The 115,658-nt window shown below is 31.3% G+C and overlaps 1 protein-coding gene across 8 annotated transcripts; it reads left to right on the top strand.

The window, feature by feature from the left end:
* Positions 1-32,746: 32,746 nt before the first annotated feature.
* LOC139487720 (netrin receptor UNC5C-like) lies at positions 32,747-113,437 on the top strand. 8 transcript variants are annotated; one of them, XM_071272743.1, is made up of 20 exons: positions 32,800-33,231; positions 66,651-67,019; positions 71,862-71,965; positions 77,708-77,903; positions 79,965-80,132; positions 82,666-82,683; positions 83,596-83,757; positions 88,417-88,470; positions 91,035-91,067; positions 93,440-93,568; positions 95,971-96,030; positions 98,051-98,482; positions 99,066-99,167; positions 100,519-100,688; positions 102,132-102,368; positions 104,226-104,372; positions 108,733-108,903; positions 110,275-110,396; positions 110,599-110,700; positions 111,284-113,437. In XM_071272743.1, the coding sequence occupies exons 1-20, from the start codon at positions 33,159-33,161 to the stop codon at positions 111,453-111,455; spliced, it is 3,021 nt and encodes a 1,006-aa protein (XP_071128844.1). In that variant the 5' UTR covers positions 32,800-33,158; the 3' UTR covers positions 111,456-113,437. The 8 variants fall into 8 exon arrangements, with proteins under 8 accessions (XP_071128849.1, XP_071128847.1, XP_071128851.1 ...); XM_071272742.1 differs by having other exon boundaries at positions 93,440-93,595; XM_071272746.1 differs by lacking the exon at positions 82,666-82,683 and having other exon boundaries at positions 32,758-33,231.
* Positions 113,438-115,658: the final 2,221 nt, after the last annotated feature.

Raw genomic sequence — 115,658 nt, 5'->3', positions numbered from 1 at the left:
GAGCATTGCAAGTAGTTGTCTTACTCCAACTATAAATAAAATGGATACATACCATGACATTATCCCCAATCTAAATATATTTTATTTTGGTAAAATGTTATGCAGTTATGCAATCACTGAATTTTCTTTTGATATACTATTATGTTAACTGTCCTCAGTATTCTATAGATATGAAACAAACAAATGTCTCGATTGTTGCAGTTGGTGTTGCACAAAGAAACCAAACAAATTCATCATATCTTTAGCATTCAATGACGGATGATGCCCTTATGGTTACAGAACCTAAAGTGTTTTCATGTTTTATTGAAAAATACACAATCTATAGACCGTTCCTTTCATTGCAAATAACCAAATCAATATCCAGTTTAAATGATCTTTACGTTTTATGGACACTTCGGCCCAGAGGGACATTCAGTGTTTTTATTTTGTCCATTTAGATGTATCTTTAGTACAAATCTTTTGATTTTTTAATTATAACTGTCGTCAGGATTATAGATATGGAAATGCTTAAAGCAAAAACTTTTCATTTGATTGAGTGGATCGGCCAATATAACATGATAGTTATTTCTGATACACCGTTGTATATGGTAAAATGAAAACAAAAACAACTTGATGATTTAAGGATAATTTAGATAGTGCCGCCAAATACTGCCAACAAAATCCCAATTTATATACTATTATCAACAATATCATCTACATACGGTTATATATCACATACCCTTAAGGTTTGTTTGAAAGCCTACTTAAAATAGAAAGTGTTCAAAATGATTGGTTTTCTCATCTTAATTCCACAAAATACAGCATTTATCAAAATTTATACGCAATTTAGTAATTATTAAGAGTTTCTGGTTACAATCAAAGGAAGCATATGAAAAATAAGAGATAACGTTTCCGCAAATCAATACAAGTTATTGACATTATTGTGAAAACAAACTGTTGATAGAACTGAATAAAATGTGTGTTCTATAAGAAAACAGTTTCAGCATAAAATAATTTAAAAAAAATGTTCAACAATAAATGTCCAGAAATTGATTATTATTATTATCTGACCAGTGTCATCATTATGGCAACGTTTGCCTGTATATGTAAGCATACCTGCTAAGTATGCTTGTTCAATTAAAAAAGGTAATGTTTGAAGGTTGGTAAATTAAATGAAATTTGAATATCAGAGGCTAAGTAATGCACTTCTAAACTTAACATATCCATTATTTCAAAATGCTTATTTGGCGATAAGATTTTCATGGTAAAACTTGCAGTAATCAATATCTTGATCAGGTCCTACATTCTGTCGTCGGAGTCTTTAAATTGTAGTTTGTGGTTGAAGTATTATTAGACATCAATTACCTTCATAGAATTTTATAAAACCTGGACAAAAGCTTTATTAGGATATTAACACAGTAGTCACAGCAAAATTGGAAAATATTTTCCCTTACTCTTATGCCGAATAAAAAAAGTTAAAAAGGCAAAATAAAAAGTAAAAGTGAATTGAGCACCCAAAGTTCCGAAATTTTTTTTTAGACATCCATAACTTTAAGAATCCTATTTTTTATTAAACTTTGGCAGAAGCCCTTGTTGAAATTTTTACGAAAGATATACATGTACTAGTAATGTCTGAATCCAATTTTTCAAAAATACATATTTTATTTTTCAATATTTTTCTGATAAGCGGTCGTGTATATGTATTTAACTTTTGGCAATACAAATTACACTTTTACACTGACGGTGACAATCGCATGCGAGACATGGTTTCGCGAAACCCTTTGCGATTTTTTGGGAAAAAAATGAAATATCCTTTTGATAAAATAAAAAAGTTGCATTAAGAGTTCCTCTTTAATACATGACAAGTGAGAGAAAATTTCGTTTGTGGTCCCAACTTTCGAGATACCGAAAACGCTTGGGTGTTGAAAAACAGTTTATTCGCTATGTACAATTAATAATTGTTCACCATACACAACTTTTTCTGATTTGTTAATGTAACAACAATAAAGTTTTAGACTGACGCAAATAAAGTAACGCAGTTAGCTGATGATATTTTTGGTAGCAATGTAACAACGGATTTCGATTGGTTGTGGTGACACTTACATAGATTTGTGAAATTTCAATATGAAAAGTTAGTTTTTATATTGATTCAAACAGTCAAATCATTGTGGTAACCATTCAAGTAAGGCCAGGAATTAAAAATTAATAATGAACAAAACAACCAGTCTGATTATAATCACTTGCCATCCTTTATTGATATGTCGCACGTGGGATTGGCTCCCACGCGACATATTAGAAAACAGGAGCGATGAGTTCGTTATTGTTTAGTATTTGTATACGGGAGTGAGAAACATGTAATTTATTTCATGTTTAAAGTCATATCATCAATGTATATTTGGTTTGAAGTTAAAAATATGACATAAAACATCATCTTGAACAATTTTGACCTTCATTGCATCAATGTTTTAAACACTGTTCAAAAGTTTTGCAATGAGACTTGAAATGAACAGATAAAGATTCTTTTATGTATTTTCAGTATCTCTTGGCAAAATGTGATTTGATTTCGTCGTTCATCTTCATCATCAGAACTAAACCCTTTATCAAAAGATTAACTGACGATTTGTTTGTTTACGTAACTGCTAGAAAACATACGTTTTAATTGATACAGCTGCTTCTAATGAACAAGGTTCATCAATCATCATAAAAAATATTAACCAAAACTAATCTAACATCACTTTGTTTGAAATTGTGCAATTCGGACGATTTTTTAATAACATTATTAATTAAAATTTTGTTTGCTGCTTTTTGCTGATTATTAAGAAAAAAATATCTTTCCTGTTTAATAGAAATATATTTACAAAATCAGTCACAGAAGTAGGATAAGTATCTAAGTGACATTCATTTAGTAAAGCAAAACTAAGGGAAAGCTAAAGGTTTGGTAAAACTCATGAAGAATATGGTTAAAACATCAGAATTGTCATACCAAAGCTATCAAACCAAATATACATACTGAATACTTTGTGGTAGCAGTGATTAGAACTTCACCTGTAAAATATGTTCATGATATTTATATTAATTTGTTATCGTATAATTGACATCAATACAACAAACGATGGCGTCTTTATACATGTAGGTCTGTATATGACATCTAAATAGACTTGTCACCCAGTTCCTACACGGATATTGGAGACTACATGGCCAACAAATCACTGCCCAACATTTTCCTTATAAGTTTTATACCTCCGATGAGAAACGCCTGTTATAAACATCTCTAGATTTTAATTCTCATTTATCTTGTTTAATATGCATTCAACTGCAAGGCCGTAACTACCCTTGAGGCAAGTGAGGCAATTGCCTCACTAAAATTTCGACACTGATTTTTTTTAAAACATATATAATATATAAATATAATAATCGTTTGTTGGTCTGCCTCAACCTTAATCTCTATAACTTGTCATCACTCCTATTAAACTATTCTTCCTGGATATAACTCAGCATCTCAACGAGTGATGTTTCTCGATTACATTATCCTAGTAACGATAATCATCATGGATCTCTAGTTAAAAACAGGCTCTTGCAGAAAAAGGAAAAGTGACACTGAAGGTAAAGAAGGAATATTCTAGTAAACTAGTTTTTTTTGTGAACAAAGTCTGAGTATTGCATATAACTTCATTAGAACAATCCAAAAACGATAAGTGACTGACAAATCAAGTACTGGTGTTCGGAAGGGGGCAGTCCTGTCTGCGTATTCATTTCTCCGTTTCACCAACTTTTGACAAATCAAGTACTGGGCATCGCAAGGGGGCAGTCCTGTCTGCGTATTCATTTCATGAACCTTAATCTTTCTCTTTACAGATAAATAAAATTAGATAATATGAAACATGCATGGATTAGTTTTTATCCACGTTTCTTTAACCTTAAAAATTGAAAGAATATCCCATATTCCAATTTTATTGAGGAATGGTAGAACCTTTAACACATGATTTTGTCTTTACTTATTCGGGACTACGGAATTTCGTTTCTTTATATTCGGGGTTTCGGAATCGAACACCCCAACCCCTAACCCTAAATTTATAGATTCTGGAACTAAAATACCACCAACTATTTCCAGAAATAATTTGAAATTACGGACCTACATGTAAACGTCAAAAACTCCATTCTAATTCCCCTGTACCCATATCATATATACTTACTCTAGATAGAATGATATACATATATCTTATCTCATTATATCCCTAGTTTGTCTACTCTTTGTCAGCGTAAAAGCGAGTTTAATATTTTGTAACTGCGACTGTATGGTGGTGCTTACAGGAAAACTTAATTCCCTTTTGCAAACAAAACTTTTACTACCGATGCTGCTACCGAATTGCTGATGGAGAAGGAATTGGAAGAAGACATTGATCATTGTGTTGATGATGGTGATGGTAGTGTGTTACCTTAAGAAACACAGACTGCCCTGAAACGACTGAAGACTTGGAAAAGAGCATGCATGAGTGGCGAGAGATTGTGCGGTCTTGACATGCTCCCTTCATCGCGATAAGGATATCAGCAGACCAAACTATGAATCTGAAACTATTTGACTGAACCGGCCATAGAAAAATTTGGCAAACTCTGACTGAATCGATGTTTGTTCTATGTTCTGGCAGCAAACTCAAATCAGTGATATCTGGATGATTATCTTACATATAAATTAAATAAAGTTGTTAAAAATTTGGTGAAAGTAAAAGTCTTAAAATATGAAAAATTTATATAAAAAGTGTCCAAATTCAAAACATTATCAAACTCTTTAAAAATGCCTAGAATGCAGGATTTTGCACCATTCATTTCATACCCTCCAAAAACAAATTTCGCCTCGCTTCGCTCGGCTCAATTATTTTGCCTCACTAAAATAAGATGCCTAGTTACGGCCTTGAACTGTGATTTTCTTATTAGGATTACATAATTGGGGATTAGAATTTATAACCCTAAATGCACATGCTGTTTAAAAATACAAGATAATGAGCTTACTTTTATGTAATTAATTATTGAACAAACTTTACCTTTCTTCCATATCATGTATAGTTTTAAAGCAACCATCTGGGTTAAAAATCAGGCGAGGAAATCCAGAAAATCGCGAAAGAAAATTTTATAAGTAAAACATAAAAAGCAATGATGGGCTTTACGCTAAAATTGGTCAAGAAAATAATCGACTGCACACTTTATGAAGGATTTAATCCTTGTTGTCCAGAAACCCGTAATGAGGTTTCTGTCGATAAAAAGTCATGTTTCCTTTTTACTACGGTATTAACATGAAAAAATATAAATACAAATATTGTTCTATTGAAATTGGCTGTTGTAAAATTTTAAAATCATCTTATATTTAAAAAATTATTTCATTCTTGTAAAGATCTGATTTCTTTCCGGATTTGGCTTCAAATTGCGTCATTTGTAAATTCGCCAGCTCTTACATATTTGTTTCATGTTTAAATTTTAAAATATGTTGGCTTGAATATCACTGATCAGGCATTAATTGTCATAGAAGATCATGCGCCCAAAAAATGGACATAAATTAACAATAAGAACTGTTTTATAGAGCTGATGTGATGAGAAAAGAAATATGTAGATTTGACCTGAAATAAATTATTAGAAAGGATAATTTTTTTATTGAATTTTATGATCAGAATTTTGGGATTATTTCATGAGGAGAGTGACATTTTTCACCATCTTCCGAGGTCCAGCATTTGCGAAAAAAGCAATCTCACTTGCCACCCCGAAAATTTAACCAGACATGTATAAATGTATCAGCTTCGATATGAGCCATCATACATGTTCAAGTAAACGATATGGACTGAGCAACGGTGGAAAACGTTACCATTACCGCCTATGGAGAATTAATTGTAAATGTTTACCCAGCTCTACAATAATGACCTGTCTGCTGATTATGGACCACAGCACAATGTCTGGTCGGAGGGTTGTTGTTAAATACTCTTTTGGGAGGGTGTTCTTTCCCCCAACGTCGGCTTGCATCTCCTAGTCATTTGCTGTTGCTAGAATACCACTGGCTTTGCTGTATGAGTTTCCTGATGACTCTCCACCTCCTTTAAGGAAGTTGATCAACTTTGGCTCCTTCTCCAGCTTAGGCTTCTTCCTCCTCTGTGTTTCCAAGACTGCTAATATTTTTTGAAGGACTTGTTCATGGCGCCATGTAAATCTACCATTCTCAGAGCTGTCCTGCAAGACGACAAAACGTGATATATGTTTGTTGGCTAACCGCACAACTTACAACTAGGGTCTTCAATCAGTTTCCACATTGTAAGGTTTGTTGGTGTTGGTAGTACGTCGTACTGATCTTAGTAAGAAGCTTATTTTCTGGCCGTCCATTCTTCACATCTCATGCCAACTGATCTTTCTTGGTCTTGCCATTTCCCATTTCATATATTGCCCTTGTTTCATACTGACGGCTCTTACTTGTCGATTAATTTCCTCCCCACGACGAACTTTTTGCTGAACAAAATCAACTTCGTACATCATTATGTGATCCTTGGTAATATCCAATGATGATAGCACCACGCCTTTGCACTTCCCAGGTAAACCAAACTTGTCAATAATGTCCATTCAAGGAGTCTCTGAACGGCTTGTCCAAGCTTTCTCTATGATTGTTGGAATTATTTCTCCTCCAATTCTGATAGTTCTGTCTTGCACCTTTCCTTTTTTTAATATCAGGCTCCTTGACTTTGAAGGCTTGGACTTCATACGTGCCCTGTGTACAATCTCACCTCGATCTTGCAGCATCCACTTGCCTTCCAGAATTGACTTTGCTGTTATTGTCATTTCATCCATGAATGCTCTTGTTTGTGGCTGACTGACCCCAGGTCCTCTGCTCATCTTCTCTGCTGATTTTAATCGCATATGCATTGCTGCTGAGAATAAAACTGATATGGTACATCCTGTAACGATTCCCACTTCTAGCCTTTGCCACGCTGTTGTGTATTCTGCAACTGTAAAACTCACTATAAAGTTGTTAAATTAGTGCTAAAGCATTTTTCTTACCTTACCAGGTATGTGGTATTTCTCCAAGATTAAGTCTTCTAGTTCGTGTGGTATACTTCCGTAAGCGTTTGTCAAGTCTTACTACAGGACAGTCAAATCGCCTTTGTTCTCTTTGGCTTCCTGGATAATCTTTTTTGAAACGCTTGTATGTTCGAGGCACCCTGGTACTCCTGGTACTCCCATCTTTCTGAACTGAGGTGTTGATATACTTGTTCTCAAGCATATATGTTGTAACCAGCTTTGCCAAGATTGCAAGCCAAACCTTTCCCTCAACGTTTAGAAATGATATGGTCCTAAATTGTTTCAAGTCTTTTGAATCTTCCTCCATTGGAATAAAAAAAAACATCTGATTTTAACCACTCATCTGGTAACCGATATCTTCTCCGTATAACTTTGATCAGTCTTCATAGTTGTTTTTCGCGGTTTGGACGGTTATTATCAACTATGTATGGAATACCGTTTGGTCCGGGTGCTGATGATGCTATCGCATTTTTTAAAGTTGACATCACTTCGTGAAGTTTTGGTTCTGACATAACAAACTTTATTGTTGGCTCATCTGGACTTTCCAATCTGTGGTGGTCTCCAAGCTCTTATTCTCTGTCTGGATCATTATGAGTATCTCTCAAATATTATTCAACCTCTTCTTTTGTGAAATTTAACCGGCCTGATCTTTTATCTCCTAGAAGTTTCTTTACAAAGCCATTGAATTAGCTGTAAATTGTGATCTCTTTCTTGCTCCTTTCGGTTCTTTTTGAGGTTCTCTGCTTTCCTCAGCGTTTGAGTTCTTTCCCTGTTGACATATCTTTATCTTTTTATTGCCTTTTGTTCGTATACCTCTGCTTTCTTGAAGCACTTTGTTAAGTTGCCTTGTTCTCTCCTCAGTTTGGCAATTTCACGTACTTTTCTGTTCTCTTTCTAGAATTTGTGTCACTGAACAGCCCATGTTTGTGCGATGAATCTTTTAAGTCCTTTCTCATTCTTACATATCTTCCCACAACTAGGTGGTCTCCAGCCCATGTCCCTGTTAATAACATCATTTGGAGTATACTGATTTGCCAATACCCATAACAAAAACTTTTGGAAAAAATCAACATAACTTGAAAAATGAAACATGAAAATAAGAATCCAGGTCAATCATTCAGAAGGTATTCCACATATGACAATGATTCGTTGGCCAAATTTGGTCAATCCATAGATATAATAGCCATAGATCTGGCTATTATATCTATGATCAAACACACTATACCAATAGTAGTTTCGGACAATTTATAAAACAAAAATGTTGACAAAAAAACGTTAGAACTGAGTTACGGTCAAGAAAACCTTGGTAGTCAAAACTGCCTATCGTGTATTACCTTTACAGATCAAATGTGGTATAGAATCATTTTCATAACAGCGTGGACAACCGCAATACTTATGTTGGTTATAATACTGAATCATTAACCTTTAACTGTTTGTCATCGGCTAAAGGCAACTCAGTCGGCTTGTTCAGAGGCCTTCCATTGTGGATTTAAATAGAATAAAAGAGTAAAATACATGCAGGTTCACGATAAGAAGAAAAAAGGAAGTTTAAGTATTCAACATTTAACTCAACACACAAGGTTCAGTCCTTTGCTAGTTATTCGTATTATTTGATTTAGGCATTTAGAACATTTGGCGACCCACAGTTTAAAGACTTCATGCAGGAACTTCTTAGGAAGAAAGATAAGAAGTTAGCAATATCCTTTAACTCTACTTTCCGCTATATAGATGACGTTCTTTCACTAAACAATTCAAAATTTGGTGACTATGTTGAACGGATCTATCCCATCGAATTGGAGATAAAGGATACTACAGATACAGTTAAGTCGGCTTCATATCTTGACTTACATCTAGAAATAGACAATGAGGGTCGGTTGAAAACAAAACTTTTCGACAAAAGAGATGAGTTCAGCTTTCCAATTGTGAACTTTCGATTTCTAAGTAGCAACATTCCAGCAGGGTATATCTCCCAATTGATACGATATTCCCGTGCTTGCATTTCCTATCATGATTTTCTTGATAGAGGGTTACTGCTCACAAGGAAGCTATTAAACCAAGAGTTCCGAATGGTGAAGTTGAAATCATCCCTTCGTAAATTTTACGGACGCCATCACGAGTTGGTTGACCGTTATGGAATAACCGTTTCACAAATGATATCGGATATGTTCCTTACGTCGTAACTACAATGCCCTTCCCTTTCATGAATGTGACCAACCGAATTAGACTATTTACCGGATTTGTAATCACATAAGCAACACGACGGGTGCCACATGTGGAGCAGGATCTGCTTACCCTTCCGGAGCACCTGAGATCACCACTAGTTTTTGGTGGGGTTCGTGTTGTTTATTATTTAGTTTTCTATGTTGTGTCATGTGTACTATTGTTTTTCTGTTTGTCTTTTTCATTTTTAGCCATGGCGTTGTCAGTATGTTTTAGATCTTTTATGAGTTTGACTGTCCCTTTGGTATCTTTCGTCCCTCTTTTAAAAGTCTATGACATGTACGACATGACAAGTAGGCTTTACAGACGAACGTTCACCTAATCTGACCCAGTCAATTGATAACATGAGCGCGGCAAGAAATGGTCTTGTCCACGCTGTTATGAAAATGATTCTAGATCTAGGACATTTAGTAATTGGGAAACTGACCGAAGCGTAATTCGAATTATTGAACAAAACACCATCAAATGAATGAAGTCAATTTCAGGTAAACCTTCACAGACAGATATTGAATTGTTTATACCGTTTGTAGTTGACCTTTTACTTGTAGCAAATAAATAGGAAACTGACCTCATCTTGAAAACGTGTATAAATCAATTTACTTTAAAATTATTTCAATGCCAGACGACACGTACATCCTAAAATGAAATAAAGTTGACATATTATCTTAATTAACCGAGAAGCTTCACCGTAATATTAAACTAAATGTCGGTCAATGAACTTTGAAAATAAGGCTACGGTCAATCGAACACTGTCAGTCGGAAAGCTACAATGATACATAAATGAACAACGGACTACTAGCAGTTACTGACATGCCAGCTCCAAACTTCAATTAAACTGATTAAAAGATTATGTCTTCATCATATGAAAATCAAGTACGATCACTCCCGTTAGGGGTTAAGTATCAATATAATAAGAAATTTTAGTAGGGCATTAGTTTTCAAATTCACGATCAATGGCAAATCCAGGTGGGTGGACACCTCCCCCTTTTCAATTTTTTTTTTTGTATTACGTAAATGCTTCATGGTATTCCGGGGGTTGGACAACCCCTTTCTCAAAATGGACGGATCCCGCGCCTGATGGTCACCAATTTGACTTAAATTCTCATATTCTTTTGATAACTTACTTAAACGTAAATCCAAATTACTAGGAATCCATAAGGAACTCTTAGCAATGCATGATATATAGACTTGCCATGATTGTATTGACATTTCTTAAATTTTGGATTTATATTTAATTTTATTTAATTCGAATGGTATATATCCGCCAAAAAATCATAATAACAGGAAAATATTTTGAAATTGAATGCATACTATAGGCTCTTTCTACTTAATTCCGATGCAGTAGATATTACGTCAACTTGGAAGTATTGAAGGCCAGGGCATATGTATTGAACCGCTTATAGCTAACCTCTTTTGTGAACTGTGTTGATCTGCAACGTGTCCTGAAATGTTTGTGGGGGAGACAAATCTCTCTGTCGAGACATTCACCGTTCATTCTGCTTTTCTTTGATTTAACCGTTTTTGTTTTTAAATAGAGGCCGCGCTTAGTTTGTTGTCCATACAACTAGTTTTGGTTTTAATAATTGCTCTATGATGAAACTAATCATGGGAGATTTCGTGATGCGGGTGTCTGGAATAAAATCTTGGTTTTATTGCGTCATTTGTCACGATTAACGCCAAAAGCGCGTGCATGAAAAATGAAATGTCGATTTTATTTGCAGAACAACTGTAAAGACGTCTCTTATTGTGAATATGTAAATGAAATTCCACTGTATTAGCATATTAATTTCATGAAATCTGTAATAAGGGAATTCTTATCCATAATATGGATTTGTTCAAATTGTTATTTATAAAGCAATTAAAAGGGCACGTGCATTCACGCAACATTTTATTGCGAAGAAAGATTGAAGATTACGAAATAGCTAAGCGGAATTGATCTTCTTAAAACTTCATGTTCTCCTATGACCAAACACAGAAAACAAAGGGATTGATTGTGGTTGGAAAAGACGTGACAATAATGGACCATAAATTTCCCCTTTGATCACCATTAAATTTATTAATAGCAACCCCCGTACTGTTATATTGAATCAGCGTTCACTTTTTCTTATTTTGGTTACGTATTTAAACTGGATGATCTCAGTGAAAGCATTAGTCGGGATCAATCATAAAAGATTTTTTCAGAACATGCTTTGAAGCAAATGAACATTCTCATGTTTTAAAGGACATTTAACTTAAAATAAACGTTATGCCTTTTGTGAACATTTGACATGAACTACAAACGTATCTTATTTCCGTTGCTGTCCTTCACTAGTTAATATTCGAAACGAACATCAATAAGCAGATAGAAATTAAAGTTATCAATTTATTTTATCTGCAAAGCATCAAATGAGAAAGTTAAACTGTGATTTGAGTCCGATAGACTTGGTAGCTAGGTAAACGATACTTTATCGGTCATGTCGTTATCTTTTGGACTTGTCTTTGAACATTAGTATCTTATACACCTGTCGTAGACTGTCAGGTAACGAGACAGAAAATCAATGCCACTTTCTGTTTACAAATCTATAGTAACCTTGATGCTGACGATTAAAAATATTGTTAAATCAATTATGTAGTACATTTATAAAGATAATGTGAAATTGTATAAAATGTTTTTGATGTTTAATTATCTTGTCATCAAGAAGCCCATAATAATTATCTGACTAATGATATACTGGACTAAGGTGATTTCATGCAATATAGAGTCGTATATATGGAAGGTACTTTCACACCTCATTCTCCGCAGTGAAGCATAAGCAGATAGCATTAAAGTTTTATTGAGAGTAAGTACACATGTAGTTGGAATAAGCTCTGTAGAGCTCTTAAACGATACAATGGAGTCGTGTCGAAAGTACTTTCACAATTTATTCTTTGCCATTAAGCTTGATATAATGTAGGCAATTCAAGTTTTATTGAAAGTTGGTACACAAAACTACTAATTAAAATTAGCTCTGTAGATCCCTTAACTGACGCAATGGAGTCGTGTCGAGAGTATTGTCACACTTTGCGATGACTGTAGCTTAAGCTGTAATCATTTATATAAAGTTGGAGCACATGAAACAAGTAACACTGTAGAGATTTTAACTACATTTAAAATTTCTCGATCCCCGTGTCACATGCTCCTATCTTGGAAATAATATGACATAAGGCTTAAAAGATATTCATTAAGATAATTCCATCATACTGATATCGGTGACAAACCCATTGGTATTGTTATACAAAGATTTAATAAGATTAAAACGTAATTATCTTAAGATACATTCATTTCAATCTGGTCAAATCACAGTTCAAAAACTATTGCATATTATATTGAAATAAAGAAATTTGAAACTTTGCATGTGCATTCCAAAAGTAAGGGGGAAACCCCCGTGGTTTTCAATATCATATATATATATAAAGGGACAGGCAAATCCTTGGGTAAACTATTCATATACATATGTATTATGGGATGTGTTAAACGACATTGACTACCCATGAGGGTCTCGCACGGTCAGCTTTCTCCAGCTATAACTGACGATTTGAAATGTGTGTTCATAATATAAACGTTTCGTTATGCTAATGTAGACGGTAATTTTAAAATAAAGTGGCAATATTTATAAAGCAAGACGTCAAATGGTGTTTGAAGGGAGTTGTTGCGGTTTATAACTGATCTTTCTTGATTCCAAAGAAGGAGTTAAATTTATAAAATGTTCGTGTTCTGTAAAGATCATAAAATAAATTATGGCGAATGAAATAAAAATGTAAAAAAGATATGCAGGTCTTCCTTTTGTAGATACTGCTTGTTGATCATTGCATGCATGTAATGTTAGATCTATATATCTTTCAGGGATACAGTTTATTTTAAAGTTATACTTACATGTGTTTTCATTCTCAGTCTTATCTATATAGTCTGAATATAAAACAGTTATAAAATTTTGACAAAACAAGAACACCATTGCATATACATTCGGAGAGACCATTTTGTCAGGGACTATCAAATGCTAGCTTTTTCAATTGCTTAAATGAACGATGAAGGCGCATTAGCAATCGTTATGTCGTATACTATATAAGATATGGAAAGGTTCGGACAACCATTTATAAAATAATGCATTAAACTGATCTTTCTGTCGGGGTACGTGAGCTTTGATACATCGGGGACGGAGAACGCAATGAATCATTAGTCTTATGGATAAATAAATAAATCATTAACAATAAAATATATATAAAGTTATGTGAACAAGTAATATATTTGTATTAACATTGCTATGCAAGCTTAACCTACGCACATGCATAGATACATTTCTTTTTTGTCCGATTTTTACATGACCAAAATCGATTGGCCTCAATGCGATATTAGACACTAAATCTATTAAACCAAAATGAATGGGAAAGGTCACTAAACCATATGAAACCACATGGTTATACCTATAACAAATGTGTTGTGTCTATATAATTTTGTATATATTTAATAAGTTGGAATAATCTGATAATTTTATCGACATTATACGATGATGGATGTCTTCCTTCTCTGAAATTTTCCATTAACGATATTTAAGGTCTGGTATATAATATTAGGGTGAAATCTGGCATACATATATACTTTACTATAAACCACATTTGTTAAACGCAAATCCCTTCAAATTGATTATATGTTTATTAAATAAATGCACATTTTTACCGAAATGGGGTTGAAGGCATACATCATAAAAAAACACCAAAAGAACAAAACATTATATACATATATGTATCTATCATGCAGTTGTTGAGTCCACCCTCCTCAGTGACCATGACTTTTTAACAAATGGAGCAGCATACTGCATAATTGACGGACACAAAAGACATAAATTTATCCAAATCATCCATATTATCTATATCGGAATAGATATTTCTAACTTTCTGCAAAAATTCAAATCTCAAATCTTTATTTTTTGTACATGGAAATAAAAAAATGTTCTTCTTCATCTATTTTATTAAGACAACAATGTTGACGTAAACGTTCTTCTCAGTTTTTTTTTATTTTTGTATCTACACCTTTCAATTTCCAAAATATGGTCACTTACCCTTAATTTAGTAAATATACATGAGAGTTATCTAAAAATATAAGACACATATTTAAATTTTCAATAAGACAACAACTATATGCTATTTGAACTTTCACATATATATATATGAACATCTGTGCAGGCGCGGATCCAGAGGGGGGGTTCCGGGGGTTGGAACCCCCCCCCCTTTTTTTTGCCGATCAATGCATTTGAATGGGAGCATATAGTTGGAACCCCCCCTTTACTCTGGGTTGGGAACCCCCCCTTTTTAAAATGGCTGGATCCGCCCCTGCTGTGGTATACAGCCACTGGCAGAACGAACATTTGTGTATCACGAATGCCGTATAAAGTTGCATTTCAATTTTGTGATGTTGGGGAGAATCACGCAAAATTTTAATTATAACCAGATCCGCAGGTAGAATAGTCTCGAATAAAAATTATACGTGTACACGACACAAAACAAGATAGAAGTCGACTTCTTGGACAGGTCGATTTTTTAATCGTACAAGAATGTATGGTAATATGTTTATGGATTTTATTTATGTTTATATATATACATTATAGATTATCGTTACTCGTCTCAACGAGATTGATATTCTCGCTTCAGCCGGTACGGCGAAAGCGAGAAAAGCAATCGAGTTGAGATGACCAATGATAATCTGTTTATCGCTATTTTACCTATGACGACGTTGTCAATTTCATGTCAATTTCATTAGCAACGCCACGTGCCTTCTTAGTTTCTAGCGATAATGTTCCATCTTAAGCGAGTAGCATGATATTTATAGATTATCGTTGATCATCTCAACGAGATTGATTTTCTCGCTTGAGCTGGTACAGCGAAAGTGAGAAAAGCAATCGAGTTGAGATGAACAATGATAATCTGTTTATCGCTATTTTACCTATGACGACGTTGTCAATTTCATGTCAATTTCGTTAGCAACGCCACGTGGCCTCCTTAGTTTCTAGCGATAATTTTTCCATCTCCAGCGAGAAGCATGATATGAAAATTATCACAAAAAAAGATCAAAAGAAAAATGCACAAAATAGCGATAAGACAAATTATCACAAAAAAAGATAAAAAAAAAATGCACAAAATAGCGATAATAACCTTTTCTGAACAATAGTCATCAATTTTGGTGCAATCTAGGGTATAGTGCCTGTTGTCAACATCCATTGATGTAAATTGTACATTCACGATGACTTTTTGCATTAAAAATACTGTTCGTGTATTGTTATAGACTTTAAGCTCAAAAATATTTTACAGATTTTGACAAAACTTATAATTAAAAACAAATCAGTCCGATGTATTTGCGTGTATTCCTTATTCGTTTTAAGATATCAAAAAGAAAATTTTGATTCTCAAAGTGAAAAATAAATGAACCCAAACATACAAGGACCCAGCATCGTTATATTAATATATCTGTTAACCGGAATGATTAAGGACTATGAAGTTATTTTGATAATTTCTAGATTTAACCTACCGGTACATCAGACTGTAATGTTTAAAAACAGTTGAATCTTTGAGAGGACATTTATATGGGGCTTATTCAAAATGAGTTAGCCATACATGAAAATAAAACATAACTTGATAAAGATATGTGGATTATAACATATTCTTGCGACAGCACAAAACTAGGCTGTAATATAATATCACACGCTTTTCACTCCAAATCATGCAATTTGAAGAGTTTGAAGATTTTATTTTAGAATATTACAGAACAAATTCTTCCAAAACTGACTAAAAAAAATAGACAGCTACACATTGTTTAGACAATCACATTTACTTCATAATTAAAAGAACATTACATTAAACTATAAAAACAAAATACAAGTACTATAATATAACCCCTTGACAAAAGTGTTACAAAGCTATATTAAACAAGCCATCTTGAACATGCATGACATATGCCAAAAATTATTACATTAAAAACTACTAAAAACGTAATATACTTTAATTTACGTAAATTAATGAGAAGACGAAAATGTAATTTCATGACAAGAAATAGTAGTTCACATGGCTACATCATAATTATTGACATCAAAATTCTTTCACTACCACTTAACATATCTCTTCAACAGGTTCCTTAAATACATTCAATTTATGATGATTCTTATCTCCGGAATATTTCAATTATCTGTAATTTTCTGGTACGAAGGACACTAACTATTAAGCTTGAAACAAATGATACTGTACTATAAAAATAACGGGAGATGTGGTATGATTGTCAATGAAACAACTATCCTACAAAGGTGAAACCGTACGACCATCAACAATGATAACAAAAACATTTAGTCGACTGGGCTATAAAAGACCCCGACATTAAAAATACGAAACAATTTAATTGAGAACCTAACTATTATATAAGTCAAGTTCTAATTATATTAACGTACATTGTAAATTCCTTGCTTCATTTATATATATTTGATATTTTATTAGAAAACAATGCTATTTTTACCTAATTAATCGAATAAAATCATAAAATCGATGCATTTGTCATATCGTAAAGATATTAAACAGCTCATTAAACGGTGGCACAAGTACAAGCTATCATATCATTATAACAACATTGGTCTTAGTATTTAATACAGAGTAATTCAAAGACAGGAATTTTCATCATCTGTTGGTTAGGATATGCAAAATCAAAATAAGGTGCAAAACCGATTAGAATTTATGTAATTTTTGTCAATTATAAAATGTACTTTTATGAACAACACAATGGTGCACGTGCCTTTAGTTTATTCAGTACGTTTTATTATTTTAATTCTTTATACTTACGAGTTCGAGCTGATGATCTCGAAAGTAATTTCTTCTTTGGACGAGTTTATGATATATTAATTGATGTATTATTACTTCCATGACCTGAGGGTGTTAGACTCAATAATTACAAAGTTTAACAATCAAGAAATTCAGTCAATAAGCTCAAAAAGTATAATATTTACAATTGTCGAAATCTTACTCTAAAATCTCCTGTATAACTAACCGAAATCCATATTTTTGTTGAGAGAGTAACAACACTTCATTTTCCAGTGAAGATTTTAGCAAAAAAGTTCTTGAATACCATTTCAGCAATAAATTAACCAAGAAGTAAACAGTAAATATATATACTAGCAGGAATCTTTAAACCCATCGTATATGAACATTTGGATAACAGTTTTTGAATCCATTATGGATTTATTTCTTCAAATTTTTATAATATTTTTATAATTGCTCTGGTCAGTTTTGTTTTTCCCAAAGTTTCAACTTACTTTCAGTCGCATTCAGTATGAGTCAAGCCTGAAGGTCAACGAACACATGTCGTAAAATCAATTGCAAACATTTTGAAGATGTCGATTATAACAATGATATATATATATAAGATGTAGGAAGTTGATTCGATGTGACATTTAATCGAATGTGTCAAATATACTGACTTATTTAAGTACACGTCTGGTCTCTGAGTCGCAGCTATTCATTTTCACACGGGTGACCCATGTTAGCTGACACTAAGAATTGGACAAAATTACTCGATTTTTCTTTTATTATTATATGTATATAATATTTAAGAATTTCTTGCTAAATGTCCTTCATGGAACAATCTTTTTGCTAGATGGAGATATGAAGTACTGCACAATAGGTCGAATTCAACTCAAAAGGGAAATTTGTTAGCGAGTGGTCAAAACAGTTCATTTACAATGATCACTACCATGTCAATACTGACGTTGTGAGTTCGAACCCACCGAGGCAAGGTGCTTTCGACTTCGATCTTACCAGTATTGCATCCGATGATCAAATAATCTCTCCGGGTACTCCGTCTTTCTCAACCATTTAAAACTGGCTGCCATGATATAGCAAAGAGTGATGGAAGTGGCTTTAAACACCAATAATCAACCAAATAGGTATCGAACTCATCTCATCGTTGGCAGCTTTTGATAATGTGTGGATGTGGGAGGTCGTTTGTTGGATCCCTGGACAGGCCAAACCGAAAAACGTAAAAGTTGGTCTTTGTATGTTTCTCTCCAAAATTCTGACATAGATATAGAAGAAAGAGACTGGTGGCTCTGGTTCAGAATATCTTCGTGATTTATGACATGCGGACTGTTTAACTTTTTATAAAATGTAAAAATCTGGCTCCATGTGTTTGGTCTATAGTAATATGTCGGTTTCTCGTCACGATTAGCATGTAAAATTTACCACTAGTTGTTGACATTCGTCAATATCAATATATCCATCAAATCTCTATCTTTATGCGAACATGTTTAACCATGCCATTTTCTTGCTTGTATTTTAGTGGTTCAATTATATCTCTTTTTTTTCGTTTTGTACATACATTATGCCGTTTTCTTTGTTAGAATTCGCTCAACGTCATGGCATGTCAGAGCCTGATCACTTACTTTACGGTATGGGATTTGCTCAGTGTTGAAGGCCGTACGATGCGAAAACCCGTGAATAGATATTTACACCCACATGTATTGACTATCAAAACATATCTCTTTATTTTTATACAGCTGCTATCAGTCTGATAGGACAGTTGTTTCTGGTTCTTTCCTCTGTCAAATTGTACACTTTAACATTCGTGCTTTTTTTCTCTCGAAAAGAACGATGTTCGAGTTAAAGGTCAGGAAGTGATTGTGTCTCTTGATACATTATCGGAATAGGAAATCCGCGAAAAATCAAGTCATTTCGTTAAAATCCCGATATTAACGATTTATAGCTTTACTATTTTTATAGTCTCATGGGTCTTGGTTTAAAGCATATATGAATTTTTAAACAAACACCAATGATTCAATAATTGATACGTGCCTTTATAATTTGATAAATTTAATCTATTACCACAGCATAATTAATGACCAGTTTGCCTGACTTTGAATCATCAAAGATCAAACTCAGAGTTAGACCGCATATTATAGCTTTTACTCTTACTTCAGTTTTGATCGTGAAAAATCTAAGCTTTTAATCAAATAAATGCATAGTGTCACACAACACAGGGATTTCTGTCCCATTTAATGTCTTTAGAACTTAAAACATAAATGGAAAATAACTTGTTACTGTCAATGAACGTAATAACTCTAATGTGTCATCTCTAATGCTTGACCTTGGCTTCTGTACCTGTATTTAGGTTCCAATGAGTGTTATATTTTAACTCGAATCGGTTTGTAAGTTGCGAATCCTGAAATTTTCATATGGGGAGGGGGCAGTCAGTCCCCCCTAAATCCGCCACTGCATGTATCATTTAGTTATTTGGATCGCATTTTTTCAAGACCTGGTGCTCTTATTTATAAGTAATTTGATTATTTACTAGTAGCAATGTGCATGAACTCAGTAAAACAGGATAATAATCAACTGTGATGCTGATATACAACAACTTACCAATTAGAGTGTCTATAGTATATATCTATATTCTGTTCGAATGAAATTCAAATTGGGTGTGACTTGATTAGAGGACGAAACACCAAAAGAACTCACTTATCTTCTAACCCGCGTAACTAATGCTCTCACTCTGACCATTCGTGAACGTGCAGCAATAAGCACACCCTTGTGAATTTGTTTTTGAAGGTGCACTCAATTGGTACGAATGGAATGTTTGTTTAAACAAGTAATGTTTATCTAAAGGTGAAACCAAGGGTCTTGTTAATTTACACTTAACTCCCCGTGATTTTTGATAAATATGTTTAACATGTTATCGATAGAGTTAATACGCTTTGTGTTTCCCCGAAGTTAAGATAGGGAAAAGACAAATTATATACAATCCTTATTTGAAATTCGAATGTTTGTACGGTATTCAATAAAACGATTAACCAATCTTATTTCTTTAGAACGTTAATCTTTTGATTTATACTCAAAATAACCTTAATCTTATCAATATTTCATAAAGTAAATGACCAGACTTTTAAACTCTTTAAGACCATTTACGTATTTACTTTTGACATGGGTAACTAGATTAGTATGATTTCTTCGTTTTTTGTATCCAAGATTTTAATTTAATATTTGTTCATCGCTTCAATGCTACTCCATATTATAATTTGATCATGGTTTCTTTGCCTATAATGAACCGATTACATGTGACATTATACATTTTTGTTGTTGTCTTTTTTTGCGACAGTGAGAGAATAGTTGAATTTTTACCGAGCGTACGAGACATCCCTCATGGAAAGCCGACGGAAAATGTCGTTAACAAAAGTTATATATATTATTTACTTTTCATTCATGTTAACATACATTTTTTTCATTAAAGAGTTAAAAGTCCGCAAGCCCTATCTTGGCAAAAATTAACACTCCCATTCAAATAAACATTTTTTAAATAATGGAAAAAACACTTTATTCGATAACATGCAATATTTTTCGTGTACATATCCTATTAATCTCGCTTTTAGTGCAAAACTAGAATACCTGTCACTAGAAATCGGAAGAAGGAAATTACATAATACAGCCCATTTTCAGTATAGTTAGGTGTTTTTTTTCTACAATTTCTTAAACAAAACTATATGCATATATATAAAAAAAATCGTTGCAAAATGGTGACATTATCAACGTCAGACATAAGAATAGGAAACCACATTTTCTTTGTAATTTTAATAAATATTGCATGTACTGCGCCATCCTGTAATGCAGCGCCGCCGTCCCTCGTTGCTTTCTGAAGTTCAGTAACCAAGGATTTGTATAGTACTATACAAATCCTTGAGTAACATATAAAATAAAGTGGCAATTCGTTAAAGCACCTTATAATTTGAAGTTTATCGGAAATGGAAGTATAATACTGGGAAAAAACTTGAACATGGAGTTTATTTATGTTCAAACTTTTGTACTTAATGCGGGTATTAAAATAAAATTCTCTAAAATAACAATATTAAATTTATTGGAAATATAAATGGTCATCTACTCGTTAACTTAACAACACAAAAACACAATAGGTATCATGCACGTCTGTGACATCGTTTTAACGACTGCATGTGCCGCGTATTATTCCACTTTCGCCTGATGTATGGACCTCTAATTTATTCTTTTTTAAGGGTCAAGCTTTTTTATTAAACTTTTTCCAGGTGGAAATGAGACTCGAAAGGTATAGCACATATTGTGCATAGCTAGTGTAAATATCAGCACATCAAATGTTAAATTTGCAACTTACGGAAGCAATTGTTTGTTCTGCCCTCGCCGGGATTCGAACTCATGCTATTGGATTATCGAGATAACACCGCCTGTACTGTATCACTCGCTTTAAACCAATCGGCCATTTAGACTGAACTGATATATATATAGACTGAACTACGGTTATTGCAAATTTATATGGAAAAGAACAGAAACACAAAAAGTTTGAGAAAATAAGCTAAAACATTAAGAAAATCAAGGGGTTTATGCCCCAAGCATCTGTGATTTTGTCACAAACATGTATTTATAAGAGACATGAACTAACGACGAATCATAAGAAAAAAGTCCATTTTGACAGGTGAAATGAATAAACTTATAACTTATATGATACTAATCTGAAAAATAAGTTTTCTGACAATAACAAGCATACAACATGAATTAGTATTTTATTGAGCGCCATTAGGCAGCAACTATTTTCTGGGGGAGGGGGGGGGGGCTTTTTTGAAGTTTTTGGAGAAAAAATAATTTGTTTTGAATAAGGAAAAAATTGTTTTCGACTTGTCGCGAAAAAAATAGTTTGTTTTTAGCCGCAGGCGAAAAAAAATATTTGTACAGATAAAAAAACATAGCCCCCCCTCCAGAAAATCAAATGGTTGCTGCCTTACTATAGTATATGATTTAGGAACTGGAATCATTTTATATTAGTGTGGACTGCTATCAATTCTATTTACCAAACTTTAAAGTCATAACTTGGAAACCTCAAATCAAAAAAATAATGCATACATATACTTTTTTCTGAAGAAAATTCTTTAATTTATTCATATTTAGAAGACGTTTACTTTATTTTAATTGCCTCCTTCCAGGAAGCAATCCCCCCGACATATTTTCCGTATGCCGGCAAAGGAACCTCAGTGTGACCCATCTCGTAAAAGTCCGGTGATCACAATACGCATGGATGTCCTTAAAATAAACTATAATTATCTGAATTTACATGTTAAACACGTGCTCAATTTCTATCCTTTTTTGTTGATTTTTTATCGATTGTTGACAAACAGGTGACAATCGTTAAACTTCGGCTTCAAAACACGAACTTTATGACCGATTGAAAGAAAAAATTAACGATTATACGAAATTTACACGAAAAAAATGATAAATTCGTGCACAGAAGACTAAGTTTATGATGTTTGTATGCATTGGTTCAATAATTGGAAGAACATTATTTTTCACCGGTCACTCGTTTCTTATGACTTTAAATTCAAAAAGAGAACTTCCTATACTTGAAACACACAAGGATATCCCTACTTAAAACCAGAATTAAAGACTTGTAAAATTTTAATTTGTCTTTTTTAGAAGAAAATCCTACAAATTAATATAAAAAAGAAGATGTGATATGATTGCTAATGAGTTAATATATAAAAAAAGCCCTGGCATAAAAATAAAACTTGAAGCCATGCATACCGTATATAGTAAGCTCTAAAAGGCTATGGCAAAACAAAATGTAGAACTATTTAAAGTAGAAAACCAACAGCCTAATTTACGGTTTAAGAATGTGTCCATAGTACACGGCTGTCCCACTTGCACTGTGATTTTCTATGTTGAGTTGAGCATTAAAATAAAAAAAAATCCTATCATGTATAGGGAAAAATGTGTTCTGAGTTTCAAGTTTTTTGGACTTCAACTTCACCAAAAACTACATGGACCAAAAAACTTGACGCGCGAAGGACGGACGAACAAACGGACGCACAGACCGAAAAACACTGTCGTAAGTGTGGCATAAAAAATATTCTAAAACGACATTGGAAATGACAAAATATAAACAAAAATTTAAAACGAGGACATCTGTTTTATATGTATATGGACATTCATTTAAGGAAATGAGAGATATTCAAACATCAATAAAAGTACCTATTGAACAATTGACAGTTCATTACAACAGTGACATATATACATGATCTCTAAGTTAATAAGAGATGTCTTAAATTTGATTCAATTCTAAATAATATTCACGCATAATGATTTGAGAATATTTTCAATGATGTTGAAACCGTTTTAAAAAATACTCAAATATTTTGAGATGTCAAGTTAATCAGATTGGATTAGAGTTCTCTCATCAATAGTACAAACCATTATATATTCAGAGAACTCTCATATTTCGTATGATAAGAAAGTACACTTTATAATTATAGAGATCTAAAAATAAGAAGATGTGCCAGATTTTGTACAAAACAATAAATCAAAAACAAATAAGATTTACAATAATAAACGACATGCATCTACTGAATTATACATGCTCCTGGCTATGAACATGCACATATAATGTGCCCATGCATGTTAGCGGGTGCCCAATCCTCCCACTTTACATCGGACAGTGGTGCAACAGAACACAAGAGCAAACTACAAATCATTAAACGAAAAAGAAATTTGATAAACATCAGCAAACTGTAACAACTTACAGGCTCCTGACTTGTGACAGGCACATATGGAATTAGGTGGGGATAAACATACATGCAGGCACCTTCCCTTCCTTAACCTCAGAGTGATGGACCACCACAACATAGAAAAAGAATAAAATACGTGATATCTAATTGATATTCCGTCATTGCGTGCTACTAATACGTAATCTCTGATTCCCAATCACTTTTCTGTTGTCTCGGTTTCCAAATGATGTAATCTGACCTTGACTTTGATCCCAATGATAGCAAAATATAGTATAATTTCTGTCCTGTGCATAACTTTCGTTCCTTAAAACTAAGATTGACTAAAATTGATATGCTGATGTAACATGGGAAGGCCGAATGCGTCGAAAATTTAGCATTAGTCATTCTGGTTATGACTTTAACGTATGACCCCTTTGATAGTGAAACATTGTCCATTTTTTTTGTATAGTGCATTATTTATCCGAGATTCGAGATTTCAGTGAAGTTAGTAATCCGAGATCACAGATTGGGAAAACGAGATCACGGATTATAAATGTGCGATTTCGGATTGAAGTCCGAGATCACGGATTAGTTATCTGATATATGTAGTCATTACTCCGATATCACAGATTATTAATACGATACTATGGATTATTAATACGATATCACGGAGTATTAATACGATATCACTGATTATTAATACGATATCACGGATTATTTATACTATATCACGGATTATTAATCCACTATCAAGTATTTTTAATCCAATATCACGAATTATTAAGCCGAGATCACGGATTAGTATTTTTTTCTTTAAAAAAATCATATCAAAAAAATTCAGTGTCATAGCTGAAGTACAGCATTGAAGGAATTTTCTTACAAATAATTTAAGCAATTTTGTTTTCCAAAAAGAATGTTATAACTATCGCCCCAGACCCCTTGATTACATTTTTTCCAGTGGCTCCGCCACTCAGATCTTTGATCAATACAGGAGTTCTCACAAATTATTTCAGAACTTTTCAGTTTATCACAAATTTTACTTATTCAATTAAAGAGTCGTTTGATTGAGTCAGCGAAACATAAAAATATTTTATAATGTGTGAAAGCGAACTTTGATGTTGAAATATCTTTTTTTTGATAGAAGATTTGGTGTACAGTTGTATAAGAGTGTGTGTTCTTTTCTTGACCAAAAAGAGAGCGCTGTCAATGAAATAAAACTAGCATTATTTGAAATAAAATATCACTGCAGGGTCAAATGGCGCTCTTGCTGATTATAGACCCAAATGAATCCAAGAGGTATCATATACCAGGTTAGATCTTTTTAATTAGACTAAAGATATGCATAATGCATTTGGAAAGTTCTCTATCAATCAAAAATGAACATATGATTATATCACCAATAAAGTTTTCGCACGTCCCACGACCTCGACGGTTACATTCTTACATATTGACATTATTGCATGTAGTTCATTACAGATTAGATAATATATAATAACTATCAAGTAGTATACCTTTCAACATAAAGAAATAATAATAATGAATATGACAATGTGTTCTTATGTTAAGACTGAAGAGTTTTCCAGAATGATAATGAGAAAATATTCAAAAGAGCCTCCAGATAGATCGTGAGCAATCGAATTTGTCAAGAATGTGATGATGTTCTTGGATTGTGACTTAAATATTCAGCAGAAAATATTCTGTGCATATTCAAGACGATAAAATGAGTGTGCGATGTGATCAAACCCCCTCTTTTTTATTACTACGCAGAACGAGACGGTTAGCCAGATTCTTGATTTGCGATCTCGCTAGGCAGCTGTCTACATAAGGAAATGTCGCCGACAAGCACTTCATAATATACGAGTATCGAGTATGTAATACACGCTAGTTTTCAAGACAATCGAGGCAGTTGTTACTGAACCGAACATTTACAGCCAATTGCATTGAGTGTGTAGGTAAAGGTAATGTCTTTGGTTAGCTTGCTTGCAAGCTGAACCGTGAAGTCATTATTAGGTTAGGTAAACTACACTCCTTTAAGAGTAGGCTAGTCCGACAGATAACCAATCTATCTGTCTGTAGGACTAGACGACTTCGAAAGAAGGGCAGTATACCTTACATAATAATGACTTCACAGTTCAGCTAGCAAGAAAGCTAACCAAAGACAATTACCTTTACCTACACACTCAATGCAATCGGCTGTAAAATAATTAGGTTGGTGTCTCGTCCATGTCTCTTTCCTGGTTGAGAAGCTTCGAATACCACATTTCAAAGTATTTTGCATGACTTGTCTGTGGTCTATGAACAGGAGTTACCGAGTTACCGTGTACGTGAAAAATATTAACAATATAACCTTCAAAACGAACTGTATAGGCAACTTAATACGGTTGCTTTTAACTTCCTAAATTAGGCTTTGAATAGCCAAGCCACTTTATAAACATCATTGCAATAAACTAAATAAGCCACTAAACAAACTGTTATCAGTTTCATCACTATAATTCTCAAAACTCAAAAGAATATGAACGCAAAATATCGGCAAAAAGTTGTAAATTTTAAAAATCAATTCGGTTAGTATTGAAAATGGACATGCGAACTTTCTGTACTTTCCATTCTACAGAGACTATACAATAGCTTTTGACACAGCGATGAATATATCGGAAATAACAACAGGCAGTAAAGGTAAATTACAGTTGTCATTAGACCATAATCAATCAATCAAACCACAAAACACCGGAAAGAGATTGTTCCTTGCGTCTTCCTGTTGTAGTCACCGCATGTTGTCACATTTCTACATGTGGCACCAATTTGTGTCATGTACGCTGAAATACTCATAAAATATCTAGATTGTGTTTAAGTTATCGCAAATTATAGAGGGGGACGCATTTAGCAATATATGAAAGAGAGGACACATCTGTATGAATGTAACAACCTTATAGCGTTTGCATACAACTGAAATTCTGAGGTTATTTCGAGAGAAAAAAAGACTGTTGAGATACAAGATAGTTTAATCAAAGTACTGGCGTACTATTTAATCCGATGAACCTGAGATATGATTACTGGCGAATATGTCCTACCGATTACCATCTTCCTGTAGAATTCTAGTTAACAAAACTTGCAGATCCCTTCTTAAATTTAGTGTCATACATTTCAGCCACACTCAAGATGATAACATTCTAGTATTTAACAAAGTTACATGCAATACAGCATGGCTAATTTGCTAGGCCAAAAGGGACAATTGAAACAAGTGAAATATGTTTTACACTGTCTGAAGACTGAATAAAACATTCATACACCCTTCTCCTATACAAAACTGGAGAAGATTAAGGGACTATAGTTCAATAATGATGTGAGCCTTGCTTGTGTAAACAGAATGCGTTTGTTGTCTCTTTTCCTTCAAACTCCACCGCTTTTTTGTTCTTTGGTAAGTTTTAACAAGGAGGTTATATGACCTCCTTGGCATTAACTAGTGTTGTTATAATTTTACCACCAATGTGTAAAATATTAAATTCATGTATATCATACAAGGTTTATTATTTCAATTGTTTTATTTGTCTTGATGAATAAAGATAAATCAAGAAGCCTATTTTTGGTTCGCTTAGCTTTATTGGTAATGAAATCAGGTACTTTTAAAGAGGGAGAGTGAATGATATTAATTATTGGAGGATGAAGGTTAAACCTTTTACAATGACTTACACTATCATGAATAAGGAGATAATCTGTAAAAGATTCCAGAGGGACATTGAAACTCATAGATCAAAAATAAACCGACAAAGCCATGGACAAAAAAAGGAGAAGACAAACAAACAAATAATAGTATAAACAACACAACATAGAAAACTAAAGACTAAGCAATACGAACCCCACCAAAATCCAGGGGGTGATCTCAGGTGTTCCGGAAGGGTAAGCAAGTCCTGCTCCACATGTGGTACCCGTCTTGTTGCTCATGTTATTACAAACCCGGTAAATAGTCTGTAAAAGTCAATAGGTCAGAAACCGAACCAAAAAAATCAACATGCATAGAAATATACTTGTTGCGTTATTGAAAATTGAAAGCTTACATGGGGAAAACAATTTAGTCTGTTTGAATTCAGAAATTGGAATAAAGTGAAATTCCGATGCACAGAAACCGGGGCAAAACTGACTAACTTCTCCTTAACTAAACATTTGCTTTATTTTTTTTCTTTTCATTTGCCCCAATCCTACATACATACATATATATATCTACACACACACAAACTTTTCGGTTTCATCTTACGCCTTTGAAATATTTTTGGAAAATTATATATAATAAGAGGCCGAAGATACCGTTGAGACAATTAAAAAAAACGTAGAAAAGTACATTACAAATACATTACATTGCATTGCAGTACAGTACAGTACAGTACAGTACAGTACAGTACAGTACAGTACAGTACAGTACAGTACAGTACAGTACAGTACAGTACAGTACAGTACAGTACAGTACAGTACAGTACAGTACAGTACAGTACAGTACAGTACAGAAATAGTACAGAGAGTACAGAAACATGGCCGTCATTGCTAAAAATAGAACATATATATAGGCGTCAAATACAGTTGTTGGCTTATATCTCAAAAACTAAAGCTTCTAGAGCAAATCTGACATGGGGTAAGTTTGTTCAATTGATCAACATCTATCAGCCCAGAAATTTCGAGACGATTCAAACAACTTATTGTTGGGTTGCTGCTACTAAATTGGTAGTTTTAGGGAAATTTTGCAGTTTTTGTAATTATCTTGAATATTATTATAGATATATATATAAAACAGCAATAATGTTCAGCAAAGTAAGATCTACAAAAAAGTTAATATAACCAAAATTGTCAATTGAACCCTAAAGGAGTTATTGCCCTTTAAAGATAATTTTACACAATTTGTTCATCAAGTTTGCTAACGTTTAAAAATATTTTCCTCTGAAACTAGTGCCTAATACTTCTTTACTTCAAAAGAATGTCCCTTTATGAATCTAGCTTATGGATTGCATCCGAATTTTCAATCCATCAACAAACATGGCCGCCATAGTTAAAAATAGAACATAGGGGTCAAATGCAGTTTTTTACATTTATCTCAGAAACTAAAGCATTGAGATCAAATCTGACATGGTGTACAAATGTTCTAGAGGTCAAGATCAGCCCTGAAATGTTCAGACAAACCGAATAACCAATTATTGGGTTGCTGCTACTAAATTGGTTATTTCAAAGAAATTTTGCAGTTTCTGGTTATTATCTTGAATATTATTGAAGATAAAGGTAAACTGTAAACAGCAAAAATGTTCAGCAAAGTTAAAAAGTACAAAAAAGATTTATGACCAAATTGTCCATTGACCCCTTAAGGAGTTATTGCCCTTTAAGGACAATTTATACAAGTTGTTTATGTTTTTAACTTTAAAACCCTTCTCAAATAAATCTTGAATAAATTTTGTATTTCAGTTCCAACATAGACACTATGGCTTAATTACAAGATTTAAGCATACAAATAACAGGTGAGCGATTCATGCTCTTTTTAAAAGAGCCTCTTGTTTTAGTAACAACTTCCAAAAACGTTTTCATCTGCATCATAAATCGTCCTCATCTGTTGTCAGTGGTTCTTCTTTGCATCTATCTAAACTTCGTTAATATATCATGGCTTACATTTATGTATATTTCAACAAACGACAACAACTGAATATTAGGTTCTTACTTAGGACAGATGCAAACAAATGCAGCGGGTTTAAACGTTTTAACATGTGCCAACCTTTATCTCTAACTGAAGATAACATCACAACATAGAAAGACAAACTATAAAATTTCAATTGAAATGGCTTAACTCAATCAAAAGACATATTATCAAAAACAAGTAAACATGCACTGAACGAATAAATCTGATCTATGACAGCCTTGAACATTCAATCGGCATTTGCGCCAATTTTTGCAAAATCCATTCTTTCAATCGTTTGACTATAAAAGGCAATAACTCCTTATGGGGTCAATTGCCCATTATGGTCATGATGATTTATTTGTAGATCTTACTTTGCTGTACATTTTTGCTGTTTGCAGTTTAAATTTATCTATAATAATATTGAAGATAATAACCCAAAACTGCAAAGTGTCCTTAAAATAATTAAATCAGGAACAGCAACCCACCAATGGGTTGCTGATTCGTCTGACAATTTCAGAGCAGATAGATCCTGACCTAATGAACAATTTTACATCATGTCAGATTGTTCTAAATGCTTTGGTTTCAGAGATATCAGCCAAACACTGCATTTTACCCCTATGTACTATTTCTAGCCATGTCGGCCATCTTGGTTGGCGGTTGGGTTCATCGGACACATTTTTTTAAAAACAAATAACCTTAATGAAGATTGTGGCCAAGTTTTGTTAAATTTGTCTTAGCAGTTTCAGAAGAGAAAGATTTGGAAAAGATAACAAAATTTTACGAAAAATTGTTAAAAATTGAATAGAAAGGGCAATTACTCCTTAAGGGGTCAATTGACAATTTTGGTCATGTTGACTTTATTGTTGATCTTACTTTGCTGAACATTATTGATGTTATAGTTTATCTCTATCTTTTATAATACTCAAGATAATAACCAAAAATTCAGGGGCAGCAACCCAACAACGGGTTGTCCGATTTGTCTGAAAATTACAAGACAGATAGATCTTGACCTAATAAACAATTTTACCCCATTTCAGATTTGCTCTAAATGCTTTGGCTTCATAGATATAGGCCAAAATCTACATTTTAGCCCATATGTTCTATTTTTAGCCAAGGCGGCAATCTTGGTTGGTTGGCCGGGTCATCGGACACATTTTTTTTTTAGAATAGATATCCAAATGATGATTGTGGCCAAGTTGGGTTAAATTTGGCCCCGTAGTTTCCAAGGAGATGGTTTTTGTAAAAGTTAACGGACCGCGGACGCCAAGAGATGAGAAAAAGCTCATTGGGTCAGGTACGCTAAAAATGAGAGTCACTGTTCGTTTTCTCAATGGGATTGTTTCATACATTTCTTGCCTGGGCTGTTTCTAGCCTTTTTCTAGCCAATTCAAGGGTATTGGTTTTTTTCCTTTTTTTTAAGGCTTTATGGTTGCCTATAATTTCTCACATCCACTTCATTTGAACTTTAATGGAAATTTGTCTCATTGGCAATCATACCACATTACGTAGAGGAAATAAGTGTATTTTTTTATGACCACACATAGCGGTTATCCAGTGTACATCCGTTGCTTACAAGTCTTATATCAGAACAAACGTTTGGTTCTACTCCAGTGTATATGGGTTTCTTTAAAATTTATGATCTTGTTGATTTATAAATAACATTGTTTAAACATTATTTTAAATAGTCTCTTATGAAGAACGTATCAGTATATATAGTGTTTTCACTATGGTTACGATGATTTATTTCGACGGTGGAATATGTTTTATTATGCAATCAAAACCTGTGATTTACAGTAATTGTTAAAAGTCTTAATTTTTTGGAATATAAAACTATTTTTATTTTATTTACCAGTATTATTGGCGCAAAATATTGTTTGTGGCGCAAATGAAAGATTATTTTGGCGCAAAGGAAATGTTATATTTTGACGCAAATGAAATATTGTTTGTGGTGCAAATAAATTGACAATTGGCGCAAAAGCAAAACACCGTGTTTAATAAAATATCGTACACCGATAAATATTATAATTCTATATTGCATTTTTATTTAAATTGGTGCAATTAAATTCAGGAACGGTTGGGTAAATTTATTTTGCGTTCGTGTTGGTATCGCTTGTCTAGAAATATGTGAAAACAGGGAAATTCTCAAATAATTGGTGAAGATAAACATTTAATAAGTAAAAATTGTATTTCTCTTTATTATTCAGGTAATAGAATATTCGTAAATTGAAAAATAAATAAACAGATAAAAAATAAACAAACATATGTTGATAAACAAATAAATACATCAAAAATAAATTCAGAAAATTAAAAAAATAATTTCTGTAAGTCATGAAATATATACTGAAATATGTAAAAAGTAACTTGATGTTCAGGGTTAATTGTTTATGGTTGTTGTATTTATAAAAGAATAAGAGTGGGATTTTAGTTATTCTCTACCAATTTTATTTTAATATCCAAATCCCGACTATTTCTCACGGGAAACCGTTTGTAAAAAAACTCAAAAAATATTTCAGACAGTCTGATCATAAATATTTAAATTCAGACTACTTTTACAACATTGTACCTTAATTTGTAATTAACAAAATTGTTTGAAATTCTCAAATGACTCGGTCTGTTTAACTTTTACTGCCTTCGCCCTAATTGAAAATGAGACACTATGCAAAATAAAAATGTCTCCCTTTCCCCTCGGAAAAGTTTGAGTAAAAGTTACTAATTGATAACAAAATTCTGCCAAAATTGGACATTATTACCTGTCGTCTGCTAATTGAATTAACATGTCTGGAATTCGTCGTATATCATCCTTGTCGTACTTTTATTGCCTATCATTACTCATCTATGATTTGTCCAAATTAATAAGATTATCAACGACAATTTGATTATTTTTATCTTTCCGCTTTATTCGGGTTTTTTTTTCCTACATTATATATATTCACAGATATATTCATAATAAAGTATAACAAAATTTGCAGAAAACAACAATGATCAACAATTAAAAAAGTTTTTAAGGGAAAATTCATAAAATTAGTGTTTTCTTTTAAATTTTAAATCGATATTTCATTTATATTAGTCATAAATGTTTTGTTTATTTTTCATTAAATTTTAAGTTATTCTGTTTGATCAAATCATTGTTTTGCATACATAATAATAATAAGCATGTAATTTATTCAACGGTACTTTACAGCGGTATTGTTACAATTATTCCGTCTGTCAATAAACATTTATTTAAGAACTCCGCCCAAAGTAATGTGATCAATTTATTGTGAGATTGGGCGTGTGATTTTTGTATTTCACTAACCAATCAGATTGAACTGTTGATATAACTCCGCCCATTGCGTTCGTTTTGATACCAACATGAATACACTTTTCAATCGGTTGTAAGATTATCTGTAAGCAAAGTCAACAGAGTTGAATATGATATGCATATTTCTGTTTTGCAGGATCAAAGGATTCTGATGCTTCGTACCTGAAAACTGCATCGATTTGCACTAGTCTAAAATCAATTATTAAAGGATGTGCATTCGTAAATAGTGAAACACGTGCTTAGAAAAAAGGAAAAGAATTCATTGCAGGACGAAGTGTGATTAATGTTTACAAAGTTTGTTCCTGGATTTTACTTTTTAAAAAGTTAACATGGATATATAAAACAATATTATTTATGGCAAAAAAGTTTTGATAGTACATGAGAGTTTTGATAGTTCATGAGAAATGTGTATTCGATAAATTAGATGACAAGAATAACAATGTTTACATTATCAGGATTAATATTAGTGACAGTTGTACACTGTGTAATTGGGACAGGTAAGAACTACATTTCTTTTATTTTGCTTCTATTTATTATTATGAATGTTTATAGCATTGGATATAATTGTTAATAATCATCAATGATAATTCCTTGGATGACAATTGCAAGGGCTATTGAGGTTTCAAAATCCTCTTACAGGCATGTGCCGTTTGTGTATAGGCAATTGTTCAAGTGCCTCTTAGTAGCTCTCTATTGAGTAACAATTTATTTAGGAAATCCTGTAATATTACAGTGAAAGTATCGGATTAGGACTAATTTGTATGGATTATTACAGATCCTTGTCCGTATGGACTCCACTTTTCTATTAAATACTAGTGTTTTGAAGTCCTACCGACTGTGGTACCTCCGAAGTGGATTAACGGATCAAAAGAATTAAAAGAGGGAAGCCATCAATTGATAATAATTATTATAAGTACAACATTTGTTATGTTGTAAATAAGGTTTCCTTCATACACTTTTACACAATCTCAGTCAGTTAGTGTACAAAACTGAAAGTTCTCAATATTTTATTTTTTTATCATCACATTTGACATTTTAAGCTTATCAAACAAATAAATTGACTTTCCACCTTTAGTTGCTTTTAGTTTATTAAATTACTTTATTTAATGTTAACAAATCATTTGGAAAATAATAAAAGTCGGAAAATACAAATATTAATCAATTTGATCAATTGAATTAAATAGAATAAGTATCTAATGATTTCCCAGTTAATACCTTTATAATGAATTTAGCAGTGAATTACTAATAGAATTTCCTTTTTACTAAATGAATATTATAACACTGTTTTCCAAACACTTATCCCTTAATAAATATATAAGAGAATCAATGGAGCTGATGAGACTTTGTCAATATTAACCCAACACTATTATTTTTAGCTTTATGTCATGAAATTTATTGCAGAGGAACTTATCAAATATTTTTTTAAATGATATTAATACACGAAAAATTGATTTTTGTCTTCAATAATCAATTTCCGTTTTTTACACCTGAGGGTTTTGTATGAGTTTTGAGTTTAGGATATAATCAGTAAATTAAAAAGACAGCATGTCTTCAATCTGTCCATAATTATTGTTTAAGTACTGTCATTGACAAAGAAAATAAGGTATAATTATTTACCTATCACATGTAGGTAATGACCCCGGGGCACGAAAAAACATTACTCCATCAAAGTAAACAAAGGAAGTAAAAGTCTTGTTTTGCAAGTTCTTATAGCTAATGTCATTTGTACCAATATTATGCCTTCTTAAATATGCCAACTAATTTTCCATCGATATTCAATTTAAAAAATATCTTTTTGTAAAAGATTAGATCTTGTAAAACAAATTTTCTCAGCTTCATCCATCTTTTAAAAGATTTTTATGACTTAAAACATTTCAACAACCTACTTAAAATAGAATACAGATATATGTATATTTACATAAAATTTATGATTTACTTCATTTTCTGTCAGACTAGAATATAATTTACCAAAAAATGCACTTCTCTGTTGATACATGAAACTTTTCTAGCCTGCACAAACACAGGATATTTGAGTTAGGTCTAATGGTCTCAGCTTGTTTGAAGATAAATAAATTATGAAATGTTGTGATAAATGTTTGGGTTATAATGCACCACATGGCTTTCTGGTGATAGGAGTGATTAAGGTAATGGTAAATGCAAGTCTTGTTCAATTTTGTGAATTTACTAGGGGGTATGTTTGTAATTATGTCGTGATCTGCAATGTCTGGTTGCAGCTCACCAGGATGTCATATCTCGTATAAATATTGCTACATTTGCCAAACATATTAAACTGCATTAAGCTTCTTGTAATTGGGAAAGTTTTATTTTGGCTTTGCATCTCATAACTGAAAATTTGCCAGATGTGATTTAAAAAGAACAAAAGAGAAATAGCTATTTGGACTAATGTCCCATACTTGGTAACCTACTCAAAATGAGAAGGCTGAGTTAGCCGAGTTATTTAAAAAAAAAGGTCCTGTTTTGTATTTTATGAAAAAAATCTGAAAGTTCAATTAACATTTCACAATTGTGGACCATGAAAGTACTTTTTGTAGGCTTTAATTTTCTAAATAATCCTATGTAAGCAACTTTTTACCCGAGTTTAATGATTTTAAAATTTACATTAACACTTTGAAGCGGGGCTTAGGGAATGATTTGAAAAAAAATAAAAAGTAGATCTTTGCAGGTGCTCGATCCCGAAAATCCAAGTTTAATCCCAGTATCCTGGCAAAGTAAAGGATGTGACAATCTAAATCACTGTCATATACCTACTGAGATGTTTGCTGGTCATTAAGTTGTCAGGACCCATTATGTGACCGTATGTACGGTAGACTTTTCTGTGATAAAGACAGAATACTTGATATGATTTTAGTGAGGACATGTATTATTGAGTGACGAAGGTTATCTGTTTTCAATGTTTAGATACTGCCAACCACTTTAATAGTTTGTGAAGGTTTTTATTAAGTGATATGAAAAGAAAGAGCTATTTACCCTTGCATGCTGTCAAACTGTATTTTACCTGTAAATTACTTATTGAGAGCCCAGGTGGGTAACAGGAGGGGTTTGGAGTTTGAATATTGATGAGTAGAAAACATGCAATTTTGTATGCATGATCCCATGAACTTGATGAAATATTTTGAAACTTGATATGAAACATATGTAAAAATTTCTTTCTTGAACAAATCAGGTGAAATCATGTTTGAAAGAATTAACATTACCACCTATACTGTTCATTCCAGGTTCAAACCAGCTGTAATAAACGGAAAAATATTGACCTCAAATATTTCTGTCCTTCGTGAGTTAAGGACATTTTCTGTCCAGCTGTGGCAATATTTTAAAGGTCTCCAAATATTTACTGTTAGGATCCCATCTTATTGTGTCTATTCATTGAGTTATTTATTTTTTTAGAGGTTTTATTGTAGTGACCATGTTTATTTGATGAGATTTTCTATATTGTCCATAAGGTTATATGTCATTGTGGTTGATCTGTTTATATTAGTTGTATTGTTGACTTAACTCAAGAAGGTATTGAGCATTTAACAATGGACTTGTGAAAATGTAAATATTATACATGTGTTAATTGATTATCAAAACAGTTTCTAGTTTTCTGCAAACTTGATTTGCATCTTATTTATTAACTGACTCATATCAGTGCAGTAAGGGGAGATAACTCATTAAAAAATTATAATCCTGTTATGAATCCTTCATCAGAAACATTTTTCCTGTTGACTTCAATTTGTAGTTTTGACATTTAAATTTACATGAAAGCTGGAACCGTGATAAGTTCACATATTTAAAATATCATTTGTATGGAAATGAAAAATGTTTGACTGTAAGTTGTGTTTGTTATGTATTTTGGCCGTGATTGATTGTAATGTTGGCAGTGTTGACCTTACAATGATGTAAATTGTTGGCTAATTTGTATAGTGATAAGACAACCAGTTGACATTCCCCAGTTACCAGTATGCTAAATGGCAGTAAATCACCATTTTATCTAAAACATTCAAACTTTTTTGCTTTAAATGTTTGATTTGGAACACATACGATTTTAGATACACAGTTTGATATAAATGTTCCCCTTTTAGAATTGTTATATATTTTAAGCCTTTCTATATCTGATATAATAATATCCCCTGAAATATTTTTAAACTAAAATAAAAAATATGCATTAGAGGTTATTCACACTGTTGTCATAGATCTATTCTACGGTAACTCGTTTTAGTCCTGAAAAACATAGATTTAAAATGGGAACACTCCAAATTCTGTAAGAACTTAGGGCACCCATTATTGATAAAGGGCTTAGCCGAATCTAATTAGAATATCCCTTCTGTATTTACAAGTACTACATACAGGATGAATGCAATTTGATAGAGGCTAGACGTCAATACTATAGTGATATGTTTTCATAGTTGTAACTGTTAGTTGTAAATTATATAATTTCAAGCCGGTTACTCCATGAATAAATACCTTATTTTGTCAAATCAGTTTTGTTTTTATTCATAAAGAATAGAAAGTGGCCTTCAAGTTACATAAATATGCCGGCACCAGATGCTTATAAGTCTTAAAGATTGAATAATTGATTTAGAAATTGCACTGAAAGTAACCTGATCGGTGTTCCATAAACTAATAGTATTTACATTGATAAAACAGTTTATGTCAATTGGTTCAGGATTAAACCACACTATATAAACAGGGCCATATTTTCTGTACCCACACATCATATTTATTTTGTCATAATTCACTTTTAAGGAATTTATTGCATGAATTAAGTGGTTTTTGGAATAGGATAATCACAGCTCTGTAGGAGAAGTTTTCTATCTTGTCTTTGAAGATTGTAAAATTATCTTTTGTGTACAAGCGATAGAATTCCCTTTGTAAGTCTGTTATAACATTTTCCAACATCTTTGATGGGAAATAAAGTCATGTGATATTTTCATGTTTGAATAATTCAACAAACAATATGGATCAATTAGTCATTTTGTTGTTGAAGTGAGTTTTATAAAGATGCGAAAAAAAAAGGTTAATTATTTTGAAACAAAAAGGCATTCTGAAAATTTTCTTCAGACTTACAGTGAAGTAGCCTCAGTTTTATAAAGATGAAAAAAAATCTATAAATTATTTTATGACAGAATTTTATTCTGACTTTCACTTTAGAGTTATTAGTCCCACCCTGGTTTGGTAATGAGTCCATTGGGAACAGAGATTCCAATTAAAATAAAATACCAGTATTCCCCAAACGTAAGCAATTGTTGCATGTGGCTTGTTGGTATGTATTAAGTACAAAGGGAACATGTAACTGTTACATAAGAATATTTCCCATTGGAGGTTTAATAATTTTCTCATCACCTGAAAATGCCCTCCTGTTTTTTCTGTTATTATTTTACTGTTTTTAAGAATCTAATCGGTTTTGTAATCATAATTTTAAGATTTAAATATTGATGAATTATAATAGATTAAGAATACAGTTATTGTGTTTATTGGGATATAAATCAATTTTGATGCATGTTCATTAGCAGGTGTGTGTACATAAGACTGTTGTTAAAGACCCTGAGTGATACAAGAAGTTTGGGTCAAACTGATTATTGCCCTTTAATTATGCTAAAAACCACTAGTCTTTTTAAATTTAAACAGCTTTTATGGTTATGTTTTTGACACAGGTGTACATTTTGTTAAATATATTGATCCACAATATTCTGTGTTTGTTCAGTCATAAACTAATCTAACATAGTAATTTTCTTTGCTTGGTAGATTCGCTCAGGTCTTATGGATGTGCTCTTTTGTATGCTGTAATAATAGCTTTCGTGTGAACACTTTTTAATTACAAATGATAGTTTTCAAGTTCTTTTCTAGCTTGTTTTAAATGAAGATATAAAAATGTCACAACAGCAACTGTTTCTCACTTTGCTGTCAGTCCTCGAAAGTATTTCAGTTGAATTATTGCCGATATAACTATTGTGATTCAATATCAACTGAAGCTTTTTCGCTACAAAAGGCTCTTTCATGTCACATTATTTTGTAGCGGTTCAGTTTCTTCAGATACAAGCGGAAAGAAATAATGTTTTCCTTTAGCGGTAATTGTGTATAAATGGATTGATCTACATATTAGATTGAAAAAAAGTTGTTGTTTATTATCTCTCATATGACGGCTCTGCTAGAATATTGCAGCATCCCGTTGAAAATTGTGTAGAAATGGTTGTTAAGAAGCAGTTACAGTATCATGACTCATTGAACAAGTTCATTTTGCTCCTTCCGATGATTTTATTTAATCGAGTTACACAATCATCCCAGGGGAAATAAATTTTATAATGTTTAACAGTTTTGTATCTTTAAGATATGAAACCAATCATATATCCTATTTTACTTTGTTTGGTCATGCTTAAAACTTTTGCACTAGGATCAAGATTGCAAAGTCTGTAATTCCTCAAGTTGATAAGACAGTTGAAAATTGATATAGATTTTCAATTTTAGAGATCAAATTGAAAATTTTTATCAATTGAAAATATATACTTTAAAATTGATGAATAATATGATACAGGTAAAAAATGAATCTAAAAGAAGATAAATTTTATAGATATGCAAAAAAGAGTATACATGTTGTATTTCTTTTAATGCATAATTTTGAATTCCAATTTTAAGAACAGCTGTTTCTTCACAAGAAGATTAGTATTTTGACCATTCATTCCTGACATTGATCACAGGTGTAAACTGGACTAGTAATACCCATTCTTCTACCCACAAAACTATACCACCCATCTCATTAACTATTCTTTGACCATGATGATAAATGGTGTGCTTGATTTGTTATGAAAGGGCACTTCATCATGTGTCTAACTAGGGGTGTCTTTCTTGTTGTATGTCCATGTTTTGTTGAAGGAGTCTACTTGATGTTTTGGCCTTGGATGTAACCATCAAATGGACAGTTAATGAATTTAACATTAGAATGATAGGCAGGGGTTGTAATTTGTTATGCTTTCAATGGGACATGATGACCCTTAAGATACAATAACAGATTTAAATTGTGGGATTTTGTGTTCAATTAGATTATTTAAGCAGAAAAATACTGTATTTAAGTGCTCTCAAGCCATATTGTTAGATTTTAATCTAAAAAAAGGAATTGAATGGTCATTTAATTTGTCCTATTGTGAAGAAGATATGACCTAAATTTATATGGTTTTGCTGTAATACTTACAAGTTTTGGTTTTTGAATGTTTAGAATGTGAGAAAGCATTTAAATGATGTCTTTATTGATAAAAGGCTGTTTGAATTTCACTTTTTCGTAATAAATTAAATGTTGCTGTCTAGAAGAAATCTTTCATTTGAATTTAGACTTCTTCTAATTGACATGTTGATTAATGATGATGGGCGATCCTTCTGGTAGAAAAAGAGAAAGGAAATTGGCAAAAGGAGGAAACTACTTAACCAAAACATTGAACCAGCAATGCAATTTCAAGTTTTCTGTGTTGTGTTCTATGGACATTCGTTCAGCTTTTCCTTTTGGTCAGGTGTTGTCTTCATTTAACCATGTTATCTTACGGTTTTTATTTACCTTCTGTGGTACATGTATCTTTTTATTTTTCTTGAAATTTTACGATAAAGTTTGACAAGTTTGACTTTATCTTTTGGTACAGGATAAAGGAGTGTGCATTGTTTAACACTGCTGTTTGTTTCTGTTCCTCTCAATAACCGTCCATTAATACCCAGGTTAAGCTGTATATGTATTCACTAATGCATTTCTTTTAAGTTGTACATATTTAGAAGGTTTGTTTTTGGAGATAGCTGTATATTTAATTTACCCCTTATCAAGATCTAGGATCTCCACCTAAGTTTAATATGGGTACACCTGTGGAATGTGATAACATGAAGACCCAGGTGTTGCTCAGAGGTGACCATACTGTAAATAGAATGGACACTTTACTATGCCATAAAAACAGAAAATTATTGCAGTTTGTGGTATGGAGTCTAAGATCTGATAGGAGACAGGATATAAGTACTTATTATGGTCAAATACTAGGGTACTTATTAAGTACATAATTTCACCTGTAGGGGACCGAGGCTTATGAAGTGTGGTTCAGTGGTATAAATCAATTTCTTCATTGTGTACCTACATATTAGGTCAGAGAGTGTTTGTTCTACAGTCAGTTTATGACATAGACCTTCAGGTGTTCAAACAACACACTCATACTTATTATAGCCTTACATTTACAATCAAGTACTACTCTTTCCATATTTTAACATAAATACATGTCATCTTGAAAGGCATTAAAACATTATTAGGTTTTGATTGAATTGATATTTTCCAGTCAGTCAAATGCTTATTTCTGTACAATTTAACCATTCAACTGAATAAGTCTAGACGGCTTACACCAGATGTTGGTAAAATCATGAAGATTGTCACTAAACCATGAAACTTATCAGCAGTTACATGTATGTAACTTGCAGCAGGGATTGCAGTCATTATTTTATGCAATAAAAAGTGCAGTAGGATATTATAGGATGGCCATTTTATTCAGAACTAATAAATTAAATATTCTGTCGAAAATTTCATAACTTAATCTCTCTCCTTGTAGAAAATTACATAAAAGTTATCTTTTCATGTGGTATGTTGCTGGCGTTAACATTTAACCCTTATAACTTGTTTTATTCATAACTTCTTCACATGTAAATACTTATTTTCCAATCAATTCATTGTGGTAAATCATCCAGCTATTTAGTGAATCAATTTTCACCTCCCCCTATTTACTATCAATCTGCACAACCATAATACAATAGAAAGACAGATTTATGTTAGTGTTTTATTGCAGTTTTATATACAATGTTATTTATTCTGTAAATACATTGAACAAGCAATGAGGTCTTTATTTCATGTTATATCTTGCCTATAAACATTATAGTAATAGGTTAGGAAAACACCTGCATAATATTGCATGGAAGGCAAAGCCAATATAGACTGATAGGGCATATATTATTTCTTCTGGGGAATGTGACCTTATGAAAAATTGATTTTTCTGTGAAGGTGCTTGTTAATAATAATCAGGGACTTTTCCCACATTTCTAACATCATTTTATTCCAGGGAAAACCCTTCTAGTAGTTTTAAATTCTCTCGAATAGTCAATGTCTAAGGTCCTTTAGTTGTAGTTCATAGATCTGGCATTGAAATGCCATAAACAGCAATTATTAAACTACAATAGGAATTAGACAACTTTGAATTGATTTATTTTATCCCTGTTATATACATGTATCAGTATTCTATATTTATATGATGCCTCATTGAAACAAAATGTGACTGTCTGACCCTGGCTACCTGTTAGGTTTGTATCTGGAAGACAATATACTTTTTGTCTTGGCTCAGAGAAAGATAAAATCTGATAAGTAATAATGTTAGTAATGAACTACAATGAAGAAATGCATATATCATTAGCATCATACAATGATATCTATATCTGTTCATCTTTGACACTTCTTGGTCAATATATTCTGGACACTTAGGGCTACCAACAAGACAAAGTAACTATATCTATCAACTTACATAGGTAAATGACATTTCTTCAAGGTGTTTACAAACAAGAACTTTAACATTTGTATATTCAATGATAATATTCTATTGAGAGATTAAGTCTGCATCATATGTTCTATTCTGCCTTAAGTAAGACTTTGATTGACTCAGTGTACGTTTCTCTCTCTGCTTGGTTTGTTTGGAAAAGGGTTGTTTGTTTATGCTATTCACATTTTAACTTTCGTTTATTGAGTTTTAATGATCAACATGAACAGAAGAAATGTTAACACTAGTCAGAGATTTCATACACAAGATGTAAATGCCAAATACACTGAGGTGGTTTTCTAAAAAAAATCATTGATTGAAAAGTTTATTGATGTAAAGTGCAAAATAAGATAGACAGTGAACAGATGTTTAAAGAGATGGTTAACTCTCTTGGAATGAAGGCCTAAGACAGATCTGTATAAAGATCAGGATTGCCAATGAGACAATGCAACCAAATGATGTGAAAGTGGTCAGCTGTTCCAGGTGACCCTTTCCGGAGCACCTACATTCTTAGTATGGGTGAAAAATACCACATAAAATAATGTCAGTGAATGAATGAATGAAGTAACCCTTCTGTCCATTATATCTTATTTTGTCTTTTTCATTCAATCTGCATTTTTATAACCCACACCAACCTCTGAAACCATTACCATTTGTGACATCAATTCCATCTGGGAAGTTCTGTGCACTTGAAACCTTTATATTCTCTGTTGTACCATTGTAATTGAATTTTAAATGAATCAAATGTAATGTAATGCTAATTGAATTGAATAAGAAAGATGACATGACATTAAAGCCATCAGGAATAAAGATCTCCAGAAATCCAAAGGGAATCCATTATATAGGTACCGATATTACAGGAAACTGTCAGGACAAAAATTCTTTAATTGCCGCTGACTTTTATTTTTATTTCAAAACTCCAGATTTTGAATTAGTTACATACTTCAAACTATTGTCATCTGACATTTTGGAATAACATCAACCGTTCAGATTTTTAAACATTGACCTTTTTTTACTGATGACAAGTACATGCTTTCCAATGTTTTAAAAGTCTACTTTATGTTGACTAATTTGTATTGAACAAGCATCTCTTTATGTTTATATTCTGATAAATGTATGTCAGTGGTAAAGAGTTTTATGTTGTCCCATATTTATTGTATCCAAATTGCTAATTACTTCCCCTTGAATAGATTTCTATAGCAGTATTTGGTCTCTATTAGTTTTGCTGTCCATTTCACCAAGAAATCAGCTAATTTGTCATAATTAAATTCTAAACAGAGTGATCTCCCCTGCTGATTACAAACAGTAACCAAGATTTTGTACCTGAACGAATTTGATTAGCATCTTTCATGTCACCTAGACATTAATCACATTAAGTTTGCACCTGTGTTTTATCAGTAAAAGTGGTCAAATGTTATCAGTTTCAGTGTCACTAGCCCTGTCAAATGCCTCATTGATTTTGACTTTACTTAGCTACTAATTTTGGGTATCATTATAGGTCCCATTGGATTAATGTAGTGTGGTCATTGAATGAGGAAGCTCTCTCTAGAGACCAGGGATTGTTTCAGTCATGTTATTACACTACAGATAGAGAAATGTCCAGGGTATAATCCTAGGAATAGGGTTTCTTCAACTGACAAATATTCATTGACTTTGAAGGATTGCAGTGTATGCCTGCAGTCTTTGATATTTGTGAAAAAGGTTAAAAGTGGCGGAAAAATATCGAACAAATAGTTATTAAGATAGCCTTTATTTAAAATTGTGTCATCTATCATGGCGTTTTTTACAAATGGGGGTGTTAAGTTGAACATCTTTATTTAATAGTTTTTGCATATATTTCAAAGGAATTAAATATAAAGTGATCAATCTGTGCACCTAGTTCTATCAAATACATTTATAAAAGTTAGGTCGAAACACACGTTAGTACATTACTTTTAATGAAAGATGTTTTCATACTTATGCATGTCACTGGATAGATTTGTACAAAGACCCAACAGTGCATGTCTCAGTGAATTAAAGCTGTCACATGAAAATTTATCATGTAAACTACACATATGTGTGCATTATAAACAATGTAACATATGATTGTCATCTCTTTTTAATTAAATAAACATGGCCCAGTTATTTCTTCTCCCACTTCTAAGTCAACATTTATCAATGTTTTCTTTGTCTCAAAGAAAGAACTGAAAAGTTTCTGCACAATTATACACATCATTTGTCAGCAGATGTGTCCGTCCTTATTTATTTTCATAACATCTTTCAACTTTCTCCAGAAATTGACACTTTTACATTTATATTTTTTTTATTATCTATCTGATAATTTTATACCTTAATGGTTGAAAAATTTCTTAAAGCACTTTTGTTACACTTCTAAAAATGAAGCAAATCCATTAACAAGATCAAATACAAGAGCCTTTTGTGTAAAATTTTAGCATTTATATTCCATTTTAAAATAAATAACAAAAAATAGTCATTAATTTTAAAAAGAACATTTAAAACCAGATTAAAAGGATTTTGATTTTAACAAGTTTTATGTATTTTATTTTATAGCACCATAAAAGTTTGTTCAGCTTTTGTTCGACAAGAGCCCTCTTAAGGCAATTTTCTCCAATAAAATCTGTGATTTGAAGGGTCTACAACCTGTAATCAATTAGGTTAGGTAATACCAATGTTTGCCTTTGTCCATTTTCTTGTAGGTGACATAACCAATATATATCCAGGCAATGTGGAGAAAATAGAAAAAGTCTTTTTATTGATGATTAACCAATTTTATGGGTATTTATCAGCTTTTGAAGCTAGTGTGTAACAAATAGCATGATTTGCCATGGGATATGTATGGTCTGAAGGTAAAATCCTTTGATCTTATCCAGGTGAGAAAGGGAAGAAGCTTTGACCAGAAGTGGGGAAAATTTCTTCTTGCTTCAATGCAATTGAAAATGTTCTAAAAACAATTTAGCCTAGATCTTTTAAAGAGATTTCACTCTTGTTTTAGAAACAATTTAGAAATTTGAGCTGCTTCTTTCAAGTGAAGAATTTGTAAGTCTGTGGAGAATGATTTATCGAAGCATAAGTGTCAGATCTTCTAATGATTTTGGTGAAAGTTTGTTTATCAGGCTAACAAATGCAGCTGCATATGCAAAGGGTCAGTAAATTATCAGATTGATGCATCAACAATGCACCAATAATAATGATACTGTATGTTCACAGTGTAATTAGAGAACTTGTAAGTGAAGGTTATAAGCTTCCAGGTCTTTTATTAGTTAGAAATTCTATGCTGTAGATTTTAAGAACACTTTATAATTCCATGAAGCTAAATGTAGTTTTATCTCTCACAAATGCTGTTACGTAAGGTTGGTCTTCTGTTGCTACTTTAAAGAGATATTTTATATGATAAACATTCTCACAAAGACCCCCCAAAAAATAACAATTATTTTTTTTTCAAATTAACTCGAAAACTTAAAATTATTGTTATTTTTTTACTCTGAGGCTGGTATGTGTATTATCAGATCCTGTTATAATAAGAAATCCCAGGGTTTCTTATTTAAAAGCTTGAGGTTAATAACTTGTTGAATTAATTTGTTGACTTTAATTGGTCATTGTAAATGAATCAAATCCCTCAATCTGGATTTAAATAGTACACTGTTTATTTTATGTTTACAGTAGGAATTAGAGAAATAAAAACAGAAAGTCCAATACCAGTCTATACTTATTATTCCTATCATGGAGCTATTAGTTGTAATAAGATTAGTCTGATAAAACATACAGATATAATTGTGTTGTCCAGCCACGACTGGCTCGATTGCTAAGTCTGATGTCCCCATATTGTCTCGGTACATTTCTTAATATTTTACACTTCACTGGAACAAATTTGTTAAATTGAATAGTCATTGGACCAAAATTACATTAATTGTATAAGAAACAATCAATTTTCCTTTATTTATAAGGTTTGTATTTATCTTTTGGATCAATTTCTCATTCGTAAAGATAACAGTCGTGCATTTTTGGGTCTCCACAACTTAAAATTACATTAACCTAGGTTTGAAAAGACTTAACCACATACTTTATCCTTAGCTTAATTTGATGAAATTAAGGCAAATTACCTCAAAGAAAAAAGTACAAAAACAGCAGATAAAGTGAAATGGGTTATTTGAAAGGTTATTTTTGTCATCTGTCTTTCTAATGGCTGTTACATGCTTGCTAATCATTGTGCTAGTTTTGCTAGTAGTGGTATACTGCCTGCTGGTAGAAGAATACATTATGAAAAACAAAGGATATTAGGTATCATAGTTAGTTTATGTATACTATATTGAAACCTTGGCTATTAAAATTTAGTTCTTACAAGAATTTGTTTCCATTTCCCCAATGTTTCAGTTATGTAGCACATCTGTAGCCAAGGGTAAGGTAGGGTTCAATGGGGTTTAGATGAAAACAAAAAAGTAATGATTGACCATTAAAGTCACGATTCAGATGTAAAGCCAGGGCATCATGACCCCCAAAAAACACCCTTTCTAAGATTATATACTGGATTATTTGGGCATCTACAGCAGAATGACAAACTTTTGAGTGTTCTTTATACTATGACAAGTTAGGTCAACCTCTCCTGCCTTCCTGTTCTCACACTTTCTTTCACTCCCTTTTTATATCCAATTTGACAGAACAAAAACAAAGTAATACTTAGTCTTTCATCAGGCCTTCAGGTTTGTGTGAGAAATCTTGCCATAGATCTATTAGATGAGAATTAGGAGGGTTATATCTACCGAAAATGACCCCTTAACTGATCAAGGTCACCATGCCATAGATTACTATATTGATATTTAGTAAGTTACTTGTTTGCCTTGGGATTAATCTGATGTACGGTCTTTAGTGATATCTTAGTCTTGTATCTCTACTATTTACATAGTTTCTATTTCTCATTTCTATCTCTCTGCTGCAGTCTCATCTTATACTGAATTGAATATAACAATCGAGGTTAAACTGCTTTTCAAATGCTTATAATACTTCTAGTTAAAAATGCCTGCTGATTTCAGTGTTTAGAAGGTAAAGAGTAGCAATACAATAGAAATTTTATAAACACCTGTTTCTTTTCTAGTAAGTAAGTTTTTTAAATGATGATTACTTATACTAGTGTGGGCCCTTTTCATTATGCCAAAGTCTTTTTTTGTGTCAATACCAATTGTATTGCTGAGTTGACGCCTCCTCCTCTCCATGTCGTACGCCCAGAAAATTATACCAGTAAAGTAAAATTGTAGGTCCGTATTAAACTTAGGACTCTAATGATTCAAAATTTGAGTTCTATTTTGTATTGAACTATTCTGAGCAGATCAAGGCGTTCCATGTTAGCCTTGCAGGTGCTTGTTCAATGAAAGTGTTTAAAATTGGTTACAGAATCCCGTGCTATTGAGTGCACCATTGACAAGATATGTACCAGGGTATTGTAAACGTTAGGCATAATTATTATGCAACTAATTGAATCTCTAAATAATGAATGAAGTTTTCTGTATTCAAACCAACACCCTTCTTAGGCCAGAACAAACTCTTTTTAAGTTTCATTGACGTTGATTATAATCATTTTTTGTCACTCAATGAAAAAAAATTGTGACATTACAGTAAATAAAACATTTTCAATCTTGATCCAATGTATCAGCATTCAGCATTTTCAACATTAATTTATTGCATCCACATTTTTAGTTCAATGATCAACAATTGCATGAAATGAAACACAGTAATTTTCAAATTTACAAGACTGATGAAGACATGGAACCATAATAATTATTTTTCTTCACTTCTAAGACAATATAACACAAAATATGTTTTCGGTGGCCTTCCTGGTTGCCATTCAGGTGCAATAGTTTAACTAATTTGCACCATCTTGAAAAAATGTCATTCATAAAATTTGCTTGCCATCTGCTTAAACATGAAAGACAAGAGGTTATTTGGTCAAGTTTTCATAATTGTGGTCAAATACCTTCCTTTGTTAGTTAATGACCCTGACAGTCTTCTGCTCTGATATGAACATTTGATAATCTTCAATATTGATTTTTGGATAAAGTTATATTATTATTCTCTCATCATGGATTTTAACAGATTGAAATTTTATCCCTGGTTAATACCTGACATTCTTTGTTTCTTTGATAAAATAGCGGAACATCAGTTCTCAAAAATGTAAACATTGGCCGATATTTTTATAATGTGTGTGGAATTTATACACATGTGGTTTATGAATAAAGTTATTTTTTTGTTTATCAATAAAGATCATTTCTGAAGTACATTGACGAAATAAACATTTATGTATAAGTTTTTTCAACAGGAATCAGATGTTTAATTAGTCCATTTGCTATTTTTAATGGATAAGTATTTAGAAGTGGGTTACACAAGAACTTGCAACAGTTCTGTCTTCCTTAAGGTATATTGTCCATTGATGGTTCATGACCTCTCAAATGAAACCCATATCAAAGAGTTAAGATGATCAGTCTGTCTACCTTACTTTCAGACAGGTATCTTACTTTGAGTACTTTTTGTTATACATAAATATTTCACACACTTTGTACTATCTGTTAACCCTGGATTAAATTACAAGATTGATTTTAATTGCAAGATATGACTTGGTTTTAGTCAATATTGAGTAGCAAGCTATAAAGAAAATCTGCAAATTGCATCCTGGATTAGATGATATAATTTGAGATGAACTGTTGTGCAATGATTGATCACCAATAACTATTTACAACTTTGTCACCTTTTGTTTCTCACTGGACCTGTCAGATAGTCAGTACCATCATGGGAGAACTGAGAAAGTTCACCATCACAGGAACAGATGGTAAGGACAGAAAGTTTTACTGAATGTCACCTTGTATGCAGATTAAATTGAATGTCATCCACATTTAAATTTATCCATTTCTATTGTCAGTGAAAACAATTAGTTATTGATGTATTTCTGCTTGATTAGCCACAAATCATTATATTATAAAGGTTGGATAATCATAAGCATTTATTATGGAAGTGTTTGCAATAACAATTTATCTGTCTTTACCAAACATGTGGATGATATAACTTGGATAGGTTGACACTGAATGCTGTCCATAGTCATACAATTTGGTAGAAGATGACACCTAATGTTGTCCATAGTATTTGGTAAACAAAATCTTAAGCTGAATTGTTTCCTGCACTTTATAAAATGTCAGTACATATTTCTTCTGAGAAGTTTGGTTCAGTTATTCTATATACCTCATTTTTTGTGTTCCAACAAACTTCCCATTGAAAGTTAAAATGAAAGGGTTAAGCTTTTATAAAAATTGCTGATGTAGAAGAAGGCCATTACTTCATCACCATCATAGTGTTCTTATTGTCCAAAAATGTCCTTTGTGTTATTTTTTCTCTGAAAACTCCCAAACCAATATAGTGATGGATCCTTAATTACAAAGTGTCGCAAACTAATGGTAATTTAAGTGATAGTTTTTGAACTGATCCAATCACATGATTCCCTGATGACATAAAGTTGAAGATGAGCTACTATTAAATAAAAAGGCACAATTTCTAATGATGGAAAAAGTTATAAATGATTGATGAGGGACCAAGTGTCTGAGCCTGTTCTAAACATAACAAGTTCAATGGTTCATCTGTTAATGATTTTAGGGTGATCTCCATGCAATAACTTATTGCTACATAGTGAGTACATACTCTAATTTCATATACTCACTAACTGTAAATTAGTATGGTGTTTGTGGAGAGTGAGCAATTAAAGGTCCTTTTAGTATTTGTCTTCAAAGTTGTTGACTAAAGTCTGAAGGAAATATTTATTTTTAAAATGGGTTAAAAATATATTTGAAGTCTCTCTTATAAATCAAAGTTGACATCACCCTTATTGAAAAGTGCATTTACATAAAGTGATTGTATATATGTTGATAAATTCCAATATTTGCTTTTTACATGCACGGAATTAGGGTTGGAGAGTTTTGAATTTAAAAGTTTTCATTTGGAGTGGGCTTGTCTGTCAAAACAAGCTTTTTATGCTAATTTGATAAAAATGATAAATTTGACTGTTTATAAACTAAAGATTAAGCTGGTAAGAGCACACAGTGTTTGTTTACATTAGCTAGGAGGGTCCCAGTAGGTGATTCATGTTCTGGTATCCTGTTGTATTTGTTACCTTTATTTCTGGTTAATTATCTCCTCCTTAATACAATCTCTTTGTAATTAATGTAATGGGTTGTGGACAAACTAATCTGGTCTATAAACAAACCTTATCAGCTGATGAATGTTGGTCAGTATGGATTGACCAGCTGAGCAGGCTGAACTACAGATGGTCAGTTCTGATGGTTTTGTGTCTGGGTTAAGGATTAATTATTCAAACAAACAATTAATTACTGGGATCATTCTTCTCTTGTTGTAGCTCTTTCAGAAGTCTTTAAGTTGTTATTAATTATAACAAAAATCCACAAATGATTCCTTGTCAGGGGTACTGAGGCTGATTGCACAAAACATTGACTCTTATTTTGAGAATATGCAATAAGGAATCCTGGGGAGAACATCTGCATCATTTAAATGTTTAAACCTTTAGCATTATCTGCATCTGAATCTGTATTTTAAGCGATGATGCTTTTTACTCTTCAAAATTAGTTATCGTATAATTGCAATTAATGTTTGCTAAAAATCAAACTTCAGATCATTTTCATTTAACAATTATTTGCATAAATGAATTAAAAAAGTTAATGTAACATTAGTAGCCTTTGCTAATGGTGTCTGATACTTTCAAATTGCCTTTTAACAATAAACTTGTTAATGATTCAGTGAATATTTTGCAACAACTGGAAGATAGGATATGGGGTTAGATATGCATGATATAAGATCTCATGTAAATTAGGTCCTGCTGCTCTTTCAATTTCTAACTGGTAGTTATAAAATGCTGGAGCTATCTGCTAGGACCCCTGACTCTGTCAGCAAGGGATGTTATCTTTCTGCTATCTGCATCTTGTGGGACATGCCTTTAAATGCTAAAATGCAGAGTTTCTGGATTCAACTCTTCTCTGAAAAATGTGTCTTCTCTGAAAATAACATTTTGAAATAATTGTTTCATCCTTGACATCATTGTCAAGTTTGATGGTCGTTGTCATCAAATTATACCTTTTATAGCAGGCAAAAACACAAAAACTGAAAAGAAATACTTGAAAAAGAAAGTTTTTTTATTTTAACCTTGACTCTGGTCACTGATGTAATGTGTATTTGTTGACATCTGACAGAGTTGACAGTGGTCATTTGTAACTTGTGTATTTGATATGGCTGACCATGGACGTGACAACCTCATTTGTCAACCATTTTGGCAGATTATAGTTTGTTAAGTATGTAGATGGATGGAATGATTTACTACAGCCAAACTCAACTTTTGAATACTTCAAAAAGTAGGCCCTCCCTGAAATAAAAAAGAGGAAGTACAATTTTTAACTTTGCAGAGATACAAATTAGTTCTTTGTAAATACTGCACTTTGGCAATACTTATTTGGCAAGTATTCTCAATATATGTAAACATTTGAACCAATAAATGGTTGACTAGTGTATGAATAAAATAAAACGGTTGGGTTTCGTTTTCATGGTAAGTTGGCGTTTTGTTTTTATGGTAAGGTGCAGATTTAAACATTTAATCAGTTGGTAAAAAGCACCTTTAATGGTCTTTTCCATTTGCATACACCAATCAATGATTTCTGTGTCAAACTTTCCATTATAACTAAAACATGGACATACATCATCATAAGATAGGTAGACATCTGAATTGAACATCTTCATCATATAAGTACCTAAGTAATACAGGTGGCAGGTTGTTATCTGGTGTCATCTCCCTTACCTGAACTAAACTTACCTGCACAGGTGTGCAATATCTACCCATCTCTTCCCACCAACCTTACTTATCTTATCTCTAAGTTCATTAATTAACCATTCATTGTATTTAATTATCTACAAACATTTAAATTAGGAGTAAATTACAGCTTTTACAATAATGCTAGCAAGACAAATCTTTGTTTGGCTTGCTTGCTTTGTTTGTATCAATGTTTGCTCAAGCATGGTAATTAAGATAGGCGGGGCTTCAGCTTGCATACATCATACTTAAATTTTATTGGACGTTATGTTGGAGGTTAAGGACACTAAATTTTAAAACATCACATGACACATATTCTCACATGTTTCCTTACCTGTAAATATACAATACAGACAGGATTCTACTTCGTCGAACTTATCTGTTCATTTTCACAATCGTAGAAACGGAAAACATTTTTTTTTCAGAGATCCAACTTAAAGACTGTCGTCAAGCACTTTTAGTAAAATAGCTATTCGAACACACCTACTCTGATTTTGTGATCCATTGGATAGGTATTTCACTTGACCCCTATATTTCATCTTTTAGTACTGTGATTTTTTTTATGTTATAAAGTCAACCTGTAGCTTTGCTATATAAAATGATAGAGTCTGAAGCGAGATGATGTATCAAATACTCTTGTTTTGTACATTTTCAAGACAAAATATTCATCTCAAACACACCCTAACATAAAAAAAGGTGCACTCGATTTTCTCTTTTCAATACAATTGTTTCCCATTTTTTAGAATATTTTCTGGAGTTTCATAATCGAAGGACAGACATGGAAATAACTGACTGAACTAATAGATTGATATGTTATAAAAACAATATTAATTTTAAGTCAATTAATGTTGAAGGCCAGTTTCTCAGCCTCGTACAAGAAAAAAGTGTATTTGTCATGTGATGTTTTAAAATTAAGTGTCCTTAACCTCAGACATATAATGTCCAATAAAATCTAAGTATGATGTATACAAGCTGAAGCCCCGCCTTTCTTAATTACCATGCTTGAGCAATCACTGATACAAACAAAGCAAGCAAGCCAAACAAAGATTTGTCTTGCTAGCATTAATGTAAAAGCTGTAAGTTATGTTGACTTGGGACCTATATACCTGATTGCTTTTGCATAATGAGAGAATAATCATTGTTTATATAATATTGGATTTCATGTATATCTAACATATACACTGTGAAAAAGGTGTATTTTAGTGTGATAAATATATCATATAAGTTGTCGAAAGTTGCCTTTCTACTTTATTGAGATATGACTATTTAAAGCTCAGTGATGCTTAACTTTTTCGTAAAGTGTAAATATTGCAAGTCCCATGTTTTTTTTTTGGAAAATGGGAATTGCAGGACAATATATGCTTTCTGGGGACATGTTATGTTTATATTTTGGTTCACTGTCTTATTAAATTATACCTAACTTGTCTTTGATACATTGAAATTACTTTAAAAGATGCAGGAAAATATTCTTGACTTCTATTATGCTTTGATGTAGTTTCAGTTGAAATTAAACAAGAAAGAGATAGCTGGGGGTCTACCGGTAGATGAATATTTGATTTTGGTAATTAGATCATGTCAGTTGAGGAAAAGTCTTTAGGGCAACAACTGTCGCTCACTATATGGTATGTTCCTATAAGGGAACTTCAGCAGCACATAAGAATAAGCTCTAAATGACGCCAAGAAATGATAAGTTCGAAAAGCCTTACAGTAAAACAGTTTGTTGGCCCAAGCACATTTATACCATATATGCCTGTAAAAGGAAAACACTATCTTATAAGAAAATTGGATTGTTATAGTGACATGATCCTAAAGACTTGATGATAGTGAAAGATAAAAGAGTAACTAAAACTAAAGGATTAAATGACATTTGTTTTGCCCTGTCAGCATGACACAGTTATATTTAGATAAGGGGTAATGACCACCTGGACACAGGAATGTGACCATCAATAAACATTAGTGTGATAAATATTCAAATTGAACTGTTTATCAAATAAATGTATTGTTTACATCTAAGTAATTGATTATGTTATAGATAATTATATACGTAAGTCCTGTATGCATGAAAGTATAACTGTTAAATTTGAAGGAGAGCATTTTACGTACCAATAGTATTGAAACAAAAGAGGGGAAATTACGTTAAAATTAGCATGGCATTGCACATGCTCTGGAAAAAATACTTTATCATTATTTTTATAAATATTAAGGTAAATTTCCTAACATTAATGCTGTCTGGACATTTCATCTGAAGTCTTTTGTGAAAGATCTCCAATCTCTATGGGCTAATACAAAAGTTGTCTAATGGTATGGTATTGTAGTCTACAGGTCAGTGATATTTGAAACTTACAAGTCAAAGAGTGGGGGAGAGATCTTTAGTGTAGGTATTTAAGGATTTACAGGGTATAAGCAATTAGTTGATGATTAAGAGTGCACAACATATGTTGGGTTCATATTATTGGAGAATGTATTGGCAGTTGTATAAATCTGTAACCCCAATCAGAGTAAACATAACTCTATAGAATTATCATACACCAGGCAAAGTTTATTTAGTAGAATTTCTTTAGGTCGAGTGTGTTTTCGTTATTCCAAACTTAATTGTTTTACAAAACATTCCACAAACATATTGGAAATTGATGTTCAATGTAGAATTTTACTGTGGAAGATTTCTCAATGCTTTGATTACAGTATGTAATTCAAATAGCGGTTTCAGATGCCTTAATTCTTTGTAGTTTGCTGTCCCTAAGGACTCAGTAATTGCCATATTTCAGTAAAGCATGATAAGTTGTACCTTGGGATTAATGGGAGACAACAAGGTTCTGGTTTTGCCATTTTGTACAATATCTGCCTGAGTTAGCATACTATATCTACCAATATCGCTGTAATTTGTCAGAAAATATTGTGTAAATTTGATATAAAAGCAGATATAATACTCCAAGAAGGTTGGGATTTCCTGACTTGACTGATTTAGTGCTTTACTTCTTATGTCACAGTGACCCTAGGGAATGGTCATATTTTGCACATTAAGTAAACTAATCTTTATTTCATCATGTTATGAGTTTATTCTTACAAAAATAATATTTATTGGAAAATTGTTTGAAAGATAATATTCTGAAGTAAGCAAGGTCTCTAACTATGTGAAAAATCTAGCTCTTTTGTTTGTTTACAGTAAATAATCTTGCTTATTAACCTTTTTTAATGGTTAAACTTGTGTATTAGTTACAGTTGGTATAGTCATTTTGTCTACACCAAAAGTTGTTAGGTTTAATAGTCACCCGGGAACAGTTTACCACTGACTGTCATCTGACTGGATTCCTGTCTGCTGTTACTGCAGGGAATATTCAGGTACTTATGTATGATATTCTTTTTTACATAGTAAGGTCAGAATTTACCCTGCATCAATGGTTGATAGACATATTTACAATATTTTCCACGCCAATTGACACTAAAGTCACAAATGAAAATACATCTGGACAAAAATCAGACTTTAAGACAATGGGTTAGTGTTTTAGAGTTGGAACTCTTGGCTTTATGTATATATGGTATTGTGATAAGGTAATATCTAGAATGATGTAGCAATTCAAAATGTCTGATTGCAATTTAAATTTTAAGACAATGTTTAATCTGACAGTCTGACAATGACTTGTAAAATGTCACATAGATTTTTACATAACATCTACATAAACATGCTACTGTCAAAACTTTTTGTTTATAAAAATTCCAGATTTGGGTTTATAAGATTTGTTTCTTCAAACCTACAGATGGCTAAACTGAATAGGCATTATATTGATAAGGTTATAAAGGTCATACTGAAATCTCCTAACACTTGATGATGTGTTACAAATATTCAGTGGTTTTGGTCAAAGGACTTTAAATGTTGACTGCCTAAGGAATTGATAGGGGGTAGATTCCATTGAGAAATAGAACAAACGATACAGCCATGTAACTATTAGAGAATCTCTTTGATGTTTTTATGGTTAATTTAAGCAGATTTACATACTAAAATATATTCAGATTCATGTGGTATTCAGGCTTAACATTAATGAAAAACATGTGCTTTAATATCAGTTTAATATACAATTTATTCGCCCAGAACATATCTAGGCAGTATAAAGATATTTTACAATGGATATGTAATAGGTTTTGTCCATAACTGTTAACGCAAGTGCTGCCGATAAATAAGTGCTGTAATTGAAGGGAGGTTTGTGTTTGATATGAACAAGATGGCACAAGTCTGAGAATTCATACAGCACTGTCATACTGGACAATATTACAACTAAGGGTGCAGATTTGATCTTTTGATACAACATTAAGTTTGATAAACTGGAATAATGAGGCCATGCTATCTTTTTATAACCACAAAAAGTTCAAGGCTACATAATACTTTAATTCCTTTCTCATGATAAGAAACAGTTAAAATCTTTGCCATTTTTCTTTCCTCCTGTGAAATATAACAAATGCAATCATTTATTTCAAACCAGCAGGGTCTTCATTAAGACACAACCTCCAACTTGTAGAGGATAAAATCTTTGAAATTAGGTATTATTTAGAAACATTGTATCCCATCAGGATCCTATGTTGATCTGTCAAATTTTGACAAACTGTCATTAGATTTAGTTGTTTCTGGTGTTATGCTAACTTCAGCTCTGGTATCACCTAAATTGAATTTCCTTGTATACTTAGCATTTGTTTCCACTTTGTGAAGGACTATTGGATTGTTTGTGTTGCATTTCTATAAATATTTCTGTGAATTCTTTGGAACTTTGCTAAAAAATATATACTATTTAGCTAAGCAATTAAGATACAAAAATCTACCTATAAATATTTATTGCAAACTTTTTTTTTCTAATGGGGGTCTGAATCAATGTAACAATATCTTGTCTCACTCTCATACAAGTGATTATCAGTTTGATTGTAAGGTCTGATTGAAAACTTGAATAGTATAGTTGTAAAATGGTCATATTTTTGCAGGGTATCTGAGCTGACTATTGAGAATTTCTTTTTTTAACAAATTATGTCGATGTCCACCACTTGCCTCTTGATTCTCTTTTATTTTAGTATTTAACTGTTTTGTAACCTTAAACTTAATTTAATGGTCTGCTGACAATTGCCTCAGTATAAGATTACCCATAATTCCAATCTGCTAGGAGATATAGTCTGCTTCAAAGCAGGGAAGCTATAATTTATCTTGTCTGTCAACATATTTGAATAACCATATTGTTTTTGATATTTCATATTGAAGTAATGAAACTTATATTCAAATTACCTGTTGAAAAAAAACTCATTTATAAAGGTAAAGGTAGATAATTGATGTTGGTTGAAATTGTTACAGATAATCTATGCAACAAAAGAAATGTTGAGTTTAGGTCAATGAAACGGCAACCCAACAACAAATACAAAATAGGAATTTAGATGTCTATTTATTTAAAAAAAAAAAAAAAAAAAAAAGCTTATTTGATATGGAATAAAATAATGAAAGAAGATTGCCAGATTTGAAATGTAAAGTATGATGAAAGTTTGTTTGAACTTAATGTGAAATATTCAAAAATATTTGGGGGTTCTCTAACTCAGAATTTTGAAACAATTCAACATTATTATATGGATAAGGAGAGCTAAGTTTGTTGTGTTGTTGTATAAGTAATAACTTCAGACTAACAGAACTTTCACTTTTACATAGGTAAATATTTTCTTCTGCTTCAGATAATGGGAAAATGCCATTTAAACTAACAAACAATCAAATTTAATGAGAATTTTACAACATATTTATGTTTCTATATAATGGATGGGTATTCTTTAGATAAACAAATGGAATCTTAAGAAAGTTGAAAATTAGATACATCTAAGTAACATCAAAAAATTATTGAAAAGAAACTACCAGTGATATAGATTTGACTAGGACAGTACATGTACTTGGATATAGGATGTCAACTTACAAATCGACATGTAATTCGATGAATAATTTTAGGTTGCGTGCAAGCCAAAAATTTGAGTGGTAAATTTTAAAATGTTTGTGCCTTGAATAATTAGAGATCCCAATCTTTCCAAACACCTCTTTTTAACACAAAGGCAAAGTGGGTCAGACTTTTGTTAGCCATATAAAAGTGGTGTAAAGCTTGTTCAAATGTCTGATTGACTTTTGACAGTAGATAGGATCGTAGCTATTGTTTTCAGTTCACAATTTTAAATAAATTTGACAGTTACAAGTTGAATAGTTAGACAGATCTATGACTTATTAAAGAATTATATATATATTTCATTACTTTTTGGAAGTAATTAATAAACCAAGAATGTGAAAAGACAGTGGAATAGTAATGATAACAGTGTCAAAATGAAATATTTATTTCAGAGATTGTCTCAATTTTTAAACAGTTCTTTGTATTTAGTTTAAGGCGTTGTCATTGTATATTTTAAATTCATAACCAATAAATTTGTAAATCACTCTTTCACTTAAAGTTTGGGAAGGTTGGTGATCAGCCGATATCCACACACCTTAATATATTACTTTTTTACACAAATTTACTTGAAGTTATATCATTAGTATTTTTAATACCTTCATATTTCCTCTTTGGTTTCATGAACCTTTAGGAATTATGGGGAAGGATTCAATCTCGGTCAATATTTTCATACAATATTTTATCTTTAAACGATAAAGGGCAAAGGTTTCAATTTGTTTCTAAGTAAGTGCCGTTTAAAATGTTTACATCTGTCCAGAGGACTTTTATTACACATATAATGCCAGCCAATTTTGAAGTTTCACCATTGATTTGCAGTATCTAAGAGATAAGGGGAGATAATTTATGGTACCATTTATTGACTTATTTTATTACCAATATATATAACTACAGGTCTATAAATTTTTTCCTCAAAACATTAGGTAAACAAGGTCTACTTAATGTTACATATTAAAATCTAATATCAAACAATGAGTGCTTTCTAATCACTTTCCGATATCTAAGCCACATGGCAGTAAAAGGAAGATTTCTTGAAAGCACTTTTCGTAAATTGAGGTCTTTATTAGTTTATGATAAATTACACCTGAACAAACACTAAGGAATATGAACGAACTGTCATAAAATTTATGATTATTACCTTCATTATACTTATTGTATAAATTACAAAAATGTTTATGAATAGGTATAAGTTATGAATCGTATCATTTTAGTCTGAAAATATAGTACTTTTTGTGTGGTCATGAATGTTTTCTGCTTTCTCATATATGATGGGGTCACCAAAGAGCAAGGGCAATTTGATATTATGGTCAGCACATTAACACAGGTTGTTGACAGAATTTGTAGGATTGTTCCTTCTGATAGGGATCAAATACTGAAAGCCAATCTGACAAGTTATTGTACTGTGAATCATTAAAACCCCCTAATACCATTGGCCACAGCAAATGTTATGGGTATATAATAATTATATTCATGTTCACCTGACAGAATAGACCATTATGCATCATCTCACAAACACCTGCTTGACCAATGTTATCTGTCCATCTTGGTGGAAACTCAGTGCTTGAAATTATATTCATTTATAGAATTTAAAATATTTATAAAGAGTTGGAAAAACCCTGTTAGATTGATTCAATAGCCTTTAAATATTATAAAACAGGATCTTGAGTTCTGACAAATTAATAAAGTATAAGTGTTAGAGAGTGTATTATGATCTTATCTGAATATTTAAGTCATCATGATGACCGGTCAGATGTTTTCTAGGTTTTATTAATAGGTATTTCATAAAAAAAAAGTAAACCAAATTTCATGGAACCAAAATAGTTTAATTGAGTTGTAAATTATGGAAAAGATATTAATTAATAGATTTGTTAGCAGTCCTGTTTAATGAAAGGAAGATAACATGTCATCAACAATTATCTCTTTGAATTTATAGAAGAAAAAAAAGATACAAAGCTTCATTAGATAGAGTATGTAAATTGCACAGTAGCTAAAAGGCAATGGCTATTATTTATTGAAAAGATTTTAATTGCCATATTAAAAATGGTGAAAAATAAACAGAATAGGAAGCAATATATCGATTTTAAGGACAATATTATTGGTCTGAAGGATGATTTACTACAAACATTAGGAGTATAAATGAAAAGTTTTTGATAGTAATGTGATAATTAATGAGTAATATTGTGTCAGGGGAATAATTAATTTTCTACCTTCACATGGAAGTTAAACATTAGAAGTTGACTGTGATTAAAGGCAGGATTTCAATAACTAGACTGTGATTAAAGGCAGGATTTCAATAACTACCATGATGGATAGGAGCAGTTATTACAATTTTGGAGATTGGCAGTACAATGTGAAATGGTGGAGAAATAAAGGAAATTGAATTGGTCCCATGAAATTAAAAAGTTATATAAATATTAGACCGGCCTTAATGGACCTATAAAAGGCATCTGAAACAATAAGGAAAACTTTAAAATTGATTTGTATCATGATTGAAATGGAAATGAAGGGTATTTATTTCCAAAGGGATCAATATACATGGAAAACAGTTTAAAAAAAATGAAAAACAGTTTTGATTGTCAGCAGGAAACAGATGGGAAGTTTGAGTTATCAGGACTATACATTCTGTATTAAGCATGCAGTGGAAACTATAAAAAGATAAAATTGGCAAACTATTTGAAAAACAGGTGTAAAATTTTAAAATTAATTCAAATGAATTTTGTCAGTTTCTCAGTGAAATAGACCTTTGAACTGACATTCTCATAAAACTAAAATTATAAATCTCTTTACAAAGATAGGAATAAAACTAAAAATACAAATCTCTTTTGAAAGATAGCAGGAATAAGACTCTGACAATTCAGCTGTTTGATTCTGTTATTCGCCAGAAGTTAAAATGGACAATAAATTCTTGACTCAGTAGGATAGCATTGTTAAAGCTATAACTTGTATATATACTTTTTTTAGTCTAAGACATGACATCTTTATGGTTTCATATACATCATTTCAAGAATTAAAAAAAGCCTGTTTTTATTGGTCAATAATATTTATTGTTGTACCTGATGCAGATAAAAAATTTAACTAAAATGGAAGGTTAATTTTCCCCCAGTGATCACTCTGTCAAATCATAATTAAACCTTTTTTATGTATACTAATTTAAAGTGACAGAAAATAGTCTAGCATTCATTTCCTTTATTACAATGTATTAACAAAAAGTGCAAATAAAAGTCTCAAACAATACCAGACAGGTTAACTCTAAAGATACTTTTTATTCATTCAATACTATAGTCTTTCCTCTATCTGAGGTTCTCCTTTTCAAACAAACAAAAGACATTTAGTAGTAAGAGTAAAAAGCAATGGCTGGCTCAGAATCAAAATGATGAATCCCATAAGGATGATAACGTCTCACTGAAGACAAGTGGTCCTTTTGAGCTAACACACTAGAAAGTCTGTCTAGTTCAAAACAGGGTTTTTACAAATCTCATTAACGCAATAGATATAAAATATTTGCCCCTGGAATTAGCAACCTATAATCCATTGTTTTAATCAAGTTCATCTATTTTACACACAGAAATCACTTTAATAAATCCCTACTATAATCATAAATAGCACTGGAGAACAATCAATGTAGGAACTGTATAGTAAACAGGCGTTTAATCAGAATGAAACATTTATTTTTATCATTTCTAGAGGCTTTCATAGATCTGACTTCCATAATCATTAAAATAAGGTGAGGTATATCTTTAGAAGGTGTTGAAATGTAAATGAAATGCATGATCTGCCCTCCAATGTGGAAGTTTTTTCTTTGGCAATATGATCTTTCGTTTTACAATCCTGGCAACAAGGTTTGCTTGTAATGATTTAATAAATCATTAATTTTTCATCAGACAGATTATTTGTAGTGAAGCACATGTTCTCAGTGTTAATTTAAGGTGTAAAAATAACATGCTACAACAACTTTGGTATAGAGTGCAGTGCTTTTTAATGATTCAATCAATCTTTTGAAATCAGAAAGTGAAATCATTGATGACAATGGGAGATAACTCTCCTATTCTGATGACATATGAAGAGATTAGCCAGTCATCTGTTGCATGATATTACAAAACCATCTGCTAAATAGGAAAATGTGCCAAAATATTTCATACTTTAAATCTTGGTTTAAAGAATGAAATCAATAAAACAACAGAAAAATGATTTTTTTGATAAACACATTTTCACTGAAACTTGGACAATCTAAAAATACCTGATCTTTAATATATTTATTTTGAAAGCAATATCAATTGGAAGACAACATGCTCCTAAAGAGTTCTCTACCAATTTTGTTTGACAAAATTTGATCTATTTTTGATTTGAAACTGTATGTATTTCAAATGATATTATAATGATTGGTAAAGATAGCAAATAGCAAAATTTTTGTCTTTGCCTTTGACTTTCTCAGCTCTTTAGTTTACTCTTCTGAAAATGTTATTTAAGTAGTTAAAAAATGTTTCATAATAGCATTACAGAGGTTATAATTCAGAAGTGATTGGACATCATGATTACATGGCAAGTTAGAAAGGAAAAGCTGGAGCTAATAATTGATTTTACAGTGTTCATTTGTCAATGACATAGGGGGCATGTGTAAATCATTATTTTGACTGCTGTGTTTTGGACAGGGGTTAAACCAACCAGAAAGGCATTCCATTAAAAATATCTTGTGAATGAAATATTTTCCACATTAAAGGTCATTATCATGGGGTCTTTCATAACACACTTTTCTCCCAGAAAGTTTTCTGGAATGGTGGACTTTTTATGGTTGATTTACAAAATAATAACATTGCGGAACTTATTTTTTCTTCAATGTACTCATGTTTTACATATAAAAAGATAATTACACCTTGTTGATGGATCAAATTTTAGAAGCATGTAAGCCATTATCTTATGACCATGTATCTAACAGTAATTTGAGCCTGTCATTTCTGAGTTTGTGAGCTTAACTCCTGCCTGTAATGAGGTGTGTTCTATCTTAATTGACAGTTGTTGCCAATTTTACTGCTGAAAGTCATTGGTTTCATTGTATACTCCTGTTGACTCAACTATTAAAAGCTGGCTGCCACGATTAAGCCATGGTTGCTGAAAGCAGCATTGAACATCAAGAAACAGTCGGACACCAAACAAACAATACACACATACTTGTACTTTTTAGGGACTTCAGCCAAATGAATAAAGTTTCTGTTTCAAACACATTGAATGGCTATGTTGTTAGTTAAGTTACAGTTCAGTCTATTTTATACTCTATTATTAGACTAATGTTTTACTATACACGTTCAAAACAGGATAATGTTCATGCATCTCGGTTGTCTTTCATTTGACATTGAATATTATATTTGTTCTCATCAACAAAAAATAATGTAGTTTTGATTAGTCTACACAAAGACCATGATGATTTTTTGTGTATTATATAATCCCTTGTCTCCCTGCTGATACTGTACTCAGACGGCAATATAAACTTGGTTAATACTACCTAGAAAAGTGTATCCTGTCAATTTGAAGATACATTAATTTTCTCAAATGTAACCTCACTGATCCATTAAAAGTTACTAGTTGTATGACGCAAAGCAGATGGCACAAACACAGTCAATATACTCAAGGAACAAATTGCATTAAGATTCTCGCTGTTCTGTTCAATTTTTCTCCAAACTATTGGCAAGTTATGAGTTTTTTCATCATACTTATTATGTATGCACATAGCTAAAGATAAATGCAGTTTCCATTTTTTAACCATCATGCAGCAGCTGCGAGAATGCGATATATACTATAAAGGGATGATAAATAGGCTTTTTGCAAGGTGAAACAAACTGCTTCAAACATCATTGCAGGCAATAAATAATCTCCGTGGGGGCAAAGATACAAACCATCAAAACTAATAAATTATTAATTTATTTTCCTAAAAAATCAAGAGTGTTTTTTAAAGAGTAATTGATTATTTTTGCCATGGAAAAGACAAATCCTACAGCTTTTAAGTCTTTCCAAAAACTATTGTACTAAAAATAATAATCTCCCGATATTATTTATGTGCCATTTTCAAGCTGAATTTTATCAATATTATGATATTTTTAAGATTTCTTTAAAGACAGTGATAATTGTTTCGATAAAAAGTTATATAAACAGGTTTTTTTATCAACATATAAACGCTTATAGGTTATCTAAATTGCTTTCTTTCTTCTAAATTAAAAACTGCAGAACTCAGCATGTATTATTTGCACTTGCATAAATAATATGTTCCTTTCATACAATTGAGTGCACTGCAAGCATAAGTTCTCATTAAAAAATCTCTTAGGGTTTATATATGTTTCTTCAGCAGCTTCAGAGGCTGCTTAGGGTCTTTTGTAGTATGCCATGGGTAATATTTTATGCTGAATTTTGAAACAAGCTTCGTCTCTCTTGTGACACAATGTGTGATTATACTTTTAAAACTATCGTTGGGAAACTGATATAATTCTATGTATACTAAAAGGATGTATCTGAAATAAAGATTTTTTTTCGTGGGTTTAAGATTTTGTAAATTTTTGTGGTAATTATAAAATTGGTCTTGTTTTAGGCACTTAAAGACAATGATTTAGTGTAAAATTGAAAGAAATAAAAGGAATATTTCGAATTTTTAAAACTTTTTCAAATTTTAAATTCATTTTCTGACCATCCAGCGCCACACTTAACTTGTATACGGAAGTGCTTAGCACAACACACAGCATAACTGTCATTGTATGCATACTTAAGACAGTAATTGATCCAGATCAGATTTTCTAATTCATCTACAATGTATCCATTGGTACAACTTCTGTTCCATTGAATCCCATCTGTATTATGTTTGTAATACAAAAACAAAAATAAAACTGATATCCTTGTGTTTGGCCTAAAATCAGCAAGCATTCTAGTCACAGCTAGATAACTGTTCCTCATTATAGTGTTCATTTAATGTAGAATTAAAGCATAATATTGTGTAAATTTATCATTAGTACAATTAACTACAAATAGTTTGTATCTAAGGCAAACTTATTATTTAACCATCTGGTGTTGATACATGTAGATAGAAGGGGGTGTTAAAGGGAGGGTTTGGATGGTGGGTTAATGTTTTTGAAATTGCACTGCCACCCAGATTTGTGACTTTGTGATTTGCTGATAAAATATGCTTTAACTTCTGATAACTCTTTAATCATATTTGATGATTTATGTCTGGTACAAAACTAAAAAGGTAAAATGCACAAATATACCATAGACATTGTGATTTAGGAAAGTCAGTGGGTTCAATCATAGATGTTGAACCCATGGGGTTATCATAAGGGATCCTGGATGTCCCGGCCCACCCTTTGGTGGGGAAAATTTGGGTTGGTTGTATAGGGAATCACTGAAGCATGACTGGAGCAGGGCCCCCCTTATGAAAAGTTCTGGATCTTCCACTGTTTATACATCTATGGTTCAATTAAAGATTGTTCATTTTCATCGATTTGAACCAATATGAAAGTGAGTAAAATTTTGCAGCTTGAGACTGACTCTAATCAGGGGTAATATTGATGGATAATCACACTTGAATGTGCAATGTAATCTATTGAGAGAATGGGTAGATGATGGACTTATACTGATTCTTTAATTATTATACAGTTCAGAGATATGTGATCAGTAGTGTCTGCTTTTGTTTTTGTCATCAGTCAAGTTATGAATGCTGGCAATACACAAAAGATACTTTATGTAGAGATTAATTAGCAGTAAAGAAAACATCTCTCATTTTGTTGGAGTGCTCGTAACAATTAGAGTTGTAGTTTTTTTTATCCCAGTGTTATATCATTTCTATATCTCCTATTGCAAACAGAATAACTCTTCTGTAAGAAGGTGCATAGTTAAATTGCCAGGAATCATGGGAAGAAAAAAAGTTGATGAATTGTAATCTATCAAATTGTTTGTGTTACGTAAAGCTGTAATTGTTATAAACTGAGTGAGAATAGCTCCATCGCAAGATGTTTTGTATTTTGTAGAGTTGTAAACATGGAAGTTTACCATTATACTTCTATCATGGGTTTAATGCAGGAGAAAATATTGGCAATGGTTCATGTTTTCAAGCAAACAGAACAATCTCTGTAAAAGAAACTAATTATAAAAGTTAGAAAGGATGAATTAGTAAAATTTAGAAATTAAAAGGGGGTGACTAGGATTTTAATGGCCTGATTTTTCATAGGATTTATGTTTATGAGTATTTTGAAATTGTGGTAGAATTAAAAATAAAACCCATAAGACCTTGCAGTTAAAAATTTGCAAGTACATGTCAATTATAAGTTTAGACCATAAACTCATAATTTTGCAATACTACTTTCACAGAAAGAGACATTCTTGAAATAAACCCCCCCCCCCCCCCCCCCCCCCCCCCACTAAAGAATTAAGATGAAACCAAAACCTCTGAATCTTTAATAATTGATGAAAGTTATATTAATTTTGAAGTAGATCTGAAAGTTATATTAATTTTGAAGTAGATCTGAAAGTTACAAATATATTTTACATGTTGTTGCCAGTTTGCAATTGATATTGAACTTTTTATATTCATAGTCTACATTTTTCTGTATTTTCAGATCTTCTACAAACTGCACTTCTAAGTAATGCTGGAGACTCAAGAACACCAGTATTCATAGAAGAACCAAAAGATCATTACTATATCGTCAAAAATTTACCCATAACTATAGAATGTAGAGCCATAAATGTAGTACGGATAGGTTATAGATGTGCTGGGCAATTTCAATTACATGAGCGAAAACGGGAAGAAGTTGATGAAAAGTCTGGAGTCAAAGTTGTGATATCAACATTAGAAGTAACGAGAGACGAAGTGAAAGAATATTATGGCAGCAATGATTTCTGGTGTGAATGTCATGGTTACTCGACACCTAAAGTGTTTGAGGAAGAGGGAGACATTGTCAGCAGCAGAGGGATAGTGGAAGTTGCATGTAAGTAGTTCAAAGGGATATAACTCTTGTATAGACCTTCCTAGGCTTGATAGCATTTGTCACACATGTTACATGTTTTCAAAGATGACTTAAATCAATTGTCCATATTTTTCACTGGGATTAGTAGCATTGTCCCCATTCAGTCAAATTTATTGTTTGGTCTGATCAAGCAGATGGTATTCATTGTTATGAAATGATAGTGAAACATTTAAAATAATAATCCTAATAGTGTAATTACTTTTAAATCACCATAATTTGATTTTTACTGATTTATCAAATATGTATATCTATAAAAATAATGAAATTTATGGTACAATCCACGACAAGTTGTCTCCATTAGAGAAGGATTGTAGGAAGTGTGTCCCGACTGTTAGGTATTGCTGCTGGCCATAAGGGGACATAACCAACCATCCAGTCTACGTTTGATTGATTGATTTGTTCACATGGTGGTATGTTCCCTGTAGTTATTACAAGTCAAATTGTCACATATCTACATATATAATTATTAGTAATCACCCAGATTCTAGCCCTTTACCAAATATATATTTTTTATGAGACGTAACTGTTCTTTATCTTTAACATTCTAAGAAATAATTATTAATCAAAAGTCGTTTGTTGTTGGCAAAAAACTCAGAATGTGTATGAAAAAACTCAGATATGTTTCTTTTGGAAATTATATATGTATGTGTTAAACGAAACCTGTCCCCCCACCTATCATAAACTATCTGATGATTCATTGGACTGTAAGAATTTAATTTGTTATTAGTTTTATGTATGATAAGCACAACTTACTTAGATTGATGTTAAAATGAAAACTTAGATAATGTTTCGATAAAAACTAGTCCCACTTGCGTATATGTGTAGTCGACCAAGTTTGAAATTTACATATTTCAGTTTTTAATTAAATCTCTGTAGTCAAACCTTACATATTATTTGAGTACAGTGTGAAATCATCTATAAAAATTGCACAAGTTGTAAAAATGAATGTGTCAATGTTCAAATATGATTGATGTGTGAATTATCGTTACATGTAAAAATTGTCAGGTTAGGGTATATGTTGTCGAAAATGACATTACAAATTAACTTCTTTATCTTTATACTTATAGTATTTGGTATGCATGAAATTTACACCAATAGTCTGGTTTCTTGTGTATATAAAGATTGAGGATTTGGTATTCATGAAATTTACACCAATAGTCGCGTTTCTTGTGTTAAGATTGAAGTACCTGTCGTTTTCATCTTTAATTTCTATGAATAGTCATTTGCATAAGTTTGGAAACTTGTCAGAATCGTATTTTTCTGATCAGTTTTAGAGTTAAATAATCTAATTTCAAAATGAAAATTAATAGAAAGTAATAAAATCTGTTTTGTTAAACTCTTTGAGAAAATAAAGAAGATTGAAATTTGTAACAGACACAATAAAAATCTAAATGTATTAAACATTTACTGCATTGCACCACTTTCAAAATATTTACATGAAAGTAAAAGAATTAGGTGAATTTGCCAAACCATTTCTAAATGTATCATAACATTATAGTTTTGGCATCATTTTAATACAAGAAGATTTAGTTTATAAATGTCAACTGCTTTTTCTCAGCATCTTTGAAAAAGATCCAACAAAAAAGTCAATTAAGGTTTAAATTATTAATTTAAAACGGTGTTGAGAGAGGTTTTTAGTGGATTCTTTAGATAGGTTTTAAGGAAATATATTTAATGTTCATTGCAAACATCTTTCTGTGAAAGTTGTTATCTAATAAACCAGAAAAAATGTCTCTGTATGCATCACAAGTAATTGTGTAATAGATATAAAAGCACTAAGAAACAGACATAAGGGTGTAAGAAGACAAAATACTCAACAAATTTTACCACATTCATGATCAGCAAACTATCATAATGAGCAAAAAAATAGATTTAATCAAACACACATGTGAAACTTTGTAACACAGTGAAATAATTCCATTGCTTTACTGTTGAAAGAATTTTATAAAGCAATAAGGATTTTGTTTTCATTTGTCTTAATCCTGGCAATTGCCGTTACAGTCATGTCAGGGCTGTAAAACAAAGTCTACATCTGCTATTGGCTTAGTTGGCAAGACCATCAAGTACAAGACTTACTATCATTTCACACATACTCTTATGTCCTACCAAGTCTTTGAAGTCAGTTTCTGCAATATTTCTTTTTATGCTTTACATTCTTTCTGGCATGTATGATGCTGAAGATTTTAATTAAACCCATAGAATGTTTGTTAAACAATGGGATGACAGACTGACAGACATGATATACACACAGGGTTTGGATTTATAGGTATTGTGGTTTATTTATGGATCTCTGTTGTTGTAGAACTGTAAATTGTTAGCCATTCCTCCTTACAAACCTACCATGAAGCTATGAATGACATTGAGTTATCATTCTAATCTATCTAAAGTAGATACACCCACAAATGCACTGTTCTTTGTACTAGCCTTTGTTATCAGAATAAGAAATTTTCATTTTGGCTTTTCCTTTTGGCAGTAAGAACCTAAAAGCATTACACTTTGTTCAAAATTTGGCTGTAAGTCAGATGCTGTCAATTCAATAAATTTTGAAAATACCAAGTTTCGTTTTCTCATGGATATTTTATAAGCCACAGTCTGAAAACATCCTATGGACAACACAAAATCCATGATTTTAATAATGAATCCACTTTTGTCTTTTCTGTGAAAGATGCGGATTATAATATATCATTTACTGAGTGATGATGGACTAGTTTACTGTACCGTTGAATAATTAAAAAAAAGAAATCTCTTAATATGAAAGGAATTTAGTCATCTAAGTGTAAACTTTTAATTATTCAAGGACTAATTAAGTACAAGGCATTGAATAAATCTTTGACAAGTTTATTTGACACATGCAACCTTCATTAATTCATTTCTAAAGAATAACTAGGCACAATTTTTTGTCTTAGCCCAATTTATGCATCTGAAGAAAAAAAAATGAAATATTCAGTGCATCATATATGCAAATGTTCTACATGAACTTTTATTATTCACTTCTATAAATTGTCTTTTGAAGTTGAATTATATTTTATGTGCACTCTCACAGACTTATAAACACGTTTTATGTGATGCAGCTGGTTTTTTTTATTGTTGATCAATAATCGGTTATTTTTATATCTCGATTTCAAGTATCAATAATTCTCAGCTTAACTTCCGTCAAATCATGTAATGTTTTCTGATTTGACGGTACACTGTAATTACACAGTCAATGTAACTACTATTTTCTCTCCTTAAACGCACAAATTAGTGACTACTTAAGATGCGATTGATCCATCTTAAAGATGATTACTTTCAATCAGAGGATTTGTATCAGTCGTTTCCATACTTTGACAATTGATATAATCACACAGCAAATTTCTACAGTTTCAAAACAAAAATAATTCTTACTGCAAAATGATGTAAATAGAAAGTTAATTGTCTCAACATTCCTGTCTTTAATTCTATTAAAAATTGATGACAATAGTAAATGTTTTTAATCAATTTACCCCCATAGTAATTGTGTTCTACTTAAGGCCAACATTAATTGTCACTTGGAATTGATTCCTGGCATGTGGTTCATACAGATACGTTTTCCTAGATTGTGTCTTCGGTGGTAATTCTATTTAAAGGAGAAGGTTTTTCATGGAAATAGGGTTAATCAAATTTATTCCTGAGTTGACAAGATGCTTTTTGTCCATGTGTTGAATATTTGATTCCAAGCAACAAGTTGTTACGATCGATCTATTGATATGCGGAAGGATAAATAGCGGGGGGTGACTATGGTTTGGAATCAACAGATTATTTTCCGTATTTCCATCTCTGCTTACTTCATTGATTGAGCTGAAGTTTTATATTGAAAACACTGTATGATACATATCATGTTATAGAAGTCAATATTATATGCTCTTTCTAGTTCTATTCATATTATGTGTTATAGACGCACAGATATCTGTATAAGTTCTCTACTCTGGTCTCTTTTCATTATTAGTACTACATGTATCACATGTTTGTGTAACCACCCAAAATCTGGTGGTTGTTAGTTATATCTGAACTTTTTGGTCTTTGGGTTCTTTGATGTAAATGGCAGATATTTTGATGGTCTGAAGTAAAAAGTGAATCTGACATCACAATAAATCCAACAAAGCCTGTTACATGTGTTATTTCGTAATATCCTGAATATATACAGGATTTTTAAGTACAGTTACTGTCAAGTTCTAAGACACATGCCATTAGCAGCATGTACAATATATCATCTAAAGTGGTAATTTCTTATTCTTTGCCATTTTTTCTTCTTCATCATTTTTATAACACAGCCTCAGTAAGAAGTGACTTGCCAGACTTTGTTAGTATACTGCAGATTGACATATTCTCTTGAAATCTATTTCTGGAAATTCTTTCAGATAATGGTTCAAAACAAGTTTTTCTTATTCATAAACTTATATTGAGTGTGGCAGTGCGTTAATTAGCTATTGGGTCGGTACTTGTACAAGTACTTGGTCTTGAAATTGGTTTTAATTTGACAGAAGTGGCAGTAAAAGTGTGTTCATCCTGTATGCAGGGCTAAAAGCCTAATACTTATACTCTATCCATTAATATACCTATCATAATCATACTTCTATTAGATATAAATCATTTTCTTAATTAGATGAACGAATGTAAGTTAAGTTTGTTGCTAATTGAGGTTACGTACAATAAGCTGGATACACAATTTTCCCAGTATAATTGTGATCAAACTTCTGAACTTTTTATTTTTATGTCTGATTTTATTTATATATTCAATTAGTTATTGTCTTTCAAACATCTAAAATTTAAATATTTTTATTTTAGATTTAAGGAAAAAGTTTGAAAGAGAGCCAATTTCGGTTGCAGCAGAGCTTGGAGAAACAGCAGTTTTACAGTGTCTTCCACCTGAGGGAAAGCCTTTACCTGAGGTAAAAACACAAAAACCTTTTTATGAAATTGAATGCAGATAAAGATGTAATCGGTTCGGTTATTCCTGATTGAAATCCTCAAAAACATGATATATTTGAAGACCTCAAGCTCCATGTTAAAAAAACCTTGCTGAGACCATTGCAAATGAAAGCGAAAAATTTTGAAATGTTATTTTTCACAAATTCACAAGAGGTTGTTTTACTATAGAATTTAGACAGATTTTTTTTCTACCACCATCCATAAAGGCATATTTAAAAAACACAACCTGACTAGTTTGAACCAGATTTTGAAAGACATTTTCATTGCTAAATTAAGACTTATTTTGTGAACTTCATACCCCATATTAAAATAAGAAGATGTGTTATGTATGTACATCAATCAATGCTGGTAAAGGGATCCAACTTTACAATATTATTGAATGATTGAGTCAGTTTTAGCATAAGTACAAGTTGAGGTGTAATGACTACCCTAGTCCTCATAAAAATATAAAACTTAAATTTTGGAAAAGTATGTCAATCTTTTGAATGTTTCCAGACAATCATCTAACTTGATGGTTCTTTCCCTATAATGGACAGGACAACAAATTGATAGAAAAGACATGGTTTCCGTGTAGACCCTAATTAACTTGTTCTTCTGAAGTGTCTTTATAAAATAGAAGTGGCTTAAGATTGATTATAGAATTGTTTACAGATGACCGACTAATCAATAATGTCCATGTCTGGTCATATTGAAAACTGACCACAACTAATGCATTTTGTACACTGTGACAATTTCAATATAACTTCTGAGGCAATCATGGGTCCTAAGAAAGTTAATAGAGATGTTGTATGCTGAAATTAAAGTATAACTTGGGTTATAAAATTGGTGCTGACATTGAAGCTTCAAGTCCACTAACTATTTAAAAAAAAAGAAAAGGAACATTTTAAGATAAAATTTAGAATCATTTCAGTAGAATTTTGTTTAAAATAAGGTTTAAAAAGTTCTTTCAAATTAGCTGATAATGCATGTCTAGAAATATAAACTTAAATTATTATGAACCCATTTAACATCAAAAGACATGAATTGAATTCGAAACTCAAGCCATGTAAGACATAATGGTAAACAGAATAGGAAAGATGTTTTTCGTAGGACATAAAAATTCTTGAATGTAGACTGTTAAAGTCCTAGTGTAATTTAGTACCCTTGACACTATAGTGTCCCAGTCTGTAGCATCTTCTTTCATTTTATTTGCATGACCAATTATTTTATAATAAAATGGCAATAGATCAAATTTCATTTTTACATTTTTTCACCTTTTATATATAAATCAGAAATTAATTGGTATTTCCTTCTATCTATGAAATATTACCTCCTGCAAAATGAGCAGAAAAATAATATAGACGATTAAATTTCATAACTCTATTAAAATTTTATTGTAATAACCCATTTTCTTACCATTTAAAATTTAATGGGCCTTCATATAAGTTTTCTTTATAAAATAGATATTTGGTTAGATTTATACTATTCATTGATCTATTGTTCATCTTATTTCACAAAAGATTTTTGTTCACATCCCTACGTAATTGCATAATGAAGCATCCATGTAAATATAATGCTTTAGGATAGATGAAAGCATGTAAACTGCAGTTTAACCTGCTAGCTATAAAAAGTTAGATCTATATTGAAAGGTCTTACTACCACCCAGGGATTATATCTAAACTTTCTGATGATTGAGCTTTGTTTGAAATAAAACATATGGAATTTTAACAGTTATTCTGTATTGTAATGTAAAATGCATATCCTTCATAATAAATATGTCAGTTTTGTTATGTTCAGAAAAGAGAACCTTCATGGGACGTGGTGGGAATAGATTGTAGCCAAACTAAGAAGTATTTTTCTCAGGGCATTGAACCCACATAGTAAACGCGTCAACCGATTTGACATGATACACATTTAAAATCAAACTCTTCCTCTTGCTACTGTACTGAATTCAGATTTTAATAGTACAAAAGTATTTAATAATTCATACACCAAGTTATCTTTCTTATTTATATCATTTGTGTGAACAAAAAAAAAAAGGATGTATGGCTGACTTCTTCCACAGCATGTTTATAGAGTAATATCAGTGTGTGTGTGTTTGTGTGAACTGAATTACACATATGCACAGTATGTGCACTACTTCAACCCTATAAACTCTAACATAAAGTTGCATGGTATAAAGTTTTATTGTTCATTGGTTCCTGGTTTTGTTTTTTTAGAAGTTTTTATTTTTTATTTCTTTTCTATTGGTATGTTGGAATGATAATGGGAAAAAGTTATTTTGTCAGATGGATGAATCCAGAGTAACTATAACCATGTCAAACGTAATATTGGGCCCCACAGTTCTATGATTGCGAACAAGGGTGTCTTTTGAATGCGTGAAAGTGAACGCTAAGATTAACATATTTACAGTTTAATTTGATAAAGCAGTTTTCCTAAGTGATTTCATTTAAATTTTTTGTCAAGGGTTCTTGACTTTTTAGCTAAAAATTACCTAAAAACTGATCATATTATTAAATCCCTGAGAACACCTGCGTAAGCTGATAGGAATTCATCTTGCTATAGAGCGTACCTCCGTCTGATATTTTATACCTCTTGTTACTACTCGACTGTAAGTTAACCAACACGCCATCATATAGTGCTGTGTATTTACTAATATTCTACATTTAATAGTACCCTAGCCTTACAAAACAACCTTTAATTATCATACCAACATAAAGGATATCATCTCTGTGCCTGGTCATAATTATAGAGGGGGCTGTCACAGATCTGAGGGTCGGGTGATGAATGAGATTTGTATATTAATTATGTTCTTGTTCAATTACAAATCAATTATAATCAATTAATTACATAAGATACTAGTCATTCGTGATCTGACTAAGAAATAGTGGTTTCAGGCTAATGGTACTATTTACATATACTAATCACAGGGTCTGTAATATAAAACTTTTATTATATAGTGATTTCTATACAAAAAACTACAGCAAATTAAAATATTTTTTAGGTTAAGAAAAAAACACAAACTGAAAATGATCGATTCTTGTTGGTTGCAAGACACCCTGTTGCATAGTTATGATTGCAACAAGTTCACTATATTTCACCAGAGAGCAAGTTTAGAAATTCCCAAACTGCATTTACTTTTTGCCTCCTTTATTCAAGAAATTATCCACCTTATTTTATGTATTTAAAGACTAGTTATTTTTATGAAGAAAAAAAATAATGCAGAGGATTAAAGGTACAGATGTTAAATTAGATATGTTTACTCTAGTACAAATTATAAAATTTAAAAGGGCTTTGTTTGCTTTTTGACAATTTTGACAGGCCATCACCAACCATGTGTAATTATTTGGCTGAAATAGAACAGTCTATTTAATATATTTTTATAGATTATTGTGCTTTATAAAGATTTAAGAATATTAAAAATCTCAAGATGTCTTATGTTGAATCATTTGATATTTCATTGAATAAAATCATTGTAAACTTTAAATGGTAAAAATCTGTAATTTACTTTGGAAAGCTCTTAACTTTATAACTCTTAAAGATTTTTATCAGTTTGAACTAAATAAACCTTTATTTTTTTGTCCAAAGAAAATGCTTTTCTTTTCAATACTACACAAACATCGGATTGGCAGGCTATGATCAGAACTATGATAAACTTTTCTTATGTAAAAAGACCTTCATGATGAGTCAATTAATTCTACAGGTGATTTTGTAATTGCTGTGATATATCTTGTGTTCTTGTGGCCTTGTCAAAAGTTAGGTTTTTGAAAATTTGTTAATCCAAACATGACAAGATTTCCCCCTATTCTTTTTAAATAAAGATGACATACAACAGTCTTTATTATTATAATTGCCTCTAATTATGTAAAAAAATTTAGAATGTATAATTATCCCTATATTTAAAAATACTTGAATGGAATACTTGATTTTTGAAAGTTTGAGTACAAATTTGTGGTGTTTAAAATAAATTGTGATGAATTAACTTGTCATTCCGCTGATAAAAGGGAAATCTTCAACACATTGTTCTCTTTAAAAATCAGAACTTTTTTAATGGTTCTGCTCCAACTTTCTGTTTATGAACAGTTCAACCAACTATTTTAAATGGCTTTATACTTTGAAATTAAAATAATTTCTGTCAGGTGTTCTGGTAAATAAAAAGTCCTGATATCTGATAAGGAATTATTTATGAGATGATAGTTATTTATTTTGAAATCATATTTAATTTTATTGTTTGGTTGATGGAAAGTTACCTCCCTTAGTGAATTTGAATTAATTTTTGAAGTAAAAAAATGTGCAATATTGAACATTAGAATCAAGATAAAAGTGAAATTTAAGAATTATGGCATTTACCGAACGTAATTAGATGACCTTGAATTTAGGCCTTGTTTAATGAGATAACCTTGAATTAAAGCCTTGTTTAATTAGTATAATTAAAATGTGAAGACAAGTGTAAATTTACAGCCATGTCAGTTTCATTCATTACAGCATGACAGAAAAAATGTGATAAAAGTATCATGCTTTACACTTCTATGGATAATTGTTAAAAACAAAGTAGAAGTGTGGCTTAACTAAGATATGAATGGCAGGAACACCCAGAAATTGATCACTATCCACAATTAAATACCCTGACAAAATTACATGTAAATGACACCCAAACAAATCGGTAAACAAAATCATATGCATTCCATACGCATATGTAATTTCAATGCAATTTTGATAATATAGTTCAGATTTTAAATGCATTATGAGAAGACAATTTGGGTGACCTCCCTTTGTTTTTGGTGCACCCATCAAAAATATTGTATCTGTTTAAACAAGCAAACAAAAAGACTGGCACAAAATGGTATTCAGCCCTTTCAAGGTTAACTGGCTATATCAGTTTAATCTTAAAATATGGTTCAGATTTTCAGCTGCAATGTTAAAGTTTGTTTAAATTCCCACTAACTCAAATTTCAAATGGTTAAGAAATAAAGCCTCTTATTTCACATAAACAGGGTGAATGAAAATAAAATATATTATCTGTCTTATTGTTTAATTTAATAAAAATGAATGTGAAGTTGAAACTAGATATTTTAGATCTCGTTAAACATAGTTGTTGAAATCCATTAAAAATCATGAATAATGACCAACTATGGTTTGTAACTTAATAGAGAGGGGATATCTGTAAAATGAACAGCATATTATTTATCTAACAACCATAAAGAAATTGAGTGAAGATTTAATTTCTCTGAAGACGGTTTTTAATGGGATCTGTATGGTTCAAGTATACATGATGTACTGTACTAATTATATGTCTAGTAGCACTAATTTTGTCAGTTATTTTAACAATATTATTAGTTTATCTTATGTTGAGTTGGATCAAACTCAACTTTTATAACACAGGTCACCCTTTATTATGATGGAAAGCATACTGATGTTGTTGAAGTTTTTTAGTTGCAAATCCACTAATTTTACACCTCCATATTAGTCCTATGCTAGATTCTGTAATTTGAAACCTTTTTTGGTCTTTTTTACCTTAAATTTAATTCAGACCTTGACTATATATGAACAAGGTTTCTTACTATACTGGTTCTAGACATATTAAAATACTATTTGCATGCACAGATTATCTAGTCCTCAAGAAGTCAAAAGATGCCATTACATTTATCTGACATACTCAAATTTTGATAATTACACAATGTCACAAATACAGCAAAAACGTTAATTTAATTATGTATTTTCAGGTTTTTTGGTTGAAAGATGGAGAAGAACTGGACAAGGAAAAGTTGACCAAGCTAAACTATATTGTGTCACATGATGGAAACCTTATGATAAGTCAGACAAAACTTGGGGATGCTGGGAACTATACATGTGCAGCTAGGAATATAGTCATTAAAAAGAGGACATGCTCGGGGTGCTCAGCTACACTAACTGTCTATAGTAAGTAATAGTGTAGTGTCTTGAGATATGTAGTATGATTAAGTTGGATGCAAAATTCTTATCTATGAATAGAATGCCTCTGTTAACCTTAAAAAAAACCCTTTACAATTGATATTTGTGTCCATTAATGTAGGAGTTATGTCCCTAACAATAACTTCAAAGGCAAACCTTAAAATTGATATTTGTGTTCATTTATGTAGGAGTATGTCCCTTACAATAACTGAAAAAAAACCTTTAAAATTGATATTTGTGTCCATTAATGTAGGAGTTATGTCCCTTACAATAACTTCAAAGGTAAACCTTAAAATTTATATTTGTGTCCATTTATGTAGGAGTTATGTCCCTTACAATAATTAAAAAAAAACCAACTTAAATTGATATTTGTGTCAATTTATGTTGGAGTTATGTCCCTCACAATAACTTCAAAAGTGCAAAGATAAATATTTGAGATGATAAGGTACATTAGAATGATCTCCTTTTATTGATGAACTTTTAAATCAAAGATGATTTTTTTTTGTTTTGATAATATGCATGCAAAGAATTGATCAATTGCATATTGCCACTAACATAATTGGTAATTTTTCTATCTTGCACATTGTTTGGTCTTGGTTTGATTCCATCAATAAAACAAGCTAGTTAGAATAACACTGCTTGTGTCTTAGTGTTATTCTGGTATTTTGTCGATTTTGAAAGGAAATATGGCTTATATCTCTCTGCTGGAGTTTGTTTAGAAACATAATTTTATTCCAATGTAAACAAAACATTTTTAAAAGTAATAAAAACATTATTACTATATCGTTATATTGAAAACAAGAAGTTATGATAATTTTAACTGATTTTGTAATGTAGAACTTGACACATGCTGATTTGTGATATCAAATCCTTTCCACTTTTACCCTTACCTGAATAAGACTGCTGATTTCAATGATTGATTTTCATTACTAATATTTTGAATTTGATTATAAACTGCTGGGAAAATTCTGATTATAAAATAAAACATAAAGGTTGTTCTATATAAAATCACTTTCGACTTATTTTGTGGGAGTTTTCATATCAATAACCCGATGTGACAAATTTCTTTAAAAATGAAATCGACTAGTTTGAACAATCCTCCTTTAGTTTAGGTGAATTAAGATATTCTGCCTGAGTGATCAAAACGTCTGATCTTTGCGTTGACTGCATATACAAATTGTTACGGCTGACAGTCTTTTTGATGATTGATTTTTATCCTATAGTTAATCTATATAATACCAAATATTACAGACTATCTATTAAATTTTGTATACTGTGATAAAAAGCTTAAAGATCAACTATTAATGTATATGTTAGTTCTTTCAATCTATCAACGTAAAGCCAAAAAACACTTCTTTTTTTCTGCAAACTGACACATTTTGATTGAGAATGCTATATACAAGACGGTCAGAATTTGGCCATTACTCAATCATACAGCGTATATTAACAAGATGTCATTTTGCTGATCTAAGTATGAAAAATGTAATAATAGCATGACGAATTATGATATATGTAAATTCAATATGTCTGGCTGGAACCTGCTTCTCATGACAATAAATTGGTAGATTGGATTGGTGAAGATTGTGTAATGATATAGTAACTTGGTACATTCTAATAAAAGGGTTACTTTACATACTATAGTAATTGAACCATGGAGATAAAAGGATGGGAAAGAGAACATCACATTTAAAACTTACATTCTGTTGGCACACATTAGAAAAAACTTACAACGCCTACATTTATGTCTTGTCAGATTAAAACAGTCATGCATTTCTATGCATATATTGTTCAATTTCATGATTCTGTTGACAAAGAATGTGGAGGAGAAGGGACACAGAGCCATTTGTTAAATGGACCTAATTTAACCATTAAATAAAGTATTTTAGATAGGAAATGCAAATATTTTTGTTTTTAATTTTCATTGTACATGTAATTATTATTAAGGGACTTTATGCATTAATAATCAGATATAAAGGTGTGAGTCACATAGTCATATGTCAAAATAACTTGTGTAGATTCAATAGATATTAAAATTGAGACTTGTTTCAGTAAACGGAGGCTGGTCATCCTGGAATCAGTGGTCAGATTGTTCAGTCAAGTGTGGAAAAGGTACAAAGAGGAGGATCAGATCCTGTACAAATCCTTCCCCGTTTTATGGCGGCAGTCATTGTGCTGGTGAAGATAAACAGGAAGAAGACTGTTCTACTCTTTGTCCAGGTAATTATATTGGTACTTAGACATATCCTTGCATCATACAGATAATTCCTGAAAACATGTCACTCCAGAAATCTATGGTGCTAAATCACACATCATACTAATATTAAAATCACTTTTAAAAATTAAAGGAATATATAAACATTCAACTCTCCAAATTCTATAGAAAAATAATGTTGGATTTTTTTCTACAAAGAAAATTGGTTGCAACAGTAAATGTAAATATTTCTGTGAGATTGATGGGACAAAGAAAATCTCCGATAATCAAACAATTTTGAGAATGTTTAAGTTTGTCTGGTCATATATTCCACTATCATAAGTTCTTTAGTTCAATCAACAAAAGATCATTCATCCATTTATTTTTTTGGCATTATGACTCATAGAAAATCTTTGATGTTTCAAATTTACTTCCTTTTTCCAAAAGTCATACAAAGTGGTTTGAAATTAGGTACTTCATGTACAAGCCTGTAGAAATAAAGCAGTTGTTGGGATGTAGCAACAAAACTTTTGATTAAGTTTTACATAAAATTACCTCTGTCATCTGAAGTGGATGAACCTCTTTTATTGGGGATCAAAAAAGGGGGTTGGCACCCATAGATGTCTTGGTAAGATTTTTGAAGCTGCATTATGTTTTTATTAGGCTGTCATATAAAGGCCTGAAAAGTTAAGGAATTTTTTTATTTTTATTAAAAATTAAATTTAGATAACTCAGAAATTTACTGGGTGGTCATCTTTCCACTTTTTTTTCTGACATAATTCAAAAAATATGTATGAGTCTAGACGTTTTAAATAAATGGGAGCCTTTAAAATTTAACAAATTGACAGAAAAAAAGAACAAGTAATTTTTGAATGCACAAAGCTTGTAGGCTAATGACCTGGTGTTAACTTTTATGTAAATGCCATGTTTTGGACCAAATGTAATTTTTCAAGAAAAAATATGACAACAGTAAACCTCATAGGTAGTTGTCACTGTTTAACAAAATATGCTTCATCTCACAAAAATTACAATTATTTGGACATTTATTAGTAGATAGACGGATTAAGCAAATTTTTTTAATTGCATTTTGTTTATTAAAAGTATGTGACCTAATTCGTTTAATTTCTTTAAAGTGTCTTGAATTTTTTCTAATTCATCACATGCTTTCTCAGGCAGATCCAATTACTTAAACTAGACATCCATGACTAGGAATAATCAAGCAAACCAAATTATTCCATTCTTCGAATCTAATGCAAACAGCAAAATTTTCATACTCCCAAGTTTAGTGTTATAATTAAACAAAACATAGTAACCATTGTTTTGGCTTGAATTTATAATAAAGAGTTGTAAAGATATGGATAGAATGCTTTGTTATCTTCTGGAAGCTTTAAGGATCTGATTGGTTTGGTTCAAGCTGGTTTATCCCCCATTAATTTTACAATGTCTTGTCTTGTTCTGATTTAAATAGTTACTAATGTGTTACACCAGACTTCCTGCATTCTCTTGTCAACCATTTTGATCAACCATTTACACTGAGGGAAAGATTAAAATGATGATTGAATTGCAATTCCAGTGCTGCAAACAATAATCTTTATGTTCGTTACCCTGTGGATTCGTATTGTTTTTTAGTGTGATATCTAGCAATTCTTCAATATTTATTTAAGATAGGACATCATTTTTCATAAACTTATTAATTTTTTTCAGATTAAATCCTTTATTATAGTGATTTATTAGGGTCATTTCCTCTTTTGATCGAATGTTTGCATTAGGAAAAAATTGACGAAATCTTGGAAATCTAGTCATACATGGAAATTAAATGTTTTACTGCTTCTAAAGTCTGTCGCAGCAGTCCTCCCTTTAAAGCTTTTAGTTGACTCATTTATTTAAATCCAGTAAAAGCAATTAATCTTAACTTTATATGACTGGTGCAACCTATTGTGTAATGGAGATAAAAAAGAAAATGAATTATTTTTGCTGTTAGCCACTGTGCATGTGAACACTATAGGTACATGTATCTAGGTGTCTCTGTTCATAGTATTAATATAAAGCCCCATCATCAACATCTTCATAGTATAAATTTGATAGAAAAACATAGGAGATGGATTTTCCATCCATGTCACAAAATCAGTACATGAACAGCAAAAATCACACTAAAAGCAAAAGAACAGTGCTTATATTGCCTTGTCACAATAGGCCTTCAACACAGCAGAAAAAAAACTCTTCTTACAGCAACTTTAAGACTACCAACTAGGCACTGGCTAGAGCAATCTTTTTGCACAAATGATTTGGATAGACTTTGTGAGATGTAGCAGCACAAAAAAAATGAACATACTTAAAAGTAGCACACATTTAATAAGCCTCATAGTATCAGTGAGTACAAAGCCCCATGAGCAACAGCTTCATAGTACATGCATCAATATATAAAAGCCCCATCATCAACAGCCTCATAGTATCAATATAAAGCCCGACCACCAACAGCTTCATAATTATATTTTTCCATATTATATTTTATATGCACTTAGTTCACTTTTTCTTCATTTTTTATCGCTGTCATTGAAGATGGGTCCTACAATGGAGGTGAGCGTAATCTGTTGTCATTCTGTTTTTTGTATTCATTTTTTATCTGATGTCTTTCATTGGTGTTTATTAAATGGTCACATATGGTCCATTGTTCTTGTTTGTCATTATATATACTGTCAATATGAAATTGATGGATAAATGTATTATTACAATTGTATATTTATTACGAAAATTGAAAGAAAACCATGAATTCTGACATGAAATAATCAATATGATAGGAGTCCAGAATCTTTTACATAAATTTATTTAAAAGTGTGTCACAATTTTTTCACAAAGTAAGTTTACTTGTACCTCTTAGTTAACCTATTTACTGAACTCATTATTATTTCTTGGCATTTTAAGATGTTTTTTCCTAAGTACTTATAGATGTTTTTGTATGTTTCCTGTCAGTTGAATTAATTTTGTTTAATTTTTCAATGTCAAGGCACTTGAATATAACTAAATTAAACTTAAACATGTATACAACTTATCATTTATTTAGTCCAGTCTGAAAAAAACCTACTTAATTAGACAGCTTCTTGTTGGGGTAAAATCTTACAAAAAAAACAAAGGTCATCAGTAATGATCTGATGGAGGAAAAGTTTGGAGAACAAATGTTTTTCAAATTTCATAGTTTACGAACCAATTTTTTAAGGCAAATTAAAGTAATAAAAAAATGCTTTGTTTGATGTGTAATGTCAGAACTAATCTGGATTGGAATAAATACCAATATGGTCTATTGTAAATGTTCTAATGTCAAAATATTCCAGAGAGAGAAAAACTCAAACCGATATATGTAGTATTTCTGTTAATGTACTGTAACTTCAACCTATACAATACCATGTGGCATTTTGATGAAAAATTAAAAAAATATCCTACTAGCATTTTATATTTGTTTGCAGATATCTTAAGTTTGCATTTTATTTTCAGTGCATGGAGGTTGGACTTTGTGGAGTTCATGGTCAACATGTAGTCCAGACTGTCTTCATCATCGTAGAAGGTCATGTGAAAATCCTTCACCTTCAAATGGTGGAGGATACTGTTTTGGCAACGACCTTGACAGTACAAACTGTACAGGAGGAATGTGCAGAGGTAATTTATTTGAACTAATGGACATATATAGCTTTATTTACTTTGGTGGTGGACTCTCAGGTACAGGTTACGTGTTGTCCATCTAGTCATTGTCACATCTCAGTGAATCGTTATCTCTGGAATCTCCTACACATCTATGTTAAGATTTTTTTCTGGCTAGTAAAAGATTGATTGATTGATAGTTGGTTGCTTCTCATCAAGTGGCAGATATTTCATGTAGGTTCGGGATGAGAACAAATCAACAATGCATACAATAGGTAGGAACTGTAATTGGCGGGGATGAAAGGCCGTATATGTGGGACTGCAACTGGAAAATTACAGAAAATTGAATAGTTAAAGAATCTTAATGCTTTACTGTTTAGCAATATTAAACATGCTGCTGAATTTAAATTAACTTGGATAGACATTAAATTTTATAATCACTCACTAAAATTACATAAACATTTCCTGATTAATCGTAATTAATAACGTAAAATCAAGACAGAATGAGGAAGTCCTTAGATGTTAATTATTCACATTTTGTAGCTTAAACAGTTCCTTGAAATCATAGCATGTTTACATAAATTCAAGATATTAAAAGTATCCTTGAATTATAAATAGAGTTCTAAAAATATTTTTGCCCTAAAGTATCCATTCATCATATATGACAAAAAAATGTAAACAAGATATGCATAACGTTAGAAGTAATAATGTTTAATAAATGATGATGAGTTCCTCTGATAATATCACATAGTATTAACATGGGTCATTTCATCTCACCATATTAACTGGACCTAGCTTTATTGTTCATCATAACTCTCAAATGATTAGGGCTTTATTTGCCAAGTATAAATCACAGATAATCTATTTTGAATTATCACTTTGATTTTAAATGCCATTACAATTTTCTAACAGATCAAAGATATTTAAAAAAAGAATCATATTTTGAATTTTACACATTAATGATGACTTAGAATTATTTAGAGCACATTTGTTTTGGTCCATTTATCTGATACAAACCTCTCCTGAAAAAGCATCAACTTCATACTTGACTGTTTAAAAAAAACTTAATTAATGAATTTCAAGGATACTCTAAAATAGTCCATCAAGCAATTTCTAATGAAATTCCAAACCCAGGTGGCAACTTAATGCATCTAAAAGTAGATTCGCCCAGGGCTTATAATCCAGACTACCATAAGTGGGTCAATAGAAATTTCAATATATTAAGTAATGTATTGGCATTTCTATGTTTGAAGCAGGCTGTGTAGGTTACTAAAGGTCAAATTTGCACCAGATGAAATTAACATTGTGTGACCATACAGGCTAGATAATCATCATTACCACTGTAATGGACATGTTTTATTTATAATATTATACCAAGATAAATTAGCCTCTAGGGTTCCTTGTACTTGATTAAATCCAGGCAATTGTCTTTGACTTCTATTATCAATTGTATGAGAAATATCGTGATCAGGGGTACTATTTCTACTAAATAGTCTGTTGTCATTTCTCCACAATATTAGTGTCTAACTATAATGGCCCACTGAAGCTGCCTTTTGGGGTTTGACGTTCAATTGCTTTTGGAATTGTCAATCATTTTAGAACAAAAAAGTTTGTAAATCATTTTTAGTTACCTTTGCTTCAACTTGAAGCTTTGCATCTCGATGGTTAGACATGTAATTTGTATAAAATACTGACAAAACTGCTTTCTGTATAATTGTACTTCTTCAGTTTAAAAAGACATGATTTGACTTTAGATGACCTTCAAACAACCTCAAGCAAAAGGAAAGTAGTAAATGTCATACAAAATACAAGAAATTGAAAGATTGGAAAAGAATGTTATGGTAGTTTTCTGGAATTTTAAAATTTTCTTCCCATAAAGTGTCTATTTTAGACTGCTGTTTGTTTTATTTAATGGAAGCTAGTTCAATAAAATATAACTGAAACATATTAAAGTATAGTATTAGTGACATTTATGTATGTTCAATGGTGGTAATTACTGGAAAAAACAGGGTTTTTATCTGCTTCCTTATCACAAACTTCAACTGACCTTTGGTCAGCAGTAAATCTTACCATTATCAATGAATTTTAGACAGTTTTAAGGCAGTAGCATGTTGAAGTACTTCTCATTTGGCTTCTATCTGGAGAAGTTTTATTTTTATATTCAAAACTAGTTAGTGTCACTGTATGTCAAATAGTGCCAGAGTTCTGCTATATTGTTTAGGCAAGAGAAGGAATGTAAAGATTTGGTTAACATTTATCTGTTTTTTATTGACCCTCTACTTCTGGAAGCATACACAAATTAGTTACTCTGTTTAACCTTCTAATTCAATTCAGACTTTCTGCAAATGTGTCATTTTCAGCAGTAAACAGATTCACATATGATTTCTCAAAGCTGCAGACTGTTTCTATCAAAGGAAAATCTCAACATTGAAATAAAATCCCTCTTAATTACCTAACTCAAAGACATACAATTCTTCAGGGATAAATTTGTTTAATGAAAAAGTACAAAATGCAATATTTTGTCTGATAGTGTCTTTATGAAGATATATATGTAATTGAATTATCCCTATCTCATCTGGCCAAAGGATAAAAGTTGTGTCTTAATCAAAGTGTTATTTGCCAAAGGTAATCTTTATAGAATTAAGAATGCCCTGGTTCCTAAGTAAAGCAGATTGTTCTTTTTAACAACAAGCACTTTACACAATTTATTTTTAATCGTTGGATGAATTTTCATTATAACTTTAATCAAAATTGATAACAAACTTGTGTTTTGGTATTTGGATGGTTTCTTGTGCATGCTGAGCTGTATTTTCCATAACACAGCAAGGTTCTACAGATGGTAACTAGTGTATCTGCCTCCAAACAGTGGGTAACCTCTGATAATCTTGTCATAAACTCTCATAAAGCTGTTGCTGCTGTAGATAACTTTGAAAATTCTTAATTACACAATCATTGCTTTTATAAGATTCCCAGTTTTCCTCTGCAATCAGCTGATTGAAATTGACACCCTATTGATCAAAGGCAATATATTTAACAGGAATTCCTATGCATTGATTGAAAACACTTGAAAATTAAATTTAAAATAGATAAACATGCTATATTTGGCTTTTATTTAATGACGGAGATACATCAAGCTGTAACATATTCTATTTTTGTGGAACGTATTTCAGGATTAAAAAAAGGCTGTGAAGGCAATATTAAATTAACAACTTAAGTAATAAAATAGGAATAAATCACAATTAGGTATCAAACTGTAGATATAAAACATAGCTTACAATTCCCCTCCACAAAAAAGCAGTTGAATCTTTTTTACAAATATGTATTCTTAAATTTTTAAGACACATTTGAAATATTACGGCACTTTGATATTAACATGTATGAGTTTGATCATACTTGTTTTTTAATCCATATTGAGAAGTAATATCTATGACCTAATTGTGATGATTGAGAAAATGAAATTACTAGTTTATTTCATATGATTGATGGTGCTGTCAATATCTCTACCTTTTTCTCCAAGATGGGTAAATACAAATGATAAACTAACTTATCCAGAGAGGAAATTGACAAAGACAAGTCAATTAATTGTTCAAGCAATTAAATATATTTGATAAATTGGTTTTGGGATTCTGGTAAATAATCAGAAGAATGTTATAGATTTTTGACAGGGAAAAAAGCAAAAAGGTTTTACAAGCGCTGCTAATCGAATTACTACTGGAAGAGAATATACTGAATACATGTTGACTTGAAAGTTTAAAGAAGTGCTGATTTAATTAACTTGCGATTTTAATTCAATATTATCAAACATTTATTTGATTTATACTTCGTAGAGAATTGTTCATAAATTGGTTTAAACTGTTGAAATTGTCACTAGCAAGAAAATGTTGATGTTGCAATTGAAAGTTCCGTGTTGAAATGAAAGGGAAGTAAAGTGCACATTGACAAATCAATTTCAACTGACAAGGCTCACAAATTGAGCAGAATTGTTGCAAATGATTTTCAAGTAAAACACCGGAAAAAAATTTCATGCTTGAGTATTTAATGAAAATCAACAAATACAGTCAATTAAATTAATAGAGCAACTATAAATAGGCATATATTCAACAAGATTGATAGAATGACTTCGTAGATTTAAACCTCTAGACTTCTAAAAAGCCTTGAATTGAACATAATTCAATCAGAGTTTTCTTAATAAACACCATAAAAGGTTAATGCTTTTTAAAGATGCTTGTAAAATCATTTGAAGAATGAGAAATAGTGCAGACACAAGCAAATGGACTTGTCAATCAATTGGTAACCTCTGATTCTAAGGTGAGGCTAATTACAGCTTCGTAGAGTACTTTACCGATCATTGCCATTTCTTATTCTAAACTCAGTTACGACAAGTATGCAGAAAATTACTTAATGAATTCAAAGATTATCTGCAGTTTCAATTCTTTTTGAGAATAAAAATTTGAAGTTTGAATGGCACCATCTTTTTGTTGTAAGTGAGTGCAGTTGATTATAGATTTATGTTGTTGCAGTGTGTCATCTCTTGTTATGGTACTTCATAATGATCTTGATTGCTTTTCAAGTGTCTGCGGTTTTAATGATTGTTTCATGTGGTTTAAATATCTGTTAGGGCTAAGAAAAATGTATTCAGGAGAGATAACTGGTTTGACTACTACATTATTATTACAGGAAGGCCAAGGTTACCAGTAGGGTCAAGTACTCTGTCTGACACCAGTGATAGTGGTAAGGGAACTCAGTCCGTATTTAAACAATGCACAACTAGGCATGAAAAATCTAAACTCAAGTGTATAGGAAATTTTGTTCATGAGTGTTATTCTTCAAATTTACAGTATATGTCATGAGCTATTTCCTTAAAATTTAGACATAATTAGTACTATCATAGTGTGGTGTACTTGAAAAAAGATATTTGATTTAGAAAATCAAAAAGAGACTGAGCATTAATTTCGTAACAGCGAAAGTACATTGAATCAAAGTTTAATTCTCCAGAAAAGAGGTTAAGGTTTTGAAATGTATTTTTGAAGTTTATATTACCCAATAACATTAATGAACAATTTTATCTAATTGATTATTTAAGCATGGAGTGAACCAATAATAATAATACAAGTTTTAAACTTTGCTTACTAATTAAAGAAAACGTGCTTCCAATATCCCACCCTCTATTATGTAATGTTTGTACTATGATGAAAGTTTAAAGCTTTATTACGATCTAGCAATATCAATTTTTTTTATAAAAATGATTTATGATTTATTTGAACTTTATTATTTATAGAATAATTTTGTAACAAATTATTCCATATAGCACATTCTGATGAAAAATGGAACCAGTGAGCCATTTACATATTATAAAGGGAAGAACAGCGTTAATGATTATCTCCATATGTTGAAATTTGACTAAGTGGAAATAGTGACACATCTGTTTACTTTATATCCTTATTCCACTACAAGAAATAGTATTAGAAAGATCCTTGTGTAGTTGTTGGTACCTAACAATGGTATTTATCAAAGCTAATATGATCGAATAAAGCTCCTTCAACAAAACTTGTGTCTGATGACAGTTGCATGTAATTTTCAGTACCATATCCACTTGCATTATACTATTTATAATCAATATCCTTGATTGCATGTCATAATTAGGATATATATAATCACTAACTATCACAGTCACACATATATAGTCTTTTTTATTGTAATTGATGAATTACTAAGTGAACATTGTGATGAAGTTATGACATAAATATACTTTGTCATAATCTATTTGTCACATTGTATTAGTCTTTCATACTTTGATACTGACCAGAAATTTCCCAGACTAGTTTAATGGTTGCAAATGTAGTATTGTATTGTAGCTCTGCATTGATTTGTAGAAAAGTTTTTGCTATGAAACTGTTTCAATGCTGCCAGTATTAGACATGGCTGTATGTCGATGTATATTGCAACCAATAAAATACTAATTGGAAATATTAGCATCAAAAGCTTATACTTTCTAAGTTAGAGGTGCTTAAATAAGTAATTATTTTGGGTCATGTTCTGTTAAATTGCAAAAGCAAATGAACTGAATTGAATTTCTTTAGGTATAAATATTTTAATGATAATTAATTAGTGTGCTTTGAATTTTTATCTCCTCATTTGTTTAGAAAAGTTGTAATTTTGTGAGATTATATCTACATGCATGGAATCCTAACACAGAGTTGTTTACATTAATGCTAACTATTATGTTTTGAATTTTATCATTACAAGTTTCATGTGTGGAATAACTGCAGAGCGTAGTCAAAAAGTCCATATTTATAGGTATAAGTCACATTCAACAAAGGGGCAGAACTTCCATTGAAATATTTCTGTTTTGTAAATGAATTTTATACAATTTTCCATACAAGAAAAGTTCATTTCATTTTATCATCAGTTGAAATTTCCTCTAGGCTTGATCAATTTTGTAAAGTTGGTGCTTTTCAAAAGGTTTTATAAAATATGTAGATGCATTTTTTTCATGACGGAGAATAATTCCAAATTCTTGTAGCAGTAAGGTCAGTAAGACCAATGAAAGGTCAATTAAAAATAAGACAAAAATAGTCTGACAATTTACATACTTTGCCTTACAAATATAACCATGTTTTACCTGTATAAGAGCAAAAAATACAGAATTATAATATGAATCAAAATTGATCTTTGCACTGAATTTGTGAATTTAGAAATGATATGTTGAATTTGACAAGAGACGAAAATAAAGGATAACTTTTAACTCTGTTCTATTGTTGTCTTTGTTAGAATTTAATCTTTATTCTATCTCCCGAATCATCTAAATAATAATCTGAATTTGTCTGTGGTTTTACAACTTGATGTAAAGTTTGATAAATAAGGTGTAATGGTTTAACAATAGCTCTGTGAACTACCACCAGCTGAGCAGCGGACAAAAATAACAAAAGTCATATGATTTTCTTGTTATAGTATCATTTTATGAAGACATATTTTCTCAAATGATATTTATCATTTTAAATGTCTTCACATAAACTACACAACAACAGACAAATACTGAATGGGGAGTGAAAGTCAAGAGTGCATCTTTTATGAAAAGTCTTTGTTAAGATGAGTTGTTTATTTTAACTGATTAGCATAAAATAAAAAGGATATTACAACTTGGTTTAAGGATTCTCTTTTTATGTTTGCAGATCTGAAAGAGATTATTTGAATAAGATGTATTTAGGTCAGCCTATTTTCCTTAAATGTTAACCTGCAAAACAAAATGTTATACGACATAGTTTATGTTTAATGTTTGTCTTTGTTTTTTACAGGGCCAAGAAGAGATGATGGCATGGTTCGACCAGGTAAATTGTAATCCATTATTTATTGGAACAAATTAAAAACATGCAGCAGTTTGTGTGTTTGATAATGGTTCTCACATGGAAACAATAAGACATTCTAAGTAAAGATTTATGTTGAAGATGATGGTATCTACTATATCAAGGAATCACACTCTGGGCATCTTTGGCATAAAAATGTTTCCACTCCACAAATTTAGGCAGCAGATGCAGAAATTTAATCAAGTCCAGGATTTATAGTAGGGCCATGTGCACCAACACTGGATATTATTTATATGGATTGGCTAGCCAATCAAATTTGGCATTTATAGGTTTGAAATGACAAATCTGGTTTTGTGTAAATTCATGCAGATGGTTTAGCTTGTCATTACTATTACAAGAAAACACAGACATTAGTAAAAAGCTAATCTCTAATTATTACAGTCTTACAAAAAATACAGATAAAATCTCTTATGAAAGTGACTGTCTTCATCAAATATTTCAAGCTAACATAAAAATGTTTGACAGAAGATATTAATTTATGAAATGTCAAATTAAAAAATGTCATATTAAAAAACCTGCTTTTTTATGAAGTCATCTGTGATCAGGCTTTGTGCACTTCATGGAGTTAACTTGCATAGCTTGTCACTGAGTCTAGAAAAAGATTGAGATGAAAATTTTCAGAAGATTGTGACTTTTTTCTTCATTAGCTGAAAGGCTGATTTCCTAATAAATTATTGACCTGTTTGTCATGATGGCCAGGGCAAATTTTTAATTGAGTTAATGGAAAAGATATCTTGAAAATGTTTATCTTGACATTAGGGTGAAAATTGAAAAGATGATAACATTTGAAGTTCATTGGCATTTTATTGTTAAAAGAGTCTTTGCTTCTTTTCAATGTACGTAGTACCAATCATTAAGTGGTAGGACTCCTTTAAAATTTTATCAGAAAACCTGGAGTGATTTTTGTTCTGGTTTTATAATAAAAGATTTGTTTAGTTTACAGACATTTTTGTTTCTGGTAAATAAAAAAAAGTAATTTATGAAAATTTGTAAACTGAAGGAAGTTTGCTGCTCAGTTTCAAAATAAATAGCTTTCCATAACCCTAGTATATATTGATACGGGATAAATTGAGAAATCAAAAAAGCAAAAAAAATATAGGGGTCAATGTACTTGTTTTCGAGATATTAGCCATTTTAATTTTGGCGGGAAAAAGTTCTCTCTTGATTTTTCATAGCTTTTAATATCAGTGACAAGTTCTCAAATACTATTAAAAAATAAATAGGATTTTATAAGACTTTTACAAATAGCTTATAATTATACATGTAAAAGATTTATAAAAAGAAAAATGGAAGTTCATGGGCAAATTTTTTTAAGGCATTCAAACTGATAAACCCAGAGAATTTGGAAAGTCTGACAAAATTTTTAAAACATGACAAGCAAACATCCTTAAATAGAGTTTTGTAATGCAATGTAAAACAATGGTATTTAATTTATTGTTTACCTCATTGTTAACTTTAAAGTTTTTATTTGCCTAAGGTTACACAGTTTAATCATGAACTAACCATTAAAAAGTCTTTCTAATATTTCTTTGATAGATGATTTTGTTTTCCTTTTACATCTCAAATTATTGAATCACAATTAGCCATACTTTATTAAAAGATATGTCATATAAGATTTTTATTATGATAAAATATTTAACGAATCAACACTAAACTTTTTATAATTTACATAATGACAAAAGACAGTATTTGAAAAAAGAATCTTGCCTGGAGAGACATCCTTGAATTTTTGTTCTGTTGTTTTAATATGTCATCATAGATGATTTTATGATCAAAGAGAAACTCCTTCTTTTAAATGTTCGTGGAATACTAATGAAGTCCATTATATAGGTGTCTACTCTATCTAGATTGATTTGCTTATTTTTAATGGCAGATTTTTTTTAAATGAAGAATTGGACTCTTTCTGATTAACACTTGTAAAATTTAATTTGATTCAATCAATTATTCTGAATTACGTAAAGAAAAAGAAAATTTGTTGTTAAACAATATGCCAAGGTTTATTTTAGTGAGGTCTGTCTGTTTTTTTGCACTTAGAAATGCATTTTGCTGTTTCACTTGACTAGCATTCAATTAAATGAAACTACGACTGAATGTTAAATCTTTACTGGTTTGTTTCAAAATAAGATTTATAACTGATGAATAGATTTAAACAGTATTCTGAAATACCACATCTTCTGCATTTAATTAAATCTAATGCAAAGCTTTTAAATCCATGATGTGCGCTACCTAATTTTAACGTCAAAACTTCTAAAATTTTACTTTTGATCCTCGGCTAAGTAAATATGTAATTTTGCATCTAGGCACTTAATACATAATTGTTTTTTTGTTTGTTTCAGTTGCTACAAATGAGGCCCAGAAAGGAAACATCGCCATATATGTAGGACTGTGTGTATCATTTGCTGCCCTTATAACAGTTGTTGTGATAGTAGTAGTTTTCATCAGACGAAGGAATCGCCATCATCATGGTATGTTGGATGGCTACTCAAGTGGAAGTGAGTTGTCTCCCCCAACCAGGACTCTTATGCCTTTCTTGAAATCTCTTAAATCTATTTTCATTTCAGACTAAATGAATTTTGAACATTTCCAACTTTTGGTTTCCATGTTGTAAGGACACTGATTTCATCTCTCTCTATTTCATTGATTGGTAATGGATTTTAAAGAGAGAAAAAAAAGAAAAAAAAGCTGATATCAAAAAAAAAAAACTGTAAAAATTTAACATTGACAAACATCAATTCACTAAATGAGGCCTGATAAACCTACAAGGCAAGAAACTGAAAATCTTTAATTTAACCAGAATATTTTTCCTTAACTAATTTTACAACTAGGCTATGAACGGGTACATATATCTACCTTAAGAAAACTACACTTTGATAATGAATGATTAGGTTATTCAAACTTCAAACATTTCATTATCATGTGTAAAGTAAAATCCTTTAAACTCAGAGATTGAATTCCTCCTTCTTTTCAAATTTAAAAACAAATGTGTAACAAATTCATAAAACCTTCACTAAAATTTGTAGTTCTTACCCAATTTTCCACTTTTGGTTATAGCATGCCTCTTTTATTGTATAAAACCACCAATTATTTAATCGTAAATTCGTGAATTAATTTCATTTTACTATCATTTAAACAGCCTGTTCATTTTGACGGGGTATTATTACAGCTACCCTTTTTTTAGCCTGTGTCTATAGTTCAATGAATCTTGTTTTATGTTTTAAACCTTTCAATGGAGAAAATGATGTTTATTGAAAAATTTTGAACAATTTTCCGTCTTTCTAAAGTGGTATTAGGTGTAAGATACAAGAAGCAATTTTCCTATATAAAGTAAAGCCATTCCCTTTGCAAACAAAATCATTAAATTGGTAAAACGTGGAACTTTACTACTGTTTAATGTTTTACATATGGCCCAAACAAATACCCAAGACTCCAGGAATTAACACCTAAACGTTGCTTTTCTGTGACCTAGAGGGACTAAGGGATTGTTAATGTCCTGTTCAATAGGAATTAACACCTAAACGTTGCTTTTCTGTGACCTAGAGGGACTAAGGGATTGTTAATGTCCTGTTCAATAGGAATTAACACCTAAACGTTGCTTTTCTGTGACCTAGAGGGACTAAGGGATTGTTAATGTCCTGTTCAATTTTCAGTAGGATAGACTAATGGAAAAGACTTTGATTGTAAAATCGATGAAACTTCTCATTAACGACCACCTTTAGCTAGAAATTTTTCAATGAAAAATACATTTTTAATGAATTACTGAGTAAGCAATTAATGAAAGGATACAATAAAATTAAAAAACACAAAATATATGTTTTTGGAACTCATTTCTCGTAAAATTGGGAAGATTTTAAAACGCAGACTAAAAACTTATTTTTTCAAAGCTATCAAAAAATCTTGAAATGTTATTAAAATCGTATAATTTTGGTGACTTTTAAATAAATTGGTCCTTAGTTGTCACATACGTCTCCATTTAAAATGTTCAAATAGATTTTCTTCTCGGTAACGGAGCAAGCATAATATCTTCACTAAGAGTGTTTACTTAAAATGCACAGATGCATCATAACCAAGATATTTATCAATTATATGTAATTATGTTTTAAAATCAGATTACTGAAACATTATGTTTGTTTAGTCTGTTTTTATCCCTTAACACTCCCAGGTTCTGCGCCCATACGATTTGTCAATTTATTAACTAATTCTCAGATCCCGAAAAGCGATAACAGTTTATGAAGAAATATTACTTCATAATTTCAATGAAATGAATTTAATTTCGTTTTTGACAACTTAATTTTTTAACTTTGATATTTATTTAAAGTGTATTTTACAACTGTTGAATGTACCCATGCAATACTGCAATAAATTTTAATTTAATAGAAAGTGCCTTGTAAAAATGGATTATATCCTATAATTTCAAGAAGTTATTTAATTATATTTATTTAACTTGTGTTATAATCAATATCAGATTTGATACACCATATTAGCATCCAGACATGTAAAGTCTTGTTTTTTTAAAACACAGAAGCATTAACTTTCCTGTACTGCTAAGTGTTTCTGTACCTTTCAAGATTAAAGACACAAAGCATAACTTCTGTATAAATATACCATAATGGCCAAAGGATAATGTACATGACCATTGTTCATTACCTACATTCTACTTACTTGTGCACCCCACCCCCAACCAAAGAAAAAAGAAAAAAGAAAAAGAATTTTCTGATCATGTGGTCAGGGAAGTCTAAAATTAAAACGATTAAGTTTGTGAATGTCAGGTCTACTTTTCATTTGACCTAGATATTAATTTGTCATGAATATAAATATGTCAAATAGTGAAATTTATTGCATCTTTATATTTCCAAATTTTTATCTTCAGGTCCAAATTCTCCCAGCCTGTCATCCAACGATGAGAAGAAGATTAATAAAAATGGAACAGGTAAATTTTGATTATTATTCTTTTAAGATTTTATATGCTTGGTTATTACGCAAATCAGTGATTAATTGCAGCTCAGAAATATTAATCATAATAAAAAGTGTTGACAATGAAGCAGTAATTATATAATCTGCTAGAGATTAGGACAGTTTTAAGGCTAGTTTACAGCACAAGGCAGGTGTTTAATGCATTAATTCTCTGCCACACTTAGTTGACAACAGAGATTTGTTAAGGATTGCATGGATTTAGAAGCTATTTAAAATATCAGCTTCGTGCATCTACAAATTTTGTTGTCGGAAGCACTTTTTTGTTACTTTCAATATCCGTTGATAGCAGGCCATGAAATTTTTGCCAGTAGATAGATCAAAAGACAAACAGAAATTAAATTTTCTCCTAAAACCAAATACTGATCTATAAAATGGCAGATGTTTTAAAATTCCTTACTGTTTAATACCTTTGTGCAGCTAAAATAAGGTTTAAATCTAAAACCATGAAATTGCTAACCTTCAGAGTTAAAATAATTTCAAAGATTAGATACAAACTTTTATTTCATAGCTCCCAAGCATAAGATTATTTTCTAACTTCTGAAAAAAATGCAAATTAAATCAAACTCCCTAAGGATGTGAAGTTTATCTGGTCAATCTGATTTATGTAAATTGACTTTTAATGAAGTTCATTTTGGCAAAGATCATTGAACTGGTCCCCTCAGTTAAAACTTAAATGAACAAAGATGACCAGGTCTATAATATTTTTGAATGATTTGTAATAATGTATTTTTAATAGCTGGTCATGTACGGAAAGACTTCTTAATAGAAGGACATTAGCCTTTGTATACTGAGTAACAATGAGAATTGTTCGTATCCGTGGTCAATTGATACTGATCATGTTTAAATCAAATGTCTGCAAAAACTTAATATACAAAAATGAATATTTCTAAATTATCAAAACACATTTAGCAGTTAGATGAAGGACAATAAAAATGATATTTCATCAAATAGAATGTAAATTATGATCAGATAGTTAGTAAGGGTGGAAAGGAAATACTGGCACCAGATTTCTTATCCACGACAAAATCTTTATTAATAATTCATTGTAGTAAAGATGACAAATTTCTCCGTATGCTGATGACACTTTCTTGTTTAATGAAAGACGACATTTAATTGCATTTTGTTTCTTTCGGAACTCCATTTTCTTTGATACATTTAACACAGAAATCCTACAAATCTTGTAAATAGAAGCTTGAGTATCTATAATATGTTGTAAGGTAGTCTACATATTGGCCAAAAAATGCTGTACGAATTTCTGTGTGATTTGAGAGCTACAGAAAGTTATAGTTTTTGACAAGGATGATTGTGTGTTATGATTATTGTATGTGAAAGACATTGGTCTGTGCCTTTGACGCAATAATCATATTCATAGATCATAACATATAATACTGATTGGTGTCAGTGTAAATATACAAGTAGATTTGATATTGAGAAATACTTTTTGTCGAAGGTTATAACTAAATACATAACTCTTTAACTTGTAATGTCAGCATGTACATTCTTACACGACAGAAACATATATTTATTCTGACTTACTTTGTGTATCTTTTGGGTTTTTGTTAGGTCTGTGAGTGCATATGTTTCAAATTTGTGTCAATGTAGTTAATTCACTTTTATCTTATTATTATTTATAGAAAATAAATCTTATCTGATTACTGTGATAGAAAACTGCTTGTAGAATACAAAACAGTTTAAATAAATGACCACATGATTAGAAAATTTGTATATACCTAGGTACATGCGACATCAGCAGATCAAATTAACAGTGAGAGAAAAGAAATCCACATATAGTATCAAACTTATATTAGATAGGATTTCTATATCAATATGTCTGATACATTTGTGTTAAAATTTTACAATGGTCCCAAGATGTTGACACTTTAAAAGATATGGTAAATAACTAGACCATTGTGATATTTCACATCAGAATCCAAAAAATATGTTGATCCTAAATGTCATATAATATATGATTTCAGATATGATATCAGTTCAGCCAGATCTAACACAGACAATGGTGTCTATTCCATACCAGAGTGCCACACCTAGCCCAGAACCACCAAATAATAATCTCATCAATTCGGTGGAAAACATTTACGACAAACCAGATATAAATTTAGATCACAGACATTCTAATTCTTTGATAAATGCAGGACAGCCATATGCAGAATCGTCTATTTCAAATCATTCTGTATCAAATCATTCGTCTCATCATTCAGCTGATCAGATGTCCGATAAAAACACAATGACAATGGGTGCCGTAGGGGCCAGACCCCCATCATTCAGTGATAGTGCCATGGACAATCGTAACTCAATGATTTCTTTACAGTTGCCTAGCAACATTGATATGGAAGCTGTAGTATGGGGGACGTTTAATCACATGGGAGGGAGGCTGGTCCTTCCTGAATCTGGTATGCTATTATAGTTCATAAAATTTAAAAATTGTAATTTGACAGATGTTTGTTACCGTATATACTTTGTACATAACCACGTTTTTGAAAACTCAATCAATAAAGCTAGAAGGATGAGACTTTCAGATTAGATCAAAATTAAATGTACCTGAATTTTAAAATTGACAAAAAATATTGTTATAAATCACTTTACAAAATAGCAATCTACCTTGTAACATTTTCATTACTTTCATTCTTAAAAATTGGTCTGGTTAAATGAATAAAAGAAAATTGCTTGCACCTGGTAGCACAAACTTTAGATGGTTCTAAAATATATTACTTAAGTAAACAAATTATGGTTTTTAAAGTAAACTTTGATTAATGTGAAGTATAATTTGGTCGTAAATAATGTTAATAAAAGGCCTGTTCCAATTTGATAACCTTCAGTGCATTTATGTTTTCTATTTGAAAAAGTTGCAGTAAATCGTAAATTATTGAAAACCTATTTTATGCTATTGATCCTTTCAAATGCTGAGTTTATAATTCTTGTATTGAATTTTGAATTTATAAATGTTATTAAATTTTGATTTCTCTCTTTGAACAGGTGTTAGTTTAACCGTTCCAGAAGGAGCTATCAAAAAGGGACATTCAGAAGAATTTTTCTTAGCCGTTTGTCGTGATGACAAAGATCGTCCCAAATTGTTAGGTAGGTGGTAGTTTAACTTCAAATTTGTGAAGAATCAAATTTATATCAAATATTCAAAGGTTGAACAAATTTGACTTAGTCAACAACCTATTTCCAATGATACAAATAGAAATCAATAGAAGACGTGAGCTAATAGTTCCGTGCATTGATACTTGATAGACACTTTATAAAGATGGAGATGGGGGGTAGTTTGTTATAGCCTAATACCATTGATAAAAACCCATCAACCTACCACAACAAATGTATACCTGTTCTGTCAAGCTCTAAGGAAGAAACAGTTTTACCTGCTGATTGTCAGTCAGTTTTCATTGTATCGTAGACTATTGTTAAAGTCCTGCAGCAGATTAGACGAACAGATCAATTTGACTTGATAAATGTAGTTCTATCATATTGGGAAACCAATTTTGTGGCTGTGGTATCCATGATAAATATAATTCATATTGCAGTAACTGAATTAATCGTAACTTATTGTTATTGTAAAGTGGATTTAAATTGAAAAGGTTAGGAACATTGTGGCGATATTGGTTAAGCTTATGATGTATTGAGAAAATCCAATCAAGCACAATAAACAAGAGATTTATTAAAGACTCTCATGGCTTCTGTCTATGTAATAGTATTTCAGACATATTGGTATCAAAAATCAGCCACAAATGTATTAGTATATTGCTATTCTATATTCTAATATAAATGAGTTTCAAACAGTTATTTCAAGTAAGATTGGAATTGGACTGTTTAAAAAAAAAGTCATTTTTTGATAATTGGAAAATTCAGCTTTTACACCTTCAAACTTACAGCCAAAAGTTAACATTTGAAAAAAATATTTATGCCGAAAAATTTCTGAAAATTTGGTCCTTATGAATTAGGAAATGTTATGAGGTATAGTAATTATGATTTGATTGTTTAAGTCTTCATTATAGACTATTGGCTTTGATGCTTTTTGTATATTTGAGGAATACAGTAACTTAACTGTGGTATATAAACCCAAAAGGCACAAGTTACAGATGAATATATGTGGTCTTTATATAACTTTTAAAGATGCTTATTTAAAAGAAACACATGTATTGGTTAACCATCAACTGGTAATGTAAACAGTACACTCACACCACATCTTCCTATATCTAGTTATTTAAAAAACACTAAAACATTGACAAACATTACAGTAAAATTCTTGTATCTCAATTCTTATCCAACTTGGATGTAAAAAAATTATTTGATTTTTATTGAAAATTGATGTGAATCTTATATAGACTATACCAACAATATCAGTTCAACATGAACATTTCTGAAAATGTTATACATGAAGGATTTTTCTGGTATATGATTATCAAATTCAGATTATTTTGTATTTTAGATCGACAGACAATAATTAGTCCTGTAATATTATGTGGACCTGGTCAGCCTGGAGTTTTAAAGAAAGCCTGTATTTTATCTTTCCAACATTGTGCCAATATGAGACTAGGAGGATGGATGCTTTCATTGTGTGGAAGTGACACATCCCCAGACGAACCACCAAGGTGGCATGTAAGTCATCAGATCATATAGATGTTGAACTGTTATTTGCTGTTTTGAAACTAAAGGACTATGTATAATTTCAAACTCCTAAACAAAAATAGTTCACATCATTTGATGAATATAGTTAACCAATCACATTTGTTACATGCTTTTTAGAATATTCCCAGAATACGTTAGATTCTGAAACAGTAAATTGTCATATGTGGTCAAAGAGGTTCATAAAAATGTTTTTACTTTTATACAAAATTATCCAAAACAAAATTTACTGGATTCTTGCACATCATGTGTTCTTTCTACTCATAAAATATTCTGTCTCATACACTGTAATCAGAAACAAAACATTCAGTATTGACAGCACTTACAGAAGGAGAAAATCACCAAGTTTGGTTTTATGAGAATTGTTGATGTAGAAAGACTAGATTTAATGAAAAATTGATTGTTTCATGCTGAAAAGTTATCAAAAATTAATAATGCTTTAGATATTTTTTATTGATGGGAAGAGAAATCATCATCAATAAAACCAATAAATTAATTTTGATAACACTTAACAAATCTGATTGAATGGCTATAAAAGATTCAGTTGATGAAAAACCCTGGCATGAATCAGTTCTATAGTTATGAATGTCTGTAATTTTCACAGATAACCAATGAAAATTTTAATTTTATTTCCTGCATTTTCTGCGATCCTGTCATGGATAGAAATGTTAATTTCCTGTTGGATATCTAGTGTACATTATTGTATCAAATGACATCTGTTTTCACAAAAAACATTGCACTTTATATTGTTTAAGAAACGTCAATACAGTATAAATACCCACAGAAGGTTAATAAAGACATCAAAACTATTAAGTAAAACAGATTAAAAACCTCCATTGGAATTAATGCTGATGAAGCTTTGATCTAAAGAATTCTAAAATTTTACCAGTCTTAATTACTGATTTGCATGTCAAACTATAGTTTTGTTGGCCTTTAGTGATTTTAATGTGATATGCAGTCTTGATTTTATTCAATCAATTCAAAGTCAAGTTCTTTGCAAAATGTCAGGGTTTAAAAGAATGTTACTTTCAATTTTGGAGTACAACCATGTCATTGTATCAATTTTGCAAACTCATCCAAGTACAATGTATGCAAAAAAAGTTAGAAACATTCCCTTAGTACTATATAAGAAATTATGTAATCCGAAAGAACTTTAAGATTTTTCATAATGTTAGTCTGGCATTTGTGTAATATATATCCCCAGACAATTGCTATATTATACTTTAAGTGAATGATGTTATTTTAAGAGAAGGTATCTATATTTTTAAAACAAAGTCCCAGCACCCGAGTTTTCCTGAAAGGGATTTTGAGGAAACGATTTCTTTACATTATTGATATTGGGAATCACTCTAGAGGAAACTTTTTGAAAGTATATAAAATATAAATAAATAACATTTTCTATATTTTATTTTACAGAGAATAGTTACGTTAGGACAAGAGACAATAAATACCTCAGTATATTCACAGTTAGACCCAACACATTGTCACATAATGACAGAACAGTTGATGAGATATGCTTTGATAGGAGAATCAATACCAGGGGGCAGGGCAGTGAAAATCCTACGATTAGCAGCCTTTGCTGCAACACAGAATCCGTCTTTGGACTTCAGCATTCGAGTCTACATGGTTGAAGATACAAAGGATGCTCTTGAGGTAACTACAGCTCTAATGGAATCAAATAAAGGAGAAATATCTATTTTAGAGCTTATTAAAATATCTGATAAATCACATGACTGTATTCAAAAGCTTTGTATTTTATCCTGCTGAAAGTAATGAATTCTGCAAACAAATCTGTTATCTCTGTTTATAGGAATGAATCTTGAAATCTGTAATGAGTATTTCATATTCTTGAATGTTTTTAACAAGAGACACTTAAACTCAGGTGTAATCAAATGCCAAACATTTGATAACATACCTTTAAAATCTACAATTCATTACACAAGAGTATAAGTTTAAATTCAGATATAATTTGATTCTTCATAAATCTTTTTTGTTTTGCAAAAACATGAGGTTAGGGGGAGTTCAAAAATGTTGACTTTGTAAGCTTTGGAAGTAACAGATGTAGCTGATAAGAATTTACCATTTATTGTCATAGGGGCATTTCATGGGGAACTTAATAGATTCTGTCATCTAAAATGTATCTTCCCTGTCATTTTGAAATGATAATTCACAATTTATGATCATTAAATCACCAAAATTGGATTTTGAAAATGTCGTTTTTCACATATTTCATCTTAATTATGACAAAATTCTTATTTTCTTTGAAATTTGATTCTAATTCCCCTCATTTTATGGACTGTATTTATGATATCTCTTGTTAACATTACATTGTTCATCTGGACATTATAGAGATAGTATATTGGTCACTGTTATCATCTGGACACGGTAAAGTGGTCATTTATCATGTACAGAACAACCTATAATCATAATCTTCACTTTATTCTGCATATCCACTGCTGCATCTTGTTTAAACAAACATCAGCTGTTCTTACTTTGTATAAAATCACAATATAAATGATCCAGGAATAAATCTCACACAAAACCGTCTTATCTGTGCCTTTGTCAAGTCATGGAATTTTGACAATGAGAAGTTTGTGATGAAAAATGGACTACACATGCAGACTAATGTATTTGGCTAAGCCGACAAATTAGAGGGTCTAAAACAAAGTGTTTTCACATTTGATTCAGACCTAATACAGATTTTATAAGGTTTTTGACAAGGAGAAAGATTACAAGCTTTAGAAATAGTAATCAAACATGGATGAAATTGAGTGCTTAAAACCTAAAATTCTAATTTCACAACTGTGATTAGGTAATTTATCATACTTGTAATTTTCTGTCATTGTTGTTGTCTTGGAGATCTGCATCCTTTGTCTTGAGATTTTCACTCTGGAATTTTTATAAAGACTTTTTAGCAATAAATGTATGATGCGTTTGTCTGGATGAAAATAAGATTTAGATACTATTTTACAAAATCTGTAATACTGCAAGAAAAGCTGTACTTTAAACATGATGAATAGTACAATCTTATATAAAAGTCGGTCATAACTACCGGTATATTATAGATTATGGATACAAATAAAAAGAAAGGATTTAATATGTTGATTCAGAAGCAAATATTTGACATTCTTACAGTCATCACTCAAAATTTTCTATAATACATATTTATATAGACAGTCTTGTATTTTGTGATTTCCTGACATTTGTCTGTCATTTTAGGGTTGCAAATAATCATATTTGCCATTCCCAATATTCTTTTTTATTTGGATTTGCTGAACTGTTAACAATAAACTCTAAATGTGAAACACTGACATAATAATAAACTTTATAAAAAAATGTATATAGTACCCACCTAATGAGAATGTTGTACCTTGTTAGAAAATGAATAGAACTTGATACCATATTTTTCTTTGTAAACTGGTAAATGTTTGTTTTTTTACCAATCACCTTCAGCATTCAGCAATCAAAGTTTAAGTTTACTATAACTTTCTTTTTTTTTCAAACTTTCAGAGTGTGATCCAAGAAGAAAATAGATATGGTGGTAGATTACTTGATAAACCAAAACAAATTCCATTCCAAGATGGGGGACACAATCTATGTCTTACAATAGAAGATCTTCCTCCAGGCTGGAGGAGTAAATTAGCTGCTAACTACCAGGTAAAGTTTTGTAGTTATTACTGGATATTCAGAAATTATTTCAAGGAATTATTAATGTGATTTTTTACCTGATCAACCAAAACTGAAGATTAATTATGGCCATTTTAGGAAATGTGTGTTCCTAGTATTGTTATAGTTATACAGTCGCATAATTTGCATCAATAAAAACTTTACAATAAATTCTGAATTTACAGTAATATTATTGAGTAAATATAATGACTGGTAATTTAGATGAAACAAATGAATGGTAAAGCATAAATTGTGACAATTTTGTTGTCGTGCATAAAATATAAGGTGTGCTGAAGCTTGATATTGCAATTATTACAGCAGACTGTTGTACTGAAAGGTATTAAATGCAATTAACACAGGTAACTGGTATTTATTCTATTGAGTTCATAACAAGATCCTATGTATTATGTCGGATATAGCACTAATTATATTGAAATGGCGGAAGGAATGAACCGTTAATTACATTGTAATGAAATGACTAGCTTAAAGTGATAATAGTAGAATTATAGGTGTAAATCTCTGTCTTCAGGGACCTGATTAGTAAACAATACCTGGCTTTGCACCTGGCCATCGTGGTCAGCAGAGCAATCAACATTGAAATGAACATCATGTTGAGGTGTGAATTATGTTAACGTGTGCCATAAGGTAGTTTGTTCCATACATTTCCGTGTCACACTTTATTGGGTATTATCAGAAGTGTGTCCGTTCTATTGTTTTCTAGTCATCCATGTCAAAATTAATAGTGTATATCAATTTTTTAAGAAGCAATTTTATTTTATTTTGTTGGCAACTGCCTTAAATTAAGAAAATTAAACAGGAGTTGCCTTTAAATACTTTAATGGGGAGAACACTTGTGTGCTTTAAATATTGCAGTCAGCTGCTGAGGAGTGACATCATGTTAGGGTCTGAAGACTTTTTATAAACACAATATTTTTACAGATTATAAAGATAACACAAATTATTAAAAACAGCAGGTGAAAAACTAAGACAAAATTAGTGCAAAACCTAATGCTTCAAGAGTTCACTTGAGTTCACTTGTACATTTTCTCAGCTGAAATAAAAAAAACTGTTCTGTGCATAATTTTCTAATAAATTTTTACAAGAACTGACCAATAAGAATAAATTAGTGGTCATTAATTTACAGGCATAGCAATCTGCCAATTAAATTGTCCAAATAATACCATACAGCAGCATTTATCCATATTTTTATAACAACATTTCTGAGTTTGATTGAAGACTTTGGTCGACCATCGTACAAGTTTTCCTGTCATTCTGTGGAACAGACACATGTTTGGGGGTGGTTCAGCGGTATAATGCTGAGACATAATTAAGATATATATTAAAGGGTTGGTACCCTGTCAGACAAAGTAATGAATTTATTTTGACAGTAGAATCAATATTGTCTAATTCCAAGACAATTTGAACATTGTATCTGACCACAGTAAATGGTAACTTAAGATCGTTCAAATTATCTCCAATACTGTGTGTTAAATCAGAGGCATGTGTCTTTAATTAAGTTATTGTTATCATTTAATTAAATTAATTAACATTCATTAACTTCAAGGGTAAAAACATATTGAATTAGGTCTTGTTTTCATGCATTGATGTAGACCCACAGTGCATTTCTTTGATGTTGGACTGACTGGCCCGGTGTAAATAGTCATCTCAAATATCATGAATATTGTAAAGCTTTCACTCAATTAGCAAGACAAATTTTTGTAATATGTCCAAGTTAAAATACAATTTTATTCTTCAGTTCAAATACTGAATGACATTGTTATGATAAAAAAATCTAGATAGATAATTTAATGTCAGAATTTCATAGCTATAATTCACTTAAACTATGCATTACAATTTTTTTTCTGAAGGCTAGACTGATAATTTCATTTAAAAATTTTAAGAGCGATGATTTACTTAAGCCATGTTTTACATTTATCTGAAAATAATACAATTTGGGTTGATTTCTTTGATGGAATCTAACATAGTTTGTTTTAATGATGAAATCTATTTGAATCAGAATGTGTCTAACGTCTTTGATATACAACATTTACAAGCCTTCCGACAATCCATCTGATTAGTACACTTACATTACGATTTGGTTTGTCCAATGCAACTGGTTAAATAAAGACAGTTTGCTTAGTATATATCAGACCTACTTGATACTTTGATTGTGTGCCAATGATGTTAACATTTTACTTTGAAGCCAGCTTAGATCTGGAGAATTTAATGTCAAAAGAAATGAAAAATGGGAAGTTTATGTATCTTACTATAACCTGTGTTTGTATAGATCTAAGAAAATTGAAATTGGTTGAGAAATGAAAAAAATGAAAGTTTACATTTTGCTGTCTTTATTCTAGGTAGTGATAAGTGTTTTTTTTAAACTATCAGTTAAATTGAGAGAAAAAAAAATTGGAATAAAGAAATGAAGGAGAGAAAAAACAAGAATTTAAAATTTAAAAGTATCAGTAAAGTTTGTTGTGAAAATAATGGTTCTATTTTATTTCTAAGTTCACAATGCTGTTCGAATATCATTCTCAGAGAACTTTAGATGTTGTGTTAAATCTGATATTTCTTTTTATTTCCGGCTCAACTCTTTAAGTTTGACAAGCAATTTCCCCATTTATTATTGATTATTTTAATGACGGGTTGAACAGGGGACATTGAGATTTACTAGGGTATAAAATTTCAGATTAATATATGCCTACTTTTGACACCCATATTCTACATGACAAGTCTGCCCCAATGTATTGTTCTTATTGAAGGGTCCGGAGATGGACTACACAGCCCTTAAAACATTCTGACAATTTTCACACTCTCCAAATTGTAATTTTATGTGATTTGATTATTGTTCAGGAAATTTTTTGATTGGCAGGTGTACATATTTATGTTTTAGAGGAAAGATGATATGAGTATTATACTGTGATATAAATTCAACCTAAGGTCAAGTGGGCAATTATTACCCCCATGGGGAGCCTCTTATGATATCAACAAACAGATCAAGTGTTTTACATTCATCATTTATTTCTTTTCTTATTCTGTCAACAATCAACATTTTACTTTGATAAACATCGAATACATAAATCATAAGACCTCTATCTCCAAACTATCCAATTTCTCAGATCTCAAGGTCAATCAAAGGTTAATTAGAAGAGGGGGTCAGCTTAAAATATGATACCCCTCGGTGCATTGCATAGTGGGAAGCTAGATGACAAATGTTAAATGTAAAAGTTTAAAGATTTTAGGCATGTTTATGTGGCTATAAAGAATCAAAATAGCTTTGACAGGATAGAGATCTTGTTTTTGCAGATGTCTACCCCTATCACAGTCAAGTCAACCAGTTTTACTGATTAATTGCTTCTTTCTTTTGTCAATCATTGGTTTGTGAAGCAGATGACCTGAGAGATTTCTGTTGAAATTTTTTCCAATAAACAAAATTAACTATTAAAAAGGAATGACACTTTTTTTTATCAGATTTTGGTGTTCATTTCAGAGTTTGTAAAACAAAGAATTTTGCAGCTTTCAGTGATCTGTAATAAATTGTATGATTATATCATTGAAATGTAATCAACAGAATGAATAAAAGTCAGATGAAACAATGCAAGTGTGAAATCAGGAATATTGTCAACTCTATAGGGAAGGGAGATAACTTCTCAAGTGTCAAATCATTGTTTCAACTTCATTTAACACGATTTTAATCAGTTTTCTCTCTTGTTAAAACTGATCTAACTTTTTGAAATAGATTATAAATATAATTAAATATTTTTTATGATTTTTGATATTTCAGTTATTGCATTTATTATATTTTTATTATATGTATTTAAGATAAATACATGTGATAATATTCGTTTCTGCCAGTTAGTGCTCATCAAAAACATTTGAGTAACCAGTATACTGAGTTATAATTTCCTGTTTGTTGTCACTCAAAATGGTTCTTCTAAACCACTTATTGAAATATAAGGATGGAAATTAGCATGTCATTGTTATAGAAGTAATTATTATAAAATTACATTTCTGATCAATAGAATGACATGATTCTTCTGCCTCATTTCAAAATAGTTTTAAAAATGTCAAACAAACATTACAAAAATCTTCAAACATGCAGAAATACATGTCTATTTTTTACAAAATTTAGATTTCAGAAGTCTCATTTGTTGATGCACCTGACTGTAAAACAAAGATTAAATTGTTAATCTTACCTGTTTTTGTTTGCTCAAAACAGCTTGCCATCAATTTCCTAGCTTAGTATTAGGTAGGAATGGTAACAACATGTTCACTTGTGACTTATTATACTCATTCATATTTTGCCTGGAATTGATTTAAATCATTAAGTGTCATTTTGATTTTTTTTCAGGAAATTCCCTTTCAACATATATGGAGTGGTAACCAGAATAATCTTCACTGTTCGTTCTCACTGGAGATGACAGAGAGAGGATTAAACAAAGTTTCCTGTAAAATACAAGTCTACCAAAAAGCTATTCTTAGTAACAGACAGGTGCTAAATATCTTCAATAATTTTAAAGAGGTAGGTATCTAAATAGCTTCAGATGGAATTGTAGAATATTAGTCTCAGGGTTAAATCATAGCTTCTAAATGAAAAAAAAAAAGATATCAGCTTCACAATAAAACGAGTCAAATCAAAATCTTTACCAAATCAAATCAGATCATAAACTTCATTGCCATTAAAATTAAATATACATACTATCTGTGACAATCTAACAATGTAGAAATCATCTTTTCATTTAAAATTTCTCTTCATTGAGAAAACTGCTGCACCAATTGTCACCAAATTGATTGTTCTATAAAGTGGGGAATTATCTTTTAGCAAAAAGCTGTTTTCAGTATACACTGAGAGTATACACAAAGATGTGCAAACTGTTTTGTGTCAAAAATGTATTTGGAAAGCATCCTAACATCAATGACTATGAGATGCTATTTCAGGTCATGCTTATGTAATATAATTTGAAGTCAAGTAACACAACTTTTCCCTGTTCCTCCTGTCCTCTCTTTGTTGAAAGAAACAAAGATGTAAAAATTATACAGTAGAGTAACATAACTTTCCATAATTCTACTTTTAAGTCAATAAAAAAGCAAGCACCTGTTGGGAGATTAACAGTATATTATCATCTGGTCTGTTCTGGTTGACCATTATTTAAAGTTAATTACCATATAACCTGTCCTGGTCAGTGGCTTAATGTTTATTTCTGTCATTAAATAGTCAATCATTCTGAGAATATATGTATCCAATCTTACAAATCTACATCTGTTCAATTTCATTTGTAGAGAATGCCTTTGTTGTGTGTTTATCTAAACGATCTTCTTGAAATTCATTTTTCTTTTTCTTTGAGATAGATAACATTTTTTATATTTTCTCCAAATTGTAATTTGCCAAATCAAAGAGTTTAAGATTGATGTAGGCTATGATCCAGAAATATCTTGCTGTATAAACTGTTTTGTTTTATGCCTCGTACTTGTAAAAATGTTTAAATGGACCTGAGTGTTTGTTTTGTTTATCAGTATCTGCTAAGCTGGATGTTAGTACATTACAACTATAACTTCACTCTCTCAGTCAGAACTTGTATAAATAAATCCTACAAAGTGAAAGCAACTTTAGTAGAATATGCCAGGTCAAATTTGTAATTATAGAAATCTCAAATTATTATTTTAGATCCCCCACAAGATGGATGAGCAGATAGCATGTGTTGGGGTATACATACACAAAATATTTCTTGTACTCTGCACCCCCCAGTAAGGCCTTTTGAAAAATATTTGGAAATATTTAAGCCCTGTTTTATTTTTTTAAATGGTCAGATTTGTTTTGATTTAAAAAGTTTTTTGATAAACAATTGCTGCTGAATATAAAAAAATAATGAAACATGTTTTCCGTGTTTTTCAGAAACCCTTACCATTACAGACGCCAACTTCAACATTAAAAGGACGATCATCAACAGTGACAACAAATTCTAGTTCAGGGTATAACTCAATGGTGACATTAGATCCAGCTGGAAATAACTTTAGGTAAATATATTATTCTAAGTTAATTGTTTTACATTTTGCACAAAACAAAACTATTTTGTCTCATTGGTAATCATACCACATCTTCTTTTTACATGGTAACAAAAGCTACAGTACCAGTAGTCAATGTGTAAATATTTGTTTTAAATACCAGAATAATGGAATAATGATGACCTGTGTATTAATTTTAGTATTGTATTTTCAGGTTACCCAGTCATATTCGGTACCAGTTATGTCTATTATTAGATCCACCAAATGCCAGAGGCAATGATTGGAGAATGTTAGCACAAGCACTAACTGTAGACAGGTAGGTACCAGATTTACACTTAAAACAGTTCTGTTAATGTTTTTGTATTTTTGTAATAATGTTGATTTTAATCATTGTATTACATCTAGGGCCCATCTGGATATTTAAGTAATGTGGGTGAATTCAGCTCAATGTTAAAAGCCTTTCTGGGACTTTTGAGTTTAAGCAATTGGATTTACATGGCTCTGCATTTTTTAAACCACATGTTAGGATTTTGTGTCATTAATTTATAGACTAATGCTCAGACTTCTCACATCCCTAAAAAAAATACCCAAAAAAATAACCACTTGTATGTTGGGCTTCTTGTCAGAACGGGAATGTTAAATCTGTACAGAAATAATTCTTGTCTTAACTGAGGGATCAGAAGTTGAACAGGAAAATTTTGACCCTATTAATCCATACTCATTTTCAAGAAGCTGTTCAAATTTTCTTAGAAGTCAACATAAATACAATATTAATTTGTATATTTGTTGTTGTTCCCGAATATCATATGCATGAAATACCATATAGATTTAGATATAACTTAAATCTTTGTATAATTTTATTTCTATTTGAGGTTAATTATTTTTTATTTTTCTTTCAGATATGTTCAATATTTCGCAACTAAACCTTCACCTACAGAGCACATACTGGACTTATGGGAGGCACGTCATCGGGAAGAATCTGCAATAACTGACTTAATGAATATTTTCCGTGTTATGGGGAGATTGGATGTTGCTGCCGTCTTAGAAAAAGATATGGGGTCATGGTTATGACAGCGGAAATATTCATGTGCTATGCAAGTGTAAATGTGATGAGTGGTTTCTAAATTGTGATAAAATGAACAAATGATGCTTGGCCGAAAAAGCATGAGTGCATGACTCCTGCCGTTATGCAAAAGAGTGCTGTACCATAGACGGAATGATGAAGGTGGATGCATATATACTTTTGTAACGAGTGCTATACTTTCGTCGCCTATTCTTGCTATAAAATAGGAAAATGACACTTCAAGGTGCGTTTCTGCTTCAGTATCAAAAATAGTTGGAACTGAGGAATGGGAAAAAGACATGTTCTATTATGCCTAAAATATGGAATAAAACATTCTGCGAATTTATATAATTGTATTACAATTAAAAACTCAAATCTGACTTTAAAAAGCAGATTAAATAAATTAATATCAAATGAATGCAATAATTAGTCACTATGCATTAAGACAGTAACCATAGCAACATGTCAAGACACTGGAGACAATAATATTATAGACAGTGCTGTGTTGAGATTATTAAGGCATTCAACAGCTTATGAATATGCATGAACTACAATATGCAAATTTCTTCCAAATAGTTGTTGAAAAGGAAGATAACATTGTTTATTGTCTCATTTTAGAAGGCTGTGATGATTATATATAATTATTAATTCCATGTTGTTATACAAATTTTCATATTCCAAAAAAATTTCTTTTAAGGTTATAATAGAGGAATTAGCTTCACATGGCACTTTGAAATTCAGCGCTTAAATTAAATAATAATATTTAAGTGTTATTTTACTTTTTGGTTAATCTTGCCATGTAGAATTTTTATTTTATTTTTCTTGACACAAAAAAAGGTAATGTTTATCATCTTTTATTTTGTCTCTTCACTGTTTTAGTATCACAGAGATATAGAAGTAATATTTACTGAAATTTTAAAAGTGCTATTGATGTGTTATTTTTCGTACATGTAAAGATTTATAGATATGAAACATATTTATGAAAAAAGACAGAGCTACTCTGAAGGAAAGGGGTAGTTATATCATTGATTGAGTTTGTTGATCCAGCAATAAATGTTTGATAAATGTATTTTAAAATCAAAATTTTTATAAAATGTGATCAGTCTTCTTGTCATTTTGAGAGAAATTACATCACAAATTATGTTTTCTAGTCATTTTGGTGTGGAAGATACATATCACTTCTTCATTTCATGTATGTTTGAGACAAACATTGGAAGGATTTGTTACATTTCAGTAGATAGCTTTACATTGTTATTTCAAATAGTTTTTATTTTTGTGTACTTATTTAATTTTGAAACGCTTCATTATCATATGCAATACACTTACAACAAATTTATATCATGCATAGAACATGTTTTTCTTTAAATGGTTTATATCAACCATTATTATTTTCAGACCATATATTTCTTATTGAGATGTATTTAATTAAATCAAAGATCAACTGAAATCATCTGGTGCTATAACATTTCTTGCTAAAAAAAATCTATGTAGTTTGGCATGTGTTTGCCAGTAGTAAAAAGTATACCAAACTGCTGAAAATATCTGTAAAATTTGAATTATTGTAAAAAAAAACACACTATTGTTACTGTTATTTATGGGTTTATGTTATCCCTCAAACTGCGATAAAAACGTTGTTGGTTTCAATGTTCCAAAATTAGCTTATTTATTTCATTTTCTTTGAAAGTTGTGATTATTTACTCTGTTTATGGAATAAAAAGTTCTAATAGAAAAAATGTCCAAACCGTTTTTGGAAGTGAATCTTGTGCTTGCAGAGAAACTGTAATGCAGGTTAGATAAGTCAGTATTACAGGTGATTACAGTCAGTTAGTGTATTACAGGGGAATACATATATTGTTGGATTTGTAAATTATGTAAATTATTATAAAAATGGTAGAAAACCATTTACTTATATATGAAAGTTTTGTATATATTATATAAAACATTGACATTATAAATGATGACTGAAAAATAAATATGAAATACCTGAAAACATGTGTGTTTTGTGTTTATAATTAATGCCACTTTTACTTTCTTTTCTATGATTAAATGAGACTTATCACAAATTTTACCTGCTATGAGCAACCAGCGAAAAAAGGAGCTGATTATCCCTCTCGAACACATGACTGGCTCATTGTTTTGCCTTGTGGTCATAAAACTTTCAAGCATAATTATCCTACCATGGAAGTATTATATTGACCATTATCCTACCTAGACTGTCAAATCAACAAATCAAAATACTTGGATTAATGTTTCAAGCACAAACGTTGTACTCCAAAGTATTAAGTAAAGTTTTCTTGTACATTTGTAGTGTTAGTTGGAATGTTGTTTGTCTTTTCTTCTTTTGTTTTGACGTTTCCCATCTTGTTTTTGATTGTCTCTCGGAAATGTTATCCCTTTTAACCTGCCACAAAAAAAAAATAGAGATCATATACAATTGCTTTTTAGCTCACCTGGCCCGAAGGGCCAAGTGAGCTTTTCTCATCACTTGGCGTCCGTCGTCCGTCGTCGTCGTCGTCCGTCGTTAGCTTTTACAAAAATCTTCTCCTCTGAAACTGCTGGGCCAATTTTTACCAAACTTGGCCACAATCATCATTGGGGTATCTAGTTTAAAAATTGTGTCCGGTGACCCGGCCAAACAACCAAGATGGCCACCATGGCTAAAAATAGAACATAGGGGTAAAATGCAGTTTTTGACTTATAACTCAAAAACCAAAGCATTTAGAGCAAATCTGACGTGGGGTAAAATTGTTAATCAGGTCAAGATCTATCTGCCCTTAAATTTTGAGATGAAACGGACAACCCGTTGATAGGTTGCTGCCCCTGAATTGGTAATTTTAAGTAAATTTTGCTGTTTTTGGTTATTATCTTGAATATTATTATAGATAGAGTTAAACTGTAACAGCAAAAATGTTCAGCAAAGTAAGATCTACAAATAAGTCAACATGACCAAAATGGTCTGTTGACCCCTTTAGGAGTTATTGCCCTTTATAGTCAATTTTTAACCATTTTTCGTAAATCTTAGTTATCTTTTACAAAAATCTTCTCCTCTGAAACCACTGGACCAAATTAAACCAAACTTGGCCACAATCATCATTCGGGTATCTAGTTTAAAAATTGTGTCCGATGACCCGCCCAACCAACAAAGATGGCCGCCATGGCTAAAAATAGAACATAGGGGTAAAATGCAGTTTTTATGCCCCACCTACGATAGTAGAGGGGCATTATGTTTTCTGGTCTGTGCGTCCGTTCGTTCGTCCGTCCGTCCGTCCGTCTGTCCCGCTTCAGGTTAAAGTTTTTGGTCAAGGTAGTTTTTGATGAAGTTGAAGTCCAATCAACTTGAAACTTAGTATACATGTGCCCTATGATATGATCTTTCTAATTTAAATGCCAAATTAGAGTTTTGACCCCAATTTTACGGTTCACTGAACATAGAAAATGATAGTGCAAATTTCAGGTTAAAGTTTTTGGTCAAGGTAGTTTTTGATGAAGTAGAAGTCCAATCAACTTGAAACTTAGTATACATGTTCCCTTTGATAAGATCATTCTAATTTTAATGCCAAATTAGAGAATTTATTCCAATTTCACGGTCCACTAAACATAGAAAATGATAGTGCGAGTGGGGCATCCGTGTACTGTGGACACATTCTTGTTGGCTTATCACTCAAAAACCAAAGCATTTAGAGCAAATCTGACATGTGGTAAAATTGTTTATCAGGTCAAGATCTAGCTGCAACAACAAAAGGGAGTTTTTAACGACCTCAGCTGGCTATACAACCCTTGCACAATCAACTGAATTTTGCTGAAATCGTTAATAGGATAGATTGCCCTTATATGATAATTTTTTATTATATTTGTTTTTTTTTGGCAAAGGGGGAGCAGGGGGTTGCGCAACAACAAAACAACTTCACAACTTTCTCATTACTTTGCATTTCTCGTTAGATAAATTTTACAAAATTCTCCCTTGAAACAACTGTCAGATTTAAACAAACTTGGTTTAAATCACCACTAGGATATCCAGGGACCACTGTGTATGATGACCCTGCCTGCCCACATGGCTGAAATAAAACAGGTTTCAAATGCACTTTTTAGTATTATGTCTCTGAAACTAAACGACAGTACAACAGTTGCATTTATCATGCATCAATACACCAGTTTCACATTTAACTGCGCATGTCTAATCTAATTAGCAAAACTACGAAATCACGCGATAA

Source organism: Mytilus edulis, chromosome 9, assembly GCF_963676685.1.
Source record: "Mytilus edulis chromosome 9, xbMytEdul2.2, whole genome shotgun sequence".
NCBI lineage: Eukaryota > Metazoa > Mollusca > Bivalvia > Mytilida > Mytilidae > Mytilus > Mytilus edulis.
The sequence above is the reverse complement of the archived record's forward strand: the minus strand, read 5'-3'. Positions and strand labels throughout refer to the sequence as shown.

Bases quoted from the DNA above. Each gene is read 5' to 3' on its own strand.
- LOC139487720 (XM_071272742.1), top strand. From the start codon at position 33,159: ATGACAAGAATAACAATGTTTACATTATCAGGATTAATATTAGTGACA. The intron at 33,232-66,650 runs GTAAGAACTACA...CTGTATTTTCAG, and splicing joins ACACTGTGTAATTGGGACAG to ATCTTCTACAAACTGCACTT. The intron at 67,020-71,861 runs GTAAGTAGTTCA...TTTTTATTTTAG, and splicing joins AGGGATAGTGGAAGTTGCAT to ATTTAAGGAAAAAGTTTGAA.